This window comes from Notolepis coatsorum (genome assembly GCF_963971535.1).
Source record: "Notolepis coatsorum genome assembly, chromosome: 12".
Lineage (NCBI taxonomy): Eukaryota > Metazoa > Chordata > Actinopteri > Aulopiformes > Paralepididae > Notolepis > Notolepis coatsorum.
Window position 1 is genome coordinate 116449612 of NC_140176.1, and position 144179 is coordinate 116593790.

Sequence of the window (144179 nt, forward strand, 5' to 3'; positions counted from 1 at the left end):
AAATCATATACTATTAGGTAGCCTATATGAATTACATATAATAGCAGCCATAGCCTACATTATGCAACAGTAACTTGCGCATACCAGTGTATGCGACGGACCAGTGTATACCTTATCATATCATATTCATATAATAGTTTACTCTATCAGCATACCAGCATGTAATACGTTCTGAGTGTGTATCTACCTCAACTCCTTATTATTTTGCGCATAGATTGCAGAAATACGGGAACGTTTTGATTTATATTAAAAGGCTTTGACATTATAAAACTAAATATGTGGAATTCTGTAAGTGTTACAAAGGGTCAGATTAAACCGAATATATATATTTATTTATGGATATATATTTAATAGTATTTGTATATCGTTTGATATCCCTTGTATATTCCTTGTACATATACACTGAATATCCCTTTATTCTACTACAGCCCATAATAGTTCATTCTCTCATTGGACAAGAACCTGGCGCCAGCAGACAGGCCCCTTGAGTCAAGTTCAATAGTGCCGACGAACATGTCCCAACTAGCCCCGGTTCCGCGTAGGAATACGGCTACCGAAATACGAATGGTACTATTTGTCCACCGTGCATATAAATAGGGCGCAAGAAATGTAGAACTCCTCTTAGTCCCTTGTCCCGTTCAGTCTCGTTCAGTTCCAGTTATCCAAGTGACGTCTCTCCCCATTACGCAACGTGGGTAGAGTAGGCTCGTATTGCCTCAAATAGAGTCGTGTTTATCCTACTACGTTTGTTTAACGTATCGTTCGCTCCTTACTAGTAAAAGCCTTCATTACGAGTCAAAGACCACGTGAAGTAAGTGAGTAATTGTGCGTCTACATAGAGCACTTATTGCCGCGTGCTAATAGGATAGTAACGTCAGGTTCAACCGTGGACCACCGCGCACCACGGAGGATACCTACACCGGTGATTGCAGAGCCATTTTCCGGCAGGATTATTCTTCATTGCTTTGACTGTGGCTGCTGGAGCAGAGAACCGTCTACACCCACTGCTGTGGGATCGACATGCCCGTGAGGACATCACTCGAGCCCGTCTCTGTCGGAGCAGAGACTCCACGGCTTCATCTGCGGCGCGCACCCTAGGATTACAGCTGCTGCTTTCCCCGCTGACACAGGGGTGATATCGCCTCCGTGGACCCTTGACTTTGTATAGAGCATTGCCTCCCCCTGCTGGCTTACAACCGGTAGTACCCCCCTTTCAGTATCTCCAGTATCTCTCCTGAGTACCATAGATAATTACTAATATTCATTATTGATTTGCCTATGCACATTCTATTTGCCTTATAAGCGCAATTAAAGTAATGTAATAATACCCTTTTGATGTAATAAATATTTTAAACAAGTATTTGTGTGGAAACCGTGTTATTGTGGAGAAGTTCTCATCATATACTTGTGTACAGTAAGGCCAGTAATGTACATAAGACGGTAGTAGTTTAATGATACTAATACTTGATTAATACAGTCAGGGAATTGTACCCCTCAGTTACAATTGGTCCTTCGAGCCGGATATAATAATTAGCGTAATATTAATATAATATTAATATTGACATGGCCGATGACGAACACTCCACAAACGGTTCTCCTAAGCTAGATCGCCCACAGCGCAGACGGCAGCCACCTCCCTATCTAGAGGCATACGCTGTCAGTCCAATACCTAGCTTTAAAGGGAAATTAGATACGGATAAAATAACTAAAGCGGATAGTAAAATTATGTCCGACCCTACCAACCAGGCTACCCCGCCAACAGAGGCCCTAGTGGGTTCTAATGTAACTGACCAAGCTCACGGTGGGGACCAGGAGGGAACTGACACGACTTTATCCCCCGACAACGCCGACGAGGTAGTCCCCGGAGCGCTCCAGGATAAAGAAAGCCCTCCCGGGATGGAACCCGACCCACCACAAGAAGAGACGCGCACCCAGGAGATGGGTCTCCTCGGTACGAAACAGGAGAACGGATCTCCAACAAGTACTGCCGGGAGCCGATCGCCCCGAACGGCGTCTTCCCCCAGCGCGGCGGACAAGATGCTGGAGCAAGCACTCATCGCCACCCTGGCAGCCTCCACCGAACGCGATCGACTTCAAGCGCAACAGACGCGCGAGCGCGAACATTTTGCAGTCGAGCGAGAGCGCTTCCAGGCGCAACAAAGGAGTGAAGATGACCGCATAAGACTGGAGACCAGACGCCTCCAGACAGAAGAGAACATTGAGAGAAGCCGCGCCGATGCACAGCACGCCGCCGCCAATGCACAGCACGCCGCCGCCAATGCACAGCGCGACGTCGCCAATGCCCAGCGCGCCGCCGCCAACGCACAGCGCGACGCTGCCCAGGCCAGCGCCAATGCGCAGCGCGACGTCGCCAATGCCCAGCGCGAAGCAGCGCGCGACGCAGCCCATGCCCAGCGCGAGGCAGAGCGCGACCGGCTGCAGGCGGAGCTGATGGACAAACTGGTTGCCATGGCGACACCCCCTCACTCCACACGGAGCTCTCAGAGATCGTCAAGACATGGGTCTAGGACACATTCCCCTACCCGACGAAGCGACCCGGGACCCCGCCAACAGGAGGATCCTGTCCACGTCTCCGAACCCCCTCCCCAGCCGGTCCATACGAGACCCAGCAACCGGGAAGAATCGGACCACGCCGAGAGACTGAACAGAAGACTCCAGGTCCTAGCAGAGGGAGAGGAGGAGGAAGAGGAGGAATGTCAAGCCGACCAGCAGCAACGTACTCTGGCCCAGGAGGCCCAGTACAGCCCCGACCAGCAGCAACGTACTCTGGACCAGGAGGTCCAGTACAGCCCAGAAGTCAGCCCCGAGGCCCTGCGCTACAAACCCCCGACTCAACTCACGGGTGAGTTTGACGCACCGCCAGCCCCGAGGGACAGCACCTGGGTACCCGACCTTCGGTACCCACCAAGTACCAGCCCAAGACGACACGCACGGGGAGACTCGCCTAGGAGGCCTCTTCCCCAACGCTCACCGATGTGCCAGTCATCCATGACATCGTACCTTGGCGCACCGACGTTTCCAGACTTCACCCATGAGAACCGAGCACAGTACACGGAGCTACGGATGTGCTTAGAGACAATGATGGTTGATGTAGCTGATGAACGCCACAAGTATGCTACCCTATTGAAGCACCTCAAGGTGCCCCGAGCGCACAATATAGCGCTGGCCTATGCCAACTCTACTACCCCATACACAGCGGCTCTAGCAGCACTCGACCAACGGTATGGACGCGCATGGGACTACGTGATACAGGAGATAAGAGACATTGACCGTCTCCCCCCAGCCAGAGACAACAGAGCGTTAGATGACCTGTCTATCAAGGTACAGTCCCTGGTAGGGATGCTGGGGTCCCAAAAGGAAAAGGGTATCTACGAACTGTACGCTAACTCCAACGTAGAGAGGATATTAGAGAAGCTCCCTCCCGCCCGACAAGAGCGCTTCAGGCGGCAGAGAGACTACCGCGACCCCAACGGTCCAGAGGCATCCCTCCTAGACCTATCTGAGTTCCTCGACAGGGAGGTCAGTAGCCTACGACTCGACACGTTCGTATGGAGTGGACCAAGCCCAAGACTCGGACCTCGGGGACAAACGGATAACCGCCGGTTGGTGACCGTTATGCACCAAGCCGAATCAGTACCACACAAGAACCACAACACCCCCTCGACGAAAGAGGACCAGTGGAAGATTGAGTGCCAGTACTGTGAGGGAGAACATCGGCTGTACCAGTGCGAAGATTTCAAGAAGCTGACCACGGATGATGTGAGTCAGTGGGTCAAGGACCACCGCCGCTGCTTCCGCTGCGCGCGCAGCCACCTAGCAGCTGAGTGCCGCTTGAAGAAGAAGTGCAGCAGGTGCGGTGGCACCCACTTGGAGGTCCTGCATGACATCAACAGGCGTCAGCCAGGACAACAGAGTGGGCCCGTCGCGGTGATGTACCATGCCGAGGCGGTGGCACCAGCACCAAAGTTCCACCAGACCGCTCCCTGGTGTCCCGACTGCTACGGCAGACACTGGGAGCCACGGTGCGACTCGCACCATATAGATTCTACGTCACCACCCACAGGAGTGCTCCACATTGACCAGCATAGCGGGACCCCCCGTGTGCTCCTCAAAGTGGTCAGAGTGCTCCTGAGCTACGAGGACAAGGTCCTGGACACTTACGCCGTCCTGGACGATGGGTCTGAAAAGACTCTCCTCCTCGCTTCCGCAGCAGCCCAGTTGGGCCTGCGGGGTGTCAAAGATACCATGACCATACGCACCATCAGAAGGGACCAGAAGACCATAACGGGTGAAAGGGTCTCCTTCAAGATAGCAGCGGTGGACCAGCCCGAGAAGCAGTATAGTATAACTAACGTCTTCACCAGCCACGACATAGGCCTGTCTCAGTACACCTACCCCATCCCACAGCTGATGGCTAAGTATGTGCACCTACGTCAACTACCTATACCGCTTATCGACGGCGCCACACCGACCCTGCTCATCGGCTCCGACCACGCGGACCTCATTCTCCCAATTGAGGCGGCCCACGTCGGACCCAAAGGATGCCCAGTCGCGGTTCAGACCCGACTGGGATGGACGCTCCAGGGCCCCCTCTACGGACTTGACAGTCAACCCACGTCTACACGCTGCCTACACACAGAGGCGAGCGACACCGGCCTCTCCCCCGTACAGCAGAGGCTATTGACATTAAGCGAGAGGCCCGTGAGAGAACCGTGGGTACCAGAGGGAGTTCGGAACTCCACCCCCCTCAGCTGCGCTCCAGACGTAGCTGACATCGAACCCAGCACCCCAAGCGACTCCTTGACGGGGCGGCCGGGACCGGCCCCTCCTCAGACGGGGTACAGAGCAAACAAGAGAAACAGACGGAGGAGGAGAAAGCACAGCCAAGCACAGATCAAAGCAGTCTCAGGCCCGCTTCCTCCTAAGCCCCCCTTCATCCCGTCTAGTCGTCATGACCATAGACCAGTCACTACCCCGAGCTGCGTGGCCGGCCGGCCGCGTAAGCAAAGTGACCACTGGTGCCGACGGAAAGGTCAGAGTGGCAGAAGTGCTCGGCCAAGGGCGGACCTAGAACCGACCCGTGGCGAGGCTGATAGAGTCGCCAAGGCTCCCCGACTCGCTTAATGACGACCATGACCCCTGACTTTGTGAACTGACCGACCCCTCACAACGGACATTGAGTAGTGGACAGTGCGGTTAATCTGTCTCTGCTTAGCTAATTAGGTGGGACTAATTAGGGGGCGGCTGTTACAAAGGGTCAGATTAAACCGAATATATATATTTATTTATGGATATATATTTAATAGTATTTGTATATCGTTTGATATCCCTTGTATATTCCTTGTACATATACACTGAATATCCCTTTATTCTACTACAGCCCATAATAGTTCATTCTCTCATTGGACAAGAACCTGGCGCCAGCAGACAGGCCCCTTGAGTCAAGTTCAATAGTGCCGACGAACATGTCCCACCTAGCCCCGGTTCCGCGTAGGAATACGGCTACCAAAATACGAATGGTACTATTTGTCCACCGTGCATATAAATAGGGCGCAAGAAATGTAGAACTCCTCTTAGTCCCTTGTCCCGTTCAGTCTCGTTCAGTTCCAGTTATCCAAGTGACGTCTCTCCCCATTACGCAACGTGGGTAGAGTAGGCTCGTATTGCCTCAAATAGAGTCGTGTTTATCCTACTACGTTTGTTTAACGTATCGTTCGCTCCTTACTAGTAAAAGCCTTCATTACGAGTCAAAGACCACGTGAAGTAAGTGAGTAATTGTGCGTCTACATAGAGCACTTATTGCCGCGTGCTAATAGGATAGTAACGTCAGGTTCAACCGTGGACCACCGCGCACCACGGAGGATACCTACACCGGTGATTGCAGAGCCATTTTCCGGCAGGATTATTCTTCATTGCTTTGACTGTGGCTGCTGGAGCAGAGAACCGTCTACACCCACTGCTGTGGGATCTACATGCCCGTGAGGACATCACTCGAGCCCGTCTCTGTCGGAGCAGAGCCTCCACGGCTTCATCTGCGGCGCGCACCCTAGGATTACAGCTGCTGCTTTCCCCGCTGACACAGGGGTGATATCGCCTCCGTGGACCCTTGACTTTGTATAGAGCATTGCCTCCCCCTGCTGGCTTACAACCGGTAGTACCCCCCTTTCAGTATCTCCAGTATCTCTCCTGAGTACCATAGATAATTACTAATATTCATTATTGATTTGCCTATGCACATTCTATTTGCCTTATAAGCGCAATTAAAGTAATGTAATAATACCCTTTTGATGTAATAAATATTCTAAACGAGTATTTGTGTGGAAACCGTGTTATTGTGGAGAAGTTATCATCATATACTTGTGTACAGTAAGGCCAGTAATGTACATAAGACGGTAGTAGTTTAATGATACTAATACTTGATTAATACAGTCAGGGAATTGTACCCCTCAGTTACAGTAAGCATAATACAAGTCATATCACCCACACGATATATGCTCTGTGTCCAGAGCATGTATGCTTTTCATTCATTTAAGACACATTATTGCAAGGGTTTTGTAATACACATACACCCTGTTCTCATTGCAATGCGTTTTTTATTCTTTCTTATACAGTAGGAAGGGGGAAGAACACTATATCGTGGGTGTTCATATGACTTGTATTCTGCTTACAGCTTCGAAATTCCACTTGTTTCGTTTAACGTAAAGCCTTTTAAATATAATTAAACCGTTCCCGTGTTTCTGCGGTCTGTGCGCAAAATAATAACGAGTTGAGCTACGCGGAGCGCAGTCAGTCAGTACACCCCGTATATTCCGAAAAAGATAACGCTATATAAACCATGCTGCATTCATTCGGAGATAAAGACCTATTATTCCAAATGCTATTTATAGGGTTTTGACCATAATTACACTACTGTTGCTATTTTACAATGAACTATAATGAATTACAGTTCATACAGAACACGCCAGTGTTGAAACTAATGCACAGAAGCTTATTTCCTTGTTGTAATAATATATTCTACCAACGGGCACCAGCTACGCATGCTCTGGGCTGTGCGTAGACATACGCACAAAGTCAAGTTCACGTTCAAATTGATAAATCCCACACTTTGCTTAGAAATGGTCGTACGCACGGGTTAAGCACATATCTGTGCGTACGCAACGTTGATGAATGAGGGCCCTGAAGACATAAAAGACAATTATATTGAAAGAAATCCTAGTTCAATGTTTCTGGAAGCGGTAGATGAAAATGAAATTATAGAAACTACTAATAAATGTAAAAACAAGACATCTACAGACAGTAATGAAATAGATATGAAAATAGTAAAAAATGTCATTAGTGGGATTTCAAAACCACTCACGCATATCTGCAATTTATCATTCAAAACTGGTCGATTTCCGAATAAAATGAAAATAGCAAAAGTCATACCTCTGTTTAAGACTGGAGATAAACACCACTTCACAAATTATAGGCTTGTTTCTCTACTTCCTCAGTTTTCAAAAATATTAGAAAAACTCTTCAACAACAGATTAGATAAATTCATTGATAAAAATGATTTACTCACCGATAGCCAGTATGGATTCAGAACACACCGATCAACATCACTAGCATTAATAGAACTCATTGAAAAAATCACAAATTCCATAGATAAAAAAAAACATGTAGCTGGAGTATTCATTGACCTAAAAAAAGCATTTGATACTATTAATCATGATATATTAATCAAGAAATTGGAGAGATATGGGATCAGGGGGGTAGTATTGGACTGGGTGCAAAGCTATCTAAATAAAAGACAACAATTTGTGACAATGAGAGATTATAAATCTGAATGTTTGGACATTGCTTGTGGTGTCCCCCAGGGGTCAGTGTTGGGTCCAAAACTGTTCATCTTGTACATTAACGAGATATGTAAAGTATCCAATATATTTAAATGTATTTTATTTGCGGATGACACTAATCTTTTTTTTTTTCTGGTGAGAATGTCCAGCAGCTTCTAGAGGTCATCACATCTGAAATGAAGAAATTGAAGGAATGGTTTGATAGAAACAAATTATCATTGAACTTGAGCAAAACTAAAATTATGTTGTTTGGAAACTGTAGATTGGATACTCAGGTACAAGTTAAAATAAATTATGTGATTATTGAAAGAGTTTATGAAAATAAATTCCTAGGTGTAATAATAGACCATAAAATCTGTTGGAAACCTCACATAAAACATGTCCAATCTAAACTCTCACGAATCATTTCAGTCATGAGTAAAGTAAAGCACATTCTGGATAGAAAATCACTCTACATTCTCTACTGTTCACTAGTTTTACCATATTTAAATTACTGTGCTGAAGTCTGGGGAAACAATTATAAGTCTACACTACAACCACTTTTTCTACTCCAAAAAAGGGCCATAAGGATAGTTCACATTGCAGGTTATCGTGATCACACTAACATATTGTTTTTGGAGTCAAAGACATTGAAGTTAAATGATCTTGTGGAATTTAAAAACGGCACAATTAATGTATAAAGCAAAAAGTCATGCACTTCCAAGAAACATTCAAGAATTGTTCTTTGATAGGGAGGGGGGTTATAATCTGAGGGGAGAACACAATTTAAAAGTGCTAAATGTACGCACTACCATGAGAAGACACTGCATCTCGATATGTGGAGTGAAACTGTGGAACAGTCTAAATGTGGTGCTAAAGCAATGTCCAAACATGAGACAATTCAAACTGATGTATAAGAAAATTATGTTCACAAGGTACAGGGATGAGGAAGGGACTTGATATTCACGGGTGTTTACATTTTTATTTTATTTGTTTTACATATATAGTTTTTGTTTTTTTGTTTTGCATATATATATATATATATATATATATATATATATATATATATATATATATATATATATATATATATATATATAATTTTTATGTTTTAAAATAGTACACTCATTTGAATAGTGGAAAAGGGGTAGGATTAAATAAGTGTATACTTCTTCCTACTCCTTTTCGAACATGTAGATTGAGTTGTGTTTTGCTTTTGTTATTGTTTGTTTGTATTCATTGCATGTTCGAAATAAAGATTTCAATAAAAAAAAAGGATAAGTGCTACAAAGTAAATCTGAAAAGTGACTAAAAATAACTGAAAACAAACAAACGTGCATGCCTGTGACAGACGTATAAGTAGGCTGTGCCTGAGATCATCTGATTGGCTAATGCCACCTGCCCAGTTAACTAGTCAATAATCTCCACAGCACCCCCAAGACAACACACCACCTTCACAACAACAAAGTGACACAGTGAAAACATCGAATTGGCTACAACACTCCCGCCCCTAATTGCTACTGTATAAAACCATAACAATTTCAACAGATGCAAATCATTGTAGCCAAGCAGATAGTCCACATCAGTATTCGATATTCAGTATTCAGCCATTTTTTCAAACGCAATATTGCAATTCAGCCCCCCACCCCACCTTACAGCACGATGGTAATCCAATGAGAGGACTGACATCAATAAAACCATTAGAAAGCTCTGCATTAAAGTACATGTGTTTGCAAGAGTTCCATTGTAATAGATTTTATGTAAAATCTTCGGTTTGACATCTACAGTCAAGCCCCGTCATTACATACCCACTTAGACATTCACAACATCCCTATTTTACTGTTCCCAGAAGAATATTTTCTGAAGCTGGACGAAGGTCATTCCATTACAAAGCTCCATCTGCTTCACTACTCTTACATGACAAGTCACTGTCGTCTCTGCAAAAGTCCACAACGAACGCTGGGTTCCTCAGCTCCGTCCTAAATCAACACCTCCCTGCCTTCCCAATCTACGCCACTAGATGGTAGTAGAGCCCTGGAATCACTATTCCCCTATGGGCAATGGAAATTTCCCAGCACTACTCGACTACCCCCCTAGATGGCGGCCAAACTCAGTCTAGAGTACTCTAGCTGACGTGTGACTCTGGTTCCTGTTCCTATCTCCTCGTGGCTCTGGGCGGCCATCTTGTCTGCTCAATTTGGTTGACATTTCCCCTCATCTCATCTGTCTCTGTGCCTAATGGCTATTCTCTCAAACAAACGGCCCGTGCACTGCTCTCTGTGCCGGTTGCCTATCTTATCAGCTTGTTGATGTTCTGGCTAGGAATGTAAACATTCTGCCCTGCTAACACGGTCTTCAAAACAAACACTCTGCCTCTCTGCATTGTCGCCTATTTCCTCTGTGTCTGATTGATTGAAATTGATTGAAAAGTTTATTAACAGATTGCAGAATGGGTACAGTACAGTACAGCTCAATACATACAATTGTTACGGGGATGCAGACCAGAGAAAGACTTTCGTCTTGTTTACATCAGGGTCCCCCATTTTCAATTCATCATAACATATATGACATACATGACATACAGATAGACAGTACTGCTACATCTATACATTTATGACATATCAGATTTGCAAATACAGTACTGTTTGTGATACAAAAGTGTCCAGAAAAAGAGTGTATATACATTTGACGTAGAAACTGTACATTGGAGGAGGTTGGGTGGGTGGGGTGGGGTTGGGTGGGTGGGTGGGGGCTGTACATTGGAGGTGGGGGGGGGGGGGGGGGGTTGGGTAGGGGGGGGGGGACACTGTACACTGTACATTGGAATACTGACAAAGCCATACTTGGTAATTTACTGTGCAACTGGGTTAGGACATTTGTAGGGGCCAGTTTCGAATTGCAGTCTTCCGTTGGTGTTTTTTGAGAGTGTTTTTGAAAGTGGGTAGTGATTCACATTCCTTTACAGCTTTGGGTAGGGCGTTCCACATTGATGTGGCATAATTGCGAAACGTGTTTAGTCCCTTGTTTGAGCCGAATCTGGGTTTAACATGATTTGTGGAGCTCCCTCTGGTGTTGTGATCGTGGTATTCACTGACCTTTGGGAAGTATTTTGACATGTACATGGGTACCTTGGTCGCGTAGTGTATCTTGTAGACCAGGCCCATTGCAAGTTGCTGTACTCTGTCGTCTACTCTAAGCCATCCTAGGTTGTCAAAGTGGGCAGGGGTGAGGTGGGTTCTAGGAGTCAGGTCAAGCAGTAGTCTGACCAGTTTGTTTTGTGATGTTTGTAATCTTGTTTTTAGTGCCTTTGAGGTGCTTTGGTACCATGAGGTGCAAGCATAGTCGTAGTACCCTTGAATGAGTGCTCCTGTTAGAGTCTTCAAGGTATTCTTGTTTACCAGAGAGGAGATCCGGTACAGGAATCTAGTTCGTTGGTTGACTTAGTTTTATTACATTGGATCCCATTTTGTCACAGGAAAGATTTGCCTCTATAGGATGGAACCCAGGTAGGTAATTTCATCTTTCCTTTTAAGATAAGATAATATATTCCTTTATTGATCCCCTTGGGGAAATTCAGGCATCATAGCAGCATGGGGGAAGGGGGGGGGGGGTACAGGTAGTGAAAACAACACAAGCAGTGTAAACAAATAGGTCAATATAATTTACTATCTATCATTTTGAGGCGTCGTACAGCTCTGTTTGTAATGTTTTTCTGTGTCCATGTGAGCTTTGAGATCGCCAGCCCCTTATTAGATACAGAAACATATGGTCAAGCTTTGCACGCGTTGCACTCCGCTTTCAATTAGTCTCGACCGGGACGGTAAATTGGGAATTTCCTCTGCTGTTCATCTGTAGTAATGTACATTTTCGCGTTGTGAGCAGAATCTTAATGCTGGTCGGATCTATGCGCTTCTAGGCATTCACTACTCTTACATGACAAGTCACTGTCGTCTCTGCAAAAGTCCACAACGAACGCTGGGTTCCTCAGCTCCGTCCTAAATCAACACCTCCCTGCCTTCCCAATCTACGCCACTAGATGGTAGTAGAGCCCTGGAATCACTATTCCCCTATGGGCAATGGAAATTTCCCAGCACTACTCGACTACCCCCCTAGATGGCGGCCAAACTCAGTCTAGAGTACTCTAGCTGACGTGTGACTCTGGTTCCTGTTCCTATCTCCTCGTGGCTCTGGGCGGCCATCTTGTCTGCTCAATTTGGTTGACATTTCCCCTCATCTCATCTGTCTCTGTGCCTAATGGCTATTCTCTCAAACAAACGGCCCGTGCACTGCTCTCTGTGCCGGTTGCCTATCTTATCAGCTTGTTGATGTTCTGGCTAGGAATGTAAACATTCTGCCCTGCTAACACGGTCTTCAAAACAAACACTCTGCCTCTCTGCATTGTCGCCTATTTCCTCTGTGTCTGATTGATTGAAATTGATTGAAAAGTTTATTAACAGATTGCAGAATGGGTACAGTACAGTACAGCTCAATACATACAATTGTTACGGGGATGCAGACCAGAGAAAGACTTTCGTCTTGTTTACATCAGGGTCCCCCATTTTCAATTCATCATAACATATATGACATACATGACATACAGATAGACAGTACTGCTACATCTATACATTTATGACATATCAGATTTGCAAATACAGTACTGTTTGTGATACAAAAGTGTCCAGAAAAAGAGTGTATATACATTTGACGTAGAAACTGTACATTGGAGGAGGTTGGGTGGGTGGGGTGGGGTTGGGTGGGTGGGTGGGGGCTGTACATTGGAGGTGGGGGGGGGGGGGGGGGGGTTGGGTAGGGGGGGGGGGACACTGTACACTGTACATTGGAATACTGACAAAGCCATACTTGGTAATTTACTGTGCAACTGGGTTAGGACATTTGTAGGGGCCAGTTTCGAATTGCAGTCTTCCGTTGGTGTTTTTTGAGAGTGTTTTTGAAAGTGGGTAGTGATTCACATTCCTTTACAGCTTTGGGTAGGGCGTTCCACATTGATGTGGCATAATTGCGAAACGTGTTTAGTCCCTTGTTTGAGCCGAATCTGGGTTTAACATGATTTGTGGAGCTCCCTCTGGTGTTGTGATCGTGGTATTCACTGACCTTTGGGAAGTATTTTGACATGTACATGGGTACCTTGGTCGCGTAGTGTATCTTGTAGACCAGGCCCATTGCAAGTTGCTGTACTCTGTCGTCTACTCTAAGCCATCCTAGGTTGTCAAAGTGGGCAGGGGTGAGGTGGGTTCTAGGAGTCAGGTCAAGCAGTAGTCTGACCAGTTTGTTTTGTGATGTTTGTAATCTTGTTTTTAGTGCCTTTGAGGTGCTTTGGTACCATGAGGTGCAAGCATAGTCGTAGTACCCTTGAATGAGTGCTCCTGTTAGAGTCTTCAAGGTATTCTTGTTTACCAGAGAGGAGATCCGGTACAGGAATCTAGTTCGTTGGTTGACTTAGTTTTATTACATTGGATCCCATTTTGTCACAGGAAAGATTTGCCTCTATAGGATGGAACCCAGGTAGGTAATTTCATCTTTCCTTTTAAGATAAGATAATATATTCCTTTATTGATCCCCTTGGGGAAATTCAGGCATCATAGCAGCATGGGGGAAGGGGGGGGGGGGTACAGGTAGTGAAAACAACACAAGCAGTGTAAACAAATAGGTCAATATAATTTACTATCTAACTAACTGAAATATACATTATTCATTATTCACAGTATCACAGTATCCACATAAGGTGCAGTATGCATAAGGTAGTGTTATTGTCCTACTTGGGTTCCTATTAGTTCTAGGTCGATGTCTGGCAGCAGTCGCTGCCCACTGTTGTGGAGCCTGATGGCCACTGGTATGAAGGACTGTCCGAGACGGTTAGTTGAGTGTCGGGGGGGTATGAGTCTGTGGCTTCCTTGTCACCTTCACCTAAAATGTTTTGATCTGATCAGGTGCGCTGTCAACTAATATGATTTCATCTGGTCAGGTGCGCTGTCACCTAATATGATTTCATTTGGTCAGGTGCGCTGTCACCTAATATGTTTTCATCTGGTCAGGTCCGCTGTCACCTAATGTTAATATGTTTTCATCTGTGTCCACTGACCACTGACACACAGTGGGGGATGTTTTAAAAATATTATTTAATATATAATATAATATAATAATTTGTGCTTCACCTAAAAATTTGGTCAGCAGCCTCCACTGCCAGGTAGGTAATTTCATCTTTCCTTGTGACAATATTGTCACCCACTGTAACCGAGAAGCCGTCGGTCTTGCTGAGTTTGTTATTTGAACCGAAGAGAATGGACTCTGTTTTGCCCATGTGTAATGATAGTTTGTTGTCGGCAAGCCATATGCAGATTTTGCCTAGTTCTGAGCTGAGGGCTTTTTCAACCTGTAACTTGTTCTTGTCAGAGACCAGCAGGGCTGAGTCGTCCGCAAACAGGAACAAGTTGCAGTCACAAGCTGACGACATGTCATTTGCATAAATTAGGAATAGTAGCGGTCCTAGTATGCTTCCTTGTGGAACACCACAGCTCACTGTGAGGGGGGGGGGGGTAGGGTACCGTTTACCTCCACCATCTGTTCTCTCCCCTCCAGGTAGGATTGTATCCAGCTCACTGATAGACTATCAAAACCAATTGCTTTTAGCTTGTCAATCAGAATGGTGTGATTGACAGTGTCGAAGGCCTTTTGTAGATCCAGCATGACCATGCCGCAGTATTTGCCCGCGTCCACCTCTTGTTTGATGTGGTCGTTCAAATAGAGAAGGCATGTGTCAGTGGAGTGGGATGTTCTGAAGCCAGATTGGAATTCGTAGATTCGATTTTTTTCCGCAAGGTACTTTTCGATCTGTTCGATCTGTCCATGACTTTCGAGATGGATGTAAGGATAGAAACAGGGCGGTAGTTGCCTGGGTCTAATTTACTGCCCTTTTTGTGCAGGGGTGTTACTCTCGCAATTTTGAAGTCCTTGGGGACGTGTCCCTGTTTTATGGAGAGGTTTATTATGTGTGTGAACACTGGGGTGATGGCTGCCGCTGAGTCTCTGAGGAATTTGGAGGGGATGTTGTCATGGCCAGTGGCCTTGTTCGGTTGGAGGGCGCTCAGTTTTTTGAGTACCTCATCTGTAGTTACCATTTCCAGTTTGAAGTCGTCTTTGTGGACGCCTAGGTTCTTGTAGTATGCTACTATGTGTTCTACCCCATACTGCCCTGAGTGGGAGGGTAGTTTGTTTACCAGTGTTGTGGCTATGTTTGTGAAGAAAGTGTTTAAGTAATTGGCTACATCCAGCTTGTCTGTGATGAGCGTGTTGTCCGTCTTTATGTTTATGTTTGAGAACCTGGTTTTAAGTTTTTTACTGCAGCCTAGTTGATTGTTGAGTAATTTCCAAAGTTCACATGGTTTATTTTTGTTTTCCTCAGTTTTGTCATTGATGAAATTCTTTTTGGCAGTTTTGATCATGGAGTTTACGTCATTTCTTAGTCTGTTTCTTTCTAGTTTGAGTTCAGTCACGTGGTCTTGGAGTTCACTGCTCGTGCTTTTGGTAAGCTTTGACTGACTTTTACGAAACTCAAAGCATTTTTTGTCTCTGGCTTTCATAGCGGTCAGTATTTCAGTGTGCATCCATGGCTCAGCGCGATTTTTTACCCTGGTGGTTCTTAGGGGGGCCATGTTGTTTAGTATTGATGAAAATTTGGTTTTGAAGCCAAGCCAGGTTTCTTCAACCAGTGTACCATTGAGTTCATCTGACCAGTCCAGACTCTCCAGTTCAATGTTAAAGGCCTCGCTAGAGAGTCTCATCTCGCCATAGCAACGACAGGCCCCGCCCCTCTCCTGGTTGTCATGTGCTGCTGCCATGACAACAGCTTTAACCTTTACACGCAAAACGCAGTTTCTACTGTCCAACCCCTCTCCGCTCTGCTGTCTCTGCCTGCTGCCTAGCTTATCTTGTTGATATTCTAAAGGAATGTCAACATTCGGCTCGCTAGCCACTAGACTGCTTCCTCCACCGTTCAAACCACCACCACCGTCCAAACCACCACCACCGTCACCATGCACATTTCTGACCCCTCTGACCTGACACCGTTAGATGCGGTCCTAAATTATTATAATGATGACAATGGTACTACCCAGAAACACTGATTTCTCTCATTGGCAAATTACCTGTCTATCACTCTTTTAATAACGACCAAAAGGGCAGTGATTATAGTCTGATTACTCAGAAGCAAGCAAATTTTCCTATAGTTACTTTCCTAATGTTTTTGCTAATTGTGTCCATGTCTGTATCACGACTAATGCTGGCCCTAATTGAAGTTATTTTGTTATTGAAGAATAATGCTAGTTCTTCACATTTTGATGCAGATGACTGTGGAGGGGTGGAGTGCAGTGTTATATACTCTGTGATAATCTTAGGAAAACAGTCCTTTCTTGCCACTCGTATTTCTTCATTATAGGCAATCCTGGCTTCCCTATATATATATATATATATCGCAGTGGACCCTGAGCTTGGTTTTCCTCCATTTTCGTCCAGCAACTCTACAGCTCCTCTTTGTCTGACCAACACTGCTATCGTTTTTACCCATGGGGAGCTTTTGTCACTTGACCTTTCCCTCCCCCCTCTATTGTCTCTGTTAAGTTTAGGTTAACATTGAAGAATACACAGTGATGGTCAGATATAGGTAATTCGATTACTGATACTTTATCAATTAAATCCAGGATGTCACCATGTCGGTATGATTAATCTTTCACATCTCTAAGGATACCAACTGAGATTAGCTTCTGAGAACCAGGGGTGTAAATTACTTGAGTAATTGTACTTCGTTACCACACTTAAGTACTGTTTTGGGGGATTTGTACTTTACTTGAGTATTATTAGGTTTATACTTTGTACTTGTACTCCATCAAAGGTCATACTTTTACTCCTTACATTTAACATGCAGACCTCCAAAGTACAAAGTACAAATCTCACAGGTCCAACCATTTCCATTAGTATATTTTAATTGTTTATCCGGCTGAACTAACATTAACGTTTGTGGTAAATTCCCACAGAACTTCTACAATAATTTGAGGTTATTGTAGTACAATACAACGAGATTGATTATCTGGAAGGAGGAGAAAGGGATCATACGTGATAGAATTGTCGATCTCCTCATCTGACTTAAGCAGATGAGGAATAAACGTGTAGGCCAGACAAACCATGAACTATAGTCCAAATTCAACATTTATTTGATCAGAGCCAGGAGACCAAGGTGAATAGGACAAAAGATTATCAGAGAACATTAACAGGGCTGTCTGTTGTACAGAAATCACAATCAGGTTTGCATTCTCAAACCTCAATAATGTACATAACAGTCACTTGGTAACATAATTTGAACATACATAATTTACTGTAGGCCCCCTTTTTATATGAGTAAGCCTGGTTTCTAAGATAAGTATCTTTACATTCTATTTTAACCAACCAAGGGTCCATGATTTACTCACATAAAAAGCAGCACAGTCTCTCTGGTGGAAGGAGCGGTGGAGCCCAACAGACCCCTGGGGTCGGTCCGGTCTGAGGGCTCCTGAACTACCAATTTGTCTCCTCTTATATACTATAATACAGTTGGTCCGTGGGCGTCTTCTGTGGGGGCTGGCAGCCCCCCCCCCCCCTGGGTTGTGGCGACGTGATGGGACAGAGACAGAGGGGGCCCGTCGGTGGCCCCGGTCCGTGTGGTCCCCCGCTGAGCACAGAGGGGTTCTGCTGGTGGCCCCCGTCCGTGTGGTTGCTGTGTTGGGTCTTGTCTCACGAGGGGGGGTGTGAATACTCTTTGACCTTTTGGGCCTTTACCATACAGAGGTGTGACCTTTTACTAATCTGGTCACATTATCTATTTAGCCCTGCAACCACTTCTGCTAACCAGTATACAAGGTTATTTATGAAATTCAACTCAATATTTACCACATTTCCCCGTTTTGACGATTCTTATCATCACATATGATATATTGACTTGATTTTCTATACATACTAACCATCATTTTTTCTAAAATTAAAATTCATTTTTTCAAAATTTCTGCCAACAATTAAAAATAATTTTAATCTACACATCACAAATTGAATCTAAAAATCACATATTTAAAACCCAATTATCTTAATCTACAGGAAAGTTTGTTCCCACACTTTTTTAGATGATCTGGTTGAGAGAAAACATACATTAGTATCACAATATTTTCATTTTTACATTCATTCAATAATCTCTTCTTTCTGCTAATTTTCCTTAAGATAGTACAATCACATCTGCATAATCAACTCAGTTGGTCTTCTCACCACTCCCCCTTTTATGAACATACCATGGACATAACACCTACCACCTCAGCGCATAGTCGGACAGGGAGGGCGGAGCATCACTCAAGGAAAAAAAATTCTCACCACCTCTTTACAGCCACAATCTACACCTAATTCTCTACCTATGTGTATGTGTTTAGTACTCTTGCGTTGTGTCATAATCTATACCAGTTGTCACCGTTCAGTCACCTCCCGTTCAACATACCAATCAATCACACAGAGGCCCTTGTTCAACGCTTTGGTTGCACAGTCTCTGACCGTTTTCGCCCCCCCCCTCCACCCCATGTCGGCCAGCCTCAGCTGAAGCCAATGTTTGTAGGCCTGTGACCTCGTCATACTTTGTCCCATGACTGTATTTCCTTGGATCTACAGACGACTCTGTCAGTCTGGAGGCTTGTCCCAAACCTCCGGCCTCTGTACTCGGGCTATATCGAAGGAGGGGCCAGCGTCTCCAAGCGACCTCTCTTCACAATCCAACAATCTCCCACAGGAACTGACTGAACGGGTTCACACCATTGTGTCATAATCTAATGAAATGTATTCCTACACATCTTCCATGATTCCTCCACCTGTGACGGTCCGTCCTCCCCCTCGACTGAACCTGCGAGGGAACAAAAACACAAAACAAATTTTCTTTACACAATATGTCAAATATTCTCAAGAGAAGCCAAATGTTTAACCATTATGCAAACGTGATGGGACCACTTAACTGTCATCGATCTGATCCAATGCATCCCAGCCTCCATCTGTTCCAATGTATCCCAGCCTTCAACAGTCCTCACCCCAGATCATGACAGAGAAATAAGAAACAAAAGGCAAATAATCAAAAAAACATTCCAACAGATGTGAAAGCAAATCAATGAAATTAACCAGCTCCAACCGCAGACCACCTTAATGGTTATTTAGAAAGAAAAGAAAAGAAATCTAAAACCCTACATCTAAACCTCATCACACCTATCATTGTGATTTTGACACCTTTCAAGCCCGCACAGTCACCCTCTACAGGCTCCATCCACACCCATTCCAGACATTCAAAAGAAATCAAACCAAAATGAAAGTAATAAAAACAACCTCCTTCAGTAAAACAAATGATATGAAACAAATGATAAGCGACAATAACTCCCAGGTCTATTTGTGGTATAACCCAAGTGGTTTGATACACTCCTTACTTAAACACATTTTGTCATTTTTAAGACTAGTTTCACCTTAAGTGAAAGCTAAGTTGTGCGTGTGTATGTATGTGTGATCAGATTGTGTGAATGTGTTCTGTGTGTGTCTGTGTGTGTGTGTGTCTGTGTGTGTGTGTGTGTGTGTGTCTGTGTGTGTGTGTCTGTGTGTGTGTGTGTGTGAATGGGTAATTAAGGCTTCCTGGCCCCCACCCCCAGCTCAATCATTCACTGAAATCAAAAGGACCTAAACAGACAACATCTCAATCTCACACATACATACAAAAATTAAATTTAAATAAAAAATAATATCCGTACCAACCCACCCAAACATCCAATTCCACAGTGTCACAACACATTCAATCCTGAGAGTTTTTCAAAAAAGAAATAAAAGCAAAACCCAATCAAACATCACAATTCAACATCATCCACCCATCATTCACATTATAAACATATATCCTTTCACCCCACTCGTTAATCACCTCACATCTTTTGACAAACAAAGGTTAGTTTGTTCGCGCTCAACTTTTCTGCTCTCAATTTCTCTGCTCTGATCTCAGGCTACTCTAATCTCAGGCTACTACAGCCTCTCCTCACATCAGCTCCTCCACTCTCACTTCAAAGACGGACTGGAATCCATCTTTAATTCAGACCTATCCATGCCTTCCAGTGCACAGACAGATCCAAATATTCCCTTATCAAAACAGTTAACATTCATAAGTCATAACCCCAAATGAATGCCACTTCCTTGATTGTCTCACTCACTCACCCAGCTGTTCCCTGACAAACCTTCCCCTGTCTCACCTTCCTGTCACTTCCTGGCCCCCTGGCCCATTACCCCCACTTCCTTTCCTCTGCTCTAAAAATAACGCCATCTGTTATCTCACTTTGACTGTTCTCTCCTATCTCCACCTGTGGCCTCTTTCCTGTTGCATCTAATCTCACGCCATCCTGTCATAAAAGAACAGCCATTTGTAAGCAGCTGTACATCTCGACCCCCCTTGGGCCCTCCTGTAAACACCAAAAAAGGGTTAAATTCACACATTTCATCCCCCAGAGGCAGCTGTCCCCTAGAGTCTAAAAGTAATACATTCGCCTGTCCCTCACAGCCAAACACAGAAAAATTACAGACTAAACAGCAAATCATTACAATTACTGCAAAAACACAATCATACAGTCATCAAAACAACATATAAACAAGTCCCTCGTCAGTAAATTATCCTGCTCCACAACTGGGCTTGTATCAAATTCCACTATAAAACATTTAGCTTATGCAAATCAACAGTGTTACAAAGATTTAACCAATTACACAAGCATCAACAGATTCCAACATTGCAATGCAACAAAATATACCCCAACAAGCCTACATCATTAAATTATCATCCCCATGATCTAAAGACTTGCAGCAAACATCAATATGAACATTATCCTATTTAAATCAACAGTGTCATTAAAGCAAGCATCAACAGATTCTAACATCACGGTTTTACACAACAACATTCATGCATATTACAAATATAAGCATCACTCATCTAGAAAAACATTATTAGTGGTTAGTTCCAAATGCTCCTTTCTTCATACACGTGTGATAAATTGACTTTACTGCATTCTACTTTGTAGAACATTTTACCAATTTTAGCCTATTATTCCTCCCAAACTACCGTTTACCTGTGTATCATGTATGCGATAAAAGTTATGATGTATTAAAAACGGGTGACTCCGTCTCTGGTCTGCATCCCCTTAACAACTGTATGTCTTTAACTGTACTTATTTTTAATCAATCACTACTCATTCCCCCCTGGTTAAAAATATACCCCTGTGTATCAAAGACAATAATACAATCTACCCAGTACAGCCGGTTTTATGAATCCCAGTTTAATTATGGGCATTGTATCCATTATTTCATTTCTCCTCAATAGGCTCACTGTATTGTTTGCAGCCTAAGTAAACCCTTATTGACTATCTCCCCTAACCTAACCACCATACATGTTACATCTCTTCCCCCGTTTACACAAAAATACAATGTACAATATACAAATACAACCATATAACACAAAGCTAAATACAAACTCACCCGTTTTCCCTGGCCCCTGAGCGAAAATAAACGAAACAGCGAACCGCACATGCGCAGCAGCAACCGATGCGACCGTCATAACGTTGCCACGACAACCAAAATCTGCCACGACATTCTAAACCTGCCACGACATTCTAAACATGCCACGACATTCATCACGTTCTCTAACCCTTCCCCAACATCATTCTCAAAACTCGAAACGTAACATATGTCGCCCGCAAACGCCACAAAACAACGGCACGCAAGCTAACTAGCTTAGCCAGCTCTAATGCAACGTTCAAGGCCCTCACGGGAGCCGTGCCTTTCAAGATCTGTTCATCCACGCAATTCGCTCAGTACCAACCAAAGCATAAACAACTCACACAAGCTTAAAATAACCAACCACTCTAACCGAAAATAATTTTTAAAACATTCACACAAACCAACGCCGCACACATAGTTCAACACGAATCCTTTCTCCTACCTACTCCGCCTCACTCCATAGCACCGCGAACGTTACACACTCTCCACAACACCATGACGTCATCAAGCAGCGACTTCTTAATATCATACACTATCGCTACCGCACCAATAATAACCCTCAAAACGGCCACAATCTCGCCACCCTACGTCTCGATCCGCTTCTTACCTGCAATCGCCGCCACAGTGTTTAATCAATTCTCTCATAACGCCATCGTAACGTCCCCAGTTTCACCGCGGACTTTTCCACAGAGCTAAGCTAGCTAGCCCCAACCACCAGTAGGACCCGCCTCAAACCTATGTTCGTTGGTCATTAAAATATCATAAAAAAACAACAATAAGCTCCTACGTTTCGCCAATCATTCCTAACCACAGCCATAGTCCCCCATACAATTCCTAACCATAGCCATAGTCCCCCATACAACCATTAAGTACTTATCAGTCATTTCGACCGAATTGTCTTTGTATCACAGCGAACGTAATCGAATCAACAGGCCGGTTTCGCTCAAGATTAAAAAGGACCCCCCGATCCGTTCGATACTATGCCTAAGGACGGCAAATATATCTTCATTTAAATTAGGCCGATTGGTCCCTGACTTCAGTTTGTCCATTATCGAGCCTCGTCTTGAACACGCCGGCACCCTTATCTTCTATTAATTACTACGTTTTAATCCTGCAATCGCACAGACCCCCTGCGCTGATCATGCCAGGTTCCACTCATCTTTACCATACCGACTTGCATGTTCTGAATAGTTAACAGAGCTCCTCTTTACATCGAGCCCGACGCATTTATGCCCATACTGTCCTCACTCACGGTCCCCGTCCCGCTATCTGTGACTACAAGCAGGGTCAAAACGCTCATCGGACACAGCTCTCTTTCCATTACAGAACAATCAAATCTCCCCAACTTACCCGCGCCCCCTTCCTGAGAACAATTTCGGGCAATTATATACCCAGAACGCGCCCCTGTCGCACACACCAGACAACCGTGCTTCCTAGCCAGAAAAGCCTTTTATCTGCCGTCATGCGACGCCAGCACCATTACATCATGATCAGATAGTCTGTGCGCCACCAATACGCAAAATCCCACGACATGCCGTCTCTTCTTGGTGCAACCCCCCCCGTATAGTTCATAAAGTATATTCCATACGAGTCCCAACTCAACCCCCGTGGCCCGCATAGGCCGAGACCGGCCTCCTGTGTCTGAACAAACATACAAACATAAAAAGCCCACGTTTGCATGTTCACTGCACAACAAGCGCGATCTTCATACCTCCGGACATCCTAACCTAAGTCACCGCTCCCCCAACCCTGCATGCAAAAGCCATATTCACCGTGGGTCCCAACAAGTGGCGTACACAACCAACCTTCATCCTGTCCCTCTCTCCTTCATTCAGACAACAAGCCCCTCGTCTATAACTCCAAACGCAGCAACACCCCAGCTCTTTGCCCCGTGTCCCCAACACACAGCAAGGTCCAGATTTGATATGACAAGACCCTACCGCACCTTTTCAGGGGGAGACACAAAGGGTGGGAAGAACGGCACCATTTCTGTGGTAAATTCCCACAGAACTTCTACAATAATTTGAGGTTATTGTAGTACAATACAACGAGATTGATTATCTGGAAGGAGGAGAAAGGGATCATACGTGATAGAATTGTCGATCTCCTCATCTGACTTAAGCAGATGAGGAATAAACGTGTAGGCCAGACAAACCATGAACTATAGTCCAAATTCAACATTTATTTGATCAGAGCCAGGAGACCAAGGTGAATAGGACAAAAGATTATCAGAGAACATTAACAGGGCTGTCTGTTGTACAGAAATCACAATCAGGTTTGCATTCTCAAACCTCAATAATGTACATAAACAGTCACTTGGTAACATAATTTGAACATACATAATTTACTGTAGGCCCCCTTTTTATATGAGTAAGCCTGGTTTCTAAGATAAGTATCTTTACATTCTATTTTAACCAACCAAGGGTCCATGATTTACTCACATAAAAAGCAGCACAGTCTCTCTGGTGGAAGGAGCGGTGGAGCCCAACAGACCCCTGGGGTCGGTCCAGTCTGAGGGCTCCTGAACTACCAATTTGTCTCCTCTTATATACTATAATACAGTTGGTCCGTGGGCATCTTCTGTGGGGGCTGGCAGCCCCCCCCCCCCCTGGGTTGTGGCGACGTGATGGGACAGAGACAGAGGGGGCCCGTCGGTGGCCCCCGTCCGTGTGGTCCCCCGCTGAGCACAGAGGGGTTCTGCTGGTGGCCCCCGTCCGTGTGGTTGCTGTGTTGGGTCTTGTCTCACGAGGGGGGGTGTGAATACTCTTTGACCTTTTGGGCCTTTACCATACAGAGGTGTGACCTTTTACTAATCTGGTCACATTATCTATTTAGCCCTGCAACCACTTCTGCTAACCAGTATACAAGGTTATTTATGAAATTCAACTCAATATTTACCACACGTTATTAATCCTGTGACCGCAGGTAAACAGCCAATCAAATCCCCATCAATGGAAAGTGAACCCCCCCAAACCCATACTGATTGGCCTTGTGCAACACTAGAAAGTGGGGATCTTTGATCAAACACCTGCTATCAGAAGAATGGACAGTCAGATCCTCATTATGCTGTGGTTAATATTGTGATATTATTCAGGGTAATCCAGTATTCTGCCTTTAATATTGTGATTTTACTCAGCCCTGCCCAAACACCAGCTGATGACTTCACTAATCGGCTCAACCCTTCAACTAACACACCTGGTGCAATGTATAGCCAAAATGAACCCCTGGCCCACGATGGAATGAGTTTGAGACCCCTGGTCTATCCCTTTAGTTTTCCCTTCTGTCTAGATATTAGAGGGTGCATTACTAATATTTTGAGTACTTGCTGATACAGAGTGTCACTATGAGTTTGAGACCCCTGGTCTATCCCTTTAAAAAAAACAATGTACTTTTACTTTTCAGTACTTAAGTACTTTTAAAAGTAAGACTTTTGACTTTTACTCACAAGTGTGTTTTTAGCCAGCTACCTTGCACCCACTTATACACCTGCATACAACTGTATGATAGCATGCACAATAACGACATCCATCCACACCCGTCTGTACACACCCGCACATAATTCTCCCTTACACATCTGTAGATACTATATCTATATTTGTACATATCCTTTACCTACTCTTACTAGTTATGCCATACTGGCCAGTATGACTTACTGCCCTAGTGTCTTTATACCTGTATCACTGTACATATTAATACTACAACTCTGTACATACACCTGACCAGCACCATTACTCAGTAGTACTAATGACCATTGGCTTTACTTGAGTCAGATTTTGAGACGGTACCCATACTTTCACTTAAGTATAATTTCTGGGTACTTTTATACCCCAGGTAGGATAGTTCTATGAATTGATCACAGACATGTAGGATAGTTCTATTGATCACAGACATGTAGGATAGTTCTATGTATTGATCACAGACATGTAGGACAGTTCTATAATTTATGTATCATGAAATGTCCATCGTCATAATTTCTGAGTACTCTTACACCCCTACTGAGAACTCCTACAGAAATATTGATGAGTATTTTGGTGGCTGGTACAATGTGATGATGAGCAAAGACAGTCCAGCTTTTTAGTTCAATAACAAGATACTCAAATGATGTAAATTCACCCATGCCAATGTCAACACATACAAATGATGCAGATAAAATAGCGGCAACCCTCCCTGTAACTGAGGGGTTACAAAACCCTGACTGTATTAAAGATTGTGATAGATTAAACCACTGCTAGTTATGTACTTTAATTACTGGCCAGACAGTACATCAAATATAGATGGTGAACACTCACAAGAACACGGCATTGACAAATAAATAGTATTTGAGGGTATTTTATTATTATGCAACATTAGGTTACAGAATGAGAATTAGGGTCGCGCTTGTATGGCGAAGAATATGCGTAAAGTCAGTCAATAGCATGAGTCACTAAGAATAGCAGGAATCCTACGATGGGTCTAAGTTGACGCCACCTGTCGTATAATAGCAACTATAGAAGGCAACGCTGGTACCGCCTGGAGACAATGGGTTCCCTCCGGGGTGTAAGGCCTGGAGGGTAGAGGAATGTTCGGATACTCAGTCTGATTCAATGAAGAATAAAGAGACTCCACGTACAGGAGTCCATCCTTGTAAATCCAACGATCAGCAGCAAAGCAATAATTGTAATCCAAATGCTCGATAGCACTGATGACAGCTAGCCAGCCTCTGTCCACGAGGCCAGCCCGAGTTGTAATCCTCACGAGGTTGAATCCCAAACGATAGTGGAAATCAATGAGGCTCTTCTCCGGGTAACACGTTCCAAATCAATATAATCCAACCAGTAATGGTTCTGCAATCGCCGACGCTGGTTCTCCTGTGCACATGTCCAACGGTTCTCCGACTAGGCCTCCTCGGGTGCGGGCGACGTATTTAGGCCACACACCCTGGCTAAGGTACACTAGCTAAAACATGACGAATCGCTGGGTAATGCTACACACGAACGAACTGTGGCCGCACGATATACAATAAATGAACGACTATTTACTTCACATTAGATTAGGTCGAACTTGACGTTACTGTATTAAACTCTGACACTTTACTATTCTATTCGCACATGTTCTCAACGCACAAGTTGCTCACTTCACCACGATGAACTACGTTGGCTTGTTTAGATGGACAAGCAGGTGCTCGGGGCAAGGTGGAGTAAGGTACTGAACTACTGCTGTGCGCACCTTGCGCTGTATATATACTTAAGTGACTATCTAGTCCCAAACCGCAGTCTTTGTCTGGTATCAATACACTGTCTCCGGGCATGTTCTGACATGCCTGAACTTGTCTTTGAACCTGACGTTGGGGGCCTGCGAGCTGGCGCCTAGGGGCGCTGTCCAATAAGGAGAGCGAATATTACTCTGGTTTGAACGCAGGTAAAGGGATATTCCGTGTATATATAAATAATATACAAAGTATATCAAACAATAAAGGTAGATTCTCAGTTTTAATCTGGCCCTTCACAACAGCCGCCTCCTAATTAGTCCGCACCTAATTAGTTAAGGGAGACAGATTAATAGTCCAGTCAACTGCTCAATGTCTGTTGTGGGGAGTAGGGCAATCTACAAAGTCAGTGGGTCATGATCGTCATCAGGGGAGTCAGGGAGCCTCGGCAACTCTATCAGCCTCGCCACGGGTCGGGTGTAGGTCCGCCCCTGGACAATAACTTCTGCCGCTCTGACCTTTCCGTCGGCACCAGTGATCACTTTGCTTACGCGGCCGGCCGGCCACATAGCTCGGGGTAGTGACTGGTCTATGATCATAACGACTGTGTCCACTTGTAAGTTGTCTCTGTCCTTTACCCACTTCTGGCGGGTTTGGAGAGACGGTAGGTAGTGGAGGAGGAAACTGTTCCAAAACTGGTCAGCCAATATTTGACTGTACCTCCACATTCTTCGGCCGTTCGCTTCTTCAGGTCTGTACACCGTCTGTGGAAGCGCAGGGTCCAGCCGCCCCATCAAGAGAGTGTTGGGGGTGACTGGGTCGACATCTGCTACATCACTTGAGACGTATTCGAGGGCGTTGTGCTCGCCACTTGCGACAGTCTAGACAGGTCCGCTGGAGGCGACGTACTGCTTCTCTTCCTTGCAGTATCCAATAACGACGTCGGATCTCAGCGAAGACTCTCTCTGCGCCAGCGTGGTGCACATCCTCATCGTATTTCTTTATGATGAGCTCAGTGACCTTGTGTCGGCTGTTGAGGACTATAGGAAACTTGACGTCATCCGTTAAGTCCGGGGCCCGTCTCAGACGACCACCCACCCTGATGAGGCCATGGGTGTCGCGCTCAGGGGCCAAGTGGAGCAGTCTGCTGTCTGAAGGGATTGGCTTTGTTCCCTGCAGGCAGTCTAGCTTGTCGGGGAACGAGTCTCTTTGGGCTCGCTGTAGCAGAAGGAGTTCTGCCTCTGCGTAGTTCGATGCGTCAATGTCTGTAGTGGGGGGAACCTCAGGGTGGTGCCACAGGAATGTTTTTAGCTGCGCACTCTCAAAGGTGAGGCAGTCGTCTATGTTAGGGTCAGTGGGGACTGGGATGTGCGTCAACCCACAGAACATAGATTTCTTGATCTCTGCCTCCTCTTTACTAGCCTCCCGTGGGGTGGGGGTAGGCCACTCCTCCTCCGGGAGCTTGAGGAACTCAGGACCGTCACTATAGATATTGGGACGTGAGAGGTCATCTAGGGACATCCCCCGTGTGATGACATCGGCTGGGTTCTGTTTCGTGTCCACGTACCTCCAGCACGCTGATCCTACCAGGTCTTGAATCTCTGTGATTCTGACTCCCACAAATACCTTGTATCTACAAGAATCGGACTGGATCCATGTGAGTACGGTCATGGAGTCTGACCACAAGATTGTTCTTTGCACCGGGATGGTGAGTTCACGTTGGATTAACGTGGCGAGTTGCGCGCCTACCAGAGCTGCGCAGAGCTCTAGACGCGGGATCGATTGTTGCTTGCGGGGCTCTATCCTTGAGCGAGCAAGGATGAAGGCTGTGTGTATTTCTCCTCCCTCCTCTCGGGCCCGCAAGTAAGCCACCGAACCGTAGGCCACTTCCGAGGCGTCACTGAAGACGTGCAGGTCCATCTGGCACGTCTCCAGCCGCACTGTGGGTGGGAAGTAGCTCCGGCGTATGTTCACATTTTGGAGCGAGCTGAGTTCTCTCTCGCACTCTCTCCAGGTGGAAGCTAGGTGGTCGGGTATGGGGTCGTCCCAGCCCTGTTCCTTGTCCCACAACTCTCGTACAATCATTTTCGCCCGAGTGGTGTAAGGTATGATACACCCCAGCGGGTCGTATTGACTTGCGAGTGTTCTGTATATGCTCCGTCTGGTGGTCGGTAGAGGGGTCGACCTTCCCTGCTCCGGGGTCAGGGGTGTGTATTTGTAATGGAGCGAGTCTGTTTTGAAGCGCCAGACTAGGCCCAATGTAATTTCCTGTGCTTCACCTGGGGTGGTCGCCATCCAGGTCTCGCTGCTTGCTGCCTTTGTCTCTGGGGAGAGGCTGCGAAGTACTTGAGGGTCACTGCTGGCCCACTGCCGGAGATCAAAGCCGCCTTTGATCAGTGAGGCGCGGAGCTTGAGCAGGAGGGCTTCGGCTTCTTCTGGCGTCGAGACGCTTTGCAGACAGTTGTCCACGTAGAAACTCCTCTCTACACTTTGCCTGACCTCCTCGTCAGCTTCAGGGTCTTCTGTCACATGTTTTTGTAGTGCGAACGTAGCACAGCATGGGCTGCATGTGGTGCCGAAGGGGAGGACCTCCCATTGGTAGATGGATGGTTGCTCATCGTTGATCCTCTCTCTCCATAGGAACCGCAGCAGGGGCTTGTCCTCCTCCACTAGTCGCACCTGCAGGAACATCCCTTTGATGTCGCCGCTGATGGCCACCTTGTCTTGGCGGAAACGCTGTAGTACGCCGAGGAGAGAGGGGCCGAGTGTCGGACCGGGCAAGAGTTCTTTATTCAGATTCTGTAGTCCGATCTGGTAGCTGCAGTTGAATACAATGCGATCCTTGCCGTTGTGGTGGACCTTGTGGTGGGGCATGTACCAGGATTCAGTCGTCTGGTCGGCCTCTTGAATGTCAATTTTCTTTATGTGTCCCGCTGTGATCAGCTTGTCGATCTCAGCGCGGTACACAGTGGCTTGAGTGGGGTCTTTGGCTAGACGCCGCTCGGTGTTCAGTAGATATCGCTCTGTTGCTCCTTTTGAGGCGTGGAGGGTGGGCATACCCTCTCGCCTCAAGAGTGGAGTTGCGTATCTCATCACTCTGTTGACCTCGACTCTCTTTGTCTTCTGCTCGAGGAGGGCTATGGCATAAGTGTCTTCCTTTGAGCGAACGAGTTTCTTTTCATTCTTAAAGGGCATCGCGTCTAATGTCCATAGCCTCTCGACGTGCTGCAAGAGGGTGGTGTCGTCTTCGTTTATCCTCGTGTAGAGGCAGCGAGGGGCTGTCGGTCGGTTGGAAGACCCGGAGAGGGGGCCTTGTAGTGTCCAACCCAGGCGGGTCTCGACCGCTGCTGGACAGCCTCTGGGCCCGATGTGGACCCGGTCCGTTGGGACGATGAGGTGTGCGTGGTCGGATCCTATGAGCAGGGTCGGGGTGGCGTCGTCGATGAGCGGTATAGGTAGTTGTCGTAGGTGCACGTATTTCTCCATCAGCTTTGGGATGGGGTAGGTGTACTGTGACAGGCCTATGTCGTGGCTGGTGAAGGCGTTAGTGATGCTATACTGCTTCTCGGGCTGCTCGACCGCTGCTATCGTGAAGGAGACATTTTCACCCTTTATGGTCTTCAGGTCTCTTCTAATGGTACGGATTGTCATTGTTTCTTCGTTCCCCCGCAGACCCAGCCGGGCTGCGGCGGATGCGAGGAGGAGAGTCTTTTCTGACCCATCATCTAGGACGGCCTAAGTGTCCATGACCTTGTCCTCGTAGCTTAAGAGCACTTGGACCACCTTCAAGAGCACTCGGGAGCTCCCGCTCTTCGCAGGGTCTATGTACATGATGTTCACTCTCGAGCTGCTTGGGGGTACAGGTTTCTTCTTGTTGCTGTCGTGTAGGACCTCCAAGTGGGCGCCGTCGCACTTGCTGCATCTTTTCTTTAGGCGGCACTCAGCTGCCATATGGCTGCGCGCGCAGCGGAAGCAGCGGCGGTTGGCTTTGATCCACTGACTCACCTCGTCAGCGGTCAGCTTCTTGAAGGTGTCACATTGAGACAGCCAATGTTCATTTTCACAGTACTGGCATACAATCTTCCACTTCCCCTTCGCGTGGGGGGTGCTGTGGTTCTTGTGCTGCGGCACTGACTCGGCCTGGTGCATAACTGTCACTGACCGGCGGTTATCGTTGGACCTCCGAGGTCCATCTCTTGGGCTAGAGCCACTCCACATGAATGTGTCCAGTCGTAGACTGCTAACTTCCCTTGCGAGGAAAGCAGCCAGGTCTAGGAGGGATGGCTCTGGGCCGTTGGGGTCACGGTGGTCTCTCTGCCGCCGAAAACGCTCTTGGCGGGCTGGAGGGAGCTTCTCCAGTATCCGCTCCACATTCGAATTTGCATACAGTTCATATCTCCCCTTCTCCTTTTGGGACCCCAGCATCCCCACGAGGGATTGTACCTTGATAGAGAGGTCATCCAGTGCTCTATTGTCTTTGGCTGGGGGGAGGCGGTCGATATCTCGTATTTCTTGGATCACGTAAACCCATATGCGTCCATAGCGCGCGTCGAGGGCCACCAGAGCCGCGGAGTATGGGGTGCTTGAGTTGGAATATGCCAGCGCTATGTTATGCGCTCTGGGCACCTTGAGATGCTTGAGGAGGATGGCATATTTGTACGACTCGTCGTGGACATCGGACATCATAGTCTCCAAACACATGCGTAATTCCGTGTACTGTGCTCTGTCCTCGCGCGTAAAGTCTGGGAACGTCGGTGTGCCAAGGTAAGATGCCATGTATGGCTGGTACATTCGTGAGCGTAGGGGAAGAGGCCTCCTGGGCGAGTCTCCCCGTACGTGTGGTCGTGGGTTAGTACTTGGTGGTTACCAGAGGCCAGGTCCCCAGGTGCTGTTCCTCGGTGCTGACTGTACGTCAAACTCACCCTTGAGTTGGGTCGGGGGTTTGTAGTGCAGTGACTCAGGGCTGAAGTCGGGGCTGTACTGGGCCTCCTGGTCCAAAGTATGTTCGTGCTGGTGGGCTTGATATTCCTCCTCTTCCTCTTCTAGGTCCTGGAGTCTTCTAGTTAGTCTCTCGGCGACGTAGGCCGGTTCTTCCCGTTGGCTGGGTCTCGTATGGACCGGTCGGGGAGGGGGCTCGGAGACGTAGACAGGTTCCTCCTGTTGGCCGGGTCCCGGGTTGCTTTGTCGGGTAGGGGAAGGTGCCCTAGACCCTTGTCGTGATGATCTCCGGGAGCTCCGTGCGGAGAGGGGGGGTGTCGCCTTGGCTATCAATTGTTCTATCATCTGCGCCTGCAGCCGGTCGCGCTCTGCTTCGCGCTGTGCATTGGCGCGGTCTCGTTCGATGTTCTCTTCCGTCTGAAGGCGCCTCTCCTCCAGTCTGATGCGGTCGTCCTCACTCCGTTGTTGCGCCTGGAGGCGCTCTCGTTCCGTTGCAGAGTGTTCGCGCTCACTAAGGGCTTGCGCTTGGAGTTGCGCGTGGAGGCACTCTCGTTCCGCTGCAGAGTGTTCGCGCTCGCTTAATTGTTGCGCCTGGAGGCGCTCTCGTTGTTCGCGCTCGCTCATTTGTTGAGCCTGGAGGCGCTCTCGTTCCACCGCAGAGTGTTCGCGCTCACTTAATTGTTGCGCCCGGAGGCGCTCTCGTTCCGTAGCAGAGTGTTCGCGCTCACTAAGGGCTTGCGCTTGGAGTTGCGCGTGGAGGCGCTCTCGTTCCGTGGCAGAGTGTTCGCGCTCACTAAGCGCCTTTGCTTGAAGCCGGTCGCGCTCACCCTGGAGTCGGTCTCTTTCGGTTGAGGCTGTCAGCGTGGCGATCAAGGCTTGCGCCAGTCTCTGGTCCGCCTTGCTGGGGGATGACACTGACGGAGGTGATCGGGTGCTGACAGGGCTTGTTGGAGATCTGTTCTCCTGGCGCGCTCCGAGGTCTATCTCCTGGGCGCGGTACTCTTCTCTTGGTTGTGTGTCGGGTTCTATCCCTGGAGCGCTTTCTTTATCCTGGAGCGCTCCGGGGTCTATCCCGGTGACGCTGTCTGGAGGTATAGTCACATCATGTCCCACTTGGTCCCCCCCGTGAGCTAAGTCAGTTTCGTTTGAACCCACTGGGGTCTCTACTGGCAGGGTCGCCAAGTCGATAGGATTGGACATGCTTAAACTATCCGATTTATCCGTATTTAACGTCTGTTTAGATAAGCTAGGGGGTAGAACGAAAGCGAAGTCCTCCAGATATGGAGGTAGCTGACGTTTGCGCTGCAGGCGTTCTAGCTTAGGGGAGCCGCTTGGAGAGTGTTCACCGCTGGCCATGTCAATATTAATATTATATTAAATATTACACTGATACCCTCCGGCTCGAAGGACCAATTGTAACTGAGGGGTTACAAAACCCTGACTGTATTAAAGATTGTGATAGATTAAACCACTGCTAGTTATGTACTTTAATTACTGGCCAGACAGTACATCAAATATAGATGGTGAACACTCACAAGAACACGGCATTGACAAATAAATAGTATTTGAGGGTATTTTATTATTATGCAACATTAGGTTACAGAATGAGAATTAGGGTCGCGCTTGTATGGCGAAGAATATGCGTAAAGTCAGTCAATAGCATGAGTCACTAAGAATAGCAGGAATCCTACAATGGGTCTAAGTTGACGCCACCTGTCGTATAATAGCAACTATAGAAGGCAACGCTGGTACCGCCTGGAGACAATGGGTGTCTGGAGGGTAGAGGAATGTTCGGATACTCAGTCTGATTCAATGAAGAATAAAGAGACTCCACGTACAGGAGTCGGTCCTTGTAAATCCAACGATCAGCAGCAAAGCAATAATTGTAATCCAAATGCTCGATAGCACTGATGACAGCTAGCCAGCCTCTGTCCACGAGGCCAGCCCGAGTTGTAATCCTCACAAGGTTGAATCCCAAACGATAGTGGAAATCAATGAGGCTCTTCTCCGGGTAACACGTTCCAAATCAATATAATCCAACCAGTAATGGTTCTGCAATCGCCGACGCTGGTTCTCCTGTGCACATGTCCAACGGTTCTCCGACTAGGCCTCCTCGGGTGCGGGCGACGTATTTAGGCCACACACCCTGGCTAAGGTACACTAGCTAAAACATGACGAACCGCTGGGTAATGCTACACACGAACGAACTGTGGCCGCACGATATACAATAAATGAACGACTATTTACTTCACATTAGATTAGGTCGAACTTGACGTTACTGTATTAAACTCTGACACTTTACTATTCTATTCGCACATGTTCTCAACGCACGAGTTGCTCACTTCACCACGATGAACTACGTTGGCTTGTTTAGATGGACAAGCAGGTGCTCGGGGCAAGGTGGGGTAAGGTACTGAACTACTGCTGTGCGCACCTTGCGCTGTATATATACTTAAGTGACTATCTAGTCCCAAACCGCAGTCTTTGTCTGGTATCAATATGCTGTCTCCGGGCATGTTCTGACATGCCTGAACTTGTCTTTGAACCTGACGTTGGGGGCCTGCGAGCTGGCGCCTAGGGGCGCTGTCCAATAAGGAGAGCGAATATTACTCTGGTTTGAACACAGGTAAAGGGATATTCCGTGTATATATAAATAATATACAAAGTATATCAAACAATAAAGGTAGATTCTCAGTTTTAATCTGGCCCTTCACAACACTCCCCCTCTTCTGTATTGGGGAGAGGGTGATAGCAAAACCTGCGCTATAAAAACAATGCCACTTAGCCGGTCTCGACTAGGAACATGCATGGATCAAGCCTGTTCTAAATAAATCTGATAGGGTTTTTCAATGGAAATATCTAATGAAAAAAATAGCATTTCAACTAGAATTGTTTATCCCTTTTCATCATGTAAATATGTGTGTTTCATATACTCTGCCTGCCATCATCATGTCCTCAGGTCGATACCTTCCAGCCGTGCCGCCCAGCCAATGCGCTGCCGGCGGCTCCGTCCCGCCTCGCAACTCTGCTTTCTTCCATCTCGGGATGCTCTGCCCAACGGAAGCTGTGAGAAAAGGCCTCACTAACTAACTGTGACTGCCCGACTGTCCAATCTCCTCGCGACGAGGCAGTTGACGTGGCGGGAGGGCCGGCAACGCACCCGGGAACCTGCAGATGGGAAAGCACCGAGGCCAGAGTCCACTGCAAGCCCCGATAAACACCGCCATGGGGGAAGAGAAATAAAACAAAGTGTCAGGTTGCCCACAACTTCCATTTTAACACGCTTCTTTTCTCTTAACAGACAAAAACAAAACAAAACAAAATATAATATAATACGCGGCAAACAAAAATAGTTTCCTCTAAACACTTGAGAAAAAAAGCTCTATAGCAGCGTACACGCACAGACGCCCTTATCCTAGTTTAATCTAGAAACAACTGTAGTTTGACCAGATAAGGTGTTTAGAAACGAAGTCACACAAGAAAAACAACTATCTTTTCTCTATGGTATTTCTCACGCACGGTCAACTTTCCGCCTCTTTGTGAAAAAATCAATAAAAACAGATCAGTGTCTAAACAGATATTAAACCCTAGCCCACGCCCTTATTTTGAGACTGACCTAAGTAATTTAAAATGTCTCACGCACGGTCATCTTCCCGCCTCCTTGTGAGAGAAAATAAATAAAAACAGATCAGCACTAAAAAGATATAAGACCCCAGCCCCTACCTTAATTCCGGGACTGTTGTATGACTTAAGTTATTTCTAACATACTCATAGTACACTTTGCACACGCCTACTTCGGATACAAATGTAATTCTCGCCTAATATCGGAACCTACCTTTAAATCCTAAGTGTTCAGAGGAAAACGAGAAGGTAACACACAAAGAAAAACAATACCATGTTTTAGTGTTAGTCCCCATCTGGACCCAGAAACTCAACAACTCTAACAATACTATGTTCTAGTGTTAGACACCATCTGGACCCAGAAACTCAACAACTCTCTGCCCAAATCAAACTCCTGCACGCATCCACACAGGAAAATCTGCCAGAGCTGATAAGACAGTCGGTAGACAGGCGTCCTCTCTCTCCTGTACTTTTCACGGAGGATTGAGGCGAGGGAAAATAGTACTCCCCCGGATTGCTCGCCGACAATGCACCACTCTGTGTCATCCGCTGTCTGGTCAATCTAGACACCCTAATCTAATTGTAACATAACTACTTATAGATTCAAAAAACTAAAACGCTTTAAACAGAATGGCAACAGCTCACCGAATGTTCCCCATGCGGTCCCAAGGTTCAAGCCGGAGGTGACAGCCAAACGGACGGCGCAGATGGTCCTCTCCCCCCCCAGTGCGCGGAGGAGGTCGAGACAGGGCAGCGCTTCCCTGGAATCCCAAGATTCACCCTCTCTGCAGAGTCCGTCCGGCGGCCACCTCGATCGGTTTAAAATATCATAAAACTAGTTTAAAAAAATCCCATAATCATCACTCGTCGCCATCTGTAATGGGAAATATTAAAGAGACAAACGATGAGCCGTTTACATTAATGATTCTGAGTCATTATTAATAGTAAATAAGAACGTTTATTTCATCCGTGGCCACAAATGAAAGATCAGTCTACAATCAGAGACAACATGTTAATACAGTAGTACCTGACCATAGAATGATCAAGAGCTCTGGTCAGACATACAATTAAATACATGAAAATGACGTAGAAGAAACTAAATGGCTGGTTAGAGACATTAATAATACGACTGTATTATGGCTATGACCTGAAAGCAAAACAGCTTCGTCTAACTGTTCCCATAACCTTGGGTTATGGCTCTGAAGAAACACAATCCTTGCTGAGAGGGAAAAAGACTTAAAGGGACAGTATGTGTCTGCCACATCTGAGCACATTATATAACTGGTCTAATGACACCAGTCAAGCTGTCTAATGACATAATAATATATTCCACGACAGTTCCATCCTGGGTCCCTTGTTATTTTCCTTATATATGCTGCCCTTAGGATCTATTCTATGCAAACATAATGTCTCTTTTCACTGCTATGCGGATGATGTCCAAATTTACCTTCCTCTAAAAATAGAAAGCAATAACTGTCTTAAAACTCTGCTGGCCGCTCTTGCCGACATTAAGATTTGGATGGATCTAAATTTCCCAAATCTTAATGACGGCAAGACGGAGGTTATTGTGTTTGGGCATCTGGACCGCTTGGGAAACTTGGCTGGTATTTTAGGGCCCCTCGAAGCCAAAAAACTAAATTCGATAAAAAGCCTTGGTGTCACTTTTGACAGGGATCTGAAATTTAACAAACAGATTGGGTCTGTGGTCAAAGGCTCTTTCTTCCAACTAAGACTCCTGGCAAAGGTAAAGCCCTACCTATCTCCCAAAGACCTGGGCCCTCATTCATCAACGTGGACGTAGAATATGTTCTATTTCCACACGTAAGCACGAAATGTAGAACTAGTGTACGCACAGGGAAGTCGGGATTCATCACACGGTGCGTACGCAGGCTCTACGCTCCTCCGTAGAACTTTGTTCTACCGTCAATGCTCGTGCATGATTATCCATATATGGTCATGAAAGTGAGGAAACACCCCCCATGGGATGTGAAATAATGGACTGACCCGAGCGGTACTCTGAGAAACTCCACGGAGAATTCACTGCTGTCGAACCAAGAAGACACTATCGCGTATTATGGGATAAATAAAAGGCGGATTTGTAAACGGTGATGTCAGATATCAACGGCTCCCTAAGACCATTGCTGCAATTCTGCCTGGACAGCTCAAAATACTAATAAAGACCGTTCGTTGACTACTGTTTGGCGTTGGTTGTGTGTCATTATAACCGTGCTGTAATATGAATGCCTTTATTAGTTGTGTTCGATTGGCTATATGATTTTTAGAGGCATCTATTTTGTTGTCGGCTAATAAAGACTGCGCTGGAATATGACTGCCTTTTCCGTGTTGTTTGATTAATACCCAGGGATTAAAGTTCTCCTCAATTTGATTCCAAATCGTGATGGATCTCCCGTCAATTTTCTACCTGCTGCATATGATTTCTAGAGGCATACTACAATCCATTTTGATGTCAGTATTGGGTAGCCTACATAAACAATAATACGAGAGCTATACAAGAACAATGAATCTTACTGCCATGTATGATGTAGCAGATACGCCATGTGTAGCCTGCCTATATGTGATCAATACAAACATGAACTTGAATTCCATCATGTCTGTGTGCGGGTCACTGCGGGAACTCACAAGGCTGTTGTCACAATGTAAATAAGAACGTGCACTGAAAAGTTACAGTATGTAGTTGGTTGATCATTTGTATGACAGTCAGTAAACCCTTGCAAAAAGTATCCGTTTTATTTAATGAATTGAAAACATTCAGCATCGCCTTCCTCCCGGCATCCAGCAATAACATGTATCAGGCAAATGCGCATCGCAACATTGACTGAGTGGAATCCCTTTCTATTCACATAACTGCATTTGTGATGGAGCTTTGACAGCTACAGTAACAGTCTATTGGTCGATCCATCTCCGAGTCCAATATCACGATGGACCGTGCCGCGGTGGCAAAGACCCGAGGGTGGAGAGGATCTTGAATGAATTCCATCATCATATATATATGTTGTGTGTCTGTCCACTATGTTTGTTACTTTGTTATTCCCCCCCCCCTATCTATGTAAAGCGACCTTGGGTCTCTTGAAAGGCGCTATATAAAATGAAGCTATTATTATTATTGTTATTATTATCATCACATCTGTGCGGGAGCTCACAAATAGACTGTTAGTCTCAGTGAAGTTTCAACGGAGGTCATCTATTCTAACCAACAAATTGAAGTAGAAAGCATTTCGTGACCAATCTTATTTGGAAACATGACACACAAAATAATTAGCTTTTTATTTGAAACAATATCTAATCGCGTTTGGAGGTTGGTGTTTTGCGTCTGCCCCCCCGTGCCAAACAAGCAGGCCAACCTCTTGTTCGCGTGTGAGCCCGTTATAATTACACTACTGTCGCTATTTTACAATGAACTATAATGAATTACGGGTCATACAGAAGTTGAACACTAATGCACGGAAGCTTATTTCCGCCTTGAAACTAATGCAGGACTGAGGAGTGCTTATGCGTAGTAACGATATTCTACCACTGGGCGCCAGGTACGCCTGGTCTGACCTGTGCGTAGATGTAAGCACGGAGTCAAGTTCAAATCGAAATTGATGAATCCCACTCTTTGCTTAGAAATGATCGTACGCACAGGGTAAGCACAGATCTGTGCGTAGAACACGTTGATGAATGAGGGCCCTGGAGAGGGTCATCCATGCATTCATATCGTCAAGGCTGGACTATTGTAATGCTCTATATGTGGGTCTCGACCAGCTCTCCCTACGACGCCTGCAGCTAGTGCAGAACGCTTCTACACGCCTCCTGACTGGCACTAAGAGGCGTGAGCACATCAGTCCAGTGCTAGCTTCCCTGCACTGGCTCCCTGTTAGTTTCAGGATTGATTTTAAAATTGCGTTGTTTGTTTTTAAAGCCTGAAATGGTCTGGCCTAGCTGAACTTCTCCATGTTTCCACCCCAGTTAGAGCACTGAGGTCATCAAATAAATAATTTTTAGATGTCCCAAGGTCTAGGCAAAAAACAAAAGGTGACCGAGCAATTGCAGTGGCTGCCCCTAAATTATGGAACAGTCTTCCACTACAAATTAGATCTGCTCAGACCCTAGACAATGTTAAGGCTCAGCTAAAGACTCACTTATTCTCTTTGGCGTTTTGAGGCTTAGTAAGCCATATATCCCTGGTCATGTCGTGATTGTTTTTAATGTATTGTAGCCAGCGGTGTGTTCCTCATATCAACTCTGATTGCACGCACGCTAATGACGCCACGTGCACGCGCGCTCCCGCGCATGCGCATGTCGTGATATTGACTTTGAATTTCATAATTAATATGTGTGAATAATTAGAGAACCATAATGTAAAAGCCAGGTGTACCTTTCAACAGCAGAATGGATTTTCAGTGCTAAAGTAAGGAGCTGATACTGGTGTTACAGAGACAGCCATTCTCAACCCCCACACGTGACTGAGTACTGTATGTAAATATGGTGATAGCCCCCACGGGGTGCAGAGGGCAGACCAGCTTAGACTTGTTGAAGAGCAGAATGTATTTACAGGATGATTAGTCATGGACACTAATTCATAAACAAAGTTATCTACTAATCAACTGTTTAGTATCAAAAGGTAAGCCAAGAGTAAAACCATAATATTAGAAGTGTGTAAATTCATATACACGGGAGATACATCTGGTAAAAGGTTTATTGGAACATGCCTCTGTACTCACTGAAAGACCACACCGACAGAGGCCATCGGCGGCCCCCCTCTGTTTACTGAAGGAAGACCCACACAGGAACCACACCGACGGGGGCCATCGGCGGCCCCCCACTGTTTACTGAAGGAAGACCCACACAGGAGATCGAGGAGGTGGGGGCAGCCAGCCCCCACAGAGGAAACCAGGGGGAGGGGCGGACCGCCCTTCCAGAAGAACCAACTGGATTGGACCAAACGTATTATTAAAATGTGCTACTATTGGTGGGAAATTATAGTATATAAGAGCGAACATAGAGTTAAGGCGAGACACTACAGGTGAATAGGGTAAAAAATTTAACTAATAGATATCACAATGAAACTTCCCCAGTTGATTACTTATATTAAGACAAGACTTTTTTGTATTACAAGTCTTCTGAAATTGTATGTTTAAATATGCAAATGAGGCATGATCTACTTAAATATGCAATAATTTGCATATAATTCCAGGACAGAAATCTGAACATTGGATAAAGCCATTTTCAAAATTATAGTTTCATTTTGTTGACATATTAGAGCCAAAGGTTATTACAGAGGGGATTTTGGATATCTCTTTTTATCACTCCATAAATCAGAAAATACTCCATTCAGTAAATTTTTATGGTAAAATTCCATATTTCGCCATGTTTTTAGGAATAAAATGTGATATAAATCAGGGTATGAATGCGATATCAACAAACCCTTCTGTAAATACCTTCAGAACATAGATATGAATAGAACTGGAAGGTTTGGTGTATGTGAGTGTTACTGAAGTGGAGAATTCTGGCTCAGAGTATGAGGAAAAACTCTTAAAACTCATTTTTGGGAAAACGCCTTCAAAGTTCTGTATTGTAAAATGCCATACTTTTTTTTTGAAACAGATATTTACAAACACAATAACTAATCAAACCATTAGTAATAGACAACCTAAACACATGCCTGATAACTGAATAATAATAATAATGATGTTATTGAACTGAACAGAACTACACACAGGCTACAAACAGTGTAGTACAGTGTAGTACCCCCTAATAGGCAAAAAATATTTGAATAGATATCACTATGAAACTTTCCCAGTTGGTTATGTACATATAAACTAAGAAAAAATATATTGCAAGTTTTCAGAATTTTATGTTTATATATGCAAATGAGGCACTTCCCCATTAAATATGTGCACATTTATGGATGCAATAAGGCAAAATGAAATAAAATAAACAACTAAATGTGTGTTATTGACATTTTATTGTCACTAGTTTCATAGAAGACATGTTTAGGAAGCAAAATATAACAAAATCTCAAAATCAACAAAAAAAGTATATTTGCCTATTCACCTGCAGTGTCTCCCCTTAATTGAGGAGCCCAGACCGCCCCCAGGTCTGTGGCTCCCCGCTCCCAACCCAGAGAAATGCTGTCGGCTGATTTTCATGTAAGTAAGCTGGATGGACCCATTATGTTTGGTTAGAATAGAATATAAAGATACTTATCTTAGAAACCAGGCTTACTCATATGAAAAGGGGCTTACAGTAGATTCTCTATTTTCATTGATGTTAACAATGACTGTTGTATGTACATGTTGGGGTTTTGAGATGCAAACCTTGTTGATCCTTTGTACAAAACAGACATGTTAATGTATTCTGATAATCCTTGTATGTGAAAAGCAACCTTTTTATTCACTCTGGGCCGCCGAGACAAATAAATCCATGAGTTTGAATTCGAACTCTCCTGTCTGGACTGCACGTTTATTCCTTGCTGGCTATATTGGAAGTCAGATGAGGAGACCAAATTCTATCACTTATGATCCTTTTTCCTCCTTCCAGTTAGCGACCTCCTTGTGCTGTACAATAACCTTAGATATTGATAGGATTATACGACAGAAATGGTGCCTGTCTGACCCGCCCTGTTGTGCCCCCCCTGAAGATGTGCGGTGAGGTTTGTGTGGCTGGCTGCTCAGAGCCACGGCCCTGCTTGCACGTTGGGGACATCCAGGAAAAAAGCCGGGGGTTGCGTTTCATTAAGGGGTTTGCAGTGCAGGGTTTTGCTGTCTGGATGGAGGAACAGGGGAAGGATGGAGGCTGGTTGTGTAGGCCACTAGTTGGGGCCCGGGGTGAATATAGCCTTTGCGTACAGGAATGGTGGAGCGGTGATTAGGTTAGACTGTCCAACGGTAAAGGGATCGCGCTTGTTGTGCAGTAAATATACAATCGTGTGCTTTTGATGTATTGTGTGGTTATTTAGACACAGGAGGCCGTTTCCGGCCTGCTCGCTTGAGGTTTATGGCAATAAGTACTGGCAGCGTATTTGGTACCAGGCCCTTGTGGACAGGGGGATAGTACTTTTTTTAATTTTTGTTGAAAGTAATAGCTTACGGGGATCTCAAGCACTTAGGATAGTTTAGGTAGAATACTTGGGGGACACGGCGAGGAGCGGTAGAACGTGGATGGAGAATGCAGAGTAGTCAGATCTTAAAGAGAAGATTATAGGTAAAATGTGTGATGAGTGTGTAGAGAATAGAGTGCAATGAGACAGTTAAGGAGAGGGTTATAGAGTATAGAGTACAATGAGACAGTTAAGGAGAGAGTTACAGAGTGCAGAGTACAGGGAACAGAGATTGCCTCATGGGATTCTCACCAGGACGGAGCAGCCGTCGGGGAGGGAGATAATGGGGTAGGTAGGGTGTGCGTGGCGATCATAGATCATATAGGGCAGAATGTCAGTTAAAGCGGGGATGTCCCGGCCGGTCACTCGGTTACTGATGGGTTGTACTGCGCGTCGGCGTGTGGTCCTGATCAAGGCCACATTCGTCTTTGCGTTTAGGAAGTACGATAGGAATACGCCCTGGGATACAAGACAGGCCGTGTCTTTCCAAGGAACGTAGAAATGGGATGGTTATTTTTTTCGTGAATCTGAGCAGTGAGTGGACTGGGTGTACGACTTGCTGGGCAAACGCAGAACTTCCGTTCGTTGGCACCTCTCGAGCGGCAGGGAACGGAGATTTTAAACGTCGGCAAGTGATGCAGATGGAATTTACAGGCTCTAAAGCCAACGCTGAAACAGATCCGCGGATTCAGGTGGATATGTAGAGGGCGCTAATATGATGATGATCGTCACGGGTCACGAGATTATAAACGTGGTATAGTGAAATAGGTGGATGGGCTTGTTCGAAGCATAACGCGTAGGCTTTTGAAAATATTAATCAGATTAGCCGGTCACCTCGGTAGTTTTCAACAGGGGTGGGATTTTTTCTGAAATTATCAGCCGATCTAACTATAGTCGATCCGATATTGAGGGTTGGTTAGAAGGATAGGCGGGATTTGCTTGTTGACCTGTGGGAAGGTTAATTACAGAAAGCAAAAAGCTGCAGCAAATCCGATTAGAACGTGTTTAGTTTCGGCATTCTATTTCGACACGTACGTTGCGGCAAAAACAGGGACAAAAGCTCTTAGCAACAAGTCGTTTCAAAATAACTGTTTATTATGTAAATGTACATTGCATGTGTTGTGTACTAAGGCTCTTAAGCGCGGTGAAAATTAGTGCGGCGAAACTATTGAAGCACTGGAGTCATATTGGGAGTTGGGGCTAACTAGCTTAGCTCTGTGGAAGAGCCGCGGTAAATCTAGGGACGTTAAGGCGGCGAGGTGAGAGATTTGACTAAACATTGTGGAACAAATTGTTGTTAGGAAGCGAATCGAGTGGTTCGTTGATGTGATTATGGCCGTATTAATGGTTATATTTAATGCGGTATTCAATGTGGACAACGATGTTGTTATGGAGAAGCAGTCGCAGGTTGATGACGTCATATTGTGGGACCTAGGAAGGGGAGCATCAGGCTGGCTAGACTGTTAGCTTGCGTGCGGCTGTTTTGTGAGTTTGCGGGCGACATGTGTGATGATTAGAGTTTTGAATATGATGGTTAGGAAGTATTAGAGGACGCGGTGGATGTCGTGGCATTGTATTAGGACGAAACGGAGTGTTTTGTGATAATAGTTGTACGTTGTCACGGTATACATCGGTTGCTGTGCGTTTGCGCTTCTGCGCATGCGCGTTACAACGCGGATCGCTGTTTTTTCATTTTCATTCGCTCTGAGGATGAATAACGGGTGAGGAAATATTTGGCATTGTGTTAAAATGTTTGTATTTGTATATTGATATTGTATGTTTGTGTAACAAGGGGAAGGGATGTGAAATGTATGATGATTCGATTATGGGAGGAGGTCACGGGTTACTTAGACTGCACACAGTGCAGTGAGTGGATCAGTAATGAATGGGTAGGAACATATTAGGCACAAGGGTATATTTTTAACCAAGGGGGGATTGAGTGATTGATTGATTAAAAACAGTACAGCTAAATACATACAATTGTTAAGGGGATGCAGACCAGAGACAGGGTCCCCCCGTTTTCAATTCATCATAACATTTATGACATACATGATATACAGATAGACTTTAGTTTGGGAGTAGCAATGGGCTGAATTTGGTGAACTGCTCTACACTGAAAATGACATATTGCTTGCATTATATTCAATTGATACATCTACATTAGAATCATATGTCACATATGTACCGAGTTAACGTTCCCAGAACGTCCGGTTTAGTTTTTTTAGTCTTAGCATGGGGGAACTAACCACTAAGGATGTCTAACCACATGTGTGATGCTTATATCTGTGATATGCAGTCTGTTTATGCTTGTGTACTTTTTGTTAAAATTTTTAATAACATTGTTAACTTAATTAGAGTCACACTGTTGAGTTGATAGTTGCTGCAAGTCTTTAGATCACGGGGAAACTGTTTAGGTTGTGCACGTGTGTAGAGAATTGATATGGTGTTTATGTTTGTTTTAGATTATGAAATCTTTAATGCCATTGGTTTACATAGGCTGTTGTTTTACATTAAGATTGATTGCAAGTCCTTGAGTCACAGCAGGATAATTTAATGATGGGGACTTGTGTATAGGCTGTTTTTTAATGGTTATGATTGTGTTTACAGTAGTTGAAGTGATTGTTTTTATTCCATAGTTATCTGTAATTAGGACACTGTCTGTGACTAGGTGAAATTGCAAATAGGTGCTACTTAACCTCTGGGGGGAGGGTGTTTAGCCTTCCCCTGGAAGCAGTAGGAATGTGTGTTTTATTCAAACCTAGGGGGCGGCTTGCCTCTGGGGGGATGATGAGATGTTTTGATTAACTTTTTAATGATTTACAGGGGGCCTATATTCAAGGAGTGAGGAGATAGGGTCTTTGTGTCAAAAGCCTTTATGCCCAGGGGGGTAGGAATGCTTTGAGACAGGTCACGGCAGGGCTGTACGTTAACTTTTTTTGCACATAGCACTGGTGCTACAGAGGTTGATAGTTTTGTAGCACAGGCCAAAATCTTGTAGCACAAGTATAAAACGTGTTATATTTGTAACAGTCACAAATGTGCCTATTGTATTTGTGTTATTTAGTTGCAGTGCCATGTTTGGCTGTCATTTAGTATATCGCCATGTGTTATTATTACTATGATACTCTCATATGCTATTTTAAATTAATATCATAAACAACATAAGGAATATTAGCATAATTTTGAGTGGACTGAAGGAATGAGTCAGCGTTAATAGTTTTAAATGCAAATAATTTATTGAAACATAGAAGTGGGGTCGGTTGGGACACACACACACACACAATGGGGGACCCTGATGTAAACAAGACAAACGTCTTTCTCTGGTCTGCATCCCCTTAACAATTGTGTGTATTGAGCCGTACTGTATTGTACCCATTCTGCAATCTGTTAAATAAAGTTTTCATTCATTCATTCACACACACTGTTTCAACTCACCACCCCCGCATCATATTGTAGTCTAGTCTGTCTTCAAACTTCCACTCCTCTCGAAACTTGTATTTGAATATCATCATTATCTGTCCATCCTCAGTTTACTATAATATACTCCTGTCCTGAGTCCTGACTAGTGACTTCATCGTCTTTCCAAACGCACGCACGCACACACACACACAGGGAAGGGGAGAGAGTGCCCCCCATTTCCCTTTCCACACTGTGTCTGCTGGCTCTGCGCCCTCTGCTCAGGATTAGCTTGTTAGCTTGCTAACGTTGTAGTGATTGTAATGGTACATAAACGTTAATTTCGGGCGATGTGCGCATAAAGGAATGGCGACGGTGCAAAGCATGTAGATGCATTTGACCCGTTGCGAGAAAGAAAAAACACCACGGACTTATTTCGGGACGTGTAGGCGCACTGCTGTGTTAACGTGCACCAACCGACCAACGCGCTGCTCTTCTAGCAGAAGCACGGATAGGGCGGATACGACTCGTCGAGTTGTCACAAGAGTTTTTTCAAAATAAGAGTATCATATGCACCTGAACGTTGCTAGCTTTCGGAGCCTAGCTGGAGCTGCGCGTGGGAAGAAATGAGACCCGCTACAGGATTTTCAAAATAAGAGTATCTATATGAACCGAATCCCTATCGCACCAGTGCTACTGAAGTAAATCCATCCATCGCACAGACAGCTGTTGCTGTAGCACGTGCGAGATATATGTCGCACTGTACACCCCTGGGTCACGGGAAGCTACGGGGGATGCTAAAAACCTGTTGGGTATGGTCACTGTTACACTCACAAAAGGGAGCTAGCCTATCTTTACAACATGAGAGAGGTCACAGCTGGTGAAGATAGGGAGCGTGGGTCAGAGTGTGATAACAGATGACAGCTATTTTTACAACAGGGGCACAGGACGTGGTTTTAAGGGGTCAATACATGATCAAAGGCAGCACGAGGGAGACAGGAAGATAAGGTGCAAATTCGGGGCAGCATGAGGGAGACAGGAGGTGACAGGAGGATGAGACAGGGGGCTAATTCAGGAAACAGCTGGAGGGCGAGCGATAAAAATCAATAGGATAATCATTCAATTGGTTTATGACTTTTGAATGGTGACTATTTGGTGAGGGAATAATTTGAAACTGCCTGTGCACTGGAATGCATGGATAGGTTTGAATTAAAGATGGGTTCCAGTCCATCTTGGAAGTGAGGGTAGGAGTCTAAGTGAAGTATATTGGGTTAGCCTAAGGTTGAGTACAGAGAGAGCTGAGAGTAGGCGCAGGAAGGGAACAACTAACCAGTGTCTTGTCCAAGAGTCTTGTCTGTGGTTGATTAACAGGTTGAAAGTATTTGTTTATGAGATGTGTAATATATGTTGGGAAGAGATGGTGGTTGAAATGATCTGAGTGACTGTGAATGATGAGAGTGGTCTGTTATTGTCTATGTTTTTTCTTTTTAGTGAATGATTGAGGCTGGGGATGACGGATAGTAGACCGAGTCTGTTATCTAGTTAGGCCTAACAATAGACAGGATGTTAGGTCTTGTGGTAAGCCAACTGACCACTTTTGGTATAAGCCATAGCGGTGGTTTAATTTTAATCGTTACTTTCATTTGAGTCTATTTCTGTTGAATGTCTTAGGAGTTAACAGCCACTGTTATGTGTGGATGAGCGTTTAAGTCTAGATTTTTAGGTTTCTTTTCTATTTTTTAATCTGTAATTTTCTGGACTGATGATGATGAGTTAAATGGTTGTGTGCATGTGAAGTTTGAAGCTTGTTGTTTTTATTCCTTTAATATTTTCTTGGTATGCATGGAGCATTCACAAGTGGTCTGCCACGTATGTAATAGGAGGAGGTGTTTGGTTTATTTTGGGTTTTTCTTTTCTTTAAAAAATAAATAAAATATTTAATTTTAATGTTTGGTGCTTGTTATTTTTATTGCTTTACTGTTTTAGGTATGGATGGTGGTTTCAAATGCGGAGGTGCAAAACATGTGGTTGAAGGATGTGGTTTATTGGGATATTTTGTTAATTATTTGTCTTTTGTTTTTATTTCTCGACTGCTTTTCATGGTCTGGGTGAGAGAGGTGAGAGCTGGTGGCAGGAGTAAGAGCGTCAGGACAGGATGACGACAAAAACTAAGTCACATTTTCATATGAATTATCAATGGCTTCTCTTAAAAGTATTTGACATATTGTGTAAAAGGATTTGCTTTGTGTTTTTTTCCCTCACAGATTCAGTCGAGGGGGGAATGCGGAACGACACATGTAGAGGAGTCATAAATGTTGAGTATGAATACATTTCATTAGATTACGTCACAGTGGGGTGAACCTGTTCAGTTATTTCCTGTGGGAAATTATTAGATTGTGGAAAGAGGTCTCTTGTGGACGCTAGCCCCTCCTTCATCATAGCCCCGAGAACAGAGGCCAAAACAGACACAGGTTTGGGAAGCGTCCAGACTGGGAGAGCCGTCTGTAGATCCGAGGAAGGACAGTCATAGGTCAAAATGTGACGGGATCACAGGCCTACAACAGTTGCTATGGCTGAGGCTGGCTAGCATGGGGGGAAGGGGGAGGCAAGGCCGGTCTGGAACTGTGCAGGAAGGTGAGCAAGGGCCTCTGTGGAATGTGAAATTTGGTTGGTGTGGAGAACAGGGGGTAACTGAACAGTAGCTACTGATGGACTCTGTTTGTGCACATGTGATTTGGTAGAAGGCGCAGGCAGAGGGCAGATAGGTTAACACAACGCAGGATAGAAGCATACACATAGATTATGGCCAAAGTGAGGAGGTGGTGACATTTTATTTTCTCCTTGGGTGGTTCTCCGCCTTCCCTGCCCGACTGGTGCTGTGACGACGAGGAGGTAAGGTTATATGACCATGATATGGTCATAAGGGGGGTGGATAGATGAGAAGACCAATTGATGGATTATGCAGATGTGATTGTGCTGTCTTAGGAAAGAAAGGAATTAGCAGGAGAAGAAAAAATGAATGTAAAGTGAAAATATTGTGATACTAATGTATGTTTTCTCTCAACCAGATCATCTAAAAGAGTGTGGGAACAGCTTTATATAGATTAAGGAAATTGGGTTTTAAATTTGTGATTTAATTTGTAGATTAAAAGAAATTGTTTTATTGTTTTCAACAAACCCAAAAGTTGTTGTTTAAAAGGTGGGCCTCTGGCTAATGAGCCTTGAGGAGCAAAAACTAATTGATGATATGTACCAAAGAATAATGAAAAAAAAAATGTGAGAAAAAGAAAAATTGAGAAAAATTTAAAAAAATTATGATTTTTGTTATTATGTTGTATGGTTAGTATGTATAGAAAATCAAGTCAATATACTGTTTATGACAATAATAATTGCCAAAGTGAGGAATGTCGTGATATTGACTTTGAATTTCATAATTAATATGTGTGAATAATTAGAGAACCATAATGTAAAAGCCAGGTGTACCTTTCAACAGCAGAATGGATTTTCAGTGCTAAAGTAAGGAGCTGATACTGGTGTTACCTTTATTTAACCAGGAAGTCCCATTGAGATACAAGATCTCTTTTGCAAGGGAGACCTGGCCAAGATGACAGCAATAACACCCGAAAACATCAGACAGCAATAAAATGTGCAGTACATCACACAAGAACATAATAAAAGAGTGCATGTACACAATACACAATACATCACACGTAAACATAAAAACACAAAACAGAACAGTCTACATAACAGTAAAAGTGTACGACAGTAAAATACAGGGCAATACAGTAACTCTGCAGTTTTGCAGCTGGGACCCGACTAGAGAAAGCAGCGACACTCTTCCTGTAGGAAGTTATGTAATACAGACCTAAACTCGCAGAGGGAGACCAGGGTATCTAAGTGGATATGGTCCTGTAGCCCATTCCATGCCCAAGGTGCGAAGCTTGAAAAAGCCGTTCTTCCTAGTTCAGTGTTTATTCTCGGTTTTTTTAAAAGTAGCCATCTTGTGGACCTGGTATGGTAGCTGCTAGAGGCAAAGCTAATTAGGTTGGAAAGATATAGGGGAAGCTTCCCTATGATGGCCTTATATATAAAAACAAACATGTGGGATTTCCTCCGTACGTACAGAGAGGTCCATCCTACCATTTGGTAAAGCACACAATGGTGAGTAAGCCCTTTGGCACTAGTGATGAAGCGCAGAGAAGCATGATACACACTGTCTAGCTTTTTTAGCATTGAAGAGGCAGCATGCATATATATTATGTCACCATAGTCAATTACAGACAGGAATGTGGCTTGAACAAGTTTCTTTCTGGCCTCAAAAGAAAAGCATTGTTTGTTGCGAAAGAAAAAAACAAGTTTTAGTTTAAGTTTCTTTGTGAGGTTTCCAATATGCACTTTAAAAGATAGTTTTTCATCCAGCCATAGCACAAGATACTTGTAGGATGAAACATTTTCTATGGTTGCTCCCTTTAGCGTAAGGATATGAACATGATTCACTGGCTGTGAGCGAGCCCTTGTGAACATCATGGATTTAGTTTTCTTTGCATTTAAAACTAGTTTAAGATCAAAAAGGGAGGTTTGAAAACAATTAAACGCAGTCTGGAGGTTCTCAATCACCTGAGTAAGGGAGGGAGCACTTGTATACAGGATTGTATCGTCCGCATAAAGATGCATCTTGGCTGTCTGGATTTTTTTTTCCAGACAAACCCAAAAGTTGTTGTTTAAAAGGTGGGCCTCTGGCTAATGAGCCTTGAGGAGCAAAAACTCATTGATGATATGTACCAAAGAATAATGAAAAAAAAATTGAGAAAAAGAAAAATTGAGAAAAATTTGAAAAAATTATGATTTTTGTTATTATGTTGTATGGTTAGTATGTATAGAAAATCAAGTCAATATACTGTTTATGACAATAATAATTGCCAAAGTGAGGAATGTTGTGATATTGACTTTGAATTTCATAATTAATATGTGTGAATAATTAGAGAACCATAATGTAAAAGCCAGGTGTACCTTTCAACAGCAGAATGGATTTTCAGTGCTAAAGTAAGGAGCTGATACTGGTGTTACAGAAACAGCCATTCTCAACCCCCACACGTGACTGAGTACTGTATGTAAATATGGTGATAGCCCCCATGGGGTGCAGAGGGCAGACCAGCTTAGACTTGTTGAAGAGCAGAATGTATTTACAGGATGATTAGTCATGGACACTAATTCATAAACAAAGTTATCTACTAATCAACTGTTTAGTATCAAAAGGTAAGCCAAGAGCAAGAGTAAAACCATAATATTAGAAGTGTGTAAATTCATATACACGGGAGATACATCTGGTAAAAGGTTTATTGGAACATGCCTCTGTACTCACTGAAAGACCACACCGACGGGGGCCATCGGCGGCCCCCCTCTGTTTACTGAAGGAAGACCCACACAGGAACCACACCGACGGGGCCATCGGCGGCCCCCCTCTGTTTACTGAAGGAAGACCCACACAGGAGATCGAGGAGGTGGGGGCAGCCAGCCCCCACAGAGGAAACCAGGGGGAGGGGCGGACCGCCCTTCCAGAAGAACCAACCGGATTGGACCAAACGTATTATTAAAATGTGCTACTATTGGTGGGAAATTATAGTATATAAGAGCGAACATAGAGTTAATTGAGGAGCCCAGACCGCCCCCAGGTCTGTGGCTCCCCGCTCCCAACCCAGAGAAATGCTGTCGGCTGATTTTCATGTAAGTAAGCTGGATGGACCCATTATGTTTGGTTAGAATAGAATATAAAGATACTTATCTTAGAAACCAGGCTTACTCATATGAAAAGGGGCTTACAGTAGATTCTCTATTTTCATTGATGTTAACAATGACTGTTGTATGTACATGTTGGGGTTTTGAGATGCAAACCTTGTTGATCCTTTGTACAAAACAGACATTAATGTATTCTGATAATCCTTGTATGTGAAAAGCAACCTTTTTATTCACTCTGGGCCGCAGAGACAAATAAATCCATGAGTTTGAATTCGAACTCTCCTGTCTGGACTGCACGTTTATTCCTTGCTGGCTATATTGGAAGTCAGATGAGGAGACCAAATTCTATCACTTATGATCCTTTTTCCTCCTTCCAGTTAGCGACCTCCTTGTGCTGTACAATAACCTTAGATATTGATAGGATTATACGACACGCATAAATGTTCCCTTGCTTAAGCACGTAATTGCCTCTACGAATGGAATGTAACACATTTAATTCACAAGTTAGGTGTGAATGTATCTGAGAACGTATTTAACACACCTGACGACCGGCGCTATTGATATGCAAAGTAGCCCAGGTGGGTACTTATAGCGAGTTGGCGAGTGCAGTGCATTCCTGTGTGCACGCGCTTCTGCTCAAATCTTTGGGTGCACGGAGTGCAGCCTTGTCCCATGAAGAACGCATCCCTGATTCTAGCTTCTGATTTTGTATTTGTAATTTTTTGTATTTCTTAGTTTTTTATATTGTTTTAATGTATTACAGCTTCTGATTGTGTGTACTGTATTTTGTATATATATTCTTTTTTGTATTTCTCAGTTTTTATATTGTATTTTTTGTATTTTCTCTGTGTTATATTGTGAAGCACTTTGGTACAACTTTGGTTGGTTTTAAATGTGGTATATAAATAAAGTTGACCTTGACCTTGGTCATTGACAGACTTAAAAAATATTCTGGAATTCGGGTCCTTGCCCTGGGCGATGTTTCATCCAAATCAGACCAGAACCTTAGACGTTATGGCTAATGCAGACAGACAGAATGACCACAGGATTGCCATACCCCCAGGGGTGCATTGGTCATATCAGAAGTGGCTGTACTCTGTTTAAATGACGCTACATGTATTTAAGCATTACATCACGCGCAGGAGTGGTTTGTGAACAATAAACCATGCCTATTGTTCACAAATCACGACTGCAAGTGGTGTAAAGCTTTTATACAACTGCCAGATTCATCCAACCTTATTGCTATACAATAAACACACATTAATCGAAGATTTATTGAAAAAACCATCCGCCAGAAAAAGTAGTTCCCACAACTACAAAAAAGACAATTTGCCTCCATGTGGAAGCAGCTCGGAAGTGCATCCAACCAACTAACACATCCAACTGTGTATTATTGGAATGATTGAGAGAAGTTGCCTCATGTGGAAGCAGCTCGGAAGTGCATCCAACCAACTAACACATCCAACTGTGTATTATTGGAATGATTGATTGAACATTTTATTACCAGATGCAGAATGGGTACAATACAGTATGGCTCAATACACACAATTGTGTTATGGTTTGTAACCGACCCCAATCGCACAACACAAGACAGGTATGAGAGTAAGCCAAGAACAGGGCATGTATTGAATACAAACAAAAAAGCGGCACTGTCCCTTTAAAGGAGAACACAAAAACACTGGAAACAAAGAATTAGGGAAAAAAGGCACTGTGCCTTTAAGAGGCGAGCAGGCTAAGGGGCAAAGGCTAAAGGACAGGGCCAGGGCAAAGGACAGGGCAGGAACAGGGGCACTGGAGAGGGGAACAGGGACAGAGGCCCGCGGAGGCGGGCTGGAGACAGGGACAGAGAAAACAGGGTTAAGGCCTTGGACAGGGCGAGGGCCAGAGCTGCTTACAGGGATGGAGTAGGAGCGCGCCGGCTCGGAGAGACGCATCCTCCCGTAGAGGATTAGGAAGCGATGCGCGTCGGCTTGAAGAGCGCGCCGGCTCGGGGTCTGGAGTGGAGCGCGCCGGCTCGGAGAGACGCATCCTCTCGTAGAGGATTAGGAAGCGATGCGCGTCGGCTTGAAGAGCGCGCCGGCTCGGGGTCTGGAGTGGAGCGCGCCGGCTCGGAGAGACGCATCCTCCCGTAGAGGATTAGGAAGCGATGCGCGTCGGCTTGAAGAGCGCGCCGGCTCGGGGTCTGGAGTGGGGCGCGTCGGCTTGAAGAGCGCGCATCCTCCCGTAGGATAGGAAGCGATGTGCGCCGGCTTGGAGAGCGCGCCGGCTCGGGGTCTGGAGTGGGGCGCGTCGGCTTGAAGAGCGCGCATCCTCCCGTAGGATAGGAAGCGATGTGCGCCGGCTTGGAGAGCGCGCCGACTCGGGGTCTGGAGTGGGGCGCGTCGGCTTGAAGAGCGCGCCGGCTCGGAGAGCGCAGGCTCGGAGAGACGCATCCTCCCGTAGAGGATTAGGAAGCGATGCGCGTCTGGAGTAGTAGCGCGCCGGCTAGACCTCTGGAGTGGGGCGCGTCGGCTTGAAGAGCGCGCATCCTCCCGTAGGATAGGAAGCGATGTGCGCCGGCTTGGAGAGCGCGCCGGCTCGGGGTCTGGAGTGGGGCGCGTCGGCTTGAAAAGCGCGCATCCTCCCGTAGGATAGGAAGCGATGTGCGCCGGCTTGGAGATCGCGCCGGCTCGGGGTCTGGAGTGGGGCGCGTCGGCTTGAAGAGCGCGCCGGCTCGGAGAGACGCATCCTCCCGTAGAGGATTAGGAAGCGATGCGCGTCTGGAGTAGTAGCGCGCCGGCTAGACGTCTGGAGTGGGACACTGGAAAACCTCCCGTAGAGAATTAGAGAGCGCACCGGCTGTGTCCCACTCCAGGCAAACGGCGACAGGTGGCGATGGCTGGCACCTCGTCTCACGCCGGAGAAGAACCAGCATACAGATACAGATAAGATACGGAACGACCCGACGAGGACTGGAGGGGAAGTCCAGGTATTTAAAGCCCTCTGGGGCGCTAATCATAACTTAACACAGCTGTGAAAGGTAGTCCAAGGGTGTGGGCTGCTGAAGAGCAGAGGAGAGTAAACGAACGCGAGGGTGGGGGCTGGTGAGGTGAGGAGACAGGGAATTAAAGGTCCAGGGAACAGGCGAACCTCACAGTACCCCCCCCTCCACGGGAGCCACCGGGCGACCCAAAAATACAGACAGAGGGGCAGGGGACATGACAAGGCAACAAACAAAAAAATTGGGCCATGCTAGCAGGGGAAGCTACACCAAAAGTGGGGCTAGCAGAGGGACAGGGAAGCTGCCAGGGCACTGATAGCTACAGGGCCTATGCTAGCTGTACTGCTACATTAACATAGAGGCTGCGCTAGCTGCCGGAGCTAGGCTAGCAGACAGGGCTGGACCAGCATGAGAGAACAAGCTAGCTGGAAGGACAGTCCTAGCTGTGGGGAACTGACCTTGCTAGCTGAAGGGGCAGTCCTAGCAGTGGGGAAAACTGACCTTGCTAGCTGAAAGGGCAGTCCTAGCAGTGGGGAAAACTGACCTTGCTAGCTGAAAGGGCAGTCCTAGCAGTGGGGAAACTGACCTTGCTAGCTGAAAGGGCAGTCCTAGCAGCGGGGAAACTGACCATGCTAGCTGAAGGGGCAGTCCTAGCAGTGGGGAAACTGACCTTGCTAGCTGAAGGGGCAGTCCTAGCAGCGGGGAGACTGACCTTGCTAGCTGAAGGGGCAGTCCTAGCTGTGGGGAAACTGACCTTGCTAGCTGAAGGGGCAGTCCTAGCAGTGGGGAAACTGACCTTGCTAGCTGAAGGGGCAGTCCTAGCAGTGGGAGAAACTGACCTTGCTAGCTGAAGGGGCAGTCCTAGCAGTGGGGAAACTGACCTTGCTAGCTGAAGGGGCAGTCCTAGCAGTGGGGAAACTGACCTTGCTAGCTGAAGGGGCAGTCCTAGCAGTGGGAAAGCTACACAAAAAGTGGAGGCCATGCAGAGGGACCGGGTTAGCTGCCTGGGCATGGCTAGCTACAGGGCCTATGCTAGCTGCAAGGGCTGCATTAACATAGAGGCTGTGCTAGCAGCCGGGGCTAAGCTAGCAGACTGGGGCCATGCTGGTAGTAGAGGCCTGGCAAGCTGCAGGGGAGCTAACGAGGCTAACAGGGAAGCTAACAGGGGAGACTAACAGGCTAACAGGGGAGCTAACAGGGAAGCTAACAGGGGAGTCAACAGGGGAACTAACAGGGGAAACTAAACAGGGAAGCTAACAGGGGAGCTAACAGGCTAACAGGGGAGCTAACAGGGAAGCCAACAGGGGAGCTAACAAGGCTAACAGGGGAGCTAACAGGGGAGACTAACAGGCTAACAGGGGAGCTAACAGGGAAGCTAACAGGGGAGCTAACAAAGGCTAACAGGGGAGCTAACAGGGAAGCTAACAGGGGAGCTAACAAAGGACAAACTCAACATACACTGTCTGTGCTGGCTGGGGTCGTCGACTGGTCGGGTCGTACTGTTATGGTTTGTAACCGACCCCAATCGCACAACACAAGACAGGTATGAGAGTAAGCCAAGAACAGGGCATTTATTGAATACAAACAAAAAAGCGGCACTGTCCCTTTAAGGGAGAACACAAAAACACTGGAAACAAAGAATTAGGGAAAAAAGGCACTGTGCCTTTAAGAGGCGAGCAGGCTAAGGGGCAAAGGCTAAAGGACAGGGCCAGGGCAAAGGACAGGGCAGGAACAGGGGCACTGGAGAGGGGAACAGGGACAGAGGCCCGCGGAGGCGGGCTGGAGACAGGGACAGAGAAAACAGGGTTAAGGCCTTGGACAGGGCGAGGGCCAGAGCTGCTTACAGGGATGGAGTAGGAGCGCGCCGGCTTGAAGAGCGCGCCGGCTCGGGGTCTGGAGTGGAGCGCGCCGGCTCGGAGAGACGCATCCTCCCGTAGAGGATTAGGAAGCGATGCACGTCGGCTTGAAGAGCGCGCCGGCTCGGGGTCTGGAGTGGAGCGCGCCGGCTCGGAGAGACGCATCCTCCCGTAGAGGATTAGGAAGCGATGCGCGTCGGCTTGAAGAGCGCGCCGGCTCGTGGTCTGGAGTGGAGCGCGCCGGCTCGGAGAGACGCATCCTCCCGTAGAGGATTAGGAAGCGATGCGCGTCGGCTTGAAGAGCGCGCCGGCTCGGGGTCTGGAGTGGGGCGCGTCGGCTTGAAGAGCGCGCATCCTCCCGTAGGATAGGAAGCGATGTGCGCCGGCTTGGAGAGCGCGCCGGCTCGGGGTCTGGAGTGGGGCGCGTCGGCTTGAAGAGCGTGCATCCTCCCGTAGGATAGGAAGCAATGTGCGCCGGCTTGGAGAGCGCGCCGGCTCGGGGTCTGGAGTGGGGCGCGTCGGCTTGAAGAGCGCGCATCCTCCCGTAGGATAGGAAGCGATGTGCGCCGGCTTGGAGAGCGCGCCGGCTCAGGGTCTGGAGTGGGGCGCGTCGGCTTGAAGAGCGCGTATCCTCCCGTAGGATAGGAAGCGATGTGCGCCGGCTTGGAGAGCGCGCCGGCTCGGGGTCTGGAGTGGGGCGCGTCGGCTTGAAGAGCGCGCATCCTCCCGTAGGATAGGAAGCGATGTGCGCCGGCTTGGAGAGCGCGCCGGCTCGGGGTCTGGAGTGGGGCGCGTCGGCTAGACGTCTGGAGTGGGACACTGGAAAACCTCCCGTAGAGAATTAGAGAGCGCACCGGCTGTGTCCCACTCCAGGCAAACGGCGACAGGTGGCGATGGCTGGCACCTCGTCTCACGCCGGAGAAGAACCAGCATACAGATACAGATAAGATACGGAACGACCCGACGAGGACTGGAGGGGAAGTCCAGGTATTTAAAGCCCTCTGGGGCGCTAATCATAACTTAACACAGCTGTGAAAGGTAGTCCAAGGGTGTGGGCTGCTGAAGAGCAGAGGAGAGTAAACGAACGCGAGGGTGGGGGCTGGTGAGGTGAGGAGACAGGGAATTAAAGGTCCAGGGAACAGGCGAACCTCACAGTACCCCCCCCCTCCACGGGAGCCACCGGGCGACCCAAAAATACAGACAGAGGGGCAGGGGACATGACAAGGCAACAAACAAAAAAATTGGGCCATGCTAGCAGGGGAAGCTACACCAAAAGTGGGGCTAGCAGAGGGACAGGGAAGCTGCCAGGGCACTGATAGCTACAGGGCCTATGCTAGCTGTACTGCTACATTAACATAGAGGCTGCGCTAGCTGCCGGAGCTAGGCTAGCAGACAGGGCTGGACCAGCATGAGAGAACAAGCTAGCTGGAAGGACAGTCCTAGCTGTGGGGAACTGACCTTGCTAGCTGAAGGGGCAGTCCTAGCAGTGGGGAAAACTGACCTTGCTAGCTGAAGGGGCAGTCCTAGCAGTGGGGAAAACTGACCTTGCTAGCTGAAAGGGCAGTCCTAGCAGTGGGGAAACTGACCTTGCTAGCTGAAAGGGCAGTCCTAGCAGCGGGGAAACTGACCATGCTAGCTGAAGGGGCAGTCCTAGCAGTGGGGAAACTGACCTTGCTAGCTGAAGGGGCAGTCCTAGCAGCGGGGAGACTGACCTTGCTAGCTGAAGGGGCAGTCCTAGCAGTGGGGAAACTGACCTTGCTAGCTGAAGGGGCAGTCCTAGCAGTGGGGAAACTGACCTTGCTAGCTGAAGGGGCAGTCCTAGCAGTGGGAGAAACTGACCTTGCTAGCTGAAGGGGCAGTCCTAGCAGTGGGGAAACTGACCTTGCTAGCTGAAGGGGCAGTCCTAGCAGTGGGGAAACTGACCTTGCTAGCTGAAGGGGCAGTCCTAGCAGTGGGAAAGCTACACAAAAAGTGGAGGCCATGCAGAGGGACCGGGTTAGCTGCCTGGGCATGGCTAGCTACAGGGCCTATGCTAGCTGCAAGGGCTGCATTAACATAGAGGCTGTGCTAGCAGCCGGGGCTAAGCTAGCAGACTGGGGCCATGCTGGTAGTAGAGGCCTGGCAAGCTGCAGGGGAGCTAACGAGGCTAACAGGGAAGCTAACAGGGGAGACTAACAGGCTAACAGGGGAGCTAACAGGGAAGCTAACAGGGGAGTCAACAGGGGAACTAACAGGGGAAACTAAACAGGGAAGCTAACAGGGGAGCTAACAGGCTAACAGGGGAGCTAACAGGGAAGCCAACAGGGGAGCTAACAAGGCTAACAGGGGAGCTAACAGGGGAGACTAACAGGCTAACAGGGGAGCTAACAGGGAAGCTAACAGGGGAGCTAACAAAGGCTAACAGGGGAGCTAACAGGGAAGCTAACAGGGGAGCTAACAAAGGACAAACTCAACATACACTGTCTGTGCTGGCTGGGGTCGTCGACTGGTCGGGTCGTACTGTTATGGTTTGTAACCGACCCCAATCGCACAACACAAGACAGGTATGAGAGTAAGCCAAGAACAGAGCATTTATTGAATACAAACAAAAAAGCGGCACTGTCCCTTTAAGGGAGAACACAAAAACACTGGAAACAAAGAATTAGGGAAAAAAGGCACTGTGCCTTTAAGAGGGGAGCAGGCTAAGGGGCAAAGGCTAAAGGACAGGGCCAGGGCAAAGGACAGGGCAGGAACAGGGGCACTGGAGAGGGGAACAGGGACAGAGGCCCGCGGAGGCGGGCTGGAGACAGGGACAGAGAAAACAGGGTTAAGGCCTTGGACAGGGCGAGGGCCAGAGCTGCTTACAGGGATGGAGTAGGAGCGCGCCGGCTTGAAGAGCGCGCCGGCTCGGGGTCTGGAGTGGAGCGCGCCGGCTCGGAGAGACGCATCCTCCCGTAGAGGATTAGGAAGCGATGCGCGTCGGCTTGAAGAGCGCGCCGGCTCGGGGTCTGGAGTGGAGCGCGCCGGCTCGGAGAGACGCATCCTCCCGTAGAGGATTAGGAAGCGATGCGCGTCGGCTTGAAGAGCGCGCCGGCTCGGGGTCTGGAGTGGGGCGCGTCGGCTTGAAGAGCGCGCATCCTCCCGTAGGATAGGAAGCGATGTGCGCCGGCTTGGAGAGCGCGCCGGCTCGGGGTCTGGAGTGGGGCGCGTCGGCTTGAAGAGCGCGCATCCTCCCGTAGGATAGGAAGCGATGTGCGCCGGCTTGGAGAGCGCGCCGGCTCGGGGTCTGGAGTGGGGCGCGTCGGCTTGAAGAGCGCGCATCCTCCCGTAGGATAGGAAGCGATGTGCGCCGGCTTGGAGAGCGCGCCGGCTCGGGGTCTGGAGTGGGGCGCGTCGGCTTGAAGAGCGCGCCGGCTCGGAGAGACGCATCCTCCCGTAGAGGATTAGGAAGCGATGCGCGTCTGGAGTAGTAGTGCGCCGGCTAGACGTCTGGAGTGGGGCGCGTCGGCTTGAAGAGCGCGCATCCTCCCGTAGGATAGGAAGCGATGTGCGCCGGCTTGGAGAGCGCGCCGGCTCGGGGTCTGGAGTGGGGCGCGTCGGCTTGAAAAGCGTGCATCCTCCCGTAGGATAGGAAGCGATGTGCGCCGGCTTGGAGAGCGTGCCGGCTCGGGGTCTGGAGTGGGGCGCGTCGGCTTGAAGAGCGCGCCGGCTCAGAGAGACGCATCCTCCCGTAGAGGATTAGGAAGCGATGCGCGTCTGGAGTAGTAGCGCGCCGGCTAGACGTCTGGAGTGGGACACTGGAAAACCTCCCGTAGAGAATTAGAGAGCGCACCGGCTGTGTCCCACTCCAGGCAAACGGCGACAGGTGGCGATGGCTGGCACCTCGTCTCACGCCGGAGAAGAACCAGCATACAGATACAGATAAGATACGGAACGACCCGACGAGGACTGGAGGGGAAGTCCAGGTATTTAAAGCCCTCTGGGGCGCTAATCATAACTTAACACAGCTGTGAAAGGTAGTCCAAGGGTGTGGGCTGCTGAAGAGCAGAGGAGAGTAAACGAACGCGAGGGTGGGGGCTGGTGAGGTGAGGAGACAGGGAATTAAAGGTCCAGGGAACAGGCGAACCTCACAAATTGTTAAGGGGATGCAGACCTACTTTCTATAGAACTTCATTCTTAGATGCTTTTATAGAAAGTAGGTAAAACAAATTAAAAAGTTTTCTTTGCCCTATAGGAAAAAAAAGTTTTCTTCGCCCTATTTTTTTATTTATTTTTTTAAACCTACTGTAGAGGGTCTAAACTTAACCAGTTGGAAACCAAGCGTACAGTAATAAAATTAGCAATCAATCAATCAATCAATCAATCAACTCAATAGGCCATGCTCACTTAGAACAGCGCAGCACCCAGCTCTCTCTCAGTCTGACTATCCCCCGCGTTGCAGACAGGAGTGTGTGTGTGTGTGTGTGCGTGTGTGTGTGTGTGTGTGTGTGCGTGTGTGTGTGTGTGTGTGTGTGTGTGTGTGTGTGTGTGTGTGTGTGTGTGTGTGTGTGTGTGTGTGTGTGTGTGTGTGTGTGTGTGTGTGTGTGTGTGTGTGTGTGTGTGTGTGTGTGTGTGTGTGTGTGTGTGCTTGGGGTGGGTGGAGACTGAGCCAGCGTCGGACAGTGTGAGAGTGAGGGCTGCAGTCAGAGAGAAGGGAAAAGAAATTGAAAAAAAAATTGCTAATTAATCAATCAATCATGTTACACAATGATTCAAGACCCATCAATTACATCATCCAACATTGTTTAAAGGACTAAGACATTCGCTGTGACAGAATCGCTTGATATTTAGTCGTTTAGTCGTTATCAACATATCCATTTGTTAAATTATTGTCCGGCATCTTGTGATCCGGCGGAGTGATGTGATGTGATTCGGTTGTGGGCGGGTCCTGGGCCAGCAGCGTGGAATTGTGAAGAATAAACATGTGTAAAATGACTGTTTCAGCCAATCAGAATCGAGAAATTTGCATGCCGTTGTATAAAGGAAATTACTAGTTTTAGTTTAGTTTTTGTAAATATTGCCTTGAAATAGAGAAGCTGAAAAAGGTAGCAGGATGTAGCCTTCAATATATAAAGAAATTATATTGTCAACAGATATGGTTGAAAAACAATGTTTTAAATGTAATTGTAGATACAATATTGTAGTTACAATTTCTTTAATTGAATTAACTTAAACTAGAAAAGTAAATACAAACTAAATTAACAATGTAACTTACAGTTTACAGAAGGACAGTTTCCTTCTGAAGCACAACTTAAGAAATGTCTCATGCTTCCAGTCGGGACCATTTTTCACTAGGTTCCACAGCTCAAGCAAACCCCCCACCAATTGGTACAGGGCTTGTATTTTGGTTTTGCACTTCTCGTTCTTTGTTATGCTATTGCTATTGTTATGCAAAGACTATGTGATAGGTGAGTACCGGTACTTGGCGCCCGGCACGACAAGTCGAGTGAAAGTTGTGAACACATTTGTGTCACCTCACAGCGCTTTGTGCCAGATCTCTACATTTCAATTTTTCAGATTATTCCAGATTGCTAAAGTACAGAATCTAAGCTTTCAAATGATGTGTCATATGTTGAAATCTGAGAATGTTTTGAACACGATGTGCTCAATTATAACTTCTAAAACTGGCTGTGTTCTAGAATACTTAAGAGGTGAAAAGGCGTCTCAAAGGAAGGCCACTTTTCACACTTCAGACAATTTCAACTGGGCGTCAACAAAAACCCCTCCAGCAACGCCCCTCACCTGAATAACATTAACATAATTAAGTGCTGCCATCAGAGTTCTCTCTCCTCAGGACCCCTGTCTCTCCAGGACCCCCTATCTGGACTGTATAGGACTGTGAAGCTATGTACCCCCCCATGCTGCTTTGACACCAGAATTATTGTTAAATCTATGTCACAACGAGAAAAAGCAACAAAGTCCTCACTCAGTGGCATGGGCCATTCTCTGATGCATAAATAATAAAATAATGTATGATTGAAGTGATGGATGTCAGTGTCACAGTTACACATACACACAGTCCTCATATCCCTCCTAGTTACACACACACACAGTGCTCATATCCCTCCTAGTTACACACACACACAGTGCTCATATCCCTCCTAGTTACACACACACACAGTGCTCATATCCCTCCTAGTTACACACACACACAGTGCTCATATCCCTCCTAGTTACACACACACACACACACACAGTGCTCATATCCCTCCTAGTTACACACACACACAGTGCTCATATCCCTCCTAGTTACACACACACACACACACACACAGTTCTCATATCCCTCCTAGCCACCACAACCTAATGTTATGTAGCTCTGCAAGCTGCTTACACACACACTTACCTGATATGCTAAGAGTTAAAAAAGAAGAAGAGAGTATTTGATGAAGAAACTGTACATTGTATGAGGTGGGGTGGGGGGTAGTTACACATACACACATCAAGCTGCAAGCAGAATTATTGTTAAATCTATGTCACAATGAGAAAAAGCAACAAAGTCCTCACTCAGTGGCATGGGCCATTCTCTGATGCATAAATAATAAAATAATGTATGATTGAAGTGATGGATGTCAGTGTCACAGTTACACATACACACAGGCCTCATATCCCTTCTAGTTACACACACACACAGTTCTCATATCCCTTCTAGTTACACACACACACAGTTCTCATATCCCTTCTAGTTACACACACACACAGTTCTCATATCCCTCCTAGTTACACATACACACGGTCCTCATGTCCCTCCTAGTTACACATACACACAGGCCTCATATCCCTTCTAGTTACACACACACACAGTTCTCATATCCCTTCTAGTTACACACACACACACAGTTCTCATATCCCTTCTAGTTACACACACACACAGTTCTCATATCCCTCCTAGTTACACATGCGCGCAGTCCTCATGTCCCTCCTAGTTGCACATACGCACAGTCCTCATGTCATGAGGTGATGAGCATCTTAAACTATCTGGACTCAGTGGTTAAGAGGTGATGCAGCATCTTAAACTAGCTGGACTCAGTGGCTAAGAGGTGATGCAGCATCTTAAACTAGCTGGACTCAGTGGTTAAGAGGTGATGCAGCATCTTAAACTAGCTGGACTCAGTGGTTAAGAGGTGATGATGCAGCATCTTAAACTAGCTGGACTCAGTGGTTAAGAGGTGATGCAGCATCTTAAACTAGCTGGACTCAGTGGTTAAGAGGTGATGAGCATCTTAAACTAGCTGGACTCAGTGGTTAAGAGGTGATGCAGCATCTTAAACTAGCTGGACTCAGTGGTTAAGAGGTGATGCAGCATCTTAAACTAGCTGGACTCAGTGGTTAAGAGGTGATGTAGCATCTTAAACTAGCTGGACTCAGTGGTTAAGAGGTGATACAGCATCTTAAACTAGCTGGACTCAGTGGTTAAGAGGTGATGCAGCATCTTAAACTAGCTGGACTCAGTGGTTAAGAGGTGATGATGCAGCATCTTAAACTAGCTGGACTCAGTGGTTAAGAGGTGATGATGCAGCATCTTAAACTAGCTGGACTCAGTGGTTAAGAGGTGATGATGCAGCATCTTAAACTAGCTGGACTCAGTGGTTAAGAGGTGATGATGCAGCATCTTAAACTAGCTGGACTCAGTGGTTAAGAGGTGATGATGCAGCATCTTAAACTAGCTGGACTCAGTGGCTAAGAGGTGATGCAGCATCTTAAACTAGCTGGACTCAGTGGTTAAGAGGTGATGATGAAGCATCTTAAACTAGCTGGACTCAGTGGTTAAGAGGTGATGCAGCATCTTAAACTAGCTGGACTCAGTGGCTAAGAGGTGATGCAGCATCTTAAACTAGCTGGACTCAGTGGTTAAGAGGTGATGCAGCATCTTAAACTAGCTGGACTCAGTGGTTAAGAGGTGATGCAGCATCTTAAACTAGCTGGACTCAGTGGTTAAGAGGTGATGCAGCATCTTAAACTAGCTGGACTCAGTGGTTAAGAGGTGATGCAGCATCTTAAACTAGCTGGACTCAGTGGTTAAGAGGTGATGATGCAGCATCTTAAACTAGCTGGACTCAGTGGTTAAGAGGTGATGATGCAGCATCTTAAACTAGCTGGACTCAGTGGTTAAGAGGCGATGAGCATCTTAAACTAGCTGGACTCAGTGGTTAAAAGGTGATGCAGCATCTTAAACTAGCTGGACTCAGTGGTTAAGAGGTGATGCAGCATCTTAAACTAGCTGGACTCAGTGGTTAAGAGGTGATGATGCAGCATCTTAAACTAGCTGGATTCAGTGGTTAAGAGGTGATGATGCAGCATCTTAAACTAGCTGGACTCAGTGGTTAAGAGGTGATGATGCAGCATCTTAAACTAGCTGGACTCAGTGGTTAAGAGGTGGTGATGCAGCATCTTAAACTAGCTGGACTCAGTGGTTAAGAGGTGATGATGCAGCATCTTAAACTAGCTGGACTCAGTGGTTAAGAGGTGATGCCGCATCTTAAACTAGCTGGACTCAGTGGTTAAGAGGTGATGCAGCATCTTAAACTAGCTGGACTCAGTGGTTAAGAGGTGATGCAGCATCTTAAACTAGCTGGACTCAGTGGTTAAGAGGTGATGCAGCATCTTAAACTAGCTGGACTCAGTGGTTAAGAGGTGATGATGCAGCATCTTAAACTAGCTGGACTCAGTGGTTAAGAGGCGATGAGCATCTTAAACTAGCTGGACTCAGTGGTTAAGAGGTGATGAGCATCTTAAACTAGCTGGACTCAGTGGCTAAGAGGTGATGCAGCATCTTAAACTAGCTGGACTCAGTGGTTAAAAGGTGATGCAGCATCTTAAACTAGCTGGACTCAGTGGTTAAGAGGTGATGAGCATCTTAAACTAGCTGGACTCAGTGGTTAAGAGGTGATGATGCAGCATCTTAAACTAGCTGGACTCAGTGGTTAAGAGGTGATGATGCAGCATCTTAAACTAGCTGGACTCAGTGGTTAAGAGGTGATGATGCAGCATCTTAAACTAGCTGGACTCAGTGGTTAAGAGGTGATGCAGCATCTTAAACTAGCTGGACTCAGTGGTTAAGAGGTGATGCAGCATCTTAAACTAGCTGGACTCAGTGGTTAAGAGGTGATGCAGCATCTTAAACTAGCTGGACTCAGTGGTTAAGAGGTGATGCAGCATCTTAAACTAGCTGGACTCAGTGGTTAAGAGGTGATGCAGCATCTTAAACTAGCTGGACTCAGTGGTTAAGAGGTGATGTAGCATCTTAAACTAGCTGGACTCAGTGGTTAAGAGGTGGTGATGCAGCATCTTAAACTAGCTGGACTCAGTGGTTAAGAGGTGATGCAGCATCTTAAACTAGCTGGACTCAGTGGTTAAGAGGTGATGATGCAGCATCTTAAACTAGCTGGACTCAGTGGTTAAGAGGTGATGATGCAGCATCTTAAACTAGCTGGACTCAGTGGTTACGAGGTGATGATGCAGCATCTTAAACTAGCTGGACTCAGTGGTTAAGAGGTGATGCAGCATCTTAAACTAGCTGGACTCAGTGGTTAAGAGGTGATGCAGCATCTTAAACTAGCTGGACTCAGTGGTTAAGAGGTGATGCAGCATCTTAAACTAGCTGGACTCAGTGGTTAAGAGGTGATGCAGCATCTTAAACTAGCTGGACTCAGTGGTTAAGAGGTGATGCAGCATCTTAAACTAGCTGGACTCAGTGGTTAAGAGGTGATGATGCAGCATCTTAAACTAGCTGGACTCAGTGGTTAAGAGGTGATGATACAGCATCTTAAACTAGCTGGACTCAGAGGTTAAGAGGTGATGATGCAGCATCTTAAACTAGCTGGACTCAGTGGTTAAGAGGTGATGATGCAGCATCTTAAACTAGCTGGACTCAGTGGTTAAGAGGTGATGCAGCATCTTAAACTAGCTGGACTCAGTGGTTAAGAGGTGATGAGCATCTTAAACTAGCTGGACTCAGTGGTTAAGAGGTGATGCAGCATCTTAAACTAGCTGGACTCAGTTTTTAAGAGGTGATGCAGCATCTTAAACTAGCTGGACTCAGTGGTTAAGAGGTGATGTAGCATCTTAAACTAGCTGGACTCAGTGGTTAAGAGGTGATGATGCAGCATCTTAAACTAGCTGGACTCAGTGGTTAAGAGGTGATGATGCAGCATCTTAAACGTTAGGTTATGACTATAACCAAGTTCTGTTAGTTAGGGGCGATGCTTGGCATCGCTACTGCACTATCTCGCGTACGTGCACGCGTACTGAATAAACCACAAATGTACCTCTAATACCAGTATTAGTCTGACCACACCCCTCATCAGCTTACCTTCATAAGCAGGTGTGTGGTCACCTGCTCTCCTCCTTCCCAAGCTTTCACCACAAGGTGAGGACAAGGGCTGCAGCGGCCGTCCGATGCCAAGCATCGCCCCTAACTAACAGAACTTGGTTATAGTCATAACCTAACGTTCTGTATCGTTAGTGGCTTAGCTTGGCATCGCTACTGCACAAGGGAGGCCAAGCGGAGCCACTTGGCTGACAAATACACCCCGCTGACAGCCCCCCAAAACCATCAGAACAGGGAGGGCCGAGCCCCCCCGACCCCCCCTAATGGAGGGTAGCCCCCCTATTAGGGACGTCACGGGAGGGCGACGGACCCGACCGTGCGAAGAGGCACTCAAGCAACTCAACGCACAGGGTGAGCAGACCGTGGCTTGACCCCACGACTACACACACGCACAACCCGCATGCCACCCGGGAACGAACGGAGGAACAACCTCGTTACTGCCCCCAGAATCACGGGGTCAAGGGCAAACCCAACCCCGTGGCAAGGCCGTAGCAGCGGAGCACGAAGGAAGACCCAGACCCACCAAAAGGACTGGACTCCCTAGAATGGGGGCCCGGAGAAGTCCATGATGCCAGCATCAAGACCCCACCAGGTGGGCACGTAGTGCCCCGCCCCCCACATCGCCAGCGTATTCGGACAAAGGCCCCTCAGTTACTGCACCTGGTATTCCCAGGCGGAACCAACCAGGCCAGAACCTGCCCAGCTTCCGAGATCGGACGAGATCGGGCGTGTTCAGGTCGGTATGGCCGTAAGCCGAGCGGGCCCCGTCCCCCCAATAGTACACCGCCTGGCACACTGACCCTGCAGAATAGGCAGTCAGCATGGCCGTAAGCACACAAAAAAGGTTAACCAACGGAAGCAGGCAGCGCACCGGGGAAAAACCAGGCAACAGGCTGTTAACCCTAGCCTGGAGACTGCGGACGAGACAGGCGCCAGAGGGGACAGCTGAACACAGCCGCCCCGGCGGAAGGAGCGTAAGCTGGCGGTGTTGCATGACCAAGCCTCCATTTAACAACCCCCACCCAGAGGGGTCGAGGCAGAGAAGGCTGACACGATTGGCAGACGTCATGAACGTGCAGGGGCACCCTCAAACGGTGAACCCGGGAGTTGACACTGCTCCAACACACCAGGGAATCAACCACCTCGGTGTTACCCAATGCTGTGGTTGTTCCTATAACCCCTCAAGAAAAAACTCCAAAACACACCTGGGGGTATACACCGGCTATACCGCAGTACAAGTGTTTCAGTTTCCAAAAAGGGTTAACCCAGGCCTACGGGTCGCAAACATCACTTCGGACCGGGCCTGGCGGTACGGGAAGCACAGGGTCACCAGAGGAGGTCAAAAAACCACCCCCACAGGCCCCTCTTCGCCATGCGTGAGAGAGGAGCGAAAAATAATGGAGAACCAGCCCCTAAGCACACCGTACCTGGTATTCCCCGGCGGTCTCCCAACCAAGTACTAACCAGGACCAACCTGTGTAGCGGCCGAGATCCGACGAGATCGAGCGCGTACAGAATGGCATGGCTGCAAGCCATGACGACAGTGCTGAGTAAAAACATACCCAACCAGGGTCTCCATAGCGCTTAACCCTGTGACACCCAGACCGACCTGGCATTTTTCCCCCTGAAAAAAGCCCAAGTCCCTCAGGGTACCAGAACAGCAGATCTGCATCCCCGGCGGACAACGGGTTCAACTGATCTGGACCAGCGTGACCAGAACCAGTCCCGTGCCCTAACCACGCCGACATGCCTACTCCAGGAGAAGGGCAGATATGCGTGTTGATCTTAACATGAAAAGAAGGCGCCACCCAGACGTTCGGACGAACCGCGCCTGGTGGCCCACCCCAAGGGCGTGAGACCCCACTACATATGTTCAGATCCATCCCGTCATCATCCCCCAGACATGAACGAGAATCCGTCGACAACCCACCCAGGTCATGGGATGTGGTCGCCGGAAGAGGAAAAACCCCCATCTCAGTTGCTTTATAAAAACGCTGTTTCAACCACAAGCAACCAAGGCGTGCCAGTCAATCGCCTGTTTACAGCGAGCTAGCACTATACGTGCGTCGGGACACACCCCCATCAATGAACAGGCTATTTAGACCTGTCATTGAATCCCCAAGGCGCCCAGGGGAACGACAAGAGGGGTGTGACACTCCCTAACTCCAACACTTCTGGAATAGAAAGAAGGAAGCATCAACAGTATGTATCCCAGTCTACACAGCCGGGGTAAAAAATGTTCACATTTTTACATCCCACCACCCTCCCATAGGAAAGAGACGGGGATCCCCAGAGAGACTTCCCACGCGAGCTGTACAGATTGAAAAGAATATATTGCACCCTGAGCCATGTAAAAAACTGGTTTTAGGGCCTCCGGGGAAGAGGCACCGAACCCATACACACTCAATAAACGAATTGAATCGAATATACATACAATAGAAAAGGACCCTTCTAGAGGGTCCACTCACTTTGACAATCTGAGGAGGAAGGCTCTGTACTCTGATGGAGGCTTCCTCACATGGAAGAAGGAGTCCGAACTCACAGAAGGCCTGAGTAGGCGCTTGGTGAGGAGGAGCCCTGACCACCCCCCCTGAAAACAGATCCATCACATGGACCTGAACAGCACACGGAAGTCCTACCAACAGAGACGCGCACGGTGACGTACTCTATGGCGGGGGAATTCCTGCGGTGCACACGCCCAATATACCAGGCCGTGGGACCAGGAACTCCCCCCCCCCCCCCCCCCCCCCCCCCGTAACGTGCCGAACCGCCACGTGACGGGAACCTTGAAGGACAGGGGGTGTACCCCTGACCGACAGAACAATGGGGAGAGGAAAGGTTACCAGTTCACCCCTTTACGACCCCACACCCATGATACGACGTAACGACAAAAAGAGAATATGACACAGTCATAGTCAGCTCTATGAAGCGTTTCACAGCTCCACACAGCGCACGAGCTAACCTGCTATCTGATTTTTACTAAGGAAAAACACAGAATAGAGAGGGCTCTAAGAACCCCGGTCCAACATACACATGTGCTTCTGTGGCCAGTACAACCCAGTTGTAGGTCACATGACACACACAACCCATCATCACCTAAAAAAAAAAAAAATGGCAAAAACACTCAACAGAGGAACGCCGTTTTTTTTCCACAATGAGAGAATACATCATTCTTGATTAGTATCGACCACAGGCCTTGCTAAGCACACATGACAGCAACCAAACCAATTTCCCTTTAGGAAATAAGTTTCTCCAGCAGATTTAGCACAACCTCAGCAATCAAGCTAAGAGTTACATCGTATCCCTACCACACAAGACACAATTAATGCACAACATGTCTGATAGGAGGTGATAAAGTCCCCAGGGAACCGGGGGGGGAAAACACAATCCTCCTATTTTACCCTCAATACGGCCAGTTAAAACAGGAAAACCTGTTAATGTGTGAACTCACTGTTCATTGTCATTACAGTCTGAGAAAGAACATTCTTTTACTCACTTGTCACCAAGCATAGCTTCATAGGTTAGTTGCCTTAGTAGTGAGTACACGGTACACATAAACACCATGATGTTCCTCACACAACAACCAGATCAATACATCACGATCTGCACGGAGAAGCTAACTGCCAGTGACAAAAACAGCTCACACATAACCCGCAACGTATCCCAAATGTATTGCAACAACACACGTTTTGGGAAAAAACACCGTTATTCACAATACATTTAGCAAAGTAAAACCAGAAGACGTGTTATGAGGTCTGGCCAACCCCGTACCTACCCGGAACGCAGATCAGCGAAGTGCAGTCACAAGACACCGTAGAACACAGCCGTCCTGTGTTGTTCGATCCGGGCAGCGTCGCCGCTCCCCAGTCGCTACAGTCCTCTTTGTTGACGCAATCCCCGTCCAGGCACAGGGCAGGGTCGACGAACATCCCCTGTCAAGGATGACGTCGTGGTCAAGAGTGTAAAACATGTCAAAATCAAAGCACGTTCAACAGAATAGCATCAAGCTAACGGCTGCTCCAACCGTTCGGGTGCTATTGCTTCCGCTCGCGAGACGCCGATCTAACGACGCACGCGATCAGAAGCGAGCTCCCGGCGGCGCGCGAGAAGCTAAGCTACCCCGCGCCAGGCCACTGACCGGCTAACCGTAAGCTATGAACATGTAAACAATGACATAACACTCACCCAGACAGGCCGCCGTTCTGAACCCCTCCTCACTTTTTAAGAGAAAAGAGAAAACAAGACGTCAACACCGCTTCACAACGGTGACATTACCACGTCCGGCGGAATCAGCACAGTACCAACTGGCCTGTATAGCTGACTTTGAACATGAATCTGCCGCTATCGCACATTACATGCACATATCCCCTCGTGAAGGAATACTCTCATTTGGATATGAAAGATGGGGTCTTAACACGGTGACAGAGAGAATCCACTCGTCCAGAACACACAGGGATCACCAGTGTCAATGGTCGCGGCCCACTAGTTAAAACTATAATGGTCGCCAGACCAAGGCCTTCTGTCGCCTAGGCGGCTAAACAAAGGACCCTAGCCTGGGGCCGGTTTCCATAAACTTTGTCAAGTAGCCCCCATAGCACTAACAGACAAGTGGAGCCCGCCAGCAAACACTACTCACCCAACCTGGAACGCACCGCTCCTCACAACAGCGGCATGTCCGACAGTTCAGCTGTGGCCTGACAGGTTTCACCCCAACAAACACAGCAAGGAACTGCAGTTGAGAAGCATGCAGCGGCGTGCTCCCAATACGAAAACCGGTGGAGGGTTTTTAGAATGATCATCATCTTCTAGACACTCCAGTACGAAGACAATATCGCCGTATTTTCTCGAAAATAGTGAGAGAGAAAATAAAGATATGATGTCAACGTATCCTTGTTTCCCAAGCTGTTCCTAATCCAATTTCTTCCATCATGGTGTCAAGTGTGGGGATCTACCGAGGCACTTCTTCCTTGTGGTGAAAGCGAGAAGGAGGAGAGCAGGTGACCACACACCTGCTTATGAAGGTAAGCTGATGAGGGGTGTGGTCAGACTAATACTGGTATTAGAGGTACATTTGTGGTTTATTCAGTACGCGTGCACGTACGCGAGATAGTGCAGTAGCGATGCCAAGCTAAGCCACTAACGATACAGAACTAGCTGGACTCAGTGGTTAAGAGGTGATGCAGCATCTTAAACTAGCTGGACTCAGTGGCTAAGAGGTGATGCAGCATCTTAAACTAGCTGGACTCAGTGGTTAAGAGGTGATGCTGCATCTTAAACTAGCTGGACTCAGTGGTTAAGAGGTGATGCAGCATCTTAAACTAGCTGGACTCAGTGGTTAAGAGGTGATGATGCAGCATCTTAAACTAGCTGGACTCAGTGGTTAAGAGGTGATGATGCAGCATCTTAAACTAGCTGGACTCAGTGGTTAAGAGGTGATGATGCAGCATCTTAAACTAGCTGGACTCAGTGGTTAAGAGGTGATGATGCAGCATCTTAAACTAGCTGGACTCGGTGGTTAAGAGGTGATGATGCAGCCTCTTAAACTAGCTGGACTCAGTGGTTAAGAGGTGATGATGCAGCATCTTAAACTAGCTGGACTCAGTGGTTAAGAGGTGATGCAGCATCTTAAACTAGCTGGACTCAGTGGCTAAGAGGTGATGCAGCATCTTAAACTAGCTGGACTCAGTGGTTAAGAGGTGATGCAGCATCTTAAACTAGCTGGACTCAGTGGTTAAGAGGTGATGATGAAGCATCTTAAACTAGCTGGACTCAGTGGCTAAGAGGTGATGCAGCATCTTAAACTAGCTGGACTCAGTGGTTAAGAGGTGATGCAGCATCTTAAACTAGCTGGACTCAGTGGTTAAGAGGTGATGTAGCATCTTAAACTAGCTGGACTCAGTGGTTAAGAGGTGATACAGCATCTTAAACTAGCTGGACTCAGTGGTTAAGAGGTGATGATGCAGCATCTTAAACTAGCTGGACTCAGTGGTTAAGAGGTGATGCAGCATCTTAAACTAGCTGGACTCAGTGGTTAAGAGGTGATGATGCAGCATCTTAAACTAGCTGGACTCAGTGGCTAAGAGGTGATGCAGCATCTTAAACTAGCTGGACTCAGTGGTTAAGAGGTGATGATGCAGCATCTTAAACTAGCTGGACTCAGTGGTTAAGAGGTGATGCAGCATCTTAAACTAGCTGGACTCAGTGGCTAAGAGGTGATGCAGCATCTTAAACTAGCTGGACTCAGTGGTTAAGAGGTGATGATGCAGCATCTTAAACTAGCTGGACTCAGTGGCTAAGAGGTGATGCAGCATCTTAAACTAGCTGGACTCAGTGGTTAAGAGGTGATGCAGCATCTTAAACTAGCTGGACTCAGTGGTTAAGAGGTGATGCAGCATCTTAAACTAGCTGGACTCAGTGGTTAAGAGGTGATGCAGCATCTTAAACTAGCTGGACTCAGTGGTTAAGAGGTGATGTAGCATCTTAAACTAGCTGGACTCAGTGGTTAAGAGGTGATGCAGCATCTTAAACTAGCTGGACTCAGTGGTTAAGAGGTGATGTAGCATCTTAAACTAGCTGGACTCAGTGGCTAAGAGGTGATGCAGCATCTTGAACTAGCTGGACTCAGTGGTTAAGAGGTGATGATGCAGCATCTTAAACTAGCTGGACTCAGTGGTTAAGAGGTGATGTAGCATCTTAAACTAGCTGGACTCAGTGGTTAAGAGGTGGTGATGCAGCATCTTAAACTAGCTGGACTCAGTGGTTAAGAGGTGATGATGCAGCATCTTAAACTAGCTGGACTCAGTGGTTAAGAGGTGATGTAGCATCTTAAACTAGCTGGACTCAGTGGTTAAGATGTGATGATGCAGCATCTTAAACTAGCTGGACTCAGTGGTTAAGAGGTGATGATGCAGCATCTTAAACTAGCTGGACTCAGTGGTTAAGAGGTGATGATGCAGCATCTTAAACTAGCTGGACTCAGTGGGTAAGAGGTGATGATGCAGCATCTTAAACTAGCTGGACTCAGTGGTTAAGAGGTGATGATGCAGCATCTTAAACTAGCTGGACTCAGTGGTTAAGAGGTGATGCAGCATCTTAAACTAGCTGGACTCAGTGGTTAAGAGGTGATGATGCAGCATCTTAAACTAGCTGGACTCAGTGGTTAAGAGGTGATGCAGCATCTTAAACTAGCTGGACTCAGTGGTTAAGAGGTGATGATGCAGCATCTTAAACTAGCTGGACTCAGTGGTTAAGAGGTGATGCAGCATCTTAAACTAGCTGGACTCAGTGGCTAAGCGGTGATGCAGCATCTTAAACTACACACACACACACACAGTGCTCATATCCCTCCTAGTTACACACACACACACACACACACACACACACAGTTCTCATATCCCTCCTAGCCACCACAACCTAATGTTATGTAGCTCTCCACCTTGCTATCTGATGCTCATCACCTCTCTTAGACACTGATGTAGCAGTACTGTCTACCTGTATGTCATGTATGTCAATGTTATGATGAATTGAAAATGGGGGACCCTGATGTAAACAAGACGAAAGTCTTTCTCTGGTCTGCATCCCCTTAACAATTGTGTGTATTGAGCTGTATTGTACTGTACCCATTCTGCAATCTGTTAATAACATTTTCAATCAACCCCCTCAAGACCCAACACACACACAGAGATACAGATACAGTGCTGAGATTATAAACTTGTTGTTATTACACACACACACACACACACACATGGACCCTGCATCCATACACTTTCGTCTTGTTTACAGCTCTCCACCTTGCTATCTGAAACAATAGCTATCAATATAACGTTAGCAACTTTAACTTACATGGCTGTGTGGCTAGCTAGCTAGCTAACGCTAACGTTAATGTTAATGTAGCATGGGCTCGTCGTAATAACACAATAAACGTGACATGGTTGGACTTGTGGTCGGCAGAAAAACTTGGTGTAGTTTTATCAAAGATGCGGAATTGTAAAGAGTTGGCTGCTACTGTAAACACACATTCTTAAACTTACCCATGCAGACGCATCTCGACCGATCTCATAGTTAATTCCGTTGAATAGCGCAGTGTTTTCACCGGTGAGCCGAGACTGAATCAACTGGATTAACAAAGTTCAATGTACTCGTTCATTAGATCCGATGCATTCATCTCTTTCTGATCCAGAGTGCAGCTGCTGCAACATGATGATAATCCCATTGAAAGTGTAAACAGACAGCCAGTGCGTCGCTCTAACACTCCCCCAATGTTAATCTCTGCGGGTTTGATTCACATGCAAATACAGTAATTACGCCCCCGTTTCATTGAAATAAAGTCTGTGAACAACCAATTTTTAAACAAAGGAATGATACTATTTTAGATATTCTAACTGTTCGTTTTTATAGTAAACAAGTACTTATACATTCAATTTATAATAATATGAAAAAAAAAAAAAAAACACACCAAAAAAAAAAAAAAATCTAGAACGTCTAGACGAGAAGGGGGCGGGCCGAGTTGTGGTCACAAGCACTGTGACTTGACACATTTTTGTGTGCGCGTGCGTGCACGTGCGTGCTTCTGCTCAGAAAAGTGGTGGAATGGCGTGGTGCCGCGTGGCATGAGCACTGCACCTCTGCATACCCCCTCCAGGTATCACTGTAAAACAAAACTGCCAAGAAAATGGCTTCAATGATCCTCTTTCAGGTTTTCATCAGGTGGCTCTGATTCTGTATAAGAGGCCAGTTTTTGCTGCAATTTATATTCTGTAATGCTCTTGTTATAGAAAATGTCATGTTTCTCTGTTTAAATACATATTCTCGGTACAAGTCGACCGGTAGTTAATATAGTTTAACTAGTATACAGACAGGACACTAGGGCGACGGTCTAACACGTGTTCTTAAAACAAGAACCCAAGGCCCAGGACAGTTAGCCTTAGATACAGTATGACATATTTCCAGAAAATCACCTCTTGTCTTTTTCTTGTTGTCTTTTGTTTCATATCAATCTTGTGTCAGCTTTGTTTTCATTTGTCACTCCAAGCTTGTGTATTTGATTGTAAGTCTGACCAGACCTCGGTCTCACTTTCTGGTCAGACGCTTGTGTATACTTAGGACTCTTCTGTGATCACAGAAATAAACTATTTTCTTTTGAAATAGTTGGACTCAATCTGAATTTCTACAGTTCACTGTCTTGAGAATTATCAAAGACTCCAGCCACCCAAACAACTGCCTCTTTGAACTGCTGCGGTCAGGCAAGCGATACCGGAGTCTCATGGCAAGCACAGAAAGACTCAGAAGAAGCTTATATCCCCAGGCCATCAGGTTGCTCAACGAACAATAACACTATGCAACAACCATAAAATGCACTCACAGCACACACATCCACATGCACACTCACTTTAAAGGTGACATGTACTATAAATGTCATTTTTCAGTCTCTAGCATTGTATTATAGTAATAGGAGTTCGTATCAATGTGTTTTAGTGTCTAAATACCATATTGGCGGATTGCTCTGATTCAGCTCAGCCCCTTTCCTCCTCCAGTAAATCAGGCCATTTTGATTTGAACGGCTGATTTACGTCATTCGGCCGCTGGGTAGCGCACAGTGATGCGATTGGCTCTGTGGTTGGAGCTAATGCCCGCCCCCATTCTACCTAGACTAGACAGCGAGTGGAAGCCACTTCCTCATGCTGCGAGGCGGAGTGGGGCCCGACGCCTCTGCATGCGCTCTGGAGGGAGAGAGGGAGAGAGAGATGGAGAGAGAGGGAGCACTTTGGGGGGGGGGGGGGGGGGGGGACCTGCTGCGTGGCACACGGGAGAGGGGAGGAAGGGAGGCCCACAAGCTGCCGCGGTCCCCCCCCCTCCCTCTCTCTCTCTCTGTCTCTGTCTCTCTCTCTCTCCCTCCCTCCGGAGTGTGCAGAGGTGTCGGGTTTCGCTCTGGAAGAATCTCTCTCTCTCTCTCTCTCTCTCTCTCTCTCTCTCTCTCTCTCTCTCTCTCTCTCTCTCTGGAGTGTGTGCAGAGGTGTCGGGTTTCGCTCTGGAAGAAGCTCTCTCTCTCTCTCTCTCTCTCTCTCTCTCTCTCTCTCTCTCTCTCTCTCTCTCTCACTCTCTCCCACCCCCCCTCTCTCTCTCTCTCTCCCACCTCCCCCTCTCTCTCTCTCTCTCTCTCTCTCTCTCTCTCTCTCTCTCTCTCTCTCTCTCTCTCTCTCTCTCTCTCTCTCTCTCTCTCTCTCTATCTCTCTCTGTCTACCAGTCGCTGTGTGGGCTGACTGTCACTCAAAGTGCTTATGGGCGGAGTCAGGCCATAACAGCCTGAAATCCTGAGGCAGAAAAATGCTGGTTTTGAGTACTTGATTAGAAATATAAAACAATGATTATTTTTGGAATAAACCTTACAGATGTGTTACATAGACTCACAGGAATTGTGTAAAGTTGCCCAAATAGTGCTAGAAATAGCAGTACATAGCCCCCACAATCAACCCACTGCAGCACCCACTCTACACACTTTAGAACACCTAGACACACTTTATATTTATTGGCAAAGAATTTGCACTACAACCAATACCTCAGGACACCTTACTGTAAATTGTACCTAAATTGTACCTCATCCCATTTCTGCTCTGCACTATATAGTATATTGCATAGTATATTGTATGGTAACTCAGTTACTGCTATCCTGCATTGAACATTGTACATATGTACATACTGAACACTTGTGTCTACGTACGTGACTTCTATTTTTGACTTTTTTACTTGCTATACTTATTTTATTTCATACTTATATTTGTCTAGCACAGTCTCTGGAGCGTAACAGAAAGAAGCATTTTGTATAAAAGTATTCTGTACTTCTGTGTCAGGAATGGAGGTAGGTGAGTTCCAATGGGTGAAGGCAATCACAGAGACGGAGAGTGTTTACTCTTGAACAGGTTCGACTTTAATAGTAAGAACACAAGAGTCATTTCTAAGAGAGATGAATGCTAAATAGCACAGGCAGGAAATAAGGTAAATAGGAGCTTATTGGAGGTCCAGAGTTGAACCGTCCGCGTTTTCCCCGAACGCAATTAGTGAAGACCTGACACTGAACAAGCAGAAGACAGGTAGGTTACATAGACACCAAATACCAACATTCCACACACACCCCCGTGACAGCCAATCAGGAACCACCCCTAAGTGACAGCACTAATTGACAGGGAAAGGACAGGTGACAAGCCCAGTGACATATGCCAGGAATGTGGGTGGTCACCGACCTCAGTCAGTGTCCAGAACGTAACACTTCTGTATGACAACTATTAAAGAAACTTGAAACTTGGCTAATTTAAAATATTCCACAACACTCTCAATGTTAGATCCATTCACAGTGATCTAGAAAACAGCTGGAACTTTATTAATAATAATAATACATCAGACTTATATTTATCACTTCTCTTGGTACCCAAAGACGCTTAAAACACATTTGCATTCAGTACCAGTTTAACATTAATACATAATCTTACTCAGCAATTAAGTGGCAGATTCTCAACAGCTAATTCTCCAGAGTCTGTAAACAATACAGTACAGCATTATCTGCATGAAAATGAGATGAGACTATATCAATAATAGAAATAGTAAACAGGACAGGACCCAACATAGATCCCTCTGGAACACATTTAGTTACAGGTAAAAACTCTGGATAGGGTTCAATTGATCCCTGTTGAATCAAAACCAATCCTACGTAATCTCTCTAAAAGCAGTGCATTCTATCAAATGCAATAGATTGATGAAAAGAACAGCAAAATGTTTTCTGTTGCCCATAGCAGATACACTATTTAAGACTAAATAACAACAGAGATGGTGCTTACCTCTGGAACTAACTGTTGAGAGCTCAATACAGAATACACTGGGTTGATTATTCATCACAGGATTTTTGTGATTTTTGACAGTATAGTTTGGAAATTGGTCTGTAATTATTGAGATAACTTCTATCTTCACCATTATGTAAAGGAATGAGTCATGACTTTCAAAAACCTACAAACTATGCCAGATTAAATATAATGATTAAATAGGTGTTATTTACTCTGTAATAAATGGAGCAGATAGCTTTAGATAAAGGATCAAATGTCTCCTCTTATCAATGATTTGCACTGCCTCAATAACACTAGGAGAGAAAGGCTGTACAGTTTACAAAACAATATGACTTAGTGGGTGCACACTATCATTAATAAGAAGGGACCCTGTGTTTTCATGTTCAAATACATGACCAGCAGCAAAATGTGTATTAAAGGCTAATCTCTTTCATCTCAGATATTAAACAGTCAACCTCACACCAGCAATAACGACCATCTCTGACTGGAATTGTTTCAATACTCTGGCTAGTGGCTGACTGTAGATCTGAAATAAAGGATCAACCACAAGGGGGAGCCAGTTTACCTGACATATTCTGCTCTTGTGTAGGATAATGATGTTACTGCATCAAGTCATGGGCTTTTAACCCAATACTTCTGTTATAAACTAGAAAATAGTCATTGGTGTGACCAATGTTAAAATAGTTACCACAAGCAGGGTTTATCACTCAAAAAGTAATTTTATAGGTACCTTTCGGAGTAAATATTTTGCCAAACTGGAGGGCTAAATGGTCTACTATATGACTTCTTGTACATTTTCACATTCCCTTTATCTCTGAACCCGTTCCAATTAATTAAACAACTACAGAGTTTTTCTCCAGTATGATTTCTCATTTACAGAACCCCTTTATCACTGAACCATTTCCACAAACTTAAACTTCAGGGTTTCATGAGTTCTCATGTGTTTCTTCAAACTTCCTCTCTCACTGAACCTTTTTGAACAAACTGAACAACTAAATGGTTTCTCTCCTGTATGAGTTCTCATGTGGATCTTCAAATATCCTTTCTGTCTGAACGCTTTTCCACAAACTGAACAACTAAATGGTTTCTCCCCTGTATGAGTTCTCATGTGGATCTTTACATTTCTTTTGTGAGTGAACCCTTTTGCACAAACTGAACAACTAAATGGTTTCTCTCCAGTATGAGTTCTCATGTGGATCTTCAAATGTCCTTTCTGTGAAAACACTTTTCCACAAACTGAACAATTAAATGGTTCCTCTCCTGTATGAGTTCTCATGTGGATATTCAAATGTCCTTTCTCACCGAACCCTTTTCCACAAACTGAACAACTAAATGGTTTTTCTCCTGTATGAGTTCTCATGTGGATCTTCAAATGTCCTTTCTGTCCGAACCCTTTTCCACAAACTGAACAACTAAATGGTTTCTCTCCTGTATGAGTTGTCATGTGTCTCTTCAAATTACTTTTGTGAGTGAACCCTTTTACACAAACTGAACAACTAAATGGTTTCTTTCCTGTATGAGACAAACTTAATTGGAAGGACAGAGAGGTCTCTTGACCATCTTCACATTTCACTGGGTCTACTGTGATCTTGGAGAGATCAGCTTCTTCCAGCCCTTGATGTAGTTCATCCTTAATCTGTAGGAGCTCTGGGTCCTGGGTTTGGCTGAGCAGTGAGGACAGAGTATTCTCTCCACCATGGTCATATTTCACAGGGTGTAAGGTCATCTTGGAGCCATCAGCCTCCTCTAGATCTTGAAATAGTTCCTCCTGTTCCACTTTAATCTGTAGGGACTCTGGGTTCTGGGTTTGGTTAAACCATGAGGACTGAGGTTTCTCTTCATCATGTTCACTCTTCACAGAGACAGGATTGAATGAGACATTCATGATATCAGCCTCCTCCAGACCTTGAAGCTGCTCTCCCTCCTGACTGCTCCAGAGTACCTCCTGTTCCTCTTTCATCTGTAGGGGCTCTGGCTCCTCCTGGTCCAGACTGGGGCTCCTCTCCTGCTGCTCAGGGGGAACCTCCTCTTCACAGATAAACAGTTGTAAGGCAACAGAGTCTAGAAAGAAGAAGAATTTAAATGTAATTTGTTGTAACCATTACTTTTGAAAGTAACATGTTGAATGAATAGTCCTATATAGGGATGCATAGATCATATACCCAATATCGCTATCAGGGTGATACTAGCTACATTTGATTGATCTGTATTGACTACAGTTGGTCAGATCTATTATTAAGTTGTCATAAAGCGTCCTCCTCCAGTAACATCAGAGGAGAAGGAAAAGGTTCCCAGCTTTCCTCCAGAATGGATCTGATTCCACTTGATGAGATATTGGCCAAAGGTTTGACATTTCTATTACATAAGGCTATAAAGTAAGACAGGTACATGAGAATCTCATCTTTTACAGTTTATGCTTGTTATGTTTACAGTCTATGCTAGCTCGCCAGCAGTCTGAGCTGACCAGAGATTCTTCTTCTTCTTAACTTTTTAAGTTAATGTGGAAAGTCTGTTTTTATCTCTGGTCCCATTCCCACACTGGCCTGTTGAGTAGAATCCTCAGTCTTCACACCTGGCTCCAGTGCTCAGAACATGGCTTTCATTGACAAGTTGAATCTGTTTTGGGAATGTTCCTCGCTTTTTAGAACTGAAGGAGTCCATCCAAACAGACTGGCTAGTGTGTGACTTTGTTTTTTTTTACTAACACAAGGCAATTATATTTGTGCTCACACAGGGAATGTCATCGAATTCATATGGACTCACAACAGCCACCTGTTGTAGCAGGAGATGAGAGTCTGTGTTCTAAAATGAAGAACTGTTGAAATTCTAGACCCTCTTTTAAGTCTGCTATAAAACATTTATTAAAAAAAGCCTATCCTTGTTTGGTCTGGTACTATTTTCTGAAAAGCCATTTCATTGGCTTAGTGATAGGGATGCCCCGATCACGTTTTTTGCCACCGATACCGATCACCGATCGTCTATGAGCCATATCGGCCGATACACTGCCGATACCGATCGTTTTTGGTAAAAAAAAGAAAAAAAATTAAATATATAATTTTCTTTAATAAAATATATATATTATATAATTATACTTGTAGTTGTATTATCTGCGAGACATCACCACCACGCAACAAGTCAAAATGCTAGCTATCTGCAAACAGCTCCACTGTCTGTGTGTATACTCCGACTAACAGGGTCTGAAACGTATAAGATGTTGTATTGTTATGAAGCATGATAGCTAATTAGCCAACAGCTGCAACAACGAATAATGTCAATAATGTTATAAGACATTGATATCAGGAGCTATCTGTAGCTACTGCTAGCCGGCTAAATACCGTTAGACAATGCATCATGTATTAAACTAAAGTAAACTATTTAGTTTACTGGGTAATTTCGTTTAAGGGGAGACACTGCAGGTGAATAGGGTAAAAAAATTAACTAATAGATATCACAATGAAACTTCCCCAGTTGATTACTTATATTAAGACAAGACATTTTTGTATTACAAGTTTTCTGAAATTGTATGTTTAAATATGCAAATGAGGCATGATCTACTTAAATATGCACTAATTTGCATATAATTCCAGGACAGAAATCTGAACATTGGATAAAGCCATTTTCAAAATTATAGTTTCATTTTGTTGACATATTAGAGCCAAAGGTTATTACAGAGGGGATTTTGGATATCTCTTTTTATCACTCCATAAATCAGAAAATACTCCATTCAGTCCATTTTTATGGTAAAATTCCATATTTCGCCATGTTTTTAGGAATAAAATGTGATATAAATCAGGGTATGAATGCGATATCAACAAACCCTTCTGTAAATACCTTCAGAACATAGATATGAATAGAACTGGAAGGTTTGGTGTATGTGAGTGCTACTGAAGTGGAGATTTCTGGCTCAGAGTATGAGGAAAAACTCTTAAAACTCATTTTCGGGAAAACGCCTTCAAATTTCTGTATTGTAAAATGCCATACTTTTTTTTTAAACAGATATTTACAAACACAATACCTAATCAAACCATTAGTAATAGACAACCTAAACACATGCCTGATAACTGAATAATAATAATAATGATGTTATTGAACTGAACAGAACTACACACAGGCTACAAACAGTGTAGTACAGTGTAGTACCCCCTAATAGGCAAAATATATTTGAATAGATATCACTATGAAACTTTCCCAATTTGTTATGTACATATAAACTAAGAAAAAATATATTGCAAGTTTTCTGAAATGTATGTTTATATATGCAAATGAGGCACTTCCCCATTAACACTTTGGTTGCCTAAGGTTAAATTAATGATATACCATAGATTGCCAGCGCTATTTGTCTATGGAGAAAGTCCCCTTCTTTGCAGGGCTATAACTTTTTAAATTCTATTGCTACATTGCCATTATTAGGGCCCATTCAAAGTCCTATATGTATTGTTCATTGTGTAGCAACGTTAAACTTTTTCATTCACATATTCATAGTAAAGTATGGTCTAATGTATAAGTATGTTTTCATCTCTTTCTGCAGCTTTCTCCAGAACGTGATATATAGCCCCAAATGCATTATATTGATGATGAAATACAGTTTGATGGCAATCAGCGCGATATAAAAAATTCCAACTAGACGTACTTCTAGAAGTTACTACACGTCATCTGATGTTGACCGGATGGGCGAGGGGGCGTTTATAATTCCGTGGGCAGCGTTATACCAATCATCTAATGTGGGTAAAATGTTGATAATATCAGTTATTATCGAAGAAGGTAACGTTACACGCTGAAACTCACCCCAGTCTCCGCGCGCTGTTGGGCGGTCATCGTCGAGTAGAAATTTTATCATTATGGGATATATTTTTACCCGGTCCATCTCCAGCTTGTATAATGGTATATACGTCCAAATCATGTTGTTTATCGAGTTATTGGCAATCGATCACCGTGTAGCGTGACGAGCCAGAGTCACATGAACCATAGCGAGCGCCCGGAAGTACTACTGTAACTGAGGGGTACAATTCCCTGACTGTATTGATAAGTATGGTATTATTAAACCACTACCGCTTGTACTTTAACTTCTGGCCATCCAGTACATGATATAGATATGATGAACACTTTCCCACCTGATGAAACGAAGTCCACACAAATGTATAAATCGAATATTTTATATAGCAAAGGGTATATACAACGTTCACTTAATGACATTTATGATTTGAAATGCACTTGTAAGGCAAATGAGTATTCGTAGGTAAATCAACATTGAATGTCCAATCTCTGGTTACGCAGGGAGCAAGTATACAACCTGGTTCTTTAGGGAACTATAGCGATGGTACTTAAATGATTATAGCTGGATACACTAAAGGGGGGGGGGGTCCCGCTGGTTGTAAGTCAGTAGGGGGGGGGGGGGTTAGGAGAGCCGCTGGCGGTATCCCATCTGGCCGACGATTTCTTGGGAGAATTCAGAGTGCTGAACACGGTGCCCACAGAACCTCGGTCCGCAGATGAATACAGCTCGGCCCTCTGGTGGACGGTAGCTGCCGGTCCACAACGAAGAGACGTGAGGCGACCTCACTCGGGGTAGAGCGCCGTCTCACCTGGACTCCTCTCGGGGGGTAGTTCCAACACTCAGCAGTGTTGGCCGTTATCCATGGCATAATCAAAGCACCCAAAGCACGTAGATAATCCAAGCCGTGGAAGGCTCGCCGTCGTCCGGGTAAAGTAATCCAATGTACAGGTCCACTCGTCCTGGCCCGGAGCTCCTCGGATGCAAGCACCACACGTGGTCTGCCCAGCCTGGTTAAGACTCCAGATAACGTCAGGAACGATGGGGGTACTGCTCACTTTATAACTCTAACCGAACGATGCACCATACATAATAGACTATTATTAACTTAATAGAAATACGTCCCACTCGACGGTATAGTGCCAAACTATGACAATTCAACTATTAATCCACACGATGTCTCAATGCCTATTCTGAGGCCAAGTAGGCCTTACTGCACCACACGTGCGTCGTGGGTGAGGCTTCACGTCTGTTACTAGGTTGGAGGGTAAAGGACTAATGGACTAAAAGAAAGTTCTACTTTACTTGCGCCATATATATATGCGCTGTGAACAAATAGTACCATTCGTATTTCGCCAGACGTATTCCTACGCGGAACCGGGCTTGTAACGACATGTTTGTCGGCACGATTGAACTTGAACCAAGGGGCATGGCTGCTGGCGCCAGGTTCTCGTCCAATGGTAGAATGAAACTATTATGGGCTGTTAGTAGACTAAAGGGATATTCAGTGTATATTGTACAAGGAATATACAGGGGATATCAAACGATATACAAATACTATTAAATATATATCCATAAATAAATATATATATTCGGTTTAATCTGATCCTTCACAACAGCCGCCCCCTAATTAGTCCCACCTAATTAGCTAAGCAGAGACAGATTAACCGCACTGTCTACCACTCAAGGTCCGCTGTAAGGGTCAGTCAACTCACAAAGTCATGGGATCACGGTCATCATCGATAGTGTCTGGGAGTCTGGGCAGTTCTATTAGCCTCGCCACGGGTCGTGTGTAAGTTCGCCCTTGGACGAGCACCTCAGCTGCTCGGACCTTGCCATCGGCACCGGTGATCACTTTGCTTACGCGGCCAGCCGGCCACATAGCTCTGGGTAGTGACTGGTCGATAATCATGACGACTGTTCCTTCTGTCAAATTGTCTCTCTCTTTTACCCACTTCTGGCGGGTCTGTAGAGACGGTAGGTAGTGGAGTAGGAAGCTGTTCCAAAACTTGTCAGCTAGTACTTGACTGTACCTCCACATTCTTCGGCCGTTCGCTTCTTCAGGCCTGTACATTGTCTGGGGTAGCGCGGGGTCTAGCCGCCCCATCAAGAGTGTGTTGGGGGTGACTGGGTCAACATCTGCTACATCACTGGAGACGTAGCCGAGGGGCTTGGAGTTCAATACTCCCTCGATCTCCGTGAGGACTGTCATTAGGACTTCCTCCGCCACAGTCTGGGCCCCAAGCACGGCGTACAGGGCTGTCTTTATAGAACGTACTTCTCGTTCCCAGGTTCCACCGAAGTGGGGTGCGTTCGGGGGATTAAACTGGAAGTCAATCTGGGATGGAGCGAGGTGGGTCTTAAGTTCTGGGCCCATAGCTTGGAAGCTCTCTCTCAGCTCTCTTTCTCCGCCTTTGAAGTTTGTCCCGTGATCAGACAACAATGTAGACGGTTTTCCTTTCCGTGATGTGAATCTTCGGAAGGCCATAAGGAATGAGTCCGTGCTCATGGTTGAAAGGAGTTCGATATGTATCGCTCTGGTGGTCATGCATTTGAATACAATACCCCACCGCTTCTCGGTTCCTCTTCCTCTCTTTATATACAACGGGCCAAAACAGTCCATGCCTGTGGAGTGGAATGGCTTGTCGCCGAGTCGGAGGCGACAGGGGGGTAGGTCAGCCATCCGGGGTATGCTGGGCTGCGCGCGCCACTTTCGGCAGTCTAGACAGGTTCGCTGGAAGCGTCGCACCGCTTCTCTTCCTTGAAGTATCCAATAGCGACGTCTGATCTCCGCGAAGACTCTCTCTGCTCCTGCGTGGTGTACATCCTCGTCGTATTTCTTTATGATCAGCTCTGTGACCTTGTGTCGGCTGTTCAAGACTATCGGGTACTTAACGTCATCCGGTAGATCGGGGGCTCTCCGCAGGCGACCACCCACTCTGATGAGATTATGGGCGTCGCTCTCGGGTGCCAGGTGGAGCAGTCTGATGGGACGGGCTTTCCTCCCTGTAGACAGTCTAGCTCATCAGGGAACGAGTCTCTCTGGGCTCGTTGTAGTAGAAGAAGTTCTGCTTCTTCGTAGTCAGCTGCTGAAATGTCAGTGGTGTGCTGAATCTCTGGGTGGTGCCACAGGAATGTCTTTAGCTGCGCACTCTGTAGGGTAATGCAGTCATCTATGTTGGGGTCTGTGGAGGCGACTGTGCTCAGTCCACAGAACATAGGTTTCTTGTTCTCAGCTTCCTCTTTACTTGCTTCCCGTGGGGTGGGCGTAGGCCACTCTTCTTCCGGGAGCTTGAGGAATTCTGGTCCGTCACTGTAGATGTTGCGACGGGTGAGGTCATCCAGGGACATTCCCCGGGTGATGACGTCAGCTGGGTTGTGTTTGGTGTCCACATACCGCCAGCTCGCTGCTTCTGTTAACTCTTGAATCTCGGTGACTCTGACTCCCACAAAGACCTTGTATCTGCATGAATCAGACTTGATCCATGTGAGTACTGTCGTGGAATCTGACCACAAGATTGTTCTGTGCACCGGAATGGTGAGTTCACGTTGGATTAACGTGGCTAGATGCGCTCCTGCTAGGGCTGCGCAGAGCTCTAGACGCGGGATAGATTGTTGCTTTCGTGGGGCTATTCTTGAGCGAGCCAGGATGAAAGCAGTGTGTATCTCTCCTCCCTTCTCTTGGGCACGCAAGTAGGCCACCGATCCATAGGCTACTTCGGAGGCGTCGCTGAAGACGTGTAGATCCATCTTGCATGTCTCTGGCCTCACTGTGGGTGGGAAGTAGCTGCGGCGTATATTGACGCCTGGGAGTGAGCGGAGCTCCGTCTCCCACTCTCTCCAGGTGGAGGCAAGGTGTGCGGGTATTGGGTCGTCCCAGCCCTGGTCCTTGTCCCATAGTGCTCGTACAATCATCTTTGCCCTGGTGGTGTAAGGTAGAATACATCCCAACGGGTCATATTGTCTGGCGAGTGTTCTGTACACACTCCGTCTGGTGGTCGGTATCGCCGTTGACCTTCCCTGCTCCGTGGTCAGGGGTTTGTGTCTATAGTGGAGCGAGTCTGTTTTGAAGCGCCAGACTAGTCCTAGTGTCATTTCTTGGGCTTCTCCTGGGATGGTCGCCATCCAGGTCTCGCTGCTGGCAGCCTTGTCCGCGGGGGAGAGGCTGCGCAATACGTGCAGGTCACTGCTGGCCCACTGCCTGAGATCAAAGCCGCCTTTGATCAGGGAGGCGCGTAGCTTGATTAGGAGAGCCTCGGCTTCTTCTTGAGTCGAAACGCTTTGTAAACAGTTGTCCACGTAGAAACTGTTCTTCACACTGTGTCGGACCTCTTCATCTGCTGCTGCGACGTGTTTCTGTAGTGCAAATGTAGCACAGCACGGGCTGCATGTGGTTCCGAAGGGGAGGACTTCCCACTGGTAGATGGCTGGGTGCTCATCTCCGATCTTCTCTCTCCATAGGAACCGCAGCAGGGGCTTGTCCTCCTCCACTAGTCTCACCTGCAGGAACATCCCTTTGATATCCCTGCTGATAGCCACCTTGTCCTGGCGGAAGCGTAGTAGCACGCCTAGTAGAGAGGGGCCGAGTGTGGGGCCGGGCAAGAGCTCTTTATTCAGATTTTGGGATCCGATCTGGTAGCTGCAGTTAAACACAATGCGATCCTTGCCGTTGTGGTGGACCTTGTGGTGCGGCACGTACCATGATTCGGTCGTCTGATCGGCCTCTTTAATGTCAATCTTTGTCACGTGTCCCGCTGTGATTAGCTTCTCAATCTCAGCGCGGTACACACTCTCTTGAGCGGGGTCTTTGGCTAGGCGCCGCTCTGTGTTCAATAGATAGCGCTCCGTGGCGTCTTTCTTTGCGTGAAAGGTGGGCATTCCCTCTCGCCTCAGGAGTGGAGTTGCGTATCTCATCACTCCGCCGACTGTGACTCTCTTTGTCCCTTGCTCGAGTAGGTTGATGGCGTAAATGTCTTCTTTAGAACGAATGTCTTTCTTTTCGTTCCTAAAGGGCATTGTCTCTAGTGTCCATAGCCTCTCGACATGCTGCAGGAGAGTGGTGTCTTCTTCTGTCGTTCTGGAGTGGAGGCAGCTAGTGGCTGCTGTTCGGTTGAGAGATTTAGCGAGGGGGCCTTGTAGTGTCCACCCTAGGCGGGTCTCGACTGCTGCAGGACAGCCTCGGGGTCCTGTATGGACCCGGTCAATCGGGACGATGAGGTCTGCATGGTCGGAGCCTATCAGCAGGGTCGGGGTGGCGCCGTCTATGAGCGGGATAGGTAGTTGACGCAGGTGCACATATTTATCCATCAGCTTGGCGATGGGGTAGGTGTACTGCGAAAGTCCTATTTCTTGGCTGGTGAAAGCATTTGTAATCCTATACCGTCGCTCTGGCTGCCCGCTTGCTGCGATAGTGAAGGAGACATTCTCGCCCTTTATCGTCTTTAAATCTCTTCTTATTGTCCGAATCGTCATTTGGTTCTCGCTCCCCCGCAGTCCCAGCTGGGCCGCAGCGGACGCGAGCAGAAGGGTCTTCTCTGACCCATCATCAAGGACGGCGTAAGTGTCCATGACTTTATCTTGGTAGCTCAATGTCACACGGACTACCTTTAAGAGCACTTGGGCGCCGCTGCTGCTGGCGGGGTCAATGTACATGACACTTGCCTTGGTGCCGCTCGATGGTGCAGGTGTAGGCCTTCTTCTGTTACTGTCGTGTAGTACATCTAGATGGGCTCCGTCACACCGACTGCACCTTTTCTTTAGGCGGCATTCGGCTGCCATGTGACTGCGCGCACATCGGTAACAGCGCCTGTTGGACTTTATCCATTGACTCACTTCTTCTGCATTCATCTTTGTGAACAGGTCACATTGTGACAGCCAGTGTTCCTTCTCACAGTAGGGGCACACCATCTTCCACTTCTCTTTTCTCGAGGGGGTACTGTGGCTCTTACTGCTCGGTACTGACTCTGATTGGTGCATGACAGTCACCGATCTTCTTCCATCGTTTATTCTCCTGGGTCCCTCTCTGGAGCTTGGCGTGCTCCGCACGAACGTATCCAGTCGTAAGCTGCTGACTTCTCTCGCCAGGAAGTCGGCTAGATCGAGGAGGGATGGTTCGGGACCGTTAGGATCACGGTGGTCTCTCTGCCGCCTAAAACGCTCTTGTCTTGCGGGTGGCAGCTTCTCTAAAATCCTCTCGATGTTAGAGTTGGCGTATAGCTCGTGCATGCCCTTTTCCCGTTGCGCTCCCAGCATCCCTACCAGGGACTGCACTTTTATCGACAGGTCGTCTAATGAGCGATTGTCTGTTGCTGGGGGTAGGCGATCAATATGCCTTATCTCTTGGATTACGTAATCCCATATACGTCCATATCTCTGGTCCAGCGCTGCTAGAGCCGCGGTGTATGGGGTCGTAGAGGTGGCATAGGCTAGCGCTATATTGTGCGCTCGCGGTACTTTCAGGTGCTTCAGTAATATTGCATACTTGTGGCGTTCATCAGCGACATCCACCATCATTGTCTCTAAGCACATCCGGAGCTCCGTGTACTGTGCTCGATTCTCATAGGTGAAGTCTGGGAACGTCGGCGTGGCAATGTATGACGCCGTGGATGGCTGATACATCGGCGAGCGTTGGGGGAGAGACCTCCTAGGCGAGTCTCCTCTTGCGCCTCTCTGTGGGCTGGTACCGGCAGGGTACCATGGCCCGCTGGTCCAGGTGCTATTCCTCGGGGCTGGTCGTGCGTCGTGCTCACCCGTGAATAGAGTCGGGGGTCTGTAGCGCAGCGCCGCGGGGGTATAGCCTGGGCTGTACTGGACCTCCTGGTCCGGTGGAGTACTGTGCTGTCGTCGGGCTTGGTTCTCCTCCTCTCCCTCTTCTTCTTCTATCAGGTCCTCTAGATCCTGTAGTCGTTTATTTAGCTTCTCCGCAGTATATGCCGCTCCTTCCTTGTAGCTGGGTCTCGCTTGGACCGGTCTGGGAAGGGGGTCTGCGGGGGGTATAGGCTTGGTCTGTTGGTCAAGTTCAGGGTCGCTTGCTCGGTTAGGAGACGCTGCCCTTGACTGTTGTCTCGACGAGTTCCTTGAACCCCTGGCGGAGGGAGAGGGTGTTGCCTTGAGGATCAGCTGCTCCATTAGCTGCGCTTGTAACTTGTCGCGCTCGGCTTCGCGCTTGGTGAGATCTGCTTCTCTTTGGGCACCGGCAGCGGCGCGCTGGGCGTCGGCCCGGTCTCTTGCCATATTCTCTTCCGTCTGAAGGCATCTCATCTCCAGGCGTATGCGCTCTTCTTCGCTCCGTTGCTGCGCTTGGAGTTGTTCGCGCTCGATAAGCATCTGTGCTTGGAGTCGATCGCGTTCACCCTGAAGTCGATCGCGTTCGGTAGCGGCTGTCAGGCTGACGAGGAACGCCTGTGATAGCATCCTCTCCGCTTCGCTGGGGGAAGACGGTTGTAGAGGTGAGCCGCTCCTGGGTGAGCCGCTCCTGGCTGTACTCGTTGGGGAGTCCTGGCGCTCTATTTACTCGGCGCTCTCCTCCTCTTCTTCCGTGCAGAGTTCTCTCTCTGTAGGATTGTCTTCCTCCCGGGGCTGGTCGGGGACTACTTCTTCGGTATTGGCGGGGGGTAAAGGCATGTCAGCTCCCTCCTGGTCCCCACCGTGAGCTTGGTCAGTTACATTAGAACCCACTAGGGCCTCTGTGGTCGGGGAAACCTGGTCGTTAAGGTCAGACATAATTTTACTTTCTACTTTTACCGCGTTTACCGTTTGTAGAAGGCTAGGTAGTTGACTGACAGCGTAATCCTCTAAGTACTGAGGTGGCTGTCGTCTGCGCTGCGGGCGTTCTACGTTAGGAGGACCGTTTTGTGGAGTGTTCATCATAGGCCATTTCAATATTAATAACACTATATTAATATTACACTAGTTACCATCCGGCTCGAAGGACCAATTGTAACTGAGGGGTACAATTCCCTGACTGTATTGATAAGTATGGTATTATTAAACCACTACCGCTTGTACTTTAACTTCTGGCCATCCAGTACATGATATAGATATGATGAACACTTTCCCACCTGATGAAACGAAGTCCACACAAATGTATAAATCGAATATTTTATATAGCAAAGGGTATATACAACGTTCACTTAATGACATTTATGATTTGAAATGCACTTGTAAGGCAAATGAGTATTCGTAGGTAAATCAACATTGAATGTCCAATCTCTGGTTACGCAGGGAGCAAGTATACAACCTGGTTCTTTAGGGAACTATAGCGATGGTACTTAAATGATTATAGCTGGATACACTAAAGGGGGGGGGGGGTCCCGCTGGTTGTAAGTCAGTAGGGGGGGGGGTTAGGAGAGCCGCTGGCGGTATCCCATCTGGCAGACGATTTCTTGGGAGAATTCAGAGTGCTGAACACGGTGCCCACAGAACCTCGGTCCGCAGATGAATACAGCTGGGCCCTCTGGTGGACGGTAGCTGCCGGTCCACAACGAAGAGACGTGAGGCGACCTCACTCGGGGTAGAGCGCCGTCTCACCTGGACTCCTCTCGGGGGGTAGTTCCAACACTCAGCAGTGTTGGCCGTTATCCATGGCATAATCAAAGCACCCAAAGCACGTAGATAATCCAAGCCGTGGAAGGCTCGCCGTCGTCCGGGTAAAGTAATCCAATGTACAGGTCCACTCGTCCTGGCCCGGAGCTCCTCGGATGCAAGCACCACACGTGGTCTGCCCAGCCTGGTTAAGACTCCAGATAACGTCAGGAACGATGGGGGTACTGCTCACTTTATAACTCTAACCGAACGATGCACCATACATAATAGACTATTATTAACTTAATAGAAATACGTCCCACTCGACGGTATAGTGCCAAACTATGACAATTCAACTATTAATCCACACGATGTCTCAATGCCTATTCTGAGGCCAAGTAGGCCTTACTGCACCACACGTGCGTCGTGGGTGAAGCTTCACGTCTGTTACTAGGTTGGAGGGTAAAGGACTAATGGACTAAAATAAAGTTCTACTTTACTTGCGCCATATATATATGCGCTGTGAACAAATAGTACCATTCGTATTTCGCCAGACGTATTCCTACGCGGAACCGGGCTTGTAACGACATGTTTGTCGGCACGATTGAACTTGAACCAAGGGGCATGGCTGCTGGCGCCAGGTTCTCGTCCAATGGTAGAATGAAACTATTATGGGCTGTTAGTAGACTAAAGGGATATTCAGTGTATATTGTACAAGGAATATACAGGGGATATCAAACGATATACAAATACTATTAAATATATATCCATAAATAAATATATATATTCGGTTTAATCTGATCCTTCACAACAACTACGGTCGTCATGACAACCTCTATTCAACATCCTGTTTTGGCGATTGCGCCGATCGGCCACCAGATGGCGCTCCTGAACCGCCAGAGAGCTCAGTGGGTCCTGCTGGTGGATCTCAGGCCAGCGGAGGGACATTATGAATCCGATCGCAGATTTTTGAAATATTGATATAAGGACGCTGTACAGCGTCCCCCGGCAACTTTAGCATGGCCAGCAAAGACGTGAAAAGACGTGTCCCGGCACTCAAAGTGTTAAATATGTGCACATTTATGGATGCAATAAGGCAAAATTATGTAAAATAAACAACTAAATGTGTGTTATTGACGTTTTATTGTCACTAGTTTCATAGAAGACATGTTTAGGAAGCAAAATATAACAAAATCTCAAAATCAACAAAAAAAGTATATTTGACTATTCACCTGCAGTGTCTCGCCTTAAACAGTGAGCTAACGTTAGCTACCTAGCTAACGGAGCTGCTCATGCAGACTGGAGCTTGTTGACATGAGGAGTCTGGGAATAGTGGATGTTACGGCTTTTAAACTGAAAAATCATAAGTGTTTAGAAACTTTAGATATTAATCACATTATTGATGTTATCCACGCTTATATTATTGATAAAAAAGGTTACAGCATGATCTGCAATATTCTTTAATACATTTTTTATAATATACACAATTGCGTTTCTTTCTACCTCAAGATGTAATAATTGTTTTGAATGATTCTAAGTTCATCCAGGTAATAATACAAATATTATCCAGTGGTGCAACTATCTTCAGGTCTGGGAAGTGGGAACCCTTTAAAACTTCGAAATGTCAACACTGTCTGTTAAATGTAATGCTTGTAAAACATTTTACCATTTGTTAGGACCTTGATCAAATCATATTTGTAAGGTCCTACAATACATACATTAATGACCCCTCGGGTTAAACACATATTCTTTAAACAATTCAATAAGAAGTATCACATTAAATCATGAATACGCTATAAATACCATAAAAAGTCCACCAAATTTAAAATAAATGAATGCAGCACAGTCATACATATCCTTGCAAAGGTATGGAAAAACCTATCAATAGGACTTAAATGCATCTCAGACCTAGTGTTGAGGAGATAACCCTAGACCCTTCTTAAATGTTGCTGACAGTAGTGTTGCACTAAAACAAACAAACATTCAAACAGTTACAATAAAGCATACCAACACATTTGTTTTGTTTTTTTGTATTTTATTTTTTTATTATTTTTTAAACAAACACATAAACAAACATGACAACACACGATAAGATATACAAGCATTAGTTGACAGTGCACATCCAATTAAATCACATTTTAGTTAATTGTCTTATACAGGATATACCCTTAATACCTGTTATCTAAAAACCTACACACATATGCTCTAGCTCGTACACCCCCCCCCCCCTCCCGGACCCCCCATTGGATAATCCATCCATTTTCCCTCGCTCCTAACCAGACATTACCATTATATGCTAGCTTTTATTTTCTCCACCACTTCTAACCACAATGTCATTTTTGATTCATTGACACCCAAAATTCTTGCTGTAGATATTTCTTGATAGATCACATCGAGATATGTAATAATCCAGACCTTTCGGCAAATTTTTTCCGGTTGGAACCATCGTGATGCTATCAGCTTTTTAGCCACTGTGATACCCGATAAAAACCAATCTCTTTAGCTGTGGATGTACTGCACACTCAAAAACATCATTCAGCAGTAATACAGAGGGGTGTACAGGTATATTCCAAGTTAAGAGATTTGATAATTGCTGGGTCACCTCTTTCCAGAATATCTTAACTGGTGGGCAGTCCCAGTACATGTGCATAAATGTCCCCTCGTCCCCATTTGTACATAAGGAGCATTTGGAGTCTTGTATAAGACCCATTTTTTTCAGTCTTATAGGAGTCAAGTATGTCCTGTGAATATAGTTAAGATTGATTTGTTGATGGTCCGGGTTCCTTGATGTGAGTCGAACATTTTGTATAGAAAAGGCGTAATTCCCATAGCAGGAGTCGAACCCGCGCCTCCCTGTTGAAACCAGGGCATCCTTACTGCTAGACCATATGGGATTTGCATGTGGTAGTATACTGTACAGAACCTGTATACACTCCGACAGGGCTCCGGGGTCGGATATTTATCTTTCTGTACACGTTTTTAACGTAAAATATATTAGTAGAACTCTTTTTACATCATTCTACATAAGACTTGTAGATACATAAGAACATCTTATAGAACATAAGACATGTTTTGATATTATAAATGAAATGCCTCATTGTTTTAAGGTGCTTCATACAAAATATAATCGATCCACTATACCCCTGGATTCACTATACAGTGAATCAGTCCAGATATTATACATTATTTTTACACAAACAGCATATTTATTGTGTAAATGAAGCAAATCTTTCATGTAGAAATAAGACATGTCGACAATAGACCTATCAGCCAGGCCATCACTGAAACAATATGAATTGTTTTTGCTACACAATACATTTCACTGAGTAAATTTGACTCAAACAGAGTACATTTGGATAATTGAATGTGAATAATACATTCCTATCTCTGACTTCACAAGTCTGTCCAGGGTTACTGATAAATGACCCCGTCCTGGATACATTCCTATCTGTGAACACTATAATCACGGTAAAACCTAACATTGCATTATTTTCATGGTTATAATGTATAAAATACATCTTTGTTTTAAGATGTTTCATGCTAAATAGTTCTTAAAATTAATTTCCTTCAATCATCGGGACAAGGAGCACACAACCTCCGCCGGTAATACAGTGCATTTAGCTTTTTTTTCTGCAAAATTATTATGAATTATAATATTGTATCAACAACTTTCATACATGTTAGCCATACTATACACGAACTATGGTGAGTGAGTTACATTTTTGTTTGCCTTAGAATTATCATCTTTGAGCTGTTTGAATATCTCCTATCGTGTGTAGGATTTAATGCATATCGAAATATTGAGAGCATAAAACTCAGGGGGGCTAAAAAAAACTAGATGCTGTTCTGCAAAGTCCTTCATAAATGTGCTATTTGTATACCTTAGAACAGGTTAAAGAAAATACATTTGGGGCTTGAGCGTACTAAACTTCTGTAAACAGGTAAAAAAAACTAGGTTGATATGTCTGTTTTTAAGTGTATCGGTCAGTTTCATGGTTTGATATGTTTATAATTTATGTGTATCAATGACCCTCAACCAATAAACAACAAATTCAGAATTCAATAGGATTATGTGATATCATGTTCTTTACATTTACCATAGTTTCTGCTAAATATCCTGCAATATGTTTTTACATTTAGCAAACATATAAATACACACTGTCTATAGTAGATACAAAAAATATTTTGTAATACACTGTTTAGAACAATGCTGTTTGCAAATAGTCTATTTTACTTATGTAGCACATTAGAGTTGCATTCTTGCATGACAATTGGTATACTTTTTTACCAGGTAGTCATTTGAGATCATGGACCCTTTTTTCCCCCGAGCTAGATCTGGTACAAATGACTGATAAAACATAAACAAACACCTAATAATACACAATAAGCAGATTAATAAAAAATTAAGATCACTGTAATTACAACATCAAACTGCTTGTCTTACAAAGTAGGGATGTGTCATGGGGGTGATATATGTCAACCCTTGACTAAAATAGCATTATCCTTCTGACTATTGATTCAATCTAGTAAAAATCGACCTGTTTCATGATTTTAGATGTCTATTTTAAATGTATCATTGACATTAAACAAAAAATTCAGAATTCAATAGGATTATGTGTTATCACGTAACGAGCAATAACACTATACAACAAACATCAAACTGCTTGTCTTACAAAAGTAGGGATGTGTCATGGGGGTGATATATGTCAACCCTTGACTAAAATAGCATTATCCTTCTGACTATTGATTAAATCTAGTAAAAATCGGTCAGTTTCATGGTTTTAGATGTTTATAATTTATGTGTATCATTGACCCTCAGCCAATAAACAAAAAATTCAGAATTCAATAGGATTATGTGTTATCATATGCAAATATTATGGCTGAATTACTCGTGTGTACCACAATATAGTTCCAATTCTTTCACGAAAGTTGTTTACCAAGTAGTCATTTGAGATCATCGACCCCTCTTTTAGCTAGACGTGGCTCTAATTGACTGCAACAACAAAAGACAACGTCCTTCCCCGCCATGCTCAAGTTGCCGAGGACGCCGTAACTCGTCTTTGATATCAATATTTCAAAAATCTGTGATCGGATTCATATTTCCCATCCGCTGGCCTGAGACCCACCAAAAAGCCCCACTGAACCCTCTAGCGGTTCAAGAGCGCCATCTGGTGGCCGATCGGCGCAAACGCCAAAGAGGAAGTTACTTGGACGATGTGCTGTTCTCCCATATTACTTCCGGGCACTCGGTATGGGTTGCGGCACTCTAGCTTGTCACAATACATAGCGATCCGTTGCCAATAACTCGATAAACAACATGATTTGGACGTATATACTATTATACAAGCTGGAAATGGACTCAATATTTCTACATCCCATAATAGGAAAATGTCTGTTCCACGCTCATCACCCAACGGCGCGAGGAAGATACGGTAAGATTCAGCGTTATTTTTCAATGTCTCCTATACTAACTGATCTGATGAACATATGACCCACACTAGATGAATGGTATAATGTTGCCCACGGAATTATAAACGCCCCCTCACCCATCCGGTCGACATCAGATGACGTGTAGTAACTTCTAGAACCATGTCTAGTTGGATTTTTTTATATCGCGCCGATTGCCATCAAACTGTATTTCATCATCAATATAATGCATTTGGGGCTATAGATCACGTTCTGGAGAAAGCTGCAGAAAGAGATGAAAACATACTTATACATTAGACCAGTGTTTCTCAACTGGTGGGTCGCAACCCCATTTTTAGTGGGTCGCGGATGTGTGGTCCAGCTGAAGACAAAGCAGAGGAACAGATTAGACATTGAGCATGACCTCAGAGTTGCTTTGTCTACCATCACCCCAGACTTTGAGACTCTTGTCAGGAGCAAACAACATCTGCAGTTATCCCATTAGTTCCCTGGGATGTTAAGCTAAGAAGTCTGCTAAGAAGCATATATTATTTATTATTATTATTATTATTATTATTTTATTGTGTTTTTAGCCCTAGTTGCACTTTTGTTGCAACCCCAGTTATCCCATTAGTTCCCCCAAACTTAGGTCTGTTATGTTAAGCTAAGAAATCGCTAAGAAGCATATTATTTATTATAATTTTATTTCATTGGGTTTTTAGCCCTAGTTGCACTTTTGTTGCAACCCCAGTTATCCTATTAGTTCCCCCAAACTTAGGTATGTTATGTTAAGCTAAGAAGTCTGCTAAGAAGCATAATTATTTATTATTATTATTATTATTTTATTTCATTGGGTTTTTAGCCCTAGTTGCACTTTTGTTGCAACCCCAGTTATCCCATTAGTTCCCCCAAACTTAGGTCTGTTATGTTAAGCTAAGAAATCTGCTAAGAAGCATATATTATTTATTATTATTTTATTTCATTGGGTTTTTAGCCATAGTTTTTGTGTTTATTTCATGTTTTTAACAGTGTATGAAAGATTGCGTATTACTGCAAAAAAGAAAATTGAAATAAATCATAGTGGTTAAAAGATTTGGGTCGCGACTTAATGACTAAGGAAAATGTTGGGTCCCAAGGCTAGACCAGTTGAGAACCACTGCATTAGACCATACTTTAGTATGAATATGTGAATGAAAAAGTTTAACGTTGCTTCACCCTGAACAATACATATAAGACATTGAATGGGCCCTAATAATGGCAATTTAGCAATAGAATTAAAAAAGTTATAGCCCTGCAAAGAAGGGGTACTTCTCCATAGACAAATAGAGCTGGCAACCTATGGTATATCATGAATTTAGCCTTAGGCAATCAATTTTCTGAACATTACATTTGAGGTATCGCAAACTATATTGAATGAGTTTTTCAGGGTAAAAAATAGGATGGAAGTTATTGATCTGCAGGAGGTTGGTATGGGAGAGATGGTCAGGTCATAAATATAAAATATAACACCACGTTATGCAATGATGCAGGGACATTAGCCCTTCTCATTCTTTAAGGCGAGACACTGCAGGTGAATAGTCAAATATACTTTTTTTGTTGATTTTGAGATTTTGTTATATTTTGCTTCCTAAACATGTCTTCTATGAAACTAGTGACAATAAAAACGTCAATAACACACATTTAGTTGTTTATTTTACATCATTTTGCCTTATTGCATCCATAAATGTGCACATATTTAATGGGGAAGTGCCTCATTTGCATATATAAACATACATTTCAGAAAACTTGCAATATATTTTTTCTTAGTTTATATGTACATAACAAATTGGGAAAGTTTCATAGTGATATCTATTCAAATATTTTTTGCCTATTAGGGGGTACTACACTGTACTACACTGTTTGTAGCCTGTGTGTAGTTCTGTTCAGTTCAATAACATCATTATTATTATTATTCAGTTATCAGGCATGTGTTTAGGTTGTCTATTACTAATGGTTTGATTAGGTATTGTGTTTGTAAATATCTGTTTAAAAAAAAAAGTATGGCATTTTACAATACAGAACTTTGAAGGCGTTTTCCCGAAAATGAGTTTTAAGAGTTTTTCCTCATACTCTGAGCCAGAAATCTCCACTTCAGTAGCACTCACATACACCAAACCTTCCAGTTCTATTCATATCTATGTTCTGAAGGTATTTACAGAAGGGTTTGTTGATATCGCATTCATACCCTGATTTATATCACATTTTATTCCTAAAAACATGGCGAAATATGGAATTTTACCATAAAAATTTACTGAATGGAGTATTTTCTGATTTATGGAGTGATAAAAAGAGATATCCAAAATCCCCTCTGTAATAACCTTTGGCTCTAATATGTCAACAAAATGAAACTATAATTTTGAAAATGGCTTTATCCAATGTTCAGATTTCTGTCCTGGAATTATATGCAAATTAGTGCATATTTAAGTAGATCATGCCTCATTTGCATATTTAAACATACAATTTCAGAAAACTTGTAATACAAAAAAGTATTGTCTTAATATAAGTAATCAACTGGGGAAGTTTCATTGTGATATCTATTAGTTAATTTTTTTACCCTATTCACCTGCAGTGTCTCCCCTTAAATCCCCTTAATTTGGAACTTTAAAATCAGATAGGGTGGTGAATGGTCTCTACAGTTTCACTGTTTTTGAAAGTCCATTACAGACATAGCTATCACAGAAGGTCTAGCTAGCATAGAACGCCTTTTACCCAAACTCTGTCCTAATTTTCAGTGGTGCTGTGACATAAATGGGGGTTAGATGTGTTGGTACGGTTTGAACCGTGCTAAAAAGGGGAAGTTGACCTAAAAATGTAGGCCTAGCATTGATACAGTAGATGGACATTCAGGCCTTGAGGTGATCTATATCCATAAAATAAGTCTTAATTAAAGACAGATGAAATACCCTATTGAAACATTTAAAGCAGCTTGGACAGACACATATTTTCTGGACTGTTTTCACAAACACTGGTGTATTTGTAATCTGCTATGTCCTAAATGTCTGGATGTAGCATTGCTGTCTATCAGTATGCCATATAGGCCCTGATTAATTGAAAATGGGGGACTCTGATGTAAACAAGACAAAAGTCTTTCTCTGATCTGTTACCTCTTAACCTTGTCAAAGACTCATTTTCCAGTCAACATTGTATTAGTTTTACGAAATAAAAAATAATAACTACAACTTCTCTCTGTAAGCACCGTGTCCCAATTGTCAGCAGACAGACACCCTAGCCCTGGACATCTTCAGACCCCGGTCTGACTCAATCTAGTAAATTAGTTCCTTCCCCTTTTAAAAACATCTCATATAATATCTTGAATTTCCTTCAAATGTCATCTGGTCTTGGAACAAGTCAAATAATCTGAAATTAATAAATAATCTGCATGTTCTCATGAACCTACTTTGTGTTTTATTGCTACACGATAACAATTCTAATGATTTTATGCTACATTCATAAACGTTAACCCCTAGCCCCCTAACTCAGATATATATGTTGTGTGAATTAAATGGATGGAATTGAATGTCCATTGTACATGTGCCCATATAGGTTAGAATAATAGAACGTTTTATTAACCATAGCCTTTGTGAGTAGGCGTGAGGTAACAGTGGATTTGGGATCTGATCCGTTAATTCTAGTACCTGTTTTAAATTGTGTTCATGTGACCCCTTCCATTGTGTGAACTAAAAAATATGCTATGAGTATAATGTTCTACACTAACTTTCATGTTACAAAGATATAAACCATTTGTATTTGAATGTTGCCTGTAAATGTGACTATAATGTTCTACAGTTTTACTCTGAGTTTGCATGTTCCATAAACTTCACGCCCCCATGGGGGGTGTTTTAGCACCTAACAAGGCCCCTGTTCACACCTCTCATACACACAGATCCTCAAAGACACACAGACCCAACATAGACAGATATTTTCAGCACAGCTCTTTCAGCTATCACTAGTGTAATATAACTTTTATAATTAATGTGAATAATAATACAAAATATGTAATGCAACCTTTTTAAAAGAATCTATTTTAAATAAAACGCTTCACCGAAATCTAATTACTATGACACCTTGGATGGTTGTAATCAGCCCCCCACCCTTGAGAGGCAACCATCTAGGAGAACTTAGCCTCCAAGCATATGACTTAAACACTAGCCCTGTCCCCCGTTGGGAATACACCATGCTGTAACACCCATATATTTTATCTACACTTATATTTTCCGAACACAAGTGTCTAAAGATTGTGATATTCTACACTTTATAGACACACTGTATTTTCCTTAAAAAAAAACAATCCTCCACACACACACACACACAGACACACACACACACAAACACTACATATTACATACATACATACATACATACATACATACATACATACATACATACATACATACATACATACATACATACATACATACATACATACATACATACATACATACATACATACATACATACATACATACATACATACATACATACATACATGTGACGACCCTCCCCCACACTGTGTAGCCTTCCTCTGCTCTGGCTGGCAGAGCAGAGCTGGGGAAGGCTCGTCAACTAATTGGTGCACACCTGGGCCGGTGTGTCCCAGCAGGATATCAGAGAGAGGCTGCCTCTGATCTCTGGCGAACTCCCCAGTTGTTTTTGGTTCTTTGTTTGTCTGGTTGCTGTCTGTTGTTTATTTGGTTCTTTGGTCATTTGGCTGTTACTTTTGGTTCATTCGTTTTGGTTGCTTTTCTTTGCTTTTACACCTACACATTCATGCTGCACATACACTCATCCACACACTGCTGACACACTGATACTCATATATATTGGCTGACTGATAATAAATTATTTGTTATTTCTTAAATTGTGCCTGTGTCTCCCTATTCTTGTTGCGAGCTTGAGCCAGTTCGTAACAAGTGGGGGCTCGTCAAAAAAGAATACATCCGGTATTATAAAAGAAAAACTATTTGGACCCTAGAATTGTTTGTAAGAATTTTTTTTTCGGCATGTTCATATTTTTCACTCCCTACATTGGGCCCTAGTGGGAGTGATCTAGGGTGGACTGGTTGCCAGTGTGGTGAGTAACCTGGAAACTATTTGTTTGCTGAAATTAATTGAATATGTCTTGGATTGGGGGAGATTCAGGTGCAAATTGGAAATGTTGAATGTTAATTTGGTTATTTTCTTCAAATTGACCTTTAGTTTTGCAGTTTTGTGATGGCTGGCAGTGTGGTGAATCCTCTCCTCTGTGGACATGCAGCGTGTGGTGAGTATGACTTTTTGAGTGCTATTTAATCTGTTTAAAAGTGGTAGTGAGTAGCCCTGGTTAGGTAGGCGCCGAATGCACTAAATTTATTATTTTTCCTTTTTTGTTTTGAACTGGAGTCTGTAAGGTGGAGACTTCGGTCTCTGTCGAGGGTAAAGAAAGAAGACGGTTAGGTTTAGATTAGTGATATTGGTAGGGAACCAGGGTTGCTCAAAAATACAAATATCATTGTATATGGTTAGGGATTGGCACTCGGAAAGTCTTGCTCACCATGTTTTCTGTTTGTTTTCTATATAAGTAGTGATTAGTGCTTTAGATATGGCGTCCATTGTAAAAGACTTTATACACACTCCTTCAATCGAGTTATTGAACCAGTGTACAAGGGAACACCTGCACAAAATTGCTGAGCACTTTGAGATTGAGGTGACTGATAAACGTTTGAAGGAAGATGTGAGAGTATTGTTGAGAGACACATTGGTGGGGAGGGAGATTTTGATTGATATAGATAAACCTGTCATTTCACCTACAGTGACCCCTGTAGCTTTGACCTTTGAACAGCAAAAGGAGTTGTTAACTCTTAAATTGGAACATGAGCGAAGGAGTATGGAACATGAGGAAAGAATGGAAAGAATTAAAGCGGATTCTTTCCAATCACAATTAGAGATGGAAACCATTAAATTGAAGCAGATAATTGAGGGGAAAATGTCCTCCGGGGTCACTGGTCAGGAGGAAAGTACATTTAATGTGGGATCTAACCGGCAACTGCTTCCCCAGTTCACAGAAAAGGATCCGGACCTGTTTTTTTCTTTGTTTGAGCGGGTGGCAAGTGCACGAAAGTGGTCTGATGAGGAGTGCACTTTGTTGTTGCAGTGTGTCCTCACAGGAAAAGCACAAGCGGCCTATGCTTCTTTGACTGTAGCAGACAGTAAGATCTATGCGACAGTTAAAGCTATAGTGTTGCGTGCATATGAGTTGGTCCCCGAAGCATATCGGCAACGTTTTAGAAATTGGGAAAAAAGGGAGCACCAGACTCATGTTGATTTTGTCCGTGATCTGGTAGTACAGTTTACTCGATGGTGTTCTGCGTCAGATGTTGGAACTTTTCAGGAACTGTCAGATTTAGTAGTACTAGAGCAAATAAAAAACCGTGTGCCATATAGTATTGCTACTTACTTAAACGAACGAAAAGTTAAAACTCCGCAAGAAGCAGCAATGTTGGCTGATGAATTTAGTCTAATTCATAAACGTACATTTGCCGAAGCAGGTAGTAGTGTGCAGCAGAATAGATTTTCTCCACGCACAGACAGACGTTTTGGGTCAAACGTGGAATCGGCTTATTCTAGGCCTAATAATGGTTCTGGGAAGGAGAGTGACGATAGTACCAATTGTCATTACTGTCGGCGTGAAGGGCATTGGAAGAATGAGTGCCCTAGTCGCAGAGCAGAGGCGGAATTCTCAAATGAAAATGGCCAGGTGAGACCTGTCGCGTTGGCTGCACCTGCTCGTATTGGTAGCAAGGCTGATGCCATTGATGCAGTTAGGTGGCATACAAGACCTGCAACAGTAACAGCTACAATATCAGACATTGAAAGCGGTTATTCTCCTTATATTACGGAGGGTCATGTTTCATTGGTGGGAAGTGATTCCTTTGTACCGGTTAAAATCCTGCGAGATACCGGTGCGTTGGATTCATTTATTGTGGGATCGGCATTGCCTTTTTCACCCAGATCATATACAGGTCGTGATGTACGGGTTTGTGGGATGGGGTTACAAGTGGTGTCTGCTCCCCTTCATAACCTCATGTTCTCCTCAGATCTGGTACAGGGGGTGGTGTCCATGGGAGTTCGGCCCTCGTTGCCTGTTGAAGGAGTGGCAGTGATTTTAGGTAATGACTTGGTTGGTAAGCGTGACGTGCCACCTTCATTAGTAGGTACTTCGGCACAGCTGGTGGGAGAGCCACATATGAATGAGTGTAACCCAGACGTGTTGCCAGCCTGTGCAGTACCACGAGAGAGTGTTACTTTTCCTGTGCCCGCTGTCCCGTTGTCTGTTTCCCTCAGCCACAACCAGGAAGTATCCGCCCTCAAGACCTCCCTCAGCCAATCAGAGGGCAAGCTGACTGAGCTGCAAGGACAGCTGGTTAACCTGCAGAAGGATGTGAAAACGGAGATTGATCGTCTCCAGCAGCAGCAAGCTGTTGTTGACCAGGCTCAGGCAGGAGGTGGCAGAGAGGAGCAGCTCAGACAACAGATGACTGAGGGAAAAGGGGAGAATGGAGTGAATATGGGGGGAGAGGAAGAGGAAAACATATATAAAAATCCTAATTTTCACCCATGTGTTTAAATATGTCTGTCTGCCCATTCCGGTTACTAACCCTTTTCTCTTAAAAGGCTTCTCTGGCGCACCGGAGTTGCTGAGGCTGGGGCTCCCTCTACTCTTAAAAGGCTTCTCTGGCGCACCGGAGTTGCTGAGGCTGGGGTGGTGTGGCTGGATGGGGAGTTGGCGGGCATGTCTATGCGACCCATGTTCAGCTGTCACTTTTTTGGAGGACATGTAATTTTTATTAGAGTGTAATACGGTGTCTGGGTTGAAAACAGTGACCCTAGGGTCCCTGTCTTATGGGGGGAGGTGTGACGACCCTCCCCCACACTGTGTAGCCTTCCTCTGCTCTGGCTGGCAGAGCAGAGCTGGGGAAGGCTCGTCAGCTAATTGGTGCACACCTGGGCCGGTGTGTCCCAGCAGGATATCAGAGAGAGGCTGCCTCTGATCTCTGGCGAACTCCCCAGTTGTTTTTGGTTCTTTGTTTGTCTGGTTGCTGTCTGTTGTTTATTTGGTTCTTTGGTCATTTGGCTGTTACTTTTGGTTCATTCGTTTTGGTTGCTTTTCTTTGCTTTTACACCTACACATTCATGCTGCACATACACTCATCCACACACTGCTGACACACTGATACTCATATATATTGGCTGACTGATAATAAATTCTTTGTTATTTCTTAAATTGTGCCTGTGTCTCCCTATTCTTGTTGCGAGCTTGAGCCAGTTCGTAACAATACATACATGCATGCATGCATGCATGCATGCATGCATACATACATACATACATACATACATACATACATACATACATACATACATACATACATACATACATACATACATACATACATACATACATACATACATACATACATACATACATACATACATACATACATACATACATAGGTTAGTTAGAACCCCTATTTACAAGTTATCACTCTTTTTTCAAACAACATCAGCCTATTATTCACTTACATTTGTATTTTCTTTTATTTAGACTTTTGCTTAAACACACTCTTCCATATGAAAACTAAAAAATATAGGCACATTACATTTGTAATTTTCTGAACACAATTATCGAAAGATTGTGATATTCTCCAAGAAACTAAAATAATCACCTAACATGGATTGGGCATTCTCCAAGAAACTAAAATATAGGCACATTTGTAATTTGGCTTTATCCAAGAATAGACACAAACATGCACATACACGCACAGCCACACCTTGGGGGCCTCGAGTTTTTTTCTGCAGAAAAGGAGAAGTCGGAGGGTCATAAATCTATTAGACTTGACAGAAGCTGAATACACTAGTTTTAGGCTTCCCTATTTGCTATCGTCATTCTCCCACCTTCTATGACAGCTAAGGGGGCTGTCACTTCAGAGAAGCTGCAGTTTGACAGAGAGTTATTCAGTCTACTGAGTGGAGACACACACAGCATGGGGAGAATTCTTTCTACACACACACACATTTTCTTTCTACTCAAAACAAATCTACACACACTCACAAACAGCATACTGACAGAACGGCTATTGAACATTTCTGAAGAATAATACATTGTATTTTACATTTGGCATTTGGAATACACAAAATGTATTTTATTCTTAATTCTGTAACTTAAACCACACACACACACATTTATTCTGAAGATATACACATATTATTAAGATACACACACATTTTAAATGTTTATTCTGAAAACCTTGGAATACACATATACATATTGTGAAGACCTTGGAATACACACATTCTGAAAATTGAAAATAAAAAAAACTTTTTGAATCTTTTATTTCTGACAATAAAAAACTTATTTTTGAATATTTTATTTTGAAAAACTTTTATTTTGAAAAGAAAATAAAAAAAAACGTGTATTTTGAAAAAAACGGAAGTCCCTGCCCCTACAACCCCTCCCCTTCCGAAACCGGATGTCTCGCCTCCTTGAACCTCTCGACCAATCAGAGAAGCCCTAAGGGGTCATAAATCATCTCAAAAAGGGGGCGTGGTTACAATCCATCAAACTTGGCTATATGCCCTTATAAGGTATGACATACCCCTAAGTCCCGCCCCCTTAAACCTCTCGACCAATCAGAGGGCTCCAAAGTTATGTGACAGAAGCTGCATCCCTATTCTCTCTCTTTATCCTCTGATACAACTCTGACGCGTGCAGAAATGTCAGCACTGCCTCTATGATCAGCTGGTGGTTCTCATTATCCATGCCAAAGAAAGATTTAAGAGAGAAGGAAGAGACTCTCAATTCTGCTAAACTTTTATAAAAGATTTCCCTCTCTTTCCTATACCTTTCACATTCTCGGAAAACATGCCTGACAGTTTCAGTCTCTCCACATTCACACCGCCCATCTGGATGTTTTCCCACAATGCACAAGGTACTGTTCAACCCACAATGTCCCAGCCTCAATCTACACATCTTCACCCTATCGCTCCTAGACCCATATCCATCCACCTTGATTTTGACCCGAGGCTGCAGAGAGAAATAGTGCCTTCCCTTGGTCCCCCTTTCCCACTCAGCCTGCCACTCAGCCTCAACTCCTTTCTTTATCTTCTCTCTGAGTTCTACTCTTCCCATTGAAATGCCTATCTCTTCCTCCCTTCCCAGGCTCTGTTTGGCAAGGGAGTCAGCCATCTCATTTCCCACTTTCAGGATCCACAGAGCCATCAGTGAAAACCTCCAGAGACCCTTTGGCCAAAAGGAACCTCTCTATTTCTCCCACAATCACGTCCTTGTCAATCTCCATCAAGAACCTAAATTCAATAACTCGAATTTGAAATGGCACTGACAGCCAGCCAACGAGTGTGCTCCGCAACCCCCACATGATGCAACCTCAACTTCCTGGCCCACTGATCAATACTGGACAAAAAAGGCGTATACTTATCCCCATTTCCCGAAAGTAAACACCTAGCTGGGAAGGACAGGCTAGTCCCTCTCAATTTTGCCCAGTACTGTAGCCCTAACTTTACTCTCCTCAGGTTTAAGGGCAACTCCCCCATCTCCACCAATAGTGCTGGGACTGGGGTGGTCTTAAAAGCTCCACAACAGATTCTCAGAGCCTTGCACTGAAGCACATCCAGCTTTCCTAAATTAGACTTGGCAGCAGAACCATACACAAAACAGCCATAGTCAATTGCTGACCTGATCATCGCCTGATATATCATGCACATGGTCTCTCTATCCGCTCGCCACCCACTCCCAGCCAAGCTTCTTCTTCTTCTTCTTATTTGAATTTCCGGCAGTGTAGACGCATCGTGGCGTATTACTGCCCTCCACAATTCTTGCTTCGCCCACACTTGAGAAAGTTTACACTCCTCTTCTTCTTCTCATCTTCAAAACACATTTCTATCGTCTCTGTCTCCTTCTTCTCTGCTCCTCTTGTCATACAATCACAATACAAACATCATCTCCTCTCTTGGAGGGCCCCAGAGAATTGTTGAATATATATAGAACACAAATGTTCTAGAATGTCTATTATGACATCATACTGTGAGATTACAAATGTTCTAGAATGTTCCATTATGCCATCATACTGTGACATCACAAATGTTCTAGAATGTTCTATTATGACATCATACTGTGACATCACAAATGTTCTATTATGACATCATACTGTGACATCACAACGGAACATGTTTGAGGTCCATTTGAATAATATAAATAATATGTATGGTAAGGCTGTCCCCGGAGCCTGTTTTTGGGATTCAAACTTTGTTGGGGTTCTTCGAACGGATGTTCGAACCTTCGCTTTTAATTAAAAAATTAAAGAAATTAAAAAAAATATTTTTTATATCCTCAAACTAAATCCTCAATTTGAATAAAGTGATTCAAACTTCGTCAGGGTTTTTCGAACGGACGTTTGAACCTTCGTTTTGAATTTTAAAAAATTTATAAAAAAATTTAAAAAATGTTTTAATACATTTTCTTTTTTTTATATCCTCAAACTAAATCCTCAATTTGAATAAAGTGATTCCTCTGATTAAATGAGTATTTTTTTCTTTTATTAAATCAACTTTCCAGTCCCCTGTCAACTGTCAAATGATGTCAACTGTCCTACCTGAGGCTAATCTTTCCTTTGACAAAATGGCATCCAATGTAATAAAAAAAGTCAACCAACGAACTCGATTCTTGTACCGGATCTCCTCTCTGGTAAACAAGAACACCCTGAAGACTCTGGCAGGAGCACTCATACAAGGGTACTACGACTATGCTTGCACCTCATGGTACCAAAGCACCTCAAAGGCGCTAAAAACAAAATTACAAACATCTCAAAACAAACTGGTCAGACTACTGCTTGACCTTACTCCTAGAACCCACCTCACCCCTGCCCACTTTGACAACCTAGGATGGCTTAGAGTAGACGACAGAGTACAGCAACTTGCAATGGGCCTGGTCTACAAGATACACTACACGACCAAGGTACCCATGTACATGTCAAAATACTTCCCAAAGGTCAGTGAATACCACGATCACAACACCAGAGGGAGCTCCACAAATCATGTTAAACCCAGATTCGGCTCAAACAAGGGACTAAACACGTTTCGCAATTATGCCACATCAATGTGGAATGCCCTACCCAAAGCTGTAAAGGAATGTGAATCACTAACCACTTTCAAAAACACTCTCAAAGAACACCTACGGGAGACTGCAATTCAAAACTGGCCCATGTAAATGTCCTAACCCAACCCCCTCCAATGTACAGTAAATGACCAAGTATGGTTGTCAATATTCCAATGTACAGTTTTGCTTGTACAGTTGTACAGTGTTCCCCCCGACCCCTCCTGCCCAACCCCCCACCCACCCCACCCACCGAACCACCTCCAATGTACAGCCCCCCCCCCCCGACCCACCCCACCTACCCAACCTCCCCCAATGTACAGTTTTTACGTCAAATGTATATACTCTTTTCTGGACTCTTTTTGTATCACAAACTACTGTATTTGCAAATCTGGTATGTCATAAATGTATAGATGTAGCAGTACTGTCTATCTGTATGTCATGTATGTCATATATGGCCTGATGAATTGAAAATGGGGGACCCTGATGTAAACAAGACGAAAATCTTTCTCTGGTCTGCATCCCCATAACAATTGTGTGTATTGAGCTGTACTGTATTGTACCCATTCTGCAATTTGTTAATAAAGTTTTCAATCAATCAATCAAACACATATACTATCGATAATCTAGCGTTTATTTGAAAACTATTCATAAATAGGCAGAAAAATGACAACGTGTTTTGTGTATTCCAGTGTATTCCAGTAAAGGGCGTTTATCACAGAATCTTAATTTTTTCATATTAGACAAAGCCATAATTTAAGATATAGTTTATGCGTTCACAAATATGAGAGCTCTGTCATTGAAGTGGGTGGTAGCACGCAACGGGGTTCCGGGGCACCGGAGGCGTGGCACTGAAAGTGTTAAAGGGGACATGCATTATAAATAGCTTTTTTTTGTGTTTAGCATGGTTTTATAGTAATATGGGTTAGTATCAGGCCCTTGTTACACACACTGTTTTTGTGCTCGTTTTTATACGTTTTTGAATACGTTTGCTGTCCCTTTTACACAGAAATGCGTTTTTTGGCGGATACGTTGTGGCCCTACTGAAAACGCTAAATTGTGTTTTCCGTTTTGGAGTAGCGCCAAAACTCGCCGACAACAGACGTGTAATCTGCACGGAGCCGTTGTTGCGAAAACGCCCATGCGCAGTAGATACCATCTGCGTGCCCCTTCCGGTGACAACAGAGTGTGTGTGTGTGTGTGGGTGTGGGTGTGGGTGTGTGTTTGGGACAGAGCTGTCCCAAATAGCTGCAGCTACCATGTGTTGTCAAGTTATTGTTATAAGGACCCCAGTCCAAGCTACAACAGTCTGCATTCCCTTAACAATTGTTTGTATTGAGCCGTATTGTATTGTACCCATTATGCAATATGTTAAATAAAGTTTACATCCATTCATTCTGCTAGCATTACAGATTGCACGAGCACTGCCACTGGCTAACATGAGCTAGCGTTAGCTATCAGACCCTGTTAGCTCAAAGCTCCTCTTTCAATCTTAACAAGCATTAAACAAAATGGCCCAGTCATCTATTCACCTTTGTTTAATACACACAGCGTTGTCTCTAATGTTATCTAGCTACTGATAGCTCCCGATATCATCAGTTTGGTGCTGGCTAACTAGCGTGAGCTAACGTTAGCTTCTAGCCACAATGCTATACTGTTATAATGGCATCTTCCATTCACGTTAGCATGCAGCTAACAATGTAGCTAACAAAGTCACTGATCTTTTTTGAGACTAAACTATCCGCTCTTGGTGGTCACTTGTGTTGATGTTAGTTTTGTTTCATCAACAAATGAGAGAGCAGAACACACAGTGAATGTATCCGTTTTGTTTATTGCACTTTTATTACACTTTGCTGAAAAATAAGTGCTGCATTGGGTAAATAGGCAAAGATGGTGGCGCCCGCCTTGTTGACATTTTCTTTGCAGGAAGTGTATTTGCACATTCAAGTTCTGATTGGTTGAGAATTGCCTTCATGTTCGCCACCTACTGCCATCTACTGCTTTGGCAGTGTACTACATCACTGTGCTCAGGTGACAAAACGAAAGTGTGACCCACCTCTCATACGTTGCGGCGAAACTCACCAGAAAATGAAACGAAAATGAAACGAAAGTCTAACCGCAGCCTCAATTGGTATGTGTCTCTAATTACCATATTGATTCATCAGTCTAGTCTCGAGTTCACGAGATCCTTCCTCACTCAATTAAGCTGTTCTGATTTGACGGTTTTGCTGACGTGAACATAGCACTGATTTGCATAACTAACGCCCCCTCTATGGTTGACAGCGAAAGCAGAGTGAGTGGAATTATCTTCACTTCCTCAAACAGAGCGAGGCAGACAACGAGCGAGTGAGAGAGAGAAGGAGAGAGAGAGAGGGAGAGAGAGAGAGAGAGGGAGAGAGAGAGAGAGGAGCTTCTGTCTGGGAAACAAACCGTGTGCGAGGAAGCAGCAGTAGCACATACTCATTTACACACAACCTGGGCTGGACCTCGCATGGGGAAGCAGCAGTTATACTCATTTACACACAACCTGCGCTGGACCACGGCACATTTAATAACATCATTTTTAATCGTTGGGCATGGGGGAAGGTATCAAGTCTTCTCAAGTCAAAAGGCTCCCCAGGTGGCCAGCATACTCGGCCCAATTCCGGCTACCGGTCGGCACACTCGGCATATGTCCGGCACGGCACGCCAACGATGAGCCGGATCTGGCGCGGTAATGGTTGCCGGGGCAGAGCCGACTCGGGCTCGCCAAAGATAAACCGGCTCTGGCCCGGCTCTGGTTGCCGGGGCAGAGCCGACTCGGGCTCGCCAAAGATAAACCGGCTCTGGCCCGCAATGGTTGCCGGGGCGGAGCTGACTCGGGCTCGCCAAAGATAAACCGGCTCTGGCACGGCAATGGTTGCCGGGGCAGAGCCGACTCGGGCTCGCCAAAGATTAACCGGCTCTGGCCCGGCTCGGCTTGCCGTGCCAGAGCCGACTCGGGCTCGCCAAAGATAAACCGGCTCTGGCACGGCAATGGTTGCCGGGGCAGAGCCGACTCGGGCTCGCCAAAGATAAACCGGCTCTGGCACGGCAATGGTTGCCGGGGCAGAGCCGACTCGGGCTCGCCAAAGATAAACCGGCTCTGGCTCGGCAATGGTTGCCGGGGCAGAGCCGAAGTTTCAGTCAAGCGACGCCGCCCCCACACACAACAGCGGTGTGATTGGCAGAATCGACTGTCAATCAAAATTGTTCCGTTGAGACCACCGCAACAAGTGAATACAGCTGTACTGTACCCACTCTGCAGTCTGTCAATAAAGCTTTCAATCAATCAATCAATCAGACAAATGCATAGAAAAGCCCTTATTATAACCAAATAACAAAAATTTATATTATTGTTTATGAAAATGTTTTAGCCCTATGCTTGCCTATTATTTTAATGGCAACAAATAAATAATAATAATAAAATTAATAAATAAAATGTTAGAGGAGTGGAGGGGGGGGCAGAGCGAGGTGGGTGTTAGAGGAGTGGAGGGGGGGCAGAGCCTCATAACATTAGCTGCACTCATAGGAGCCTGCATGTTGATGTAGCCTCATAAAGCTAACATTATAGCTGCACTCATAGGATGTTGATGTAGCCTCATAAAGCTAACATGCTGCACTCATAGGAGCGTGTTGATGTAGCCTCATAAAGCTAACAAAAGTATATGTAATACTGTGGTTATGGCCTCTATAGTTAGCAGCTCCCCAAGCTAACACAACATGGACCGCAGCTCCCCAAGCTAACACAACACAGACTGCAGCTCCCCAATCTAACACAACACAGACCGCAGCTCCCCAAGCTAACACAACACGGACTGCAGCTCCCCAAGCTAACACAACACGGACTGTAGCTCCCCAAGCTAACACAACACAGACTGCAGCTCCCCAAGCTAACACAACACAGACCGCAGCTCCCCAAGCTAACACAAGCTAACACAACACAGACCGCAGCTCCCCAAGCTAACACAACATGGACCGCAGCTCCCCAAGCTAACGCTAACACAACACAGACTGCAGCTCCCCAAGCTAACACAACATGGACCGCAGCTCCCCAAGCTAACACTCTAACACAACACAGACTGCAGCTCCCCAAGCTAACACAAGCTAACACAACACAGACCGCAGCTCCCCAAGCTAACACAACATGGACCGCAGCTCCCCAAGCTAACGCTAACACAACACAGACTGCAGCTCCCCAAGCTAACACAACATGGACCGCAGCTCCCCAAGCTAACACAAGCTAACACAACATGGACCGCAGCTCCCCAAGCTAACACAAGCTAACACAACACAGACTGCAGCTCCCCAAGCTAACACAACACGGACTGTAGCTCCCCAAGCTAACACAACACAGACTGCAGCTCCCCAAGCTAACACAACACAGACCACAGCTCCCCAAGCTAACACAAGCTAACACAACATGGACCGCAGCTCCCCAAGCTAACACAAGCTAACACAACACAGACTGCAGCTCCCCAAGCTAACACAAGCTAACACAACATGGACCGCTGCTCCCCAAGCTAACACAAGCTAACACAACATGGACCGCAGCTCCCCAAGCTAACACAAGCTAACACAACATGGACCGCAGCTCCCCAAGCTAACACAAGCTAACACAACATGGACCGCAGCTCCCCAAGCTAACACAAGCTAACACAACATGGACCGCAGCTCCCCAAGCTAACACAAGCTAACACAACACAGACTGCAGCTCCCCAAGCTAACACAAGCTAACACAACATGGACCGCAGCTCCCCAAGCTAACACAAGCTAACACAACACAGACTGCAGCTCCCCAAGCTAACACAAGCTAACACAACACGGACCGCAGCTCCCCAAGCTAACACAAGCTAACACAACACAGACTGCAGCTCCCCAAGCTAACACAAGCTAACACAACATGGACCGCAGCTCCCCAAGCTAACACAACATGGACCGCAGCTCCCCAAGCTAACACAAGCTAACACAACACAGACTGCAGCTCCCCAAGCTAACACAAGCTAACACAACATGGACCGCAGCTCCCCAAGCTAACACAAGCTAACACAACATGGACCGCAGCTCCCCAAGCTAACACAAGCTAACACAACACAGACTGCAGCTCCCCAAGCTAACACAAGCTAACACAACATGGACCGCAGCTCCCCAAGCTAACACAAGCTAACACAACACAGACTGCAGCTCCCCAAGCTAACACAAGCTAACACAACATGGACCGCAGCTCCCCAAGCTAACACAAGCTAACACAAGCTAACACAACACAGACTGCAGCTCCCAAAGCTAACACAAGCTAACACAACACAGACCGCAGCTCCCCAAGCTAACACAAGCTAACACAACACAGACTGCAGCTCCCCAAGCTAACACAAGCTAACACAACACAGACTGCAGCTCCCCAAGCTAACACAAGCTAACACAACATGGACCGCAGCTCCCCAAGCTAACACAACATGGACCGCAGCTCCCCAAGCTAACACAAGCTAACACAACACAGACTGCAGCTCCCCAAGCTAACACAAGCTAACACAACACGGACCGCAGCTCCCCAAGCTAACACAAGCTAACACAACACAGACTGCAGCTCCCCAAGCTAACACAAGCTAACACAACACAGACTGCAGCTCCCCAAGCTAACACAAGCTAACACAACATGGACCGCAGCTCCCCAAGCTAACACAAGCTAACACAACACAGACTGCAGCTCCCCAAGCTAACACAAGCTAACACAACATGGACCGCAGCTCCCCAAGCTAACACAACATGGACCGCAGCTCCCCAAGCTAACACAAGCTAACACAACATGGACCGCAGCTCCCCAAGCTAACACAAGCTAACACAACACAGACTGCAGCTCCCCAAGCTAACACAAGCTAACACAACATGGACCGCAGCTCCCCAAGCTAACACAAGCTAACACAACATGGACCGCAGCTCCCCAAGCTAACACAAGCTAACACAACACAGACTGCAGCTCCCCAAGCTAACACAAGCTAACACAACATGGACCGCAGCTCCCCAAGCTAACACAAGCTAACACAACACAGACTGCAGCTCCCCAAGCTAACACAAGCTAACACAACATGGACCGCAGCTCCCCAAGCTAACACAACATGGACCGCAGCTCCCCAAGCTAACACAAGCTAACACAACACAGACTGCAGCTCCCCAAGCTAACACAAGCTAACACAACACAGACTGCAGCTCCCCAAGCTAACACAAGCTAACACAACATGGACCGCAGCTCCCCAAGCTAACACAAGCTAACACAACACAGACTGCAGCTCCCCAAGCTAACACAAGCTAACACAACATGGACCGCAGCTCCCCAAGCTAACACAACATGGACCGCAGCTCCCCAAGCTAACACAAGCTAACACAACATGGACCGCAGCTCCCCAAGCTAACACAAGCTAACACAACACAGACTGCAGCTCCCCAAGCTAACACAAGCTAACACAACATGGACCGCAGCTCCCCAAGCTAACACAACATGGACCGCAGCTCCCCAAGCTAACACAAGCTAACACAACATGGACCGCAGCTCCCCAAGCTAACACAAGCTAACACAACACAGACTGCAGCTCCCCAAGCTAACACAAGCTAACACAACATGGACCGCAGCTCCCCAAGCTAACACAAGCTAACACAACACAGACTGCAGCTCCCCAAGCTAACACAACACAGACCGCAGCTCCCCAAGCTAACACAAGCTAACACAACACAGGTCATTTGGACAGTCTTTCGATGCCATTATGAATGACTAGCAATCTGTCGGAGTCGATGAGAGCTTTCATTTATGTCATTTAGTCATTTATTCAAAATGCCATTCCAGAATCCGTTCCTATGAGACAGTTTTAGTTCAATTCTGCACTAATGCCAACTGTTTAACATGAGTATGCAACAAGCTCATACTGGCTGCATATCTGTTCTACTGTCTATCTAGAAGCTCATACTGGCTGCATATATCTTCTACTGTCTTATCTAGAAGCTCATACTGGCTGCATATCTCTTCTACTGTCTTATCTAGAAGCTCATACTGGCTGCATATCTCTTCTACTGTCTTATCTAGAAGCTCATACTGGCTGCATATCTCTTCTACTGTCTTATCTAGAAGCTCATACTGGCTGCATATCTGTTCTACTGTATCTAGAAGCTCATACTGGCTGCATATCTGTTCTACTGTATCTAGAAGCTCATACTGGCTGCATATCTGTTCTACTGTATCTAGAAGCTCATACTGGCTGCATATCACTTCTACTGTCTGTCTAGAAGCTCATACTGGCTGCATATCTGTTCTACTGTCTTATCTAGAAGCTCATACTGGCTGCATATCTCTTCTACTGTCTTATCTAGAAGCTCATACTGGCTGCATATCTCTTCTACTGTCTTATCTAGAAGCTCATACTGGCTGCATATCTCTTCTACTGTCTTATCTAGAAGCCCATACTGGCTGCATATCTGTTCTACTGTATCTAGAAGCTCATACTGGCTGCATATCTGTTCTACTGTCTCTAGAAGATCATATACTGGCTGCATATCTGTTCTACTGTCTCTAGAAGATCATACTGGCTGCATATCTGTTCTACTGTATCTAGAAGCTCATACTGGCTGCATATCTGTTCTACTGTATCTAGAAGCTCATCATGGCTGCATATCTGTTCTACTGTATCTAGAAGCTCATACTGGCTGCATATCTCTTCTACTGTCTGTCTAGAAGCTCATACTGGCTGCATATCTGTTCTACTGTCTTATCTAGAAGCTCATACTGGCTGCATATCTGTTCTACTGTCTTATCTAGAAGCTCATACTGGCTGCATATCTCTTCTACTGTCTTATCTAGAAGCTCATACTGGCTGCATATCTCTTCTACTGTCTTATCTAGAAGCTCATACTGGCTGCATATCTGTTCTACTGTATCTAGAAGCTCATACTGGCTGCATATCTGTTCTACTGTCTCTAGAAGATCATACTGGCTGCATATCTGTTCTACTGTATCTAGAAGCTCATATACTGGCTGCATATCTGTTCTACTGTATCTAGAAGCTCATACTGGCTGCATATCTGTTCTACTGTATCTAGAAGCTCATACTGGCTGCATATCTCTTCTACTGTATCTAGAAGCTCATTGGTTTGTAAATTGACTAGATTTTCTAGAGATTTTTAGTTTTTAATTGTATGTTTTGTAATCTGTATCTGTCGTTACCAGTTAGTCGTGTTACTTTGCTCGTATTCACTGTTCTGGTGGTTCTAGTTGTACGCCTGGATCTGGTGTTCTTTGACCATGTCCTATATCCTGTAAATAATATGTACAGATACCGAGATGTCACAAATATGTTACCTGTTACCTGTTTATTGCACAATGTTGTTTTTTTATTGGATTCTATTATATGTTGTACCACGTATTGCACATCGTTGCGGGCAAGACCACCCGCATTTCATTGTATACTTGTATGCCGTGACAATTAAAACTCTTGACTTGACTTGACTTGACTTGACCCTGCTACACAATTAATCTCAAAACAAACTGGTCAGACTACATGCTTGACCTTACTCCTAGAACCCACCTCGCCCCTGCCCACGTGACAACGGCTTAGAGTAGACGACAGAGTGCAGCAACTTGCAATGGGCCTGTCTACAAGATACACTATACACGATCAAGGTACCCATATATGTGTACATATCAAAATACTTCCCAAAGGTCAGTGAATACCACGACCACAACACCATAGAGGGAGCTCCACAAATCATGTTAAACCCAGATTCGGCTCAAACAGGAACACGTTTCGCAATTATGCCACATCAATGTGGAACGCCCTACCCAAAGCTGTAAAGGAATGTGAATCACTACCCACTTTCAAAACCACTCTCAAAGAACACCTACGGGAGACTGCAATTCGAAACTGGCCCCTGTAAATGTCCTAACCCAACCCAATGTACAGTCAATTACCAAACATGGTTTTGTCAATATGTACAGTTGCTTGTGCAGTTGTACAGTGTCCAGTGTCCACCCCTACCCAACCTACCCAACCCCCCCCACCCCACCCACCCCCCCACCTATAATGTATACGTTTTCATAAATGTATAGCCGTATATCCTGATGAATTGAAAATGGGGGACCCTGATGCAAGACGAAAGTCTTTCTCTGGTCTGCATCCCCTTAACAATTGTGTGTATTGAGCTGTACTGTATTGTACCCATTCTGCAATCTGTTAATAAAGTTTTCAATCAATCAATCAAAACCGTGGTCAGTCTGTGCGGAGAAACAAGGATCCGAGCATGGTTGCCAGATCGGATTAACAATATCCGAACCGCCCATTATTATCAAAGGTCTGTCAGATGAAGGCGGACTCTCAAATCTGGCAACACTGATGCGTTGCATTGTGGGGGATCCCGGTTTGAAATTTGAATTGAAGCGCGTTACAGAAGAGTCTGCACCACGTCGTGAGCATTGCAACTGTTGCATCTTCTCCTCAGGTAATTGTGTGCAACACATATATTTTATTATTTATAAGTAATGCGTGCCGCTGATATAAATGAGTGCTGTTTAGTCTGTGTTTTCAGTGACTACTGTAACGTTATTAGCTCGATATTATGAAACTGGCGGGGTAAACTACCGGAGCTGCTAACTGGCTAACGGTATGACTAGCTAACGTTGCTATACTGTACCCGGAGCTGATAGCGTTATGACTATGAGAGTTAACTTTTGTTAGCTTGGGGAGCTGTGGTCCGTGTTGTATTAGCTTGTGTTAGCTTGGGGAGCTGCGGTCTGTGTTGTGTTAGCTTGTGTTAGCTTGGGGAGCTGCGGTCTGTGTTGTGTTAGCTTGGGGAGCTGTGGTCCGTGTTGTATTAGCTTGTGTTAGCTTGGGGAGCTGCGGTCTGTGTTGTGTTAGCTTGGGGAGCTGTGGTCCGTGTTGTATTAGCTTGTGTTAGCTTGGGGAGCTGCGGTCTGTGTTGTGTTAGCTTGGGGAGCTGCGGTCTGTGTTGTGTTAGCTTGGGGAGCTGTGGTCCGTGTTGTATTAGCTTGGGGAGCTTACTAACCCTACTGTCATGCACTAATAAACTAACCTACGCTGTAACACGCAACACTTTGATGAATATTGTTACTCAGCTGATAGAGTTGTAATAAAATATATAATTTCATTGTTGCAAATACTGTTACAGTGCTGGATCTCATCAATGAGATGAACGCAGAAGACGGCTCAAGAACAACTACTTCAAGTGGTCGTAAGTGATGTATACATCTTTTTTATTGTGTGTGTGACTGTGTATGTATATATAATATATACTTTTTAATCTGGGACATCATTTCAAAGAGTCATCCTGTAATGCCCTCTCTCCCCCTCTCTCTCTCTCTCTCTCTCTCTCTCTCTCTCTCTCTCTCTCTCTCTCTATATGGGTAACGCATGTATTCCTGGTAACCTGCCCCATTTCTAAGCCATATAACCCAGGACGTTATACGAACAACATTAAAATCTTTTCTCATGTCAAGAATGATTGTTATAGATGCCAAATAATTCACCTTTAAAAAAAAAAACATGTAATGAGGGATGGCGGACCTCTAAAGTTGACCTAAGTTACCGGGAATACCAATTCACTATCTCCTCCAATTTAAGAGAGAATTAAAATGTTTTGGTTGTTTTGTAGGGATATCATCATCATGTAACATAATACCATAGTTCTCCCCGAGTTATCTCAAGAGAATTCAAATTTAGCTGAATCTGAAGGAAAAATCCGGGTATGGGATATGAGTCAACATAGTTCATGACCTTCAATTGATAACAAACATAAAAGGCTTAATTTTCATGGCAGATGCATGATATGTTTTGGGCATGATCTTGGCACCCCAATGAACAACCAAAATGAGTTTCGTCTTTTGTGGCCAATTATTTGAGGAGATAATTACGTTTCACATATTGATCCCAGGTTACCGCGAATACCTATCCTCACAATTCCAGATAAACACTTAAATCTCCTATTTTACTAAAGATTGGTGAGATTTTATTTTTGGAAATCATAACAGCAATAATAAGGGTTAGGTGTAAACCAGAATTACTAGAATGTGTTGTGTTTTGTCTGTTAAAATGAGCAAAAACAAGGAAAGGGTATTCCCAGTAACTTAAAAACAAGTGCAAAAAATACAGTTCTAGAACAAGTATTTTAATTTTTTCTATATTCAAGAAAGTGGAAAGGAACCCAACATTTTCAATTGTCTGCACACAATCGTTTTGTTATTCACCACCATGCCCCTAGTCAGTCTACACCACCATGCCCCTAGTCAGTCTACACCACCACCATGCCCCTAGTCAGTCTACACCACCACCATGCCCCTAGTCAGTCTACACCACCACCATGCCCCTAGTCAGTCTACACCACCACCATGCCCCTAGTCAGTCTACACCACCACCATGCCCCTAGTCAGTCTACACCAGCAACCTGCGCCTAGTCAGTCTACACCACCATGCCCCTAGTCAGTCTACACCACCATGCCCCTAGTCAGTCTACACGACCACCATGCCCCTAGTCAGTCTACACCACCACCATGCCCCTAGTCAGTCTACACCACCACCATGCCCCTAGTCAGTCTACACCACCATGCCCCTAGTCAGTCTACACCACCATGCCCCTAGTCGGTCTACACCAACCTGCCCCTAGTCAGATATGCTTACTTTTGGTTAGGCCTCCAAATTAAGATAATCTGGACAAACCTGTCAGATTTTCTGATTTATATGTAGACCGGTTTGAGTTTATTGTAGTGATGTTACTGTGTTTCCAAATCTCAGATATTAACTTGTTAAGTGTTTGTTTTTTTACAGTATGTAAAACCCTACTGTCATGCACTAATAAACTAACCTACGCTGTAACACGCAACACTTTGATGAATATTGTTACTCAGCTGATAGAGTTGTAAGAAAATATATAATTTCATTGTTGCAAATATACTGTTACAGTGCTGGATCTCATCAATGAGATGAATGCAGAAGACGGCTCAAGAACAACTACTTCAAGTGGTCGTAAGTGATGTATAATTTTTTTTTATTGTGTGTGTGACTGTATATATAATATATACTTTTTAATCTGGGACATCATTTTCAAAGAGTCATCCTGTAATGCCTTCTCTATCTCTCTCTCTCCCAAGACGGTCAAGATCTACCAAGTCTTCAAGATCTTCAAGTGGTCATGCTTGTAAGTGATGTATAAAATGTTTTATTGTGTGTGTGACTGTGTATAGATATACTTTTCAATCTGGGACTTTCATTTCAACAGCTGGAAAGGGTCATCCTGTGTTGATGGATGCTACAGTATATTGTATGTAGATGTGCATGACGTGGACTAAATTAGAGGTCCTAGATATGCAAAATAATATTGAGAATCACTGGCCTTAGACTATCTACTAACGTATTCTCGCTCTCTCTAGGTTCATGGCCACTAATGACTTCAGACCTTCAGAAGGACAGTATGCTGGATGAGGAAGGTCTTGGCCATGCTGCGATGGCTCCTAGAAGACAAGAACGGAGAGGTGCTGGACCTGGCTGTCAAATGGTTTGTAATGCTACAGTATATTGTATGTAGATGTGCATGACATGGACTAAATTAGAGGTCCTAGATATGCAAAATAATATTGAGAATCACTGGCCTTAGACTATCTACTAACGTATTCTCGCTCTCTCTCTTTAGGTTCATGGCCACTAATGACTTCAGAGCTTCAGAAGGACAGTATGCGTGTAGCTTATTGCCAGCGGAAGAGTGCAAGAATGCTTCCGCATTCGTCACCGCACGCCAGTACGGTAATGCGCCTTTCCTTTCGCCCCGCTCAGACAAATGCATGTAGTACATTGCAACACAATGCAGCATTTCCGCGTACATTGCAACGAATCACTTGGAGTTTGAAAGTGATATCAGAAGAAACTACTCAACCTCGGCTGTCTTTAACTAGCAGGACGCTAGTGGGCTAGTCGCTAAAATATATATTGTTTTATATATAATTGTACCAACACAGATATTAGGCAGTACACACATTGTCCTGCAATACATACAGTGAATGCACAGCTACATTCGCCATATATTTCTATCGCTGCTGCGGTCTACAGTGAAATGCAATATTATTATTATTATTATTGTAAAGATTATCATTACAATCGCAGCCTGGAGAGGCAATGTTACAAGTGTACGAGGGTTGTGTGCAAAGAGCACAGCCTCTCAATTTGCACAACGTGCACAAAATAATAATTGTAATGATCTTTACAATAATAATAATATTGCATTTCACTGTAGACCGCAGCAGCGATAAAAATATATGGCGAATGTAGCTGTGCATTCACTGTACATGTATTGCAGGACAATGTGTGTACTGCCTAATATCTGTGTTGGTACAATTATATATAAAACGATATATATTTGAGCGACTAGCCCACTAGCGTGAAGGGGCTCCTTTCCTCAGAGCAGCCCGCTTGTATCACCACGCTCGGCGCTGCTGCGATGGTGCAGGAGGTTGCCTCGCTAGTGGGCTAGTCGCTCAAATATATATATCGTTTTATATATAATTGTACCAACACAGATATTAGGCAGTACACACATTGTCCTGCAATACATGTACAGTGAATGCACAGCTACATTCGCCATATATTTCCATCGCTGCTGCGGTCTACAGTGAAATGCAATATTATTATTATTGTAAAGAACATTACAATTATTATTTTGTGCACGTTGTGCAAATTGAGAGGCTGTGCTCTTTGCACACAACCCTCGTACACTTGTAACATTGCCTCCAGGCTGCGATTGTAATGATAATCTTTACAATAATAATAATAATAATATTGCATTTCACTGTAGACCGCAGCAGCGATAGAAATATATGGCGAATGTAGCTGTGCATTCACTGTACATGTATTGCAGGACAATGTGTGTACTGCCTAATATCTGTGTTGGTACAATTATATATTTTAGCGACTAGCCCACTAGCGTCCTGCTAGTTAAAGACAGCCGCGGAAATGCTGCGTTGTGTTGCAATGTACTACATGCATTTGTCTGAGCGGGGCGAAAGGAAAGGCGCATTACCGTACTGGCGTGCGGTGACGAATGCGGAAGCATTCTTGCACTCTTCCGCTGGCAATAAGTTACACGCGGACAGTATGCTGGATGAGGAAGGTCTTGGCCATGCTGCGATGGCTCCTAGAGGACAAGAACGGAGGTGCAGGACCTGGCTGTCAAATGGTTTGTAATGCTACAGTATAAATTATTGTATTACATCACACTCACCATCAATGACTCCACCATCACCCCCTCCCCCCTAGTCCGCAACCTCGGTGTCATCCTCGACCCCACCCTCTCATTTGACCCCATGTCCGCTCCATTGTCAAAACTTCATATTTTCACCTCTGCAACATTGCCAAAATCCGTCACTGCCTCTACCCCCTGCTGCTGAATCCCTCATACACGCCTTCATCTTTTCCCTCCTGGACTACTGTAACTCCCTCCTCACTGGCATCACCTCCCGCTCCCTCCATAAACTGCAGATGGTCCAAAACTCAGTTGCCCGCCTCCTCACTAACACCCGGTCCCGCGAACACATCACTCCTGTCCTCCACTCCCTCCACTGGCTCCCGATCAAGGAACGCATTAACTTCAAAACACTACTCCTCACCTTCAAAGCCATCCATAGCCTGGCCTCACCCTGGTCTTAAACTTTTTACACCAAGAGAACGGTGGGGAGAGAATATATACATATGATGGGGAGAGAATATATACATACAGTGGGGAGGAGACTGTACATTAGGAGGGGGTGGTTGGGAGAGAAATATACATATAATAGACAGTCTCCTCCCCACCGTATGTATATATTCTCTCCCCACCATATGTATATTTCTCTCCCACCCACCCACCCCCTCCTAATGTACAGTCTCCTCCCCACTGTATGTATATTCTCTCCCCAACGTATGTATATATACCGCCATCTTTCTCCCGGGTTGGTGTGATCACATGACTGACAAAGCCGTGCAGTGATAGGCCAGAAGTCAATTCGATTGCATCCAGGCTCGGTTGCTTATCCTGTCTGGGTAGCCCGGATGATGGTTTTTTACATCGAATTTTATACACCGCAATTATGCATCGAATTTTTTACATTGAATTTTATTATACATTCGAATTTTCTACATTGAATTTTTATTTCACATAGGTAAATTCGGAGCAAAAAAATTCAGATACATGATTTTCAAAGTAATTATTTTCAATGCTATAAATTCGGTGTCTGAAAAAATTCAAAAATCAGATACATGTTTTCAAAGTAATTATTTTCAATGCTATAAATTTGGTGTCTGAAAAAATTCAGATACATGTTTTCAAAGTAATTATTTTCAATGCTATAAATTCAATTCAGATACATGTTTTCAAAGTAATTATTTTCAATGCTATAAATTCGGTGTCTGATCAAATTCAAATACTTCTGTCACTCATTTGCTTCCATACTGTGGCTCTTGTTGTATTTTGTTATCTTGCTTTCCTTCTCTCTCTTCTCTCTCTCTTCTCTCTCTCTTCTCTCTCTTCTCTCTCTCTATCTCATCCTCTTCTCTTCTGTCGTTGAATTTGTGGTTCGTTCTTTTTATTTGCCTTTTTCACTTTTCGTGTAGGGCAGTGAGTGGAAGTCCCGTCCCCTCCACGTCGGGGACCAGCACGCCTCGCCGGGGCCGGCGACAGCTCCCCCAGACCCCCGCCACGCTACGCCCCCACGTCACCTATTCCCCCGTGGTCCGTAAGGCTATGCCCACGCCTCCCGGGGTGCCCCAGGGGCGCCTCCCGGCCCGGCCCCCTGGCGCTTTTCTCCGGAGCCCCCCCACAGGGCCAGGGGCCTCCCCTTGCCGGCCCCCCGCCACCCCACCATGGCTCACCTCGTCAGGGTCGCCACCCGCCACCTCGCTGGGGTGACGCGGGAGGAGGGGGGTCTCCATGGAGGGCGACGGTTGCTTCTACAACCAGGACTACGAGCCACGCCACGAGCCGCCCGCCTATGAGCAGAGCCCCGCATAACATTGGGGTCTTGTGCTTGGCACTCCGAGCATGGCACTAACACTGTCACGGTTAGGAGTTTGATTCCTGCTGGGGCCACCCGTTGTGAATGATGTATACAGTCATTCCAAAGCACTTTATGTCCTAGTAATAGAGCTGTGCTATAGAGATGCTGTCATTCATTCATAACCAAACCAAAAGACATTTATAAACAACGTCTTACTAAATGCAGGCTTTCATTTACAACTGAACGGCCATATCACTCGTTTTTGTATTAATTCTCCTAAAAAATGTTGCTAAGCTAGACTAACATGAAAGTTTAAGTGAAAGTACACACTTGAGTAAAAGTCAAAGTTTCTACTTTTAAATGTACTTAAGTAGTAAACAGTGAACTTTTTTTCTGACTGTCTATATTCTTCTGATAGCAGGTGTTTAATCAAAGATCCCCTGTGGGAGAAGCTGTTGCAGGGGAACAATGGGTTAATTTCATTGGAGGCTTTGTCGTTGGGTTCAAAGAGGAGGATGTGATATTTTTTTGTTAATAAATGTTTAAATATCTATTCAAGTTGTCATTTTTAACTGGAAAAAGTAGCATGTATGGGGGTAATTGTTACTTTACTTGATATTTGAGCTTCACTGCAGAATGGTGTATATTGTGTACAATGTGCACATACACTGAGAATATATTTCAGTGAGGTAGGAGACAGCATGTAAACTTCTGAATTGTTCAATGAGGGACATGCCAATACTCCATTGGTAAAGGGAAGGGTCCTTAAATATGTGGCATTGTATTACTAATCAACCATTTCCTACTGTATTTCCGGTAATGTATGGTCATAGGCAGATAGTGGAGTAGCTCTGGCAGAATACTGGGTACACAGTAAATTCCGCAAAGTAAATTTGACTCAAACTGAGTACATTTCATTCAAACTGAGTAAAATTTCTTTACTCAGTTTGAATCAAATGTACTCAGTTTGAGTCAAATGTACTCTGCGGAATTTACTGTGTAGTACCATTGCATTGGCAGTGTCGGCTAGGCTTCGGGCAACCAGACCTGGCCCAGTGTGTTTGGGCCGCATCTGGGCTGCTTTAGGCAACCGGACGTTCACCGCTTCCGGCAACCCCGGAAATGGCCCAGTGTACTCGGGCCGCAATCGGCCAGTCAGTCATTGCCGCCTACTGGGCCGATTCCGCCAACGTTCACCGCTTCCGGCAACCCCGGACATGGCCCAGTGTACTCGGGCCGGAATCGGCCAGTCAGTCATTGCCGCCTACTGGGCCGATTCCGCCAATTCCGGACGTTCACCGCTTCCGGCAACCCCGGACCTGGCCCAGTGTACTCGGGCCGGAATCGGCCAGTCAGTCATTGCCGCCTACTTGGCCGACTCTGGCAGACGGACTTGGGCCGACTAATTTCTTCCGGCTTGCCGGATACAGGCCATTAATGGGCCGGAACTTTTTGGCCACCTGGGTCAAGTCCAAGTGAAGTCACGAGTCATTGGTGTTAAAGTCAAAGTCGAGTTGCAAGTCTTTTTTGATTTGGTCAAGTCAAGTCTAAAGTCATCAAATTTGTGACTCGAGACTCGAGTCCAAGTCATGTGACTCGAGTCCACACCTCTGCCAGATGGTGATCAATAAATTGGAATATTGTTTTTGGAATACTCCCGGTCGCAGGTAAGGACGATTTGACATACATTTTTGCTTGATCCTGCAAGGCTTTTGTACCGATCGGGCTGATAAGCGTTTTTAGTGTTGAATATGAATGCCGTTACCGACAATCAAATTATCAGAAACGACCCCCCCCCCCCTTCTTTCATGCATTCATGATGGAACATAATACCTATGATGTAGATTTGATTCCGGAACAATAGCGGGTTCAGGCAAGAAACATCTACAATGGAATCGACGTATACTGCCATAACTAAGCATTTCATGAATTACCCTAGACCGCTCTAAAACCATACTTATATTCACCACGGTATAACAGGGGAACGTATGGATGGAAAAATTATCTCTTTTTCAATCTTGACCGGAAGAAACTCAATGTCAAATGACTATAATATTGTATCCATGGCTATAATATAGAATATAGATTTAGATCTACGAACAAGGTGACTAAATCCCATCGTTTACAGCATGTCAATACTACCACAGGATAAGGTTAATCCCCGGCGGTCAATGAGTTAATGCTAGTAACACAATATTTATGTTGTTTTCAAGAGCCAGAAATATTGACTTTGATAATGTGCATGTATCTATTGTCAGTGGCTCTTGTATAGAGAGAGTCACAGAGTATAAATATCTTGGCCTGTGGCTCGACGAGAAATTTACATTTTAGTTCCATGTGGATAATCTTGATAAAAGAATTGTTGTTCTTATCAGTTTTGGAATATGGTGATGTAATTTATAGGCATGCTGCGGCATCAGTTCTTAAACCTCTGGATTCTGCATATCACTCAGGTCTTAGGTTTATTAATGGTGACAGATATGATACTCACCATTGTGTCCTGTATGATAGGGTGGGTTGGCCTTCTCTTGCAGAAAGGCGCACAAAACACTGGTATTTATTTATTTTGAAAGCCCTTATTGGTAAGCACCCGGTTTATATCTCTTCACAGCTAGAATGGAATATTGGAACCTATTTAATCTAATGACAGGATGGTTCTTAGGGTCCCTCAAGTTTGTTCTGATCTAGGGAAATCTGCTTTTTCCTTTGATGCCTCTTAACTCTTGGAATGTCCTCCATCCCTCTCTGAATTTGGTGGGCCACCCTTCTCTTAGTATGTTTAAACATATGATTTCAGACATCTCTCTCTCTCTCTCTCTCTCTCTCTCTCTCTCTCTCTCTCTCTCTCTCTCTCTCTCTGCCTGGCATTTATAATGCATGTCCCCTTTAAATCAACTTTCCAGCCCCCTATCAACTGTCAAATGATGTCAACTGTCAACCTGAATTAATATTCAGTATTCAATATGGTCTGATATTAACATTCAGTATATTGTCTGATTCAATATTAACATTCAGTATTCAAGTACAACAGCTAGCTAGCCATTGTGGACACTCACCTTTCCACAGCAAAACGGTCGGCAAGGCACCTTGGTTGAGAAATGCAGGCTTCAATCTATGTGTTGTAGGATAGACTGTCTATCTATCCTGTCTCAAGATGCACAATGAGATCTTCTTCTTCTTCTTATTTGAATTTCTGAGAGAATTGTTGAATATATATAGAACACAAATGTTCTAGAATGTCTATTATGACATCATACTGTGACATTACAAATGTTCTAGAATGTTCTATTATGCCATCATACTGTGACATCACAAATGTTCTAGAATCACAACGGAACATGTTTGAGGTCCATTTGAATAATATAAATAATATGTATGGTAAGGCTGTCCCCGGAGCCTGTTTTTGGGATTCAAACTTGTTTAGGGTTCTTCAAACGGATGTTCGAACCTTTGTTTTTAATTAAAAGAAAATTATAATTTTTTTTTAATTTTATAAAAGAAAAACTTTTTATCCTCAAACTAAATCCTCAATTTGAATAAAGTGATTCAAACTTAGTCAGGGTTTTTCGAACGGACGTTCGAACCTTCGTTTTTAATTTAAAAAAAATTAATTAAAAATGTATTCTCATTTTTTTTTATACATTTTTTTTATATCCTCAAACTAAATCCTCAATTTGAATAAAGTGATTAATCTGATTAAATGAGTCTTTTCTTTTATTAAATCAACTTTCCTGTCCCCTGTCTGTCAAATGATGCCTCCCTTCTCTTAGTATGTTTAAACATATGATTTCAGACCATTGTGAAACTGTTTGGTGGTAACACTTTATAATAAAACTCAGTTATAAGACCTTTATAAGGTATTTGTAGATAATGAACTAATCATGAACAAATCATTTATATACATTCGTAAATTATTATTGAATCATTTATAACCAGTGATGCCACAGATTACTTGTAAAAGTAATCTGATTACTGATTACTGATTACTCCTTTAAAAAGTAATCTTAGTTACTTTACTGATTACTTGATTATCAGAGTAACTTAGTTACTTTGAAAGTAACTAGGTTACGAAGTCGTCGTCCCTGCTGCTGCCACAACATAAGAATGACAAAAAAAATTTAGTAAAATGTACTCAGTTTGAGTAAAATGTACTAATAGGGCAGGTAGGCCTATCTATAGATCTATAGATTTCACAAAAGATAAATGGTCAATAACACCACATGTAGGCTGATATGTAGCCTACCTTTGAGGCCTGCCCTATTCAGATATGGTTCTAATGTTCCTAGTGAAACAGGGGAGAGGGGTGAGTAAACCAGTGATTATATCTCAGTAACAGAATCTTCTCAAACCTCTTGTCAGAAAGTCTGTTCCTTCTAGGCGTGAGCACCAACCCTCCCAGACTAAAAAGCCGTTCCACAGGAGCACTTGATGGGTTGGAGTGTTATACTTCAAGAAAATGTTCTTTATGTTTGAAGGTCTATCCAGTATCTGAAGCTCATGCTCTTAAAAAACAGTCTATTAAACGGTACTGCTCCTCCTATGCTATTATTATTATTATTATTTATTATTGTGTGCTACTGACAACCTACATACTGCAGTATGGTGTTCCATGTTCATGAATAGTGCAATGCAAAAGATGTTTAACTCAAAGGTGGAACATACCTGCACTATGGCATCTGGAAGGCCTGCAGTCGTGTCCTGCAGGGTGTCCTTCAGAGTGCTTCAGCACTTCAAGTGTGGGTAGTAAAGTTTAAATCCAGTAAAGAAATCCAGCTTTTGCTGTTTGGCTGGTGCACCTCCGAGTCCTGTAGAAGTCGATGCTTCGGGTTCTATCCGTTTGGTCGTGCTGTGCTGTATATTCCAGATGCGGTAGACAGTATTTTGTTTCCTCCGCATAATGAATGTTTTTTTCACCCGGCTTAGCTGACACAAACGTTAAGTAGTAGACTAGTGATTGAACTTCCAGTGCAAGAAAGCGTTACCAGCGTGAGCGTCTCCCTGCTAGCTCGCTATGTTTAGGTCAGCCTGATAATAACAATAACAGCCGCGCCCACCAGCATGGTACAACTCCGTGAGGTTGCGTGCTGTGACGTCACTCCCCAATACAAGGAAAACAGCTTCAAACGTATTTTTGACTGTCGAAAACTAAAGCAAATACTGCATTCCGCCTGCATTATGATGAGATAGTAACGAAATAGTAACGCACAGCCACTTGGACAAGTAACTGCAATCAGATTACTGGCTTGTAAAGATTAACGTGTTTTTCGGGGAAAAGTAATCAGATTACAGTAACACGTTACTTAGTAACGCGTTAGTGGCATCACTGTTTATAACTATATTTGTATAACATTTACAAATTAGTTCTACATTATTTATAACTCATTATCAACATTGTTTGTACTTGATTTGTTCCTCATTAAATAATGTTGTTTAATGTGTAGTAACACATTTGTAGATGCTTTGAAAAATGGATATGAAAAACGACTATAGTGTACCTCCATTTATTTGTTCATGTTCAACAAATGATTTGTTAAGACATTCAAAAAAACATCTATAAATCATTTGCAGATGCTATTGTGTGCCCTAATCTGAAGTGAAGCCTATTCATCATTAACAAATGTCTAATACAGTTAATTATTTGTTAACTTTTTCATCACCTGTTACAAATGTTGTAGACAGCTTTCGGATACACCCTTCTTTGTGACATCAAACAGTGACAGAATTAGGACTATAGATAAATGCAATTTTATTAACATATAAAATACATGTGCATGACATATAGTGTAACGTGGGGAGCACTAGGACGCAGGAGTACCCTGGACAGGGATTGACAGAGTATGTAGACGGAAGTCTCACTCGCAGACTTGACTTCACGTTTGTTGCCGTCTGTTTGCATGGAAGCACGGTATATTAGCAGAGCCAAGTTATTCGTGCTGCCCCACGCTTTTATTAAGGTATGAGCAGGCTAAACACCTTTTTTGTTGGTAAATCTATTCCATAATTTCTGACCTACAACTCTTGTTGTGTAGACGTACTTGATGTGGTGGGCGCTAACGTTACATTTGAAGTATGTGTTTGTTCCTAATGTGTGCTCAGTATATTGCGATATGTGATGATGACACGACACACGAGGGTAATAATTATTTGTATTTTCAACACACACACACAGACACTGTGTTAAAAAAGGCAAAGCAGTGCCTCTACCACCTGAGACAACTCAGGACATTCAGAGTATCAGGGACGATACTCCACTCTTTCTATTCCGGGGCTGTGGTGAGCATCCTGACTGGGAACATCCCTGCCTGGTTTGGCAACTGCACTGCCCAGGACAGGAAGGCTCTACAGAGAGTAGTGCGCTCAGCAGAGCGTACTACGGGTATTACACTACCAACCCTGCAGGACTTGTACAACAGGAGGTGCAAATCCAGAGCCTGCAGAATAATGAAGGACCCTCACCACCCCAACAATAGCCTGTTAAAGCTGCTGCGGTCAGGCAAGCGCCTCCGCATACATGCAGCAAGAACAGAGAGACTCAGACTCAGCTTCTTCCACCAGGCCATCAGAACACTTAACACTGATCTCTCCACACACAAGCACACATGAACACACACACACACTTGCACTCTCTCACAAACACACTACAAAAAAGGTCACTTTAAAAAACACAACTGTATATTTGTATATTATTGTATATAGTATAGTACTCTGTACTCATTAACTTAAATTCTTAAGCTTAGCATTGTATAGTATTTTATCCGTATTACTTGTTATCATGTCTATTTTATTATCTATTCTATTTTATTATTCTATTTTTGCACAATCAAGGCAGGCATGGCCACCTTCATTTCACTACATGTCTTGTGTATGTATGTGACGAATAAATCTTTTGAAAGAACCGTACTCCTGTTGTGTTTTTTCTTGAATCTTGAAATGGGACATACATTTTTTGTAACATATAATTTTTTCCTTATGTTATAGGGTCCATTTAGTAGTAAATGGAAATTGAAATGGCTGGAAATTACTGATGGGTCATTTCTTTTGGTGATATAATGCAAATCTTTTTTGCATTTCATGTGAGATTTAAAATAAAGTTAGATTTATTGGAATATGGAGATTTTCTTCAGATTCATCACAGTATTATGTCACCTTGAAAATTATGGTAATGAGAATCATGGAAAAACATTCATAGAAAGAATGAATGGGGATATATTTAGAAAAGGTTTTGCCTAGTCTTTGCATGATTTATTTCAAGAATCTGTAAGAACACTGAAGATGGATTTACCCTTTAGAGCCTTACCTCCTCCTTCATTCACAGATCCTTTAAGTCCTGGTGTTTTAATGCAGTCCACCAAGTAGACAGGGTATGGTCGATCCCAGGGTGGCAGGTGAACCGGGAAGCGTGAACCCACTGGAGCACCTGGGAGCGGACAAGGTCAGGGACAAAAAAACGGTTAGGTGGACCGTTACCTGGGTCCGGCTGGGCACGCTGAGCCTCCCTGACGATGGACTGGATCTCCCAGGTGGCGGCGGCCACCAAGCAGGATGTGGAGAGGATGGTGTCGGGGTGCGCGGGACCCTCCTCCGGGACAAACTGCCGGGAGAGAGCGTCTGGCTTGGTGTTCTTGGAACCAGGCCTGTAGGTAAGGGTGAAATTAAACCTGGCGAAGAACAGCGCCCAGCGAGCCTGGTGGGAGTTCAGGCGCTTGGCCGTCTGGACGTAGGCGAGGTTCTTGTGGTCCGTCCAAACCAGGAAGGGGACCTCCGATCCCTCCAGCCAGTGCCTCCATTCCTCCAGGGTTAGTTTGATTGCCAGGAGCTCCAGGTTTCCGATGTCATAGTTGACCTCGGCTGGGGTCAGGCAGCGCGAGAAGAAGGCGCAGGGGTGCAGTCTCTGGTCAACGATGGAGCGTTGGGAAAGGACCGCCCCCACTCCGGTACAGGAGGCGTCCACCTCCACCACGAACTGGCGGGACGCGTCCGGCTGGACTAGGCTGGGTGCGGTGGTGAAGCACCGGCCCAGCTCGGCGAAGGCGGAGTCCACTTCGTCGGACCAGACGAAGAGCACGGAAGGCGAGGTGAGTTGGGTGAGGGGTGCCGCGACCCGGCTGTAGTTCCTGATGAAGCGCCGATAGAAGTTGGCAAACCCCAGGAAGCGTTGGAGCTGCTTGATGTTGGTGGGACAGGGCCAGTCGGACACCGCTTTGATGTTCTCGGGGTCCGCCCGGATCTTGCCGCCCTCAATGATGTAGCCGAGGAAGCCGATGGAGGAGACGTGGAATTCACACTTCTCCGCCTTGACTAACAGCTTATTCTCCAGAAGACGCTGGAGGACCCGGCGGACGTGCTGGACATGCTCCTCCATGGAGCGGGAAAAGATCAGAATGTCATCCAAATAAACATTTGAAGGTTCCCTTGTCGATACGGGGGGATCTCGCCTACTGGAGGAGGCCTGGTGCCGTCACCAGCGGGGTCCCCATGGGCAGCAGGCGGTCACACGTCACGGTCTTTACCGACGCCTCCCTCACGGGATGGGGGGGACATGTCGGACCGACGCAGTGGGGGGCAGCTGCACATCAATGTGTTGGAATTGAAGACGGTCCTCCTGGTCCTCGAACGGCTCGGCCCCTTGGTGTGGGGCGAGCACGTGATGGTCAGGACGGACAGCACGATGGCAGCGGCGTATATGAACAGACAGGGTGGAGTACGCTCCATCCGTCTGCACCGGGCGGCGTTCGAGCTTTGGCTATGGGCGTCTCGCAATCTGGCAGGGAGAATGTGGGCGCAGATGTGATGTTGCGGGGCGGTCTTCGTCACGGCGAGTGGGGTCTACATCCAGACATAGTCAGACAGGTCTGGGACCGCTTCGGGGAAGCTTCGGTGGATCTGTTTGCGAGCAGACAGTCTCACCTGTGCCCCTTGTGGTTCTCGGTCAGACGGGAGGACAATCCTCCCTTGGGGGTGGATGCCTTCTCGATGTATCCATGGCCGCCCGGGATTCTGTACACTTTTCCCCCCATACATCTGATAAGTCAGTTGTTGGAGCGGGTACGTCTGGAGCGCAGGACCTTGATCCTGGCCGCGCCGGACCGGGGCACGGCTGTGTGGTTCCCGGTCCTGATCCAGCTCTTGGTAGCCCCGCCGTGGCCTGTTCCTTGGTCATCGCGGGCCCTCTCTCAGGTGCACGGGTCTCTGTGTCAGTTCCCTGTGCTGGGCCAGCCTCTGATGGTTTGGCTGGTGAGAGGGTGAGTCTGGAGAGGATGGACCCTTCTGTGGTCGACACCATCCGGAATGCGCATGCTCCCTCTACTATCGCGGTTTACGCGGGTAGGTGGCGTATTTTCCAAGAGTGGTGTAAGGTGGGGGGCTGGGATCCGGTGTCCTGTGTCCTGCCCCCTGGACGCTGTCCTTTCCTTCCTTCAGTCTATTTTGGATAGACTGTCGGCTTCGACGGTGAGGGTATATGCCGCGGCTATATCCTCTTGTCATGTGGGGTTTGAGGGCGTTACGTTGTTCAGCCACCCTCTTGTGAAGCGTTTCCTGCTTGGCGCTCTGCGCCTTAAGCCGGTGGAACATTCTCTATCTCCGAGTTGGGACCTCCAACTGGTCCTCGGCCGGTTGTCCGAGGCCCCGTTTGAGCCTCTTGAGCAGGCGTCTTTGGAACAGCTGTCTTTCAAGACTGCGTTCCTGCTGGCCATCACCTCCGCTAAGCGCGTGGGTGAGCTTTGTGCTCTCTCGGTGCGGCCGGAGTGCTTGTCTATTAGTGTCAATAGCGGTGCGACTCTGAGGCCTAATCCAGTCTTCGTGCCAAAAAATATCCGGAGTTCTTTTCGCTCCAGGGATATTGTGGTTCAGGCGTTTCATCCGCCTCCTCACGCTGGTGAGTTAGAGGCGCGCCTTCACCTGTCGTGTCCAGTCCGGGCTTTGGGGGTTTACCTCAGCCGGACTCAGAACCTCAGGGCTACCGATCAGCTCTTTGTTTGTTATGGTGGCTCTCGCGCTGGTAAGGCACTGTCGAAACAGCGCCTGTCACATTGGTTGTGCGAGGGCATTGCTCTTTGCTACACGTTGGCTGGGCTGGCCCCCCCTGGGGGTGTCAGGGCGCACTCCACTCGTGGGGTGGCGGCCTCTGCCGCCTTGTTAGGGGGGGCCTCGGTGGAGGACATCTGTGCTGCGGCCTCCTGGTCCTCCCCGGGTCCCTTCGTTAGGTTTTACCTCATGGACATGACTGGGGGTTCTGTTTCCCAGGCGGTTCTGAGGTCTGGGACCTCCCCTGCATCCCGCCCTTCGGTGGGTTAGCAGGGGTGTGTGGGTGTGTGCCACGAGGTGCTGTGTCACACATGGTCCCGCCTGTGCTGTGCATTTTTAGGGGTCTCTAGTTCCCTCTTTTTCGCACTTGGGTGGAGTTGACTGCCGCACCCTCTTCACTAGGAAGGGGGGGTGACGGGACTTCCCTCCCCCCTGGTGGTATGGCTTGCGGGTCCTCAGGGGGTACATTTGTCGGGCCACGCGTCTGCTCTGCCCCATATCTCAATGGCGAAGAGCGAGACGTGATTGGCCAGTATGAGTATATAACGAGAAGTTATATGAGTACTGGCTGAGCGTCTCGCTCTTAGCGCGCCCTGAGGTCCCTTGGGTTTTTTTTTTCTTGATGGAAAACTTTTCCCGAGGAAGGGCGAGTGTGACCATGCCTGGTGCCTTATAGGGGTACGCTGGGGTGGGGCCTGGTCAAATGCATGGGTGCTTTGTTTCGTTAATGAAGTACAGTAGGTACTGGAGATGAGGTATATCTCAATGGCGAAGAGCAAGACGCTCAGCCAGTACACATATAACTAGGTTATATACATAACCTATCGTTTCTTCCCCTCTGCAGTGAGCCTCATCAACAAGGCTTGTGACGTGACCCTCACTGACACCCCCCCACTGTGTTACATTAACACACCCTACTGGACTATATACTTGCCCACCGCATTGTTACTCATTCTAATTAGTGTATATAATTTACCACATCTGCCCAGTTGTACAGCCCTGGCCCATTCCTATTTTATTTTTTACTTATGATTGTACAATATTCTATTGTGCTATATTTAATTTAACCTCTTATTTACTGATTCTGATGTAACTCTAACCAGTTCATTAATTAGTCTCTCCATCTATGTAACTAACCAGTTAATTCATCTCTCATCTATGTAACTTTAACCAGTTCATTAGTCTCATCTATGTAACTCTAACCAGTTCATTAATCTCTCATCTATGTAACTCTAACCAGTTAATTAATCTCTCATCTATGTAACTCTTTTTTTTAATCCTTTTTTTCTCCGCCTGATTTTTTTATTTTTCTCCCCATCCCAATTTTTTGTCGTTATGCCAATTCCCCCCCTCCCCTACCTGGTCGTTGTGCGCATGTTCCGCCTACTGGTCGGTACAAGGGAACCCTGAAGTCCACCACATGCTTCCTCCGACACATGTGGAGACAGCCAGTGGCTCTTTTTTCACCTGGCAGCGAGGACTCTCATTGGTGAAGCGTAACGCGTCGGAGGTCACGCTGCCGTCACCATTTCCTGCCTTTCGCTGAGCAGGCGCCCAGACCTGACCTGTAGGCGTCGCTATCCACAACGCCAGATTACCACCCACGACTTCCCTCCCCCTAACTCAGCCAAACGAGTTAGTATGACGACCGGCCCAAGCCGCAGGGCAATGCTGACTGCGGAAGTCGAGACCGCAGCCTCTTGCATTGGTGACGAGCGCAATCTCCGCTATGCCACCCGACCGCCTACTCATCTAACTCTAACCAGTTCATTAATCTCTCATCTATGTAACTCTAACCAGTTCATTCATCTCTCATCTATGTAACTCTAACCAGTTCATTAATCTCTCATCTATGTAACTCTAACCAGTTCATTAATCTCTCATCTATGTAACTCTAACCAGTTCATTAATCTCTCATCTATGTAACTCTAACCAGTTCATTAATCTCTCATCTATGTAACTCTAACCAGTTCATTAATCTCTCATCTATGTAACTCTAACCAGTTCATTAATCTCTCATCTATGTAACTCTAACCAGTTCATTAGTCTCTCCATCTATGTAACTCTAACCAGTTCATTAATCTATCATCTATGTAACTCTAACCAGTTCATTAATCTCTCATCTATGTAACTCTAACCAGTGCATTAGTCTCATCTATGTAATTCTAACCAGTTCATTAGTCTCATCTATGTAACTCTAACCAGTTAATTAATCTCTCATCTAAGTGTAGCAGGGTGGATAATCCCTGCTTCGTGGGAACAGTTGCTGGCAGTCAGGAGGTAGCTGGACACAGTAGAACTCGGTCTGACTGCACCCTCGTCTTTGGGCCTGGGATGTCGACTGGAGGCTGGTAGTGTGAGTGGATGGGGCCCGGGATTTACCAACCTGGTCTGGTACTCTGGTCTTCCTTCCCCGCCGCAGGACGGTCAGCAGTACTCCCCAACACGCTCCCACTCCTCTCAGTTGCTCCTTAGACCCTCCCACACCTCGTGACTGAATTGTAAAGAAATAACTTGGTTCCCCCCGCAAGCAGTACCCTCCCTCAGTAACACCAGAAACCTTACAGTGGAAATGGAAGGTAGGATAGGAAGGGGTTAATGATAAATATATTACCCACATCAAAGAGTTAGGATTAGGGTTAGATTCAATAAAAGACACGCACACAGTGCTCCCGTTCTGGATGGATGTTATTGTAACTCAGCCTAGTTACAACAATGCTACGTCTGGTGATTACTGCACCATGGGCATCCACACAATAATTACACTGGCATAAATCAATGATAGTATTACACCCAGGCACCAAGTGCTCTCAAGGTACCCAGACTAAGTGCTGCCCACGTCTGGGCGGAATACAGTATTTACCTTCTCTAAGGAATTACACTTATACTGTTCCCGGTTGGTAATATGGGGAAGGAAGGGGGAGCATAGGGAAGGAGAATAAAAGGGATTCACTGAACGGGAAATATTATGAAATACACACCTTATCACGCTTAAAGAAAAGGAATGAAATAAAAGAGTGAGCCCACAAAATACCTTGCAAAAGTCCTATGCTAATACCGGTATATATTGTCTGGGGTTCCCCTTATTTTTTAAATCCTTTATTTATCCAGGAATGTCCCATTGAGATACAAGATCTCTTCTTCCAGGGAGTCCTGACCAACACAGCACACAACAAGTTTCAACATAAAACAGGGCATTAAACAAAAAACATACAATTCAAATATAAATACAGAGGGTCATTTGTGCAGTGGCAAGGAGCATAATCACATCAACAATAGCATCAGGTAAAACAGTTACATGTTTCATAAAGGGCTAATCGTAGCATACCTTTAAAAGCATTCACAGTAGGAAGTGCCTGTAGACAAAGTTTCACTTGCAGCGTATTCCATAAAAAGGGAGCATAGTGGGAGAATGCAGCTTTACCAAGCTCTGACTGCATCAAAGGAACATTTAACAGCATCCCATTTGCTGCTCGTCTGGTATTAAAAAAGCAAGTATAAAAGGACAGAAGTCTGGAGATATATAAGGGCAGCTTACCTAGCAATGACTTAAGGATAAAAATCAACATGTGTGATTGTCTTCTTTGGTACAGAGAGGACCATCCTAATGACTGATACAAAGTGCAGTGGTGGGTGCGAGAGCCTGCACCTGTTACAAAACGTATGGCAGTATGGTACGCAGAATCCAGCTTTTTAAGCAGGGAGGAAGGAGCATGCATATAGATTACATCGCCATAGTCTAATACAGGCAGAAAGGAACTCTGCACAATTCTCTTCCTGGCTTCAGACGGGAAACATTTCTTTAACCGGAAGAAAAAGCCCAGTTTAGGTCTAAGTTTTCTCAGTAGGTTCCCAATATGAACATCAAAGGCCATCTTTTCATCAATCCATATGCCCAGATATTTATAGGATGCTACTTTGTCAAGGCATGTCCCTTCCAGTGTCAGAATCGGGGGGACAGCTGTATTAGCTCGAGAGCGAGAGAAGGTCATGTACTTGGTATTTTTTGCATTAAGGACCAGTCTTAGCCTTAGCTAAGTGTATGTTGTAGTGTATTAAAAGCATCCTGTAGAAGCTCTATGGCCTGAGTTAAAGAGGAAGCCACTGTGTAAACAACTGTATCATCGGCGTATAAATGAAAACGTGCTGGGTTTATCCCATTTCCTAGTTCATTTATAAAGATGGAAAATAAGACAGGGGCCAAAATAGAACCTTGTGGAACACCTTTGTTTACAGTAAGAGCAGCTGAGGTATAATCTTCTACTGAAACACACTGAGTTCTTTCAGATAGATAGTTTTTAAACCAGCTCAAAGCCATTTTACCAAGACCTATGCAGCCAAGCCTTTGCAGTAGCAATGCATGATCCACAGAATCAAAAGCTTTAGACAGATCAACAAACAATGCTGCACAGTGTTTTTTCTTGTCCAGTGCTTCAATTATGTCATTTGAGACTAGCATAGTCGCTGAAGTAGTACTATGGCCTGATCTGAAGCCTGACTGAGACTCGTTAAGAATATTATGGTCAGTTAGAAACTTTTTCAGTTGTTCGTTTACAAGAGATTCAAAGACTTTGGCCATTACAGACAGTTTGGAAATAGGGCGATAATTATTTAGGTCAGAGGGGTCTCCGCCCTTTAACAAGGGGAGAACCATGGCCAACTTCCATGAGCTAGGTAATTCACCAGCACAAAGACTGAGATTCAAAATAGAGGTTATGGGTTCTGCAATCAGACCTGCAGCAACTTTGAAGAAGAACGGCTCTATCTTGTCTGGGCCTGAGGATTTCTTTACATCTAGGCTCATTAAAGCTTTGTGAACCTGAGATGGGGGCAAAGGTGAACAGTTGATCAGGGTCAAGTGGCGGAGGACCTGGCTCTCCTTCTGCAGTGATCATCCCTGAGTTGCTAGAATCAAAGATTGAGCCAGCAGAAATAAAATGATTATTAAAGCTGTCTGCAATATCCATTTTGCCCTTGATTTCACTCTGATTTACCCTTAAGAGATCAGGAAGGCTGTTTGGAGTGATAGAACCTGAGGAGGATTTAACAAGTTTCCAAAACTTTGCAGGGTTATTCAAATTGTCATGAATTGCATTAAGATAGTAGGCACATTTAGAGTTTTTAATCAGCTTAGTGCATTTGTTTCTTAGTGTCCTATACAGATTCCAATCTAATGGAATATTCTATTTCTTTGCTTTAGCCCAGGCAGTGTCTCTCTGTCGAATGAGAGAGGACATAGAATCATTAAACCAGGGGTTATCTTTACCGCTTATCCTAGATGTCCTAAAAGGAGCATGCTTGTCACATATAGCCAAGAAGGTGGATTTAAAATAATTCCATGCTAACTCAACATCGGTCATAAGTGAAACAATGTGTAAATCACTATTAAAAACATCATGTAGAAACGCTTGCTCATCGAAATGTTTGAATCGTCTCTTATGAATGAAACGTGGCTTTCCTTTAGGGACCTTACAGGTTCTCACACAAGCAATTGCGCAGTGGTCGCTTATATCATTACAAAACGTGCCTACTGCGGAGAAACGGTGAGGTGCGTTTGTAAGAATAACATCAATCAAAGTGGACTTCTCTAAATCTTTTTGGTTTAACCGAGTTGGCGAGTTAACTAGTTGCACCAAGCAGAGAGAGTCACAAGTGTCCTTGAAAGAGTTTTGTAAATCCGTTTGCCAGTCCCAGTTTAGGTCTCCGAGTAGAACCATCTCGGATTTAGTCCAGTTATGGAGAAGATTGGAGAGTATGTTCGTGGCTTCGCTTGTGGCAGCGGGCGGGCGGTAGCATCCGACCACTATAATGTCTGAACCATTTGGGAGCGATAGTTTAATTACAGAGAGTTCAAAGCATTTCGGTTTTGTTAGGGATTCGATGCAGGTGCAGTCTAAATGGTTTTTAACATAAATTGCAACCCCGCCCCCTTTTCCCACACGGTCTGTTCTATGTAACTCTAACCAGTTCATTAGTCTCACTATGTAACAAACTTCAGTGATCCTCTCCTTGTCTTGCTGCACCGTCCTGCTCCTGAGAGGCAACAGACAATCTATTTTAAAAGAAGCTGACATACGATGGCATCTCCCTGTTATATCTCAATGTGTTTTACACAAGGTCACTGATTATGAGGAATTCATAGTTAAAAGCCTCACTCATGATCAAGGTGGCGACTATCAAAATATTTTTTATAACATTGCAGGCTTGCCATTAACCCTTTCTGTGCAGAGATCTACGTTTCTGTGGCCCAGCGCTTGAGTGCCGTTCACGTCACAGAAACGTAGATCGACGTTTTTGTTTCGGTATTTCTTTTATTCTCTATTGCCATTCATAATTCATCGGGGCACCTTGTGCATGCTGTACTGAATGTGGCTGAGCTGGCAGACGGCCAATACCGCCCTCTAACGCGTTCGGCCGCTATTGCAAGCCCCATTTCATGTATGCACGAGGAGACATAATACCAATAATCTAGCGTTGATTTCAGGATGATTAGATAATCAGGCGAAAAATGACAACGTGATTACTGGATTTCACTAAAGGGCTATTTTCGCGTCTTTTCCTGGGATTACTGAGAATCACCCAAACTATACTCATATTCAAAGCGGTATAAAACGGAAATGTACGGATGACATTTTTTTCAGTTTTTTGCATGTTGACCAGAAGCAACTCACTGACAATCGACAGCGTTATTAGATCCATAGCTGGTGGCGGGGTGTAGAGCCAGGCTCCAAGCCTCCTTTCATGTAGCAGCCTCATAATTCCCTGGACAGCGTTTTGTCCAAGCAGGGCCTAATCACTCTTCACTGATGCTTCTAGTGCGATCTGGTATGGTTTATTAGACTGAATTTGGTAGTGGTTTATTAGGCTGGATTTGGTAGTGGTTTATTAGGTTGGATTTGGTAGTGGTTTATTAGGCTGGATTTGGTAGTGGTTTATTAGGTTGGATAATTAGGATAATTAGGTAAACAATATAACAAATCAATATAATTAACTAACTGAAATATACAGTATTCACATAAGGTGCGGTATGCATAAGGTAGTGTTATTGTCCTATTGTGCTTATCTTTTATTTTACTCCATTATCTGTTGGCTAATGTCGCGCCAGTAACACGTGTCTGTTAACGTCTGTCCGCTAATGTCGCACCAGTACATTACATTTACATTTAGTCATTTAGCTGACGCTTTTATCCAAAGCGACTTACAAGTTCTGTACGACAAGCCATCAGGAAGGGCACAACTCTGCTGAGTAACAATGTTCATCAAAGTGTTGAGTGCTACAGTGTAGGTTAGTTTATTAGGACAAGTGCATGACAGTACGGTTAGTTAGGGTTAGATATATATATATATATATATATATATATATATATATATATATATATATTTTTTTTTAGATAATGGTTGAATAAGTGCGTCTTTAGTCGACGGCGAAAGATTGGACGTGATTCGGCTGTCCTAACTGGGGTGGGTAGTTCATTCCACCATTGTGGGGCAAGGACTGAGAATAGGCGACTTCTCTTTAATGACCCTCCCGGAGCTTGGATAGGAGTAGGTCTGAGGCGGCCAGAAGATGCAGAGCGTAGGGGTCTTGAGGGTGTGTAGTTAGAGACCATTGACCGGAGGTAGGTGGGAGCGGTTCCCTTTGCCGCACGGTATGCTAGGTCAAGGGCCTTGAAGCGGATTCGTGCAGCAATGGGGAGCCAGTGCAGGTCCCTAAGAAGTGGGGTGACATGGGCCGACTTCGGTAGGTTTGAGATCAGGCGGGCCGCCCGATTCTGAATGAGTTGAAGAGGCTTAGTGGCAGTGGCCGGGAGGCCAGCGAGCAGTGCGTTGCAGTAGTCGAGGCGGGAGATGACTGTTGATTGGACGAGGAGTTGGGTGGCTTCTTTTGTCAGGAAGGGGCGGATCCTTCTGACGTTGCTCAGGAGGAATCGGCAGGTTCTGGTCGTCGCTGCGATGTGAGCAGAGAAGTTCAACTGGTCGTCGAGGACAACACCAAGGTTCTTGGCGGTCGGGGACGCAGTCACAGCTGCATTCTCGACTGTGATTGAAAGGTCGGTTAGGGGGGAAGATTTGGCCGGCAGGTGGAGCAATTCTGTTTTGCTTAGGTTCAGTTTGAGGTGGTTGGTCGTCATCCAGGCGGAGATGTCGGACAGACAGGCCGAGATCCGCTCAGAGACGTGGATATCTGAGGGAGGGAAGGAGAGGAAGAGTTGAGTATCGTCGGCATAACAATGGTAGGAGAAGCCATGAGACGTGATAATGTTACCCAGTGATTTAGTGTAGAGGGAGAAGAGAAGGGGTCCTAAAACCGAGCCCTGGGGGACACCCGTCCGCAGGGGGCGGGTGGCCGACAGGGTCCCTCTCCATGACACTTGGTAGGAGCGGTCATTGAGGTATGATGACAGCCATGTCAGCGCAGAGCCAGCCACTCCCATTCCTGCGAGGGCCGCAAGGAGGATCTGGTGGTTGACTGTGTCGAAGGCTGCAGATAGATCTAGGAGAATCAGGACAGAGGAGAGGCCTTTCGCTTTTGCTAAGTGAAGTGCCTCTGTGACCGCAATGAGGGCTGTCTCTGTGGAGTGACCAGTCCTGAAACCTGACTGATTAGGGTCTAGGAGGTCATTCTGTAAGAGATAAGCAGTAAGTTGGTTGGATACAGCACGTTCAAGTGTTTTAGAAAGGAAGGAGAGAAGAGAGACAGGACGGTAGTTGCCTATGACGGTAGGGTTCAGGGTTGTTGTTTTTATGAGTGGCGTGACTCTGGTTTGTTTTAGGGAGGTGGGGACCACCCCCGAGTTGAGTGAGGAGTTGATGGTTGCCATTAGGAATGGGAAGA